This window comes from Balearica regulorum, chromosome 16 (genome assembly GCF_011004875.1).
Source record: "Balearica regulorum gibbericeps isolate bBalReg1 chromosome 16, bBalReg1.pri, whole genome shotgun sequence".
NCBI classification, from domain to species: Eukaryota; Metazoa; Chordata; class Aves; order Gruiformes; family Gruidae; genus Balearica; species Balearica regulorum.
In genome coordinates, this window is record NC_046199.1 from 9664172 (window position 1) to 9801747 (window position 137576).

Sequence of the window (137576 nt, forward strand, 5' to 3'; positions counted from 1 at the left end):
CTGAGCCCACACTGAGCTACCACCAGGTGACTCTCCATTTTGGCAAGGGCCTGGCAGAACATCCCCCTCCTGGCCCCACTCCCCTCGCTGCCAGCAGTGCCTGCCCGCCTTGCCGGCTCCGAGCCAGGGATGCCCAGCCGAGGGGTAAGGTTTGCTCCTCTTGGCCCATTTATCTCCAGCACTAGGATGTTGCATTGGTACTTTGAATCACGCAGGAAAGGAAAATACTCTGTGTTCAGCCACAGGGGTCACAACCACCTCTGACTAAATCCACGTCGTGGGGCTGGCCGGCTCCCCTTCCGCTGAGGTTACTCTGGCCTGCTAACGGCTTCCTGGAGACCGTTATGAGACCTGCTCCTCACCGTGTCTTGAGCAGCTCTGATTCAGCAAGAGCAAGCTGGTGTTCGGGTGAGCCGTGTTTCACTTCAGCTGCTGAACTGAGAGGGGCTCGGTACTTCTTGAGCTAAAGCGTGACGTGAGCTGAGCTGAGCTTCTACCTCAGTAGCATGAGACAGAGTGAGCGCATCCCATAGGGGCAGGCTCTCCCCGGGGTGTAAGAGCTTCAGGGTTCACCCGAAACAACCACCAGCTGCCTGTACCCAGCACAGAGAGCTGTAAGAACCGCTCCATGGCTGCAGGCTCAGCCTGCTCCTCAACAGCAGGGACTCAACCTCCCACTGCCACTCGTGGCATCTCCCCTTCCAGGGCAGCAGTTCCGAAGGGTCGCGAATCCTCCTGCGCACCCCTGAGGTGTGATAAAGAACGGCGCCATTCAAGAAAACCAGAGAAAAAATTTATTATTTTTCTTTACAAAATATCTTCATAAGTTATATAGGCAAATATTTAAATTAAAATAAATTAACTCCGCTCTATGCTGGGACACGCAACTGTCCACAAAGTCAAACTAGGATTTGTGTTTCTTTGAAAAAATATGCCCTAGATTTCCAATGTAAGATTTGAAAAAAATATCTATGCATGGTGAGGAAGAAGGAGAAATCTGCAATGGACAGAGGGGTTAAGGTGCTGAAGCTGCCTGTCGCCAGTGGCATCTCCACGTCCAGCTAAGTGCTAAGAGCATCTTCATCGTCGCTCCAGTCGGGAGGAGCGTCCGTCCCGAAGTACCGATCGCCAAAGTTCCCTGCAGGAGGAAAGAGAGAGACGCAGTCAGAGTGCAGCTCTGCAGGGAGCCCTGGGACCCATCCTCCAGCCTGCCCTCATCCCAGCAGGCAAGGAAACAAAAGCAGGTTTATCCAACAGCTTGAACGGCACCAAAAGTCATGCAGCAGCAAAACTGGAGCAGTCCGGAGGCTGTTTTAGCACCCCGTGGCAGGGCTGTTTCCTGGCACAGCAGAGGTGAGGACAGAAGAACACAGTGAGCTTGTTTTGGATGAGCTTGTTTAAGGTGGCAGCTTAGGGAATGAGGTGGGCACGGGTTTGCTCCAGCTGTCCCAGCCCAGCTTCACCTGGGGCCGGAGGAGGCTCATGGCACGTGGAACGGCTCCTTCTGCCAATGAAGTTATGGCTGCCTGACAGCTCTCAGAACGTGCATGTTGATCCCAGCACTCACGTGGCAGCAGGACCCAGGAGAGGCAGTGGGTACCCAGGTAAAATAAGGCCAGACCTAAGCTGCTGCTGACAACCTGGGCTTCTGGTGAGCGGGCTAGAAGCACCGAAAATACCCCAGGTCATTCCTCCCCAGATACTTACCAATGCCGGGGATTATCCGGAAAAGGTCGTTCACCTTCTTGTCCACAGCTGTGGTGATGATCTTCACTCGGGGGAAAGCGTAGGCGACTGAGTGGACACCCATCTCCGCCATAAGCAGGGAGAGGAGGAAGATCTTGTCTTCTGGGACATCATGATCCTACAGAAAGGCAGAGACACAGCTCGGGGTAAGGGCATCTACGGCAGGTTACGGCCCATGCCTCCAGGGAGCGGCACTCGGGGCACTCAAGGGCCTTCCTGGAGCTACTTTCTCCCCTCCCCTCTCTGTGTCCAGCTGGGGTCACTGGGGTCACTGGGCACAGGACCAAGAAACCAACTAAATCCAGGCTGTTACCACACAAGAAAGGGGTGACTGTCAGCACCTGGTTACAGAGTCACTCCAGCTTGTGCTGGCTCCCATGACACCTTCATTTCAAGCTCCTCAGCATGGCTGTGGCTGGTGTTTTGTACATTACTCAGGGGCGAACCACCCGCCTTCTGCAGCGCGCCCGACATCCTCCGTACCAGCAGCACCCGCACTGCCATCATGGCTGCTGCGCCCGTGGAGACCGTGCAGTCCATGAGGATGACGTGGTCTTCACTGATGTCCTTCGGCAGCCGCAGATAGTGGAGCTGGGCAGAGGGAAGAGAGATCAGCTTAGAGGCTGAAGGCGAATGGAGCAACCCAAGCCTTTCTTTTAGAGGGGTCAAGGATCTTTCATGCATCTCGATCTCTGGGACCCCAGTTGTTAGCTTGGAGCCAGGTGCAACACTTGGACAGCAAACCAGCCCCTGCGTGCACAAACATGCTGGCAAAGCACACTTCAGAAGCTTTCAAAGCACTCGCTTCCGAAGCACTCACCCCCCGCCATGATCAACTCTCAGATCTCTTAAGAGCTCTCAGGAAACACCCGAATCATCCCCTGCATGCAGGCTAACACCAGGAGATGCCCTCAGCAGCCCCAGGCTTTACCTCCGGCTCGCCCGTGTTGCAGTTGGTCTGGATGAGGATGGTCCCGATGCGGACGTCCTTGCACACTGCTCGCAGCGCTGGCTCCATGGTCTCGCCCGCTCGCAGGATAGACACCCCAGTGATCTGCAGCACACAGCCAGGGTGAAGGGGAAGGCACGGTGCAGGAAGTGCACACCACCCCAGTGTGGCATTGGGCAACAACTGGGGACTCTAATGGACAACCCCAAAGCACATCCCTTCCAAGAGGGTTGTGCTGGCCCAGTTCAGGCTGCCTCCCTCAGTGGGAGGGCAACAGCAGCACAGTGACATTGCTGATGGCACCCCTGGCCACCGACCTGCTGCCTGTCCTGATGATTAGGGTATCGTACTCATGACAGCGGGCACCGAACCCAGGCCTGATGGAAGCCCCGGGAAGCCAGGGTGTCCTTCCCCTGCATCCACAGGGCTTTCAGTTCAACCCTGTGGGGCAGGGTTGAATAGTAAGTACCTTTTGCTTCTACTTACTTGCTTCCCGCTGTACGTCCTCCCTTCGTAGTCCTGTCCCTGAGGGGTCTGGACTGTGCAACTCTACAAAAACCACGTGAGAAGCATTACCAGGGGCTCTGACATGGCTCTCGGAGGAGCCCTGGTACCAGGGAGCCTGCCAGCTGCGGCATGGTCTGGCCCCTTGGAAACTGAGGCTGGACAAAGAGTTGTCCACAGCCTAGGGGAGTCATGTCCCTTTTTAACCTAGAAGGAAGGCTGGAGGAGCAGTGCCAGGACTGTCCCAGATCCCTGGCAGTTACGGATCAGGAATCAGAAACACCGTGCCTGCTGCCTGCCCTCCCAGTTACAGCCCTGAACCCACCTGGAACGGGAGCAAGGAGAGCGCGTGCTCAATCAGCAACCGCATCAGCCTCTTGGAGTAGAAAATGAACTCGTCCCTGCTGGTCTCCTTGTTTCTAGAGGGGAGGGAAAGGCAATGTAAGCTGCAGACCAAAATGTGCCCCGGAAGATGCAGACAGAGGTCAAAGGCTGCGTGGAGGAGGGCAGCCCCTGCCCCTGTCTGCATCTTGTTTGCATGGGGTCCACCAGCTGAGCCTGGAATTGCAGGGGTAGTTTTAAGGTAAAAGGCAGAAAAATTGTTGGCAACACTACGGAGCACTCCCAGCACAGCTCCTGTACGCAGGGTCTACCACCGTCTATCCTGTCCTATACCCTCAAGTCGCGAGGACAGGGCACAAGTGGGATTCGGGGGTCCAAAGCAAGCCAAGCCCGCCCCAGCTGGCAGCCAAGCCCCATCCCGCCCCAGGAGGCCGCGGTGGCAGGGGCTTTACCTGATGATGGTGTGCATGCCCCTCACCTGAGGGGTGCTCTTCAGCACACTGAGGGTCTGAGGAAGGGGGTGGCACTGGTGGGCAGAGGCCAGGGCGGCCCTGAAAACCAAACACATGGTCAGAAGTTCTCCAGGCAAGGCTGCCCGAAGGCTGGAGCACAGCACATGGCCGGAGCCATCCTCCCAGATGTCATCTCACACTGCAAACGCAGACCAAGGCCATGCAGCTGAGCCGAACGAGCGGCCAGCCCTGCCTGGACCCCACGATGGCAAAGGGACCTGCTCCCACCAATGCAGCAGGCAGTGGGCAGGCAGTGGAGCCAGGGGGACCTCGCAGCCCAAGGACCTGCCCTTCCTGCTGGGCAGCCGACTCATGGTTGGCCCATCTTGGTTTCCACTGGTTGAGAAGAAAATGGAAAATAAAATCAAAACCATCTCCTGCTCGGGAGTCTTATCTGGTGGTGAACCCTGAACTCATGGGGTGAGGACGAGCCGTTGTGGTTGTCTCTGTCCTACAAAACAAGTGCCAGATGTCACCGAGAACAGGACAGGCAGCCAGGTCAATCAGCCAGGGCAGCGTCGCAGGGATGGCTGTGCCACCCGGCCAGGGCTGCAGAGCCAGGCTGCAATGAGACTATTTTGGAGAGCGCCTGGCCCATTCAAGGATAGTCAGATCGACACCAAATTGGGAACAGCTTCAAGACTTTATGGCTGGACAGGGACTGGCTTTGTGTGACTCATCTCCACATAACTAATAGGATTGGGAGCTATTCTTGGATCAAGGGAACACCATTCATGGGGAAGCGCACAATGGAGCCCCATTAGTCACCTCTCTCTTTAAGAGTGGCAGTAATGAGATGAAGGTTACATCTATTTGGCTTCCACAAGGCTGGGCAGGATGGACAAGTGACTTTGTCTGGGAGGAGGGCTGGGGTCCGAAAGCCACATGTCAGATCACACACGTGCCAGCGGCTGCATCCTGGTCAGAGAGATGTTGGGGAGGAGGAGAAGAGAACAAACAAATGAAAGCACCAGGTGATTAAGATTTCAAATCAAGCAGAAACCTGGATTAATTGCACGCACACACACAGAGGCACACAAGCAGAGAAGAAGACAAAGAAGATGGCTGGGTAGGAATGGAGGAGTGCAGGGCTAGATGACTTGAGGCCTCCATCCACATAGCCATCTCCTGGTCTTGGCTGACCAACACCAAACGAGACATTCCCAAGGCCTGTGGGTACTTAAGGGCTCCTTCTTGCTTTTGCCAGCTCCGGTCCTGCGTAGCAGCAAAAAGCCCTTACGCAGGGAATGCTCCTGAGAGCCGAGACAGTTTGTGGCTGTGCAGAGCGTGTGGGATGGGCTGTGCTCCCATCGCAGGCTTGCCCACTGCCGGCAGAACCCGGCTGGGTTGGGGCCAAGCCCAGCGCGCTCCTGCTGCCCACAGACCCCACCGCCTCTTTGGGACAAGCAGCCCTCAAGGCCCTGGACCTGCCATCAGTGAAGCGAGCTCGCTCTGTTAGTCACCACAACTCGGGTTAGCCACCTTCGGAGATGCTCCTGTGCCAGGGCTGTGCTGCCGGCAGCACCCAGCAGCTCTGCCCCCGCAGCCCCCCTTCCTTCCTCCTGCCAGACCTGGCTCAGGGACAGAACATGGGGGCACAGTCGCCATCCAGCCCTGCCTAAGCCCCTCCCGGCCCCAGGGATGCAGACCCATGCGGCAGGTGAGGACCTGAGCCCTGCCTTTGGTGGATGCTGGTGCCTGTGCAGGGGCTGCCTGCTTCTAGGGGGGTGCAGGAGATCAGCCCCCCAGGACAGAGCCACACACCAACTCATGGCTCCAGCTGGGTTTGCTAGGGTGACAAACTGCTGTCCCCCAAACCAGAGGAGCTGGGGGTCATAGCCCAAAGGGCTGTCTCCCACCCACCACAGCCCACCCAGGGGCACATGCCTGAGCTTGCCACGGGGACCTCTCCCCTCCATCACTGCCAGGTCCACGTCACAGCATCCCGCCATGCCAGCGGGATGGGCAGCCCCTCTCCTGCCCTGGTCTCTGCGGTGCTGCAGGTGAGATGCGGTGTGACCTTGCTCTTGCTCCCCCGCTGCAGACGCCAGCGAGTGCTCCTACCCCTGAGAGCAGCCCCACGTGCCTGGGAACACCTCCCCTGCACCCCGAGCTGTCAACAGCCCCTGGGGAAACGCTGTCAGTGTTTTGTCACCGAGCTTTCCACACCTTCCTGTGACACCCGCACAGGGGCTTGTGCTCAGTGCAGGGACGGGGAGGTCTGGATGCAACCCTGCTTGGGCCCCTGTCCCCAACAGCCCAGGGAAGCCACTTAGTGCTGTGGGGGTCCCCACAGTGCTTTCTGGGGGGACAGCAGCAGGTCCCATTTTTGGGATCACATCAAAGATGGTCTCTCAAGTCCCTCTACCCCAGTTTCCCCTGCACAGCCCCAGCAAAGCAGGACCCTGTGAGCTGTCTGCCCGGGTTAGTAACGCGGTTCACACTGCACAGCCCTCGCCCCCGTTCCCCGTCACAACCGAAACACTGCTGTTAGTGTTTGTCTCCTCACATATCCCAGCGCAGCTTCCTCTGGTCACCAGGCGGGAGGGATGTTCAGGGGAGACAAGACAGGAAACATAAAAGTTTAAGGGGAGAGGGACAAACACGACATGAAACAGAGGAAAAAGCACTGTCATTAGTCAAAGGGGGGGGGAAAGCCCTAACTGATCCTATGGCTCTTGGACCTGCCCGGTGCCTGTGCCATTGCTGTACAGACCCCAGCGCTCCTCTCTTGGTGACCAAGTCATGTCATGGCTGCTCTTCACGGCACCGGCTCCACTCCTGGCCCCATGGGAGCAAAGCTCCGTCCGCTCTCACCGCCCCAGAGTCACAGCAGGGACACTGTCACATCTCTGTACAAGTGGTACCACACTGCACCACCCGCTGCAGTTCTCGGATCCCGGAGGAAAATGCCCAGCCCTCGCCCGGTTCTCTGCTGCAATCCCAGAGCAAGCGCAGGTGCTCAAGGCCAAGCTTGCAAAACCTTCATCCGACCTACACCGCACCCACGCAAACTGCTTGTGGGCTCACAGGGGTGCCCATCTCTGGGCACACTGGAGAGAGGACCTGCTCAAGCCTCGGAGAGCCTGGAAAGCCAAGAGCTCTGGGAATACGGGGAGAAACTCGGCTCTGATCTGAATATCGCTGCCAGCCGGGAAGACCTTCCTTCCCCCCGAGTCAACCTGGACCTGCCCTGGGATCACCGTCCCTTGGAGAGGGGCTGCAGAGGGAGCAGCTCAGCCCCTCTGGCAGCCACCCCGCTACAGCTGTGTTGCCGGCGGTGAAACCCCTTGCCCAGCCCCGCGGCACAGATGGAGGGAGTGGGTCTCTGCCACCACAAACTGCAGGCAGCCTGCCTGCAAGAGCAAGGCTTCCTGTCCCTCCCCCTGCCAGGCAGGACCGCAATGGAAAATTCAGACAGGCAGCCACGAGCACGTCAAGAAAATGTCTCACTTTGGAAACTTATTTTTTCCCCCCCAGAACAAAAGCTTTAAAGGAAAAAAAAAAAAAAAGGAGAAGAAAGAAAGAAAGAAAGAGAGAGAGAAAGGGGTGACCATCTCTCAGGAAGGCTTCAGGGAACATCCTCAGCTCTTTGTTGAGCATGCTATCAAGCAGGAAGCAGACAAGAGACATCCAGCTACAAAGGAGCTAATGCAGTCAAGGCATTTCAAACACGTACAGCAGCTGGCTTTCACGGCTGACATTTCAAACAAGGGCTATTAAACTGCGCCACGGGTTGATATTTAAAGACACAATTGGCAAAGGGCATGCCAAGTTGATCGAGACCTTGGGGGTGGGGAATATTGATTGGCGAGGGGAATCGGCTGAAAAGAGCACTGGCTCTGAGAGCGGGGCTGGGTGCTGAAATAGCGCGGTGGAAGGGATGGAAAACAGGTTGGGCTGAGGCACTGTGCCTCGGCAGGCTTGGGTCACCGGGCCGGGTCCTGCCACTGGGCTCGGGGACAAGTACTCACCTGAGCATGGATGGAAAGGGAGTGCCTGTACGTAATTACATCTCCAGCACATGCACAGTTAAACGTGTGGGAAGCTGGACAAGAAACATCCCAACTGCAAGGACGCTAAGGTCCGACCTGCGCTCTGAGGGAATAGAGGAAGGAAAAGATCCTCCTCAGCAGCCAGCAGTTACAGGAGGAAAACAAGGCTTACAGGTCCAGGGAATGGCACCGCTTTCCTTAAACTCCTCAGAATTCACTCATTTGATCAGCTGAGAATCGGGGAGAGGCATTGCCTGCCTGTCCCAGCCACCCTCTGGGTCAGGAGAGGCAGCCCGGGGCCAGCCTGGAGCACAAGGACCAGAGAAGTACCTCGGACTGGGGCCAGATGTAAGCATCCAGGTTTTATTCTACCAGCTACAAAGGTCTCACTGCGTCCCCATGGCCGCCAAAAGGTGGTGACATCCAAACAACAACCGTGACATTTAGATGAAGCCATTCAAGACAAGAGGATTGGGAATTGTTTTAGATGAAAAGCCCCATATTTGCCAAGCACATCTCACTTGACGTGCGTCTCTCCATCCACTTTGCTCCTCTTGCGAGCGCAGAGCCGCAGAGGAGCTGATGGGAAACCACAGCAGCAGTAAAAGCACTGGCACTCCAGGAGTGTAAACAGATTGTTTTGCAGGAATTTTTTTCTGGAATCTCTGGCAAAGGCATAAATGGAAACCATGAGCCTTAAATGAACATAAAAATGTTGGATGCCGTAGTTATCATGGAGTTATTTCTGGAGGTCAGAGTTACCTTTCCAAATACGTTATCTCATCACACTTTCTTGACATATTATTAAATATTTGATTTTTAAGTTGCACAAAAAGATCACCTGTACAGAGTGCCACTTTGATTAAAGAAGAAAATCCTTGGAGAGAAAGGAAATTTTATATCTTTATATATACACGCACACCTATAGGCATGTATACCGACATACACACACACATCAGTCTACTCTCTAATGTTACTCCTGCAATTTTTTAAAGCAACAGACTTCTCTCCATGCTAAAGAGCACCATCCCACCTGGACTTCCAGACACACAGGGAAGGTTACGCCTGGCACTGCGATGTCTGTATGGAAATGTCAGGCCCCATGGTGTTAAACAAGCAAACAGAAATAAAATATAACATCCAGTTGCCTAGTCTAGGAAATGAATGGCTTAAGCAGAAATCAGTAAAGCAGAGTCTTTTTCTGTTCATCTTAGGTATTTTAAAAGCTTTTTGTATGCCAAATGTTAGGGTTACTTGAGTTAAGTGTCTCCATACAATGATGGAGATCTAAATGGAAATCCATCTGCAGTAATGCATCCCCTCTGCTTCCTACAAAAATACCTGGAAACTAGCTGGCAGCTTAATGGAAGCGAGCGCGCTACAGTCCCATCTGGATCCACGTGCTGAAGAGGTTAAGTAAATCATCGTATACTTCATAGCATTCAACTGCAGATACTGAGAAATTAGAAATCCTGCTGGATTAGGGCATAAGTATTTTTTGCTCCCCAAGTAGTTGCTGTCTAGTCTTTAGATACCGCAGGAAAGCGGGTACCTCTGGCCAGGCCGAAGCTGCTACGCTCCTCCTGGTGCCACTGGGCTTGCAGCTAAGAGCCTCTGCAAGCGGCGAGGGATCCAGGGCTCCCACCACCCTCTTGGTTAATCTAATAATTGATATTTAATGATGTTTAATGATTTTTAATCATCAGGGATGGAGAGTGGCTCTGAACGACCGTTCGTTTTGAAGGACGAAGGGAAATAAGAGAGAATCCCAGGACGCAAAGTCTCCCCTCTTGCAGAGATCGGGGGTCCCCAGCTAACAAACCTGGTCCTGCCCCAGCTTCAGGGGTCTGCGCTCAAGCCGGACGAATACATCCCTGGGGAACAGCCCTGTCCCTGCTGGTCCCAAAGCCAAGGACAAGGCGGCCTTTTGTCAGCTTCGAGCGTGACGAGGCCGTTCGTTACGTGAGCTGTCGGGCTCGACTGCAGGTCAGGGTTAGGCCAAGCAGTACCTGGCATTGGAAATGCCTCGGGCTGCACAGACAGGACAGAGTTAGGGGCTCTTACCTGACACTGAGTTCACGCTGCGGCAGCAACACAAAGACACAATGCAACCGGTATTAAGCATTGTCAACACCAGGGTCGTTTCAAGATAAAAGAAAAGGAAAAATAGGAATATTTTCCTGCATTCACATGTAGCCTTTTCCCCTTCTTCCCCTCCCCAGGTAAATGAAAGCCCCCCCCCCAGCCAACCCCTCGCCTGGCTCTCGGCAGCGCCCTGGGGAGGAGCTGCCACGTTTGCTTGCTGCAGCGTCCACCCGCGAGCTTTCCTGGCCAGATCCCAGGGGCTGGGAGAAACAGCCATTTCCCCCCTCCTGGCCTGCACCCACGGCCTCGTGCCCTCCTCAGCCCCGCGCCAGGGGCTCCGATCCTTGCTCCTGTCACCTAGGGTTTAGAAACCAACTTCCAGACCTGCCAGAGCTTAGTGCTGTAAATCCGGGCAGTCGGAAGGTTCCGACTACCGCCCGCAGCCCTGCGGAGAGCGGGGTGCTCCGGGAGGAGGAACCTCTCTTTGTCTGAGAGCGGTCCCTCCTGAGCAGGCGCGGGAGGCAGGGTGCTGCCGCCTGCCAGCTCACGTCCAGGGGCCGAGCTGCTCCTGCCATCTGGGAGCTCAGAAAGGCCCGCAGGAACCAAGCCCTTTTCTTTTTTAAGTGCATCCATCTCCAGGTCACGCTGCTCCCACCTCCCAGGACATCGCTCTGAGCATCTTCACAACTTAAACATCAAAGCTACAAACGTGGGGCGGGAGGAGGCTGTGCTGCTCAGGGAACACACAACAGGGTCCCAGGCTCAAACCACTGGTCAGGACTGGCCCAGGACACACAAAAGATGACTTGTTAAAGCCAGTGATGGGGAAGTGATGGAGCACGTGCCTGGATCAGGGTTTAGGCTGGGCATAAAACATGACAAGACTTTGGGTTTGGAAACCCACGGGCTGCACCCAACACAGAAGTGGGCTCCTGACCAGAAAGACTGTGCAGCAGTGCCTGCAAGGGGGTGCAGAGGAGAAGCCAGAGCCAGAGAGCTGACGTATTGCAGGGTTTGGGGCGGTGCTGGCCCCGGCAGGGCTGCAGGCAGGGAGGGCACATCGGTCAGATCACTGGAGGATGGCTGGTTGTCCCCAGACGACTTGCTCTCCCGGGGAGGGAAGGAAGCTGCTGCTGGACCACAGCTTGCAGAGGAGCCTTGCACTAACCAGAGCACAGGGACGAGGCAGTCTCCTTCGCTGAAACGGAGGGAGCAGGGCTGGGGGCAGTTCATGGGGACAGCCCCACGGCTCACACGCCTGGAGCACGGAGGGAAGCCAGGCCATTCCCAGCTTGGCACCCAGAGCACTGCTACCTGCAATGCCACCGCTGCGCGGGCAAGGGTGACTCCAGCATTAACACCCGGGGACCAGGCAGCTCTTACCTCTTCCAGCTGGCTGTGGACATGCTGAACGATCAGGTCGATAGCCACTGTGTTTCCGCTCCCTGGAGTGAACCAAAAGCCACAGAGACAGCCTGGTCAGGACCACAGTGCTAGCAGCGCCTGAAACGTGTTTCTTCCCCAAGCTCCCTACTAGGTTCAAAACCATACCATACCTCTGCTTCCCCTTCCCTAGCAAAGCATCATCCAGCAGGAGACATTCCTGCTATTATTAAATGCCTATTTAGTAATCTGTTATTGAATATCTAGAAGTCACCTCTGGCTTTTAAATCGCTCAGCTTCAGGAGCTGGTAGAGTAGGAGTCTGGTTGAGGGAACAGTGCAGACTTTCGCCAAGGAACCTGCTTTGAGCCAGTGTTGGGAGACACTGGGCTGGAGGGACCTTTGCATTGGGATGGGACAGCCACTCTTCTGTCCTCACCAGCTGGAGGGCGGTGGGACTGGCCAGAGCAGAGGGACAGGGTGTCTCAGGTCCCACTCAGGACTGAGCCTCGGGGCAGCCCTGGGCAGGTACCTCGGGGCACAACGATGTCGGCCAGGCGCATGGTGGGCTGGATGTACTGGTCGAAGGCGGGCTTGACGAACTTATTGTACTGCTTGATGACACCCTCGATGTCCCGGCCACGCTCGCTGATGTCCCTGCGCAGGCGACGCACCAAGCGGATGTCTGAGTCCGTGTCCACAAATATCTTCAGATCAAGGAGCTGAAACAAGAGGAGAGGGAACAAACCCCACCAGGTTGGGTGTGTAACTCGAACTGACTTTCTGCACCAGCCACAACCAGAAGGCTGAGCCCTGTGCACAGCACAACGCCAGTTTAACAGAGCTCGGCTCAGCTCTGCTCTGGCCTGGAGGGAGCTTTGCCTCTGCAGCCCCTGAATTTGAACCTGGCTGGCAGTGCAGATGCTGCAGTGAGCCCCTTGCTCCCACCCGCCCCTCACTCTCATGCCCCCCGAGACCTGTTCCGCTCCAAACCTGGTCTCCACTTCTAAGCAGCCCCAGCACCTTGGCTGGATGTTACTTAAGAGCAAGGAGGGGAGAAGAGAAGTTAACGCCCGTGACACAGACCAACAGGCTGAACCCAGGAGCGCTGGCTCGGTAATGCTGCAGGGGAGCCAAGCAGAGGGGCAGCTCATGACACTGCCCTTCACCGCCAGAGACAAGAGCAGGGATGCTCAGAGGAAACTCCTGGGGGATTTACCCGGCTGTCCACTGGAGGTCATCGTTGCTCCAGGAAAATGCAACCCAAGCACTCACTTGGCAGGGAAGAAAACTTTCTAGACCGAGCTTGGCTAAGTTTGCGCTTGGCTCACTCTCTCCTATAGCATATTTCACGTATCCAAAAAATTCCCAGTAAAATTTTGCTGGATGAGTCCACCCTAGGAACACCAGGCTTTGTGCAGCAGAGGTACAGCACACTTTGCTTCTGGCTGTGCAAGCTGCGGCGTGCAGCGTGGAGGTGGGCTATTTCTAGCCATGTTCATACATCACCACTGCCAGGGACCAGGTCACCCTTTGGCTCCTGGTTCCTGGGAATGAATGGCTGAGATCAAGGTCTCTGCTGAAACACTTGACCTCTGCTGGGGGCTGTTCCTTGCTGCTGCAAGAGTCCAGGCCTACTTCTCCTGCACGGTCAAGTGCTGCAGCAGCTGGTGTAACCTGGAGAAGTTCATCTCCCTGCTGCTGAACCTCAGGAGAAAGCATGCTCCCACCATCTCCCACCAGCTAGCCATGGGGTGGAGGGCTGGTTCGTAGGGCTGATGCTGAAGCACCACGAGAGGACAGGGTCCCATCCAGCGGTGCATGGGACCCCCAGCGCACCTGGGTCTCTTTGCCTGTGCTGTGCTGTGATTAAGGCTGCAGAAGAGGGAGCCGGAGTGCTCACGCTTGCCAGGTTTGCCAGGAACCAACCCTAAACCCTTCCTCACCTTCAGGAGCTCCTTGTCCGCAAATGCCATGATGCCTTCAAAGATAATCACATTGGCACCATACAGGGTTTTCTGTGGAGTCAAAATCGATGTGGTTAGGCAGAGAACATGTGTTCAGAGATGTCGTGGAGCAAAGGGTGACTGCATGAGTCTGCTGCAAAAGGCAGGGGCTGGAGGGGTCCAAATGGCACCCCCCCTCCTGCCTTGGCAGTCCCCCCTCCTTGTCCCACCCCCCTCAGTGTCCCGTACCCATTCCTTCTTCCGGCTGTGGGTGGTGAAATCATAGATGGGGATCTTCACACTCTTGCCTTGCTTCAGCTTCTTCAGGGTGGCGATGATGAGGTCAAAGTCAAAGGCATCGGGGTGGTCGAAGTTGAAGTCATTGCTGGCTGCCTGCTCCTGCTGCTGCTTGGTCAACACCTGCCCACAAAGAAGGGGTTAGTGCACGTGGCCATCCCCACCAGCAGCCTTCCCTCCCCACCACCGTGCCCAGCAACCTCTCCTCCTGCCCCAAGAGCCATCTGAAGGGGCCAGGGGAAACCATGAGGCCGTCACTTAATCCACATTGCGTCTCCGCATCAGGGGGTTATGCCAAGGGCCATGGCAGGGCATGAGCCTGGCCAGGACAACACACAGCCTCACCTTGTAGAAGGAGTCCATGGACAGCAGAACCACCCAAGGGACATCAAGAGCCTCGATGATCATGGTGGCCACTGTGGTCTTCCCAGAGGCGCTGCCTCCGCCCAGGCCTGCCAGGGAAAAGGGGGTGAAGCCACCAACCCCACAATCCGCCTTTCCAACCACAGGGTAGAGCCCAGGTCCCATCCAGTTGCACTAAGTTGGAGGAACCTCCAAAAAGGGAGATCGATAGGCATTGCAAGAGAGAGAGATTATCCTTGAAAATGTCAAATGGTATGCACTACAACTGCCAGCAGTGTGCACAGAAAAAGCTGGGAAACCCTTCATCAGATGGTTGTGTAACAAGGGGAGAGCTGGCACGAGAACCAGCCTAGACTAAATCCCTGGAACTCGTGACAGCCCAGGCAACAAGAGTTGAAGGAACGACAAGCAAATATTGTGGTCTGCCCAGTGCCTGCTATAATCCATCACACCCATCTGCAGGCTCTCAGCTTCTGCCCAATCCTACAGCTCACTCAGTCAACGCTGGACTAACCACGGGGACTCTCACTGCTGAGCAACTCACAGTCTGGAGTCTGGGGCCAGCCTCAAGTTTCCGAGGAGGCTGTGGGGCAGGAATCCCTCCAAGATGATCTGGAGAGCCACCGGGCAGGCAGCACCAATGCTGCCCATGCTAGCCTGCACCGGTGAAGCGTAGAAGTGGGACAGAGCCCGGACACGCGCTGTCTCTGCCTACCTATCACGAAGGCCTCTTTGGACTGCGTCCCGTGCTCATTGTACCACGGGGGCCGGCCAGCTGTGTAGATGGTCCTCTTGCTGGTCCGCAGCAGGGGTGGCTCAGACTTGCACTGGCTCGTGGTCCGCTTTCGGGGTGGCTTGGTGGAGCCCACCGCAGGGTACAGCCGGTCTAAGGATTCGGCACTGCTGTTGCTAGGGATGGGGAGAGGAAGGAGCTCGGTTACGGATGGTGGGGAAGGGACCGTGTTCCCAGTGCGTGGGAGTGGGGTCTCCGGCGGGATCCCACGCTGTACGGGTACGGGATGCGGGGAGCAGGATCACCAGCACTGGAGCCTCTGTGACCCCAGGCCGTGGCCAATGTCGAGAAATTCTCACACAGGACCGACTTTAACCCGGCAAAGGTGCAACACAAGCATCACTTCCTACTGCCCCACTGCGTGGGGAACGTCTGCGTTAAACACTCCAGCGAGCTCTCGTTAGCACTGAGGGGTGTTACTCCAGAGGGCAATGACCTGTCCTGACATGCCAAGGGACCCTTCTGAGGGATGGAAGCCAAACACACGGGCTACAGCTCAACCGTCCTCGTCCCTCCACGCGTAATCCCTTTCTCTCCCCACTCTGAGCGCTCCACTCCCACCCAAACCTCTAGTTCTCCCACCCTTTAGGCCTGGAAGCCCTGGGGACAAGCCTGCAGGCTGGCCGGAGCCGGGCAGCGGGGCTGCCAAGCCATTGCATCCGCTTTGCCGTGCGGGCTGAGCGAGCCCCAAGCACGGCTGGAGTCCCGGAGCTGCTCAATGCCTCTCTCTTCTCTCCTCTCCTGACATGGCCCCGGGGAGAGAGAGGAAAAAACCATCCTCCGGAGCCCTTTTGAGCTTGGCAGCAGGACAGCAGCGGCTGGGAGGTGATAGGTGGCCTCTGGCCAGGAGATAAGCTGCAGCCGTGCTGCCTGGCCAGCACGGGGATGGGGAGGATTATTTATATCAGCTCCCACTCCTCCCTGCTCGCTGTTTCGCTGCCTCGGGAGGGATGTCTCCTCCCTGTGAGAAGGTGCAAAGGGCTCTCCCTCCCTCCTCACGCTTTCTCCTTTCCCCAGCCATGACCAGGCTGGAAACGAAACCTCTGCAAGGTCAGAGAGCCCCCGGCACTGAACGCTCCAATCCCGGCACCGTTTGGTACAGCCCGGCCGAGCTGGGGGGCTTTGCTGCCTCTGTTATTTTTTGCACTGAAAGGGCTTAAACTGCAGGGCTTTACAGATTTCGGGTTGATTTTAAGCTGGTTTGGTATGAAGATTAATTCCCTTCCCTCTCCCAGCCCTTTTTAGAACAATTTTAGATAAAGATCAAAATTTGAGACCGGCCATCTGTGTGTCAAGCGATCTAGCTAACCCCCTGACCGCAGCAGGATCCCCCCAGCACACCATCCCTACCTCCTGCACCGGCACATGCCTGTGGAGCGGCCAAGGAGACAGCGATTTCCCTGGCTTTGCTGAACCCCTGCTAGCAAAAGGCAGGCTGCAGCTCCTGCCCCTGCGCCAGGACATCTCACACCGATGCCAACCCTACAAGTGTGCACCTACAGAGTCCCTCCAGAAGAGCCTCAAGCCACCAACACCCCATCCCTTGTATGAGCCCATCGGCGCGCACGGCCAGCATCAAGCACTGCCGGACTCCGGCTCACCCAGGAGCCATAAAAACCCCAACCATCCCATTTAAAAAGCAACGTCAGGAGGTGAGACCTGCCGGGAAAGCCTTCTGGGGTTTCTTTCCACGCAAAGATGGTTCCTTCCATCAGAGAGGCAGGAGAAACAAACCCAGACGGGATATTTTGGTCTCCTCTCCCAGCAGTGATGTTGCAGCAGCGATTAGCCACCGTGCACTATTCCCAGAGCGGGGCTGACATCAGCCAACGACGCCGGTGCATAAACAAAGTCATTTTGGCTTGATAAAAGCAGAGATGACAAAACCACAGCTGTTTACCAGAAAATAAAACGGTTCCTTTCATCTGCATCCCAGCCCCTCTCCCAGGACTGCGGTTACTTGAGAGCTGTGCCACCGGCGCTGCCGCCAAGGTTTTCCTTGGGGGATGCACACCGGTCTCTGTGCAACTGGTGAGCATTTTGGGATGCTCTCCTCTTTGGTGTAACGCAGCACCGAGCTCCCTGTGCCAACCTCAGCCTGCAGACGCTGACATCACGATCTACATGCTGCGATGCTGACCGAGGCCATGATGTCTGAAGTGACTCCAAGTTGGGCAAAATTCTGGTTTTCGGAGCCTGAGCGAGAGGCTGACCTCTGCAAGGTCTGCTACCGGCACCCTTGACTGGCGTCAACATAACCCAGCTCCGGGCAGGGACGAGGAGGTTTGCACCCAACGGCTCTGGTTCTGCCCAGAATTACAGGCTGCGGTCACAGGGGACATCCCGCTTCTCCGTGTGTCACCCCTCCGCTGCCCGGGGTGCCCGCAGCACACTGAGGGTGCTGGCACAGAGGGGACCCACCCAGCAGCTCCACGCCGGGGCATCACCACAGGACGGAGGGACAGGACGGCGCAGGGACGGCCCTCGGGGAGAAGCAGATCCGTCCCCCCCTGCACGCTCGGGGCTGCTCTTGGATGCAGCATTTTAATCCTGTTCCAAGAGTTGGCCTGCTTTGCCTCCTCTCATCCAAGTACCTCTGGACTTTCACCTAAAGTCTCTATCTATAGATATCTATAGATACAGAATTCTCTCTCTGTATCTATACAAGCGGTAGATATTCTACACGTCTTAAATCAATGTTTCCCATGATTTATCTCGGATAAGCACAGCCGTGGGGAGGGCTGTGGGACTCGTCTGGAGTTTTGCAAAGGTCATGCATTTTCTCCTAATGTTACACTTCAAGTTTTGTAGATGTTTTCCGCTGCCTTTGCCAGGAAGGGACTCTCCTCTCCTCCCGAGGAAGGGCTGATCCCAGCCATCTCCCAGCTACCTCGCTTGGCTGTTTCTTCCCATCACTTTTTAAACATTCCCCACAGCAGCGACAAAGCCCACGCAATGTCCCTACGTGCGAGGTAAAGCACCCGGAGGAAGGGGACTCTCTATTTATAGCTGAAGTTAATGCCATTGCTCTAACCGAAGGACAGTCCGTGTCCCATGCAGACCCTCCCCTGCCTTCCCGAGCAGAGCGTACCCCCTGGGTTTTGGTGACCTGATGCGGCAACAAGGCAAATATGAAACATCGCGCTGGGCTTGGTAACCCCCCTCCTGCAAAGCCTTCCTGGAGGACTCGGCTGCCACCAGCTCTCCACGACTGCCCCCAGCTTTTGGGGACACTTTGCCTTCCCTGTAGCTGGTGCATCCTCGCTGGAGTCTCCCTCTGCCAGGAGGAAGCCTGACCCCGCGGGAATGATCGGCAGTGGCGTCTGCTCCCCGAAAGGGCTCTCCAGCCCCGCAGACGTGCTGGCACAAATCAAGGAAGTGGTTTGCTCCCACTTATCCCAAGCAGGGATTTACTGGGGTGAGAGGGGCAGCCCTCTCCCTTCCCCACCGCCGCTCCCATCCCCATCCCTGTGCCCTCCGTGCCAAGGCTCTCTGCATCCCGCTGCCCCGCAAGACCCCCAACCATCCCGGATCCGTGCTGGGCTGGGAGGGCAAAGGCAGCAGGTCCCAACAGTCCCCGCAGCCAGCAAGGAAAAATGCCAAAGCCCCAAACCTGAACCTGCAAGCAAACAGGAGAGCTCGTCCTTGGCCCCGCACCCCGTGAACAACACACCGACCAGCGCCCAGCCCTCCAAATCCACCCGCCAAGGTCCCTGCAGCCTGCTGTACGGCGCCGGGCTGGCTTCATCCCGCATCCCGTGGGAAGCTGATCTTTCCCCCAGCTGCTGCCGGTGCTTTCGCAGCCCTCAGCTGGGCAGGAGCTGGGGACCAGGACCGTGGGATGGGAACCGGGGCCACCAAGGGTTCGCTCCAGCAAGCAAGGACTGAAAGCAAACAGGTGAAAAAAGTAAAAACCCACCCGAAACCCAAGCAAAGGAGGAACTCACCTGCCATCTGGCCCGAGGGCCCAGCAGCCTGATATGCGGACGCTGGAGAAGGTCGGGGGACTGCTCATCTCCACCCCGCCGCGGAGCAGGAGGCGATGCCGGGCAGAGGCTCCTCACCCCTGTCCCTGCCCGCACTTCGGCTCCTGTCCCCCAACCTCCCGGCGCTACCGTGGCGAGAGGGCGGCCGTGCCAGTGGGGCTCCCCGGGCGAGCCCCGGTGCAAGGAGCCATGCACGGAAGTGTTCCCCCCGCCACGGGGACCGCGGGCTCCCCAGGGGCCGAGGCAACCCGGAGCCCCCCCAGCAGATCCGAGGGGCTCGGGACGGGAAGATGGAGGAAGGAGAGAAGAGCGCGGCTGGGGGAGTGTCTTTTGCTGGGAGCTGTGGAGCGGTCAGCACACATAAGAGGATAGCTTAACCTAGAGATTACGTTCATTACCTGATATTAATAGCACTGGCTTGATTAAAGAAAAAGCGGGGGGGTCGGGTGGGCGAAGTGACACCTCCCCTCACCGCCCCCCTGCACAGGCAATAAACACTGCCCCCCCCCCCCACCCCGTGCCTCTGCTCCCTGGGACCAGGGCTCGCTCGGCTGCCTCGGACGTTGGGGGCTCGCTGGGGCAGCGGGGAGGGCAGCTCTGCCGCCCGCCCGGTAAGTGCGCGGCCGTGAGCACCGGCGAGCTCCCGGTACCGGTGGGGAGGGGGCTGCAGGGGGGCAGGAGGGCACGGCCCCGAGGCAGGGATGGAGGGGGTACCCAGCCAGCACCCCGCTTGCTGCTGACGGAGCCGGCTGGGGCTCGGGGCCGGGGCGCTGCTGGCCGTGCCAGGGCTGTCAGTGCGGGACTCATCGTCCTCCCGTAGCTCCCCGCGGCAGGAGGTCCGGCTGCGAGCCCCCTCGGCGCTCAGCTCCCCGGGGAAGAGCTGCCCCTCGCCGTCCCCTTGGCCCCGGAGTAAACAAGTGGGTGAAACTCAACACCCCGGGGCTGCGGGAGGCTAAGAATAACGTCCTGCTGGCTGCTCGGGCCCTGCAATCTGCTCTCTCAGCCTTCCCCCTGCCAGCTGCCCGGTGCCCCCCCCGGCCATTTCGGCTCCTCTCCTGGCGCCAGCCTTGCCAGGGAGGGCAGGGAGCCCGGGCACCCAGCGCCGAGCGGCCCTTGGGGGAAGCCAGGCAGCAGCCGAAGGGCAGGACGCTCAGCAAGGGGTAGGAGACGGCTGGGCACCACGGGAGAAGGGGTCCCGGCTGTCTCTGGAGCACAGGGAGCGGGGCAGAGCAGCACTTGGCTGCTGAGAAAGGGAGGAGGTAGTGGAGGTGACACGGGAACGCCAGGCAGGCAGCAGCGGGCAGGCTCTGCCAGGGACGCGGCTCGTCACGACGAGGTCCTGCCGTCACCGAACGAGCCCCCAGCCCACCCTGGCACGGCCAGACGACAGCTCGGCTTCAGCACACCCACCTCCGAGGGGGTACGGGGAGGATGCTCCCCCCACACTTAGCATCAAGCGGAGATGGGGCCAGAGGCGGGGAGAAGACCCCTTCCTCCTCCTCCCCGAAGCACAGAGGCTGTGCCAGAGGCGGGGGGACACACGCTGCATCCCCACGGAACACGGGGGTCACCGGGCACGGCCGCATCAGCCCCCTCCTGCTCAGGTCCAACGACGGGACCCGCAGAGGAGAGCATCACCCCGAAACACATCTGGAGTGACCACAAGACTGCTGGAAGCCAGGGACAAGGGGCTGGTCCCCGAGCAGGGGCTGCAGGAGGAGCAGGATGGGGACGGGAGGGTTTCAGAGGTAACCTGTCCCCAGCTCGAGCCATGGCAACAACAGTGAGCGATGATCAAAGGAACCCTTCCCATCCTGTGATTTCAGCATGGACTCCCCTTTCTCCATAAAAGCTCTTTCAGAAGTTTAAAAATAAAATTCTCTTCCGCAGCAATTTCTATTCTTTCTCATTAAAGAAGCAAAAAAGAAAAGGGACAAGGAACTTGGCGGTGAGGAGCCCTCGCCCTCGCCAAGGCAACATTGTTCCTTATCGCACGCTCCCCGGTGCATTTTTTCCTGCCTTTGTTTAAAATCAAGCGACAGCCCAACTCTCCCGGCGGCTCACCCAGCATCCCAGCCGGGCTCCCAGGTGGGACGGGAATCCCCCACGCTGGCTCTGAACCCCGGCAGCAACCGAGCGTTCCTCCCGGCACACACTCCTCCGCAAATCGCCTCTGCTTCCCAATTCCCTTCCTGGTTTCTGAGCTCTTGCACAGGTTGAAACTCCTGGATTTTGGACTTTTTTTCTTCTTCTAGATGACTTTTAAGCGGAAATGCCTCCTCTGTAATCGCAGCCTCCAGGAGCTGGACTTAAAATTGGGAGAAACAGCAGAGCCTGTGAAGGCTGGGGTCCCCTTTTCCTTCCAGTGATGGAAAGCTGCTCAGTGGGTTTTCCTTGGGATTTAAGGGCCGAAGCTGAATTGCACGTGGCTTTCCCTGGTTTGGTCGCTGTAACCCAAATATTGTCACTGGATCCGTGCGAAAGCTCAGGACACACCAAACCCACAGCGGAGGGGTGCCTGGTCCCACGGGAAAGGGTCCCTCTCCCAGCTCCCACCCCTGCGAGCAGCATCCATGGGTGCGTTGATGCCAAAAATACTTCCCTTCATCTTTGAGCGTGGTCTTTGTTGGGCCTGACCTGCAGAGGCCGGCCCTGAGCTGGGCCCTTCTTGTCCTACGGCATCTTTAACTTAAACCAAAATGGTTGCACCGCAACAGCCTGGTGCAAAACCCCGGGGAGCCCCTGTGCAGGGAGCGGGGTGAGACAGGGTCCGATCCCACCGCCCTGCGAGCGAGCCAGGCCAGAGGACGAGTTTCGCGCGGGGAGCGCGCAAGGAAAGGCTTCGGGATGCTCTACGCGTCGCGATGGAGGGACCTGCCCGAGGGATGGAGGGACCCTCCTGCCACCCTCCTGCCACCGAGCCGTGCCCGCGCCGTGCCCCTCCAGCACACTCGTGGCACTTTCCCCAGCCTGGCGCCAAGCTCTGCCGCCGCCCTGCCAGAGCCACCCTGGCGCAGGACGGAGCGTCCCTGGGCAGCTACACACACACGCACGCACACACGCGCGCACACACGCTCTCTTCCAGCTCTCTTAAGGACTCTGATTCCTAACGACAAAAGGACAAACATTTCCCTCTTCAAACCCAATTATCTTGCTGCTATTTTTACGGAGCGAGGGCAACGGGAATCGCGCGGTCAGCCTAACGGGTGGCTCACTCCGTGGTGGAAGGGGCTCGGTTATACAACCCGGTTACTCATCTCCCGCCTGGCTGGCGTTACTCGGGGCGGCTCCTTCCTCCCCTGCTCATCCTCAGCCTCCCTGCTACCCACCGCTGACTCACAGGAAGGGCAAAGGCAACGCAGCCGCCGGCTCCGTATTTAGCTGCCGAAACACACGGGCTGGTTTTGCACTGCATCAGGCGGAACTGGGGTCGGGTGATGCCGCAGGGACGCCCGGGTACCGATACCCTATAACCAGGGATGCTCGCATCCCTATAGCCGGGTTTGCCACATCAGCAACGCTCTGGTGATGCTCCGGAGCCAATTCCAGGGTATTTGGTGTTTGGGAGCGGTCACGCTCCTCCATACCTGAGGATTGCATTGGAAAAGGGAGTGGAAAAGAGAGAAAAATCTGAGTGTGTGGGGGGAAAAAAACCCCCTCCACCTCGCGTGTTTTTTTTGGTAGCAAACGTAGCTTTCCCTGCGCCACCGGCACCTCGTGCTCGCCGGAGGCGACGCATATGCCATGCTCGCTGCAGTTGATCGGCTGCAAAATTAAGGCAAAACCCAACAAAAACGAAAAAAAAAAAGGGAAGAAAAAAAAAAAAAACCCAAACAAGAAATAAGCCCAATTTGGAAAAAAATATTGGATAAACGGTTCCCTGATGATGCGTACTGCGAAGCATCCACCGCAAAGGGAAAAGGCAAAGGGTTTTCTTGGGAAAAGAGGAAGGAGTGATGGGATCGGGGAGGCCCCACTCGCGGAAGTGGCATCGTGGGACGGGACCGACACCGCAACGCCCCGGAGCCGCCGGTTCCCGGCGGCTCCGGGGCGTTGCGGTGTCGGTCCCGTCCCGGGAGGGGTTGTAACGGGGAAGGATGAGGGTCCTTACCTGTCGTGCGGCTCAGCCGGAGCCCCCTCGGCCACCGGGGCCGCGGCCATGGTGGTGCCGGGGAGAGGCAGGACCGGGCGGGCGGGGAAGCGGCGGGGGCGGTGCTGCCGCTTGGCTCCCCGGGACTTGTAGTGCGGGGATGGGGAAGGGACGACGTGGGGGGGGGGGGTGTGGGGTGCGTGGGAGGGTGGGAGTGGGGTGGTGTGGGGTGGGGATGGGGAAGGGACGACGTGGGGGGGGGGTGTGTGGGGTGCGTGGGAGGGTGGGAGTGTGTGTGGGGGGAGAGGGGTGGTGTGGGGTGTGGGTGGCGGGTGGGTGGTGTGGGGTGCAGGCGGGGGGTGTGGGGCACGGGTGGGTGGTGTGGGGTGCAGGTGGGTGGTGTGGGTATGAGTGGGTGTTGTGGGGTGCAGGTGGGTGGTGCGGGGCATTGGGGGAGCGCTGTGGGGTGCAGGTGTGTGCTTTGGGCACGGGCGGGTGCTGCGGGGCATGGGAGAGTGCTGTGGGGTGCGGGCGTGTGTTTTGGGCACGAGTGTGCGCTTTGGGCACAAGTGGGTGCTGTGGGGTGCGGGTTGGTGCTGTGGGCAGGGGTGGGTGCTGTGGAGTGTGAGTGGGTGGTTTGGGTAGAGGTGGGTGCTGTGGGTGTGGGTGCGTGTTGTGGGCATGGGTGGGTGTTGTGGGGTGCAGATGGGTGCTGTGTAGGTGGGTGCTTTGGGGTGCTGGTGGGTGCTGTGGGGTGCAGGTGGGTGATTTGGGTAGGGGTGGTTGTTGTGGGGTGCAGATGGGTGCTGCAAGGTGCAGGTGGGTGCTGTGGGCATGGCTGGGTGCTGTGGGGTACAGGTGGGTGATTTGGGTGTGAGTGGACATGGGTAGGTACTGTTTGGGGGGGGGGCCAAGGCAAGCATCGCTCCTGCGGTCCCCATCACGCCCTTGGGGAGCAGAGACCATCCATCAGGAAACACAGGGTTAACGGTCAGCAACAAGGAGATCAGCCTAAATCTGATGTTTATTTGGGTTCGGTGCCAAAACAGACATTAGGAAGCGGAAGAGGATTTATTCCCACGCTGGGGCGGCCGGGGTTGCTCCGGGTCCCACGGAGCTGCCAGGGAGGAGAGGTCCCGCGCTGGATGTGGCCGCTGGCGCTGGGAGATGCTGGGTGCTGCTAATGGGAGGACGGGCAGGTCGGGGGCAGCCTTGGGGGGGAGTTTTGCTGTGGGAGAGGGGACAGCCGGGCATCGGGCTGTGGGCACCGGGGATTGCTGGCTGTGGGAAGCATCACCAGTCTTCACCCCAGCGCTCCCCAGGCTGGTTTTGGGGGCCCCCGCTGGGCCAGAGACCGTGGGCTCCATCCCCAGCACCAGGCTGGGCCGTCCCGCAAGGTTTCCTCGGCCACCACCAGCTACACATGGATGAAGGACAAACCTGGCCCATCCTACATCAAACCCTCCCACTGAACTGCAAAATAACGATGATAATAGTAATAATAAAAAATCAATAAACATTTATTCGATACAGCTGTTTTTAATACATACAGTACATCAAGTTACCCCTCCGCGGTGCTCGGCGGTGCGGCTGTTAAGAGCTGCTGTTACAGTACTCTCCAACTGAGGATTTGTCAATGATTAACAAAAGAACAGATCGTCACAAATCGGGAGTTTATTATAAGATAGTTTACTGTTAAAACAATTTTATTTTTTGCAAATAAACACTTTTTAATATATATATTTATATATTTATATATATGGTTACAAGTGATAAATTGAAAATTCTTTTTTTTTTTTTTCCATTTTCTTTTTTTCCCCAAAATACACTTATGCACTAATAACTGGCATCGACGAGAAACATTCGGATATGCCATGGGATGGGTGTCACCAGGAGAGAAAGAAAAGAACAAAACGCTCCCAACATTCATGGGTGCGAGCGATGCTCAGGGCCAGGGCAGCTCCAGCACAGCCAGACACAGCCCCGGTTCCCTGCCCCGGACGGTGACCGTGCCGGCACCGCACAGCCGACCTCGCCGGAGCATGGTGGTCACGGTGAGGGTCTCCTGCCCGTGGCAGCCCGCCGCAATCAAAGCTTTTGGGGACGGCTCTGCGAGGTTTTCCCGTGGGGTTGCAGCCCGCCCATCCCTGACCCCACGGAGGTTTAGCCCTTTCCTTGGGAAGCGGGCAGCAGGACGGTGGGTCTCTGCAGCCGTGGAGCTGCGGGAGCCGTGAGGCTGCGGTGTCACGGTCCCCTGGGTGCTGCAGAGGCAGGTGCCACCCGGGGATGCGTGGGGCTGCGGCCAGAGCCGGCCGAAGGAGCCGCCCGCAGCCCCCCATGCTCTGAGCACCACACACTCTCATTTACTTACCATGAGGGGGCTGGAACCGCAGGGGTGACACCGCTCCCCAGTTACCCCTGTAGGTTATTCCCTGCTGCCGCAGGTGATGACCCTGTGGCTCAGGCTCCTGGCCAGCACACCGAGGGCAGGGGGGAGCCAGGCCAGGGGCTCCCGCGCTGCCAGACCTGAGGGTCTCCAAACCCCTGCGGGTGAGGGGATGGAAGGGGAGAGGATGCTCGTCCCCCATCTCGCCCCGCAGTCTCCACCTGCCCCTCCGGGTTAAGGTGAGTTTCTCTCCCCCGGCCACTGCCTCGCTGGGAGCACCTGGATGGGCACAACCCGAACAGGTTCCCACGATGCCACCGTGGCTCGTCCCTGCCAGCTCACGTGGGGCAGACAGCTGCCCGTATTGCCGGTATCGCTCTGGAGCCTTCCCTGGACAAGCAGGAGACTAAAGGATGTCTCATGGAGAAAGCAGCGGTGGGAGAACATATTCCTTTTGAGTGATGACTAGTGGGGGAAAAACACCTTTTAAGGGAAAAAAAAAAAACCCCTGAAGATTTCACCTTTTCAAAAAATTCCCATTTGACCAAGGCGCTGCTTTCACAGGGGGCTGTGAGTAGGACCCCCCAGCTCCCAGGGTGGCGGGGGACAGCCCCAGCACTGGGACTACCGTCCCCACTGCCCTGAGCCCACTGCCTGCCCCAAGATCCCAGACCGTCCCTGGGGTCCCCTCCAGGACGGTGTCACCCCTGTGAGGCCACTGTGGCTGTCCCCCCTCCTGCCCCTCGCTCCTCCAGGACGCTCGTTTGCAGACACTCATTACTGAAGCAGCAGGACGGGTTTTGAGCCGGACCCCACGATGACCCCCCCAAGCCAGCCCTTCCCCAGGTGTCCCCCACCCCGGGGCAGCTCCCGGCCAAACTCCCGCACCGGGGCTCACCCCCAGCACGGAGTACAGTGCTGCCTGTTAGTCAATGAGAAGCCAATTAATTGCATGCTAATGAGAATCAAACCCCTGCCCCTAGGGCATGGAGCTTTACCAGAGGCTTCCCCCCACGGTGGGACATGATTTCGGGATCCAGTGGCTCCCTCTGCCCCTTCACAAAGATTTCAGTGCCAAACTCCATGCCAGGTCCCCAGCTCTGCCCCCTCTCCCCTTCCTGCCACTGCCTACACCACCCCAACAGCCACGGTGTGCCCCCCCAGCACCGCTCGAGCACCTTCCTCGGGTGCTGGGGTCCCTCCTCGCCAGCCCTTCAAGCCGTTACTGCTTTGGCGAGCCGGGCACAGAGCTCTGCGGGCAGCCAGCGCCATCCCTTGGGCTCGGCACAGCGAAACGCCGTCACCCAGGACGGTGTCCTCCCATCTCTGTCGTGCCAAAGACCGAGACGGCTCTGAGAGCGTGGGTCCTACAGTTCCTGAAGCTCTCTTCCCTTCCCTGGGGAGGCAGGATTTGTACCGGTGACACCATCAAAACAAAGCAGCAAACAGGCTGAGCTGCAGTGACTAATTAAGTTTTCTCACTAATTGCTTCGATGTTCAGCGCAAACAACAGCACTGGGGCGGGTTCCCTCACCCGCAGGCATGTGGACAGCTCGTGGCGGAGTGCGCCGGGCAATGCAGAACGCGGCACCCAGCTGCAGCCGGAGCACCGGCTCCCTGACAAGCCACCCCGGCTTCAGACACCACCACCTTCTCCCTGCCTCCATGGCTGTAATAACCTGCCAGTGGAGAAGGATGTTAATTATTACTGAGCGGCTCCTCGGAGCAGGGAAATGATACTGAGCCGCTGGCGGGCGGTGAAGAGCAGTGAAGGAAACCGAGGGTTGAGGTTTTAATTGGTTAAAATAAAAGCAGAAGCTCTCCTCGCCCCGACGCCACCTTTCTGGCTCCCACACAGGGGAAAAAAAATTGAATTAGGGTTTTCTGTTCTGTTACCGAGAGAAATCGTGCCCATTTCCCAAGGACCGAGGTAGCCTGGGTTTTGTCTGGAGACAGACGCATCCTGGTCCGGGGATGGTTCCCTCCAGGCTGGAGCAAGGTGTTACGACAGTGTTGGTACAGACACAAAGAAAAGTCCAGGGAAAGAGAATGAGGAACAGGATGTCGTGCAGGGACTCCCCATCACCGAGGAAGGTGGTTGGGGGCTTGGGTGCATCTTGGGGAGCAGAAACTCACCCCGTGGTGGGTCCCAGTGCAGAGGGACAAGGCTAGTGCAACATGCCCGAAAGCAGGACCCATGATTGTCACTTGACGCTGCCCCCCATTCCCATGACACAACTCCTGTGGCCGCAGCTGGGTGACCAAAATCCCATTCCTCCTTCCTGGGCAATCAGCACCTTTGGGATGGGGTGTGATGGGGACCCTGAATTGCCCTTTCTGCCAGCTGGACCTGCCTGCACCGGCTGGGCAGCTCCATGGCTGCTGGCTCACCCTGACGCTGCCATTGCGGTGTTGCCATCATGGCATTGCCATCGTGGCATTGCCATTGCCGCTGCAGCACTCCATGTCCAGCTACATTTGCAATGACAACTTGAGCACCGGGGCACAGCTCCCCCCATTATTCCCCCCCCCCACCCCCGGTCTCACCACGATGCTCCACGGTGCTCACAGCATTCCCACAACTTTCGGTTAAACCCTCCAACAGGATCTGTCCTACAGCAACCCCCTCTCCCATTAACTTCCAGGGGTACTCAATACCTCCTGCAGCCCCTCTCGCAGCCGCAGCCAGCCCTGCCATCTCGGGACGATGCTCTGCCGGCCCCGTGCCACGTTTCCTGCTTGCTCCTCTACCCATGCACCGAGCCGGCCACAAAGCCGACACACCACAGAGCCAGTCCCTGCTGAAGCACGGCCCCTCTCAATGTGACACTGCGGGGAAAAGCATGACCAGGACCCCCACGGCATCTGCTCCCAGACCCTGCTCTCCTCTGCCCCTACCCACCCACTTGCACAGGTCAAAATATCTTTGGAAACAACATCCTGGGGGCAGGGATGCAGGCGCTGCCTGCCCCGGGAGGCTGCAGCCCACCAGAGGCTGCCCGGACAGGCAGGCAGCAGGCAGCCCCCCACCCTGGCACACAGTCGCAGAGAGACCCTGTCCAAGGGGGCCCCGCTGCTATTGCACTTTTCTTTCACTCAAGCGTCACCAGTTTGGCGCAGGGAGTAAGGAGGGAAGTCACGGGCAGGGGTGAAGGCAGCAGGGTCCTGCCAGGCAGGGGTGCGGGCAGAGGGGTATGTACATGGGCAGGGGGTGGAGAACAGTCCAGCTTGCTTGATCCTGTTTGTTTTCCAGTGTGAAACAAGGTCCGTGACTTGTTTAAAGTGGTTAATTGGTATTTTCTGTCTTTTTTTTTTTTCCTTTTTTTTTCCTTTTTTTTGTAAAAAGGGGGTGAATGGAGGGTGGGGGAGAGGTGGGATGGGGGGGACAGAAAACTGGGAGAGACCCCCACCCTGTTACCCTGGGCTGTAAACGAATCCTTGGAGACGAGTCTCTGAGCTGCTCATTTCTCGGGCATCTTACTGGCTCCCCCCTTCCGCTGGCTCGGGGGCTTGGGGACGCGCTCATCCTCGTCAGGGCTGCCTCGGGAGCCTTCCCAGTGCTCGAGGGTTTTCTTGTGATTAGTCTTTGCTGCCACGCTCTCTCTGCCCTTTGGGGATGTTTCTGGAGGCCTCTCCTTGGGTTTTCTCCCCCTTTTCTTCCCACTTGTGCTTTTCTTTTTCTCCTCCTTGTTGGAAGAAAGCTGTTCCCTGCTTTTCTTTTTCCGGTTGGCCTCTGCGGAGGTTCGGAACCAGTTCTGTGTCCGTGAGGTGACACAGGGGTTAGTGACCATCCTGGGGCCGGGCACCAGCACGCACAACCCATGCCTCGCCTGCCCAAGCCTGGCCCACCCCATGCCCTGCTGGCATCGCCTCCCCAAGGACAAGCTGGCTGGTGCTGAGCAACTGTAACCAGCTTGGGGGTGTCAGGGACTTGAAGGGGGACAGGGAGGTCCCCCCCCAGACTGTCACAGCATTGCTGATGCTCCTGGGAGCTGCTGTGCTCTGCTCTTGGCAGACACGGATGGATGGAGTGGGGCAGCCCGAAGACGGGTGCATTGGAGCAGGGATCAGCACGGACCAGCCCCAGCCATTTCCTTACCTCCGAGTGAGCCTTGATGATGTGGTACTTGACCCCGCTTTCGGAGCTGAACTCCTTCTGGCACAGGAGGCAGCGATACTTGCCCACCAAGTGGTCCCCCTGCAAGACAGAGCATCCTCCTGCAGAGCTGAAAACGCCCTGGAGGGGTGGCTCCCCCCACCCCCACCCCGTTACTCCCTCACCCCATGAAGGGAGGTTGATGCTTGAACCTTGAAGCAACAGAAAATAATTACTCATTTCTAAACCACCAGATCTCTGCCAGCCCTCGGTCCCAGGCCAGGAGCTCACAACCACGTCTTCTGCTCCGAATTTCAGCCCATGCTGGCTGTGCCGCAGTGGCATTGGTGGTGCCGCCCATCATGACGCCGTCACCAGGCATCAAAGCACTGAGTCCTATGAGCTTGGAGGGCAGCAAGCGGCGCGTTTTGCTGCCTGCACATCCCCAACACCGGTTGTTACGCTCTCACCGACACCGCGCATGTCCCCGGGTGTGCAGAGAGCTGATGGGACCGATTGCCCCGTTTCCTCACTGTCAGCAGATTTGTGATCTCCTGGGACTGAACTGCCATCTAATTTATGTCCAACAGACTCACCTAATTTTCCTTTTACGCTGTCAAAGAGACGCAGCAACTGCTGGATTTCTGTCATTACAGCCCTTGTGGGGATGACTGATCTCCTGGCTCTGCTGCAGTTCAAGGCACAGGGGAGATAATGTGCTCTCTATTGACGAGGGGTTTATGGATGGGCCCCTCCAGGCGATATATATGCTCCCTGGGAATTTCTCCATAGCTGGCTCTGTGCCGTAAATCTGGAGTTAGACAGGTCTTTCATTTCGGGAACAGGCAGGACACAGGCAGGCCTGCCCCGCTGCTGGCTGGTTTCAGAAATACTCCTCCAAAAATCACCTCAGTGCAGTAATCCCCGCTGAGGATGGGGCACTGCCTGGGAGCATCCTCTGTTCTCGGTAAGGCTTGATGTATTTCAACCAGTTCTGCAGGATTTTACAGCAGAGATCACAGGCCAGCTCTGGAGGGGTTGTGTGATTTACGCCAGATTTGCTGGCACACGTATCCATTGCAAAATTCAATCTTCTGTGAGGGCAAGAGTCCTGCTGACAGCAGTGTGTGGGGGACAGGAAGCAGCAAACTGCCCCAGCGCTGACCCCCAGCACCCAGCCCCAGCTATGTCGGACTCGCCAGACCTGGAGGGTGCAGCTCTGCGGTTAAAGAAATTGCTCGTGCAAATGCCTGGCTTCTTTCTGTGTACAGTACCAGCCAGGAAACGGCTCCATTTTCTCTTGGAGACCGTGCTGCAGGCTAGCAAAGGAACTGCCCTAGTCTCCTGTGTTTGCACTTTTATCCCGCATAAATACAGCTTCATCTGCCGGATCTCTGCAGCCCATTTTCTAAATGATCTCATTAGGGGTTGATGTTCCAGCTAGTGTTGGAGGAGCGCGGGAGTTTGTGTTTTTAATAACCACAGGGTATGTATTGGAGCTGCCTCCTGGAAGCTCCGTTCAATGGAAGCTGCAGCTGGAAACGTTTCAGTGTATAAAGCTTTACCAGCTCTTACTCAGTTCCAATTTGAGAGACCTATGCTGAGCTCCCGATCCCCTCCCCCTGCAGTGGCTGCAGGCCACCGGAGCTCGCTGCACCCGGCAGCGTTGCTGCTCTACTGAGCGAGAGGGCACTGGTCTCTGCGCGGACCAGTTGCCTCTTCCAGCCTCAGCTCTGTCCCCAGGAGCCATCGCACCAGAGTCCCTCTGGCTGGGGAAGCGGCTGGGCTTCCAGAGGGGCTGCAGGGCAGCCCAAATCCATGGAGAAAGACTTCTGATTCCCATCTGCCTTGGGAAACGTTCAGCTTCCTGGCTCTAAGCTGCTGTGGTTGATGCACAGCTGCGTGTGAGGTGCTGGCCATGCTGGGTAGCCGAGGGCTCATGAACGGCTTGGGGGCTGCAGGAGCCAAGCTGGGCAGGGGCTGCTGTGGGATGGGGATGCTGAGGCAGGAGGATGCAAGGCAGGCGGGCTCACTCGTGCTGCCCATATCTCCGAGGCACTCCATGTGTCAGAGGTATGGGCCCTTGGGTGAGACATTTGTGTTGCAAGACCTCTCCTCCAAGGCTGGGGTGGCAGCTAAATCCCCTCCATCACATCTGCTCAGCTCGAGTCTCTCTGCCTTTAGCTGCCTGTGTCTGTGGGTTTGATCCTGCCCAGGAAGATGGTGCTGAGGGTGAGTGGCTGGACCAGGATGGTGTGACAATGGGCTGAGTGGTGACAACTCAATGGGCAGTGGCATTGCTTGGCCAGCCCTCCTTTAACCCGTGCTGTTGTCCTTTGGCCTGCTGCTTCCAAACGAGCCGGGGGGGGAGAGAAAACCAAAACCCAACTCCACCTCTGAGCTGAGGCTGTAAAAGGAAGGACCTACCTTGTTGCAGTTGGCCAGGTGAGCTTTCAGCCCCGAGACACTGGAGTAAATGGCTTCACAGCACTGTGGGAAGAAACAAAGCAGGGTTTGCCACGATCCTCTCTTGTCTCCGTGCCTTCCTCCCTGCCGGGGCCAGGAGCCTGCTGCGCCAGCAAGGCCACCGGTCCAGGCTAAGCAGCGTGAGGTTAATGCTCTGCAAGACGCGGAGAGCTCTGGTCACACGTTTCCTATTAGTGCTAATGGGAGTCATGTGGCCACATCCCTCTGCAATGGGCTGAAAAATGTCTCCCCTAAACGTCTCCGTGGAAAACGTACATTTGTAAGCAGTTGGGAGGTCCTGCTGGGCTACAGGAGTTCTTGGAGCCACAGCAGACGCTTAACGGAGAAATCACCCGGGCAGCAGCATGACCAGTTTCTGAGCAACGTCTTTTCAAAGCGCCTGTGTATGACATTAATTAGCCAGCATGTCTCCCCCGGCCTTGCAGTAACAACCCTGTTCAAAACTCCCATTAGCAAAGCTTTGTTTCAGATGATAAATCATCATCCCAGCACGAGGGTGGAGTTCACCTCCCCGCGAGCTCAGGCCAATGCTGCGTTTTACAGCAAGATGAAGCACACGCACCATGCGCCCGAGGTCTTTGCCTCTCCCAGGGCTTTAAAAAGAATGGCTTGAAACCAGCCCTGGCTTTACTCTGGGACAAGCAAGTTCTCTGCATAAAAGGGCTCTTGAGCACAGAGCGTGCAGCCTTCGCCACGTCCGGATCTTGGGAGCTTCCCAAAGGCAGCTCCAGAGCCCAAACTGGGTGATGCTGAACCGTCAGCCCAAGGGCACCTGGGGAGAGGGTGGCCTGGTCCCCAAGCCCAGTGGCTCAAGTGCACCAGGAGGGTCCCAAAGGTGGGACATGCTTCAACCAGGCATGGCAGCGACCCCAGCGAGAGGAGGTGAAATGAGGGTCTGAGCATGATGCTAGCTTCACCCGGAGCCTAACAAGAACCTGGCTTTGGTGGGTTTCTGCCCCCAAATCTCCCCCCTCCTCCTGCAGACCGAGACCAGCCAGCCCAGAGAAGAACAGAGACGGTCCTTACATTGTTGGGACAGTTGATGTGGCCCTTCTCCTTCACTTCATTCTTCCAGTTTTCCAGCAGCCTCGGATTGAGCTTTGGAAGCCCCGGTCTGGTGTAATTGAGCTGCAAACAATAGAAGATGATTAGGAGAGCGGCACACACCAGTCCGGTCCTTGGTGGAGTCCTCCCTCTTCACATGGGTCCTGACCCCCCCCCAGGAGAAGTGAATTGGAGCTAAAAACTAGTTGGGAGGCTTCCCCCAGAGATGTCATCTGCCCCCAGGCACCGCACAGCAGGGGGGTGGCTCTGCCGGCTGCTGTGCCACTGGCGAGGTGGCAGCCAGGCTAAGGGGCAGCTGCGGGCAAGGAGCAGGGCTGGAGCCCCCGGCACCGCAGCCATCTCCACACGGCACTGGCAAACGGGAGAGGGGAGGCTCCTGCTCCCGTTCCCAGGTCCGCGTCCCGTCACGGAACCAGGCCCGGACCCAGCATTTTCAGTGCATCGTGTCGGCACGGCCCTTCTGCCACGTTTCATAACTGGGAGAATAAACAACCCTGCACGCTGGGCAGAGAGGGGACGGATGCCAAGAGCCTCCATGGCTGCCTTCCACCGATGAATGGGCACAACCCGTTAAACAATGAAAGGCTCTTGTGTCTCTGCCTCTCCTTCTGGCAGGGCTGCTCTTTTCAAGTGCTTTTAATTACCGCTTTATTAGCAACTTTGAGGTTTAGCATAGCGGGCCGGCCTTCCCAACTCCATTTCTGCATGTTCAGCACAAGCAAGCGCAGCTGCGGCATCTCCATGCCTTGCAACTGCCGCGCTTGGCCCTGCCTGCAGGGCTGGTCCCTGCCTGCCACCGCGGCAAGGTCCGCAGGGGACACGGGCTGCTCCACCGGCAGTCTGAGCCGCTGCCTGCTGCACGACCGCCCAACCCAGCGAGCTCTGCTAGAACCGACGGACGTTGCTTGGGTCCCGAGCCCCAAACTCGCCCCAAGCGGGAGCAGAGCTAGGTGAGCTGGCACAGTACAGGCGCGGGTACCCGAGCACGTGCTCTCTCCGTGGGCACCTCTGAGCGCAGAGCACGGCTGCATCAATACATCCGCGCTGGCCGGGGAGGACGTACAGACAAACGGCGTTTGCAGAGAGGCACCAACCCAGGCCGTGTTTTGAAAAAAGTGCCCCTATGATCCGGAGCTTGCGGTTCCGATGCAGCAGGGAGGCTGCGGGCTGGATTTCTTTTCCAGCTGTGACTGTTCCTGAATGTGCTGATAAAGCTGTGAGTTTGCCTTTGTCCAGCTTCCCCGAACAGGCTGCGCCCAAACGTCCCTGCAAAGGGGAGCTCCCACCGAGGGCTCGGGATGTGGAGGGCTCAGACACCAACCGCTTGTTTCCACTCAAATTTAAATGATGCATAAGCCCCTGCAGCCCCCACCTCAGCACATGGCGGGGCACAGCCGAAGGGAGCCCAGGGAGAGCTGGGCTCCACGCGAGGGGCAGGGGCAAAGGGCCTTGCGAAACGGCGCTACAAACGCTGCTAAGGACGGATGTGGAAAAATCCCCCGAGCCCCAGCGTGCTCCTATTCTGTCCTATTCTGTCGTGCTTCGCAGCTGGGGGAGATGCCAGCAGAGCTCTTTGAAGCACTGGGATGGTGCATCTACCAACCGCTCGGTCCCCCGCCTGGGGAAGGCAATGCCACCTCCAGGGGAGAACACAGGAGTCCCTTTCTGTCATTGATACTGAGAGCCAGGATGCCAAATGGCCTCCTTAATTAAAACCCAATCAACCCCATGAATGAGCAAACATTAACAGTAACCGCACACAGCCTCAGCAACAACCTCTCCCTCCGTGCATCCCCAGGGAAGAGACGAGGGGGTATGTTCAGAGATGCGGACTCTGCTGCTCCGGCTTCCCACTCCAGAGAAAAATCCCTCCCCGCTCTCCTCCAACAGCCCTGCACAATAACATGCAAATCCCATGTCTTCCCGGGGCGCTGCGGTTCTGGGAACGTCAAAGTCATCTTTATGTCTCTATTAAGAGGGAGCCCCAGGCATGGAATATTTTTATTTTTTTTCCATTTATTTTCCTCAAACAGCCTGTAAGTGAAAATCTTCATGGCCAAATCATTAAACGACTACAACTGGTTTTGGCCGCAGCCCATCTCTTCTGAACAGTCGAAGGATGGTGGGGTGGGAAGGCTTGTTTTCTTTGACTGACGGTTTTATTGAATTAACTTTCATATTTCAATCCTCTCCACTCCCTAGACAGCTCTCCCCTTCCCCAAAATATATCGCAGTAAATGAGAACCATGCAGGCTGCCTCGGCCCCAGCCAACAAACTCCCCTGGAAGCCTTACCGAAGTCCCCAGCGCGAGGCACGGCTCTCCCATCGCCCCGCAGAAACTGTAGCTGATGCCATCTGGGAGGCAAAGCCAAAACACACGCAGCGTCGCTGGCCGGCAGCTGGGTCCCATACATGGCTCCGGGCAGCTGGGTCACACCACGCCAGCGCTGCTGAGCAAGGGGAGGAAGGATGGACTCTGCCCCGCCGAGCTGGAGCTGGGATCTGGTTTGGTCCACCAGTGACATGAGTCTGCAGGGCTCAGCCTGGCTCCCGCCCGGGCAGCAGAGCCATTGTTTTGGGGGATCAACCCCAGCCAGGCTCTTCTGCTCTGGAATTTATCCTGGCTCCAGCATGGAGTTTTCTTAAAAACTCAAGCCTGGAGATGACTTCTGCCCTTTAGCTTTATGACTGGCCTACACAGCCCTTCGCTTTGGACCCCCGTCACCCCACGATGCAGTGCCCAGGCTCCACGGGGATGTGCAACCTCCATGGCTGCCCCCAGCCCTGCAGCAACACCCAGACCCTAAGCTGCGGGGAGGTGAACAGGGTGCTCTTGCACCTCACAGAAGAGCTCTGCATCCCTCCCTGCATGGCACAGGGGCTGCCTGGGGTGCAGGAACCCACCACGACCTCTGGCACAGAGCTCAGGGCACCTTGAAACAAATCCCCCCACCTCGAGCTCCACAGGGAAAGCATCACACCAGAAACAGTAAGATTTCCATGGCATTTCCTCCCCTCTCACCTCTTCTCTCTGCTTGAAGAGGCTGTTTCTCTCAGTCCAGCCTCCAAAACGGGTAAGGGCATCATCCCCTGCCAGATCCCAGAGTCCACCACCGCCTGCCCATGCCACTGAGCTGGGAATCTGCCAGCCTCTCGCTCCTTCCACAGCAGCCCCAAGACTGCTCATGGGCATGCGATGGCGCCAGTGTAGGCCAGAGGAGGGTTGGAGGATCAGCATCTTCTTCACAGACCTTCTGGAAAGGGGATTTTTCCCAGAAAAGCAGCAGAGGTGTGCCTTTCCCCATCTGACATCCCCAGCAAGCGGCCATTGTGAAACATCCCATCTGTTTCAGCTTATCCAGAGGCAAATAAAGATCGGAGCGAGAAAATAGGACTCCAGTGTATATTTAGAAATGCTGGATTTGGTTAGTGCAGAATGAAGGCAGCACAGGGCCTGGGATCGAGCAGCAATCGTTTATTCTAATGCCATTGCTTTGGTGCAAAGGAATCCGTCCTCCGGGGGAAAGGCGAAGGCATCCCACCACGGGCCACCAACAGGATCCAAACCCAACATCCCTCTCCCCGGTCGGGACCGGCTGCCACATGGCCATGACGGCAGGCTATGGCGCAGGGGCTGCAGCGGGGCTGTGCTTGCTGGGGTGGCTGCAAAGCCCTGTATCCCATCAGCTTGCTGAGGAGCTGCTTGCCTTCCCCTAGGGAAAAGCTTTGCTGCCTGGAGAGGGGATGGAGAGGAGTGGCTTTTTTCATCAGCTTCCTTGAAATCCACATTGAGTGCTGGGACCATGGTGGGTAACTGGAGAGCTCAAGGACAGAGCAGGTCCTGTGCTACAGCAAGTCCAGGTGCATCCAGCCATCACTGGTTACAGACCAGAGATGGGAAGCGTCTGTCCCTCTGGGACCCTGGAAATCCCCAGGTCCTGCTGAGATGGTGCAGGAGCAGCCGCAATCTGCTGCCAATCCCCGACATCCCACCACTCTCCAGGTCCAAGCTAGTGAGGGGGCGGGTATACTCCCAGTGGCTGGATACTCCCAGTGGCTGGATACGGCCCGTGGGAAGAAGAGGTGGTGGGGTGGTGGCTCTCCTGGGAACCATCAGTCCTGCTGCCCCAGTCACGGTTCACTGGTGTTTGTATTTCTGCAGCTCCAGTGGCTCTGGGCTGCCATGTCCCTCAGAGGGATGGCCACCATGCGTGCTCAGTAGGGCAGTGGCACGGGGATGTGGGAACGCTGCCCGCTCTTCCGAGCCTCCCGTGCTGCCTGGGGCTGGACCCACCACAGAGCTGTCCTGCCAGCATGGCTGAAGCCAGTTCTGAGGGAAGGGCTATTTTTGGGGCTGTAACAGGGTCAAAATGGGCGCTTGCTGGCATGTTTGTGTTGCTTGCAATTGAGAGGTTTTCTCCACACCCTCAACTGAAACAACTTGTAAATGTAGACCAGTCTTGAGTGATGTAAGATGAGCAGAGCGTGCTGAAGTCAGCAAGCACCCACCAGCCTCCCCAGGCAGAACCTGCCTCCCACCTACTTCCAGCACCGCTCATCGAGAAAAAAAAAAGTCATAGACTGAACAGATATATTTTAGAGTGTTGTCAAGGGAACGTGACAGTCACTGCAAGATGCACCCCCAGGCACGCTCACAGCTATGTACGTATTCGCCTGCTGCACTGACCTCCTCTGAAATCCATCTGTGTGACACATGGCCACCACAGCTGGGGACAGCTGCCTGTGCAGGGCTCAAGGTCCTGATCCTCCAAACCAAGAGCCTTGTTTTGCCACCTGGGAGCTGGTCCAACTCCCTCCTTGCTCATCTTCAATGTAAACCTGCGTCCACCAACCTCACAGCAATTCTCTTTGTTTCTTAGTGCTGAGATGGGGCTCAATTAAACTTAAACAATTAGACTCTGAACATAAGAAATGTCTCATTAAGAAAACACCACCACAAACAGCATTTCACAGAACAATTATGCCAGTGGCTGAGACCTTTACGATGCCTTTATATGTCAGCTTGCACATGGGCCCCTTGTTCAGGCCTGGGACTCCTGACTGCCTCCCTCTATTCAAACAGGAAATACCCAAATTCAATAGTAAGGGGAGCAGTTCAAGGAGGAGAGAGGAATGCAAGTGCTGAGTACCACACCTCGCCTCCCACAGTATTTGAAATGAAACAGCTACTTTGGGCTTGATTTTTTTACGCTATAAATGCATTGCAGCTGAAGTCATCTGGAAACTAACAATGACAGCACCAAGCCTTGGGGGAAAAAAAAGTTTGCAACCAGATCTGACCCTAAAACCCCCAGCTCTGCGCCAAGGCTGACAGCAGCACCATGGCCGGATCCTCTTCTGCGCCGGCCACCTCACTGCAGAGTAACTCTGGAGTTACTCACTCTGGAAACAGGCTGCAGCTTGTCCAGCGACTGGCAGGTTGGCTCTGTGCTCAGTCCCAGGCTGGCCAAAAAGTGTCGACTACAGGATTAAAAACCTACAACTCCCCCTCTTTTTCTCCCTTTACACTGAAAAGATTTATGATTTGCTGCTGCTTCATTCCTTTTACAGTCCAGAAGGAGCATTCCTGAAGGGAATTTCAGCTTTGGGACAGTCCCTGGAATCACGTCCTCCCACAGCCAGGAGGGACGTTTGTTTTCAGGTTACTCCAATGCCCCCCTGAAGCTCCAGACTGCCAGGGCACTGACCTTTCGCCATGCAGATCCCGCAGCACCAGGCCATGTGGGCATTGCTGCCAGAGACTGCAGGGCTCAGCCCTGCCTCCACGCTCCGGCTTCCTCTGCTCGCAGCAGCACTGCTCCAGTGACACTGCAGGCCCTTTACCTCCAGGGAAGCATCTCCCAGAAGTTAAGGAAGAGCCATGGAAGGGAGGAAATTCTGCCCGGGGCATCTTTACTCTCTGACAGTGCAAGGGAGATCATTTCAGATCTGACCTCCGCTCTCTCCATGTGCTCCTCTTGGCTGCCAGTCCCCACCACAACACTGACCACGGACCAGAACCAACCTCCCTCCAAGACATTGTCCAGGCCAGACTCTGATCTCTCTGCTGCCCGCAAAGCACCACCTTTTGCTCCATTTAGATTTGAGTGCCAGCACGTAGAAAGGGCAAAGCTGCCTCCTGCTAGGCTTGTACAGAGCCTCCAGACCACTGGGGCTCAGCCTGTGCTGGGTGGGCTCCTGAGCAATGAATTTGCCATCACAGTTAATTCATTTAACACACAGAAAATGAGACACGTGAGCCCTCAGCGAGCTGGGGCCACGCTGGTGTCCCAGGATCTCTGTGTACAGCTAACACACAAAACAAAGGATAAATAAAGGCTTCTCACCCGCTTGGTTTCAGGCACCAGGTCATCCTTCATCCTCCGCTTGGTCCAATCCTTGGCGAGCTCATCCTCTGCTATCTCCTGAAGGTGGAAGACGGCTACTTGGGCCGACGTCCGACGGATGCGGCCGCTCGGGGTCCTCTCAAAATCTTCTATGGGGCCAGGCTCTGGCTTCACCTCTGGCTCCTCTGGAGGCTGCAACAGAGACAGAGTCAGGAAGGGCATGACGAGGGGTGAAGCAGTGAGCTCTCCAGCTCCGGGATGGGGATGCTGGGGTTCGGGCTGTGCATTTGCAGACCTGCTTTGTGCAGGCGAGGGCTGCAGAGACACCAGTGTGCCTCTGCACCCGAGCACGGGAACAAGTGGAGCACCCCACCTCCCGCAGCCCAGCAGACAGCCGTGCACAGGACTGATTGCATCCTTTCACACTCCCACGTGTATAAATGTCTCCATTTATTAGAGTTAGGGAGTTACTAGTGGTGGATGCACTGTCAGTAGGGATCAACAGAACAGAAAAGGATGCTCCCCAGGGACGGATCCTGCCACCCCAGCGCTGGCAAGCAGTCGGTGCCTGTTTGCTGCTGAGGGAGAGGCCTAAAATCTGTTTGGGTTTTTTTTCTGCCTGCAGAGCATGGATGCAGGGTGGGCTGGAGCACAGCCCCGCAGGCACCAGAGAGGGGGAATGCTGCTGACTGCTCTGATCCCATGAACACAGCTCCCCGCTTTCTCGGAGGGGAAGAGGGGGCTGCAGCCCATTCCCCCCAACATTGTACAAAACACGCGCACGGTGATGGGAGGGAGAAAACAACATCGGTCCCGACGTCTGCACCTGCCTTGCCCGGCCCGGCCCTGCCCGGCTCTGTCCTGCCCACAGGCTCAGCAGCTCTGCAGTCAACCCCGGCAGGGGATGGCCCCGCTCCTCGGGCTGTGGAGGTGTCCGGGGGGCTCACCGAAGCCGTGTGTTCTGACCGCACATGGTAGTCGTGGCCAGCCTTGGATTTGTACTTCTTGCCGCAGTGTGGACAGCTGAAGACAGGCTTGTCAGCCTCGGCGAGCTGCTTCCCACACCGCTTCTGGTGGTACTGGTAGCCCATCAGGCTGGAGAAGTTGGCCACGCAGCCCTGTGGAGATGGGAAGGGTTAAGGAGGGCTGGGGATTCACGTGCCCATGTCGAAACAGTTGGGGTGCCGTTGCTCCTGGAAGGATCATGTCCCGAGGATCCCTCTCCTCAAAGCAGCTCCGCCAACCCAACCCCTCCAAGTGGTGGGGGATCGCTGGCCGGCCCCTCTCCCCCAAAGAACCACACACAGAGATGACAGTGCCACGGAGGGATGGGGGCAGCAGCCCCCGTCCCCAGCACTACCTGTCCCAACACACTGACAGCTCCCCGGACAGACACACGGCGGGCAGTGGGAGGGGAAGGCAGCGGGGAGGCACTGCCTGCGCAGAGAGCAAAACATCTGCGGGGACAAACCTCTGCCACACCTCCCCGTTACCTGTTCGTGACTTGTCTGCTACCGGCTCGTGATCGGTTTTCGGTGTGGTTTGGTTTAGTTTTACACTGTGCCCAGGACAGTGCTGGCTGTGCCCCCTCCCAAGTTCAGGAGGCAGAACCAGCCTTTCAGTGCTCCTCAACCTGCCCGACGCCCACCCTCCTGCCAGGACAGCCCGTCACCAGAGTGCACGGAGCCAAAGAGATGGAGACCAGGATGGCTGAGCTAAGGCAGAAAAGTCAAGGGTGCACCAAGGGATGCCTGGAGAGTGCGTGTTCTCCTCTGCATCGGGACTCACTCCTTCCCCCTTTTCACAGAACGAGAAACAGGAATCGTTCTCGTACCTCATTGGGGCATTTCAGTTTTCCCATCTGCTTTAGCACTTTCCTCAGCCTTTCCCGTTCTTCCTGTTCACCAAGTCCAGTGGTTTCCACAGGAACAGGCTGGAAACAAGGAAGTAACAGAAGTGACAGTCAACCATTTACTCATGTCCTCTGTGCCAGGAGTAGGTGGTAAATCTCTGCCTCGCAGGAGCTGCCCTTGGCCGGGGGGAACCTCTCATTAGAAGAGCCGGATCTCCCACTCCTTTACCGCATGCCAACGCCTTTGCCGTTATGTGCCAGATCTGCTCATGCCTTTCCTGCGTTTGCACCCAAAGGGCCAGCTGAGAAACCCAGGAGCAGTTCCTGCACGGAGGATTCACCAGTCAGGCTGAAGAGCAGGAGATTAATGCACAGGTAAAAGACAAGTCACAACTGGTAAACACGGGACACACAGAAATGTGGTTATGCCTTGCCCTGGTATCTTGGTGATGTACATGACCAAGTTTTTAAGAACAGCATCTAAACTGGTGCCTGACAGATTTTATTCAAGATAAATTAAGTGGCTACTTCTCACGGGTATGGTTGAGAGCTAAAGACTGGATTGTGAGATTCGTGCAAGGCAGAACCCATCAGCCCCAGATTTGTGGGCACAGTTTTGGAGGCAGAGCTTTGCCACTCAAAATCCGCCTCACTGTACTCACTGAATCTCCCCCTGTTCTGGGATTTGAAATCCTGTTTTATTTTTCCAGTCATCTGCTCTGTTCCCCAGGATGAACATGAGCCTAACTAGCTGCCTGGAAGGAATGGCTTTGCTCAGCAGGGAAGGGGGAAGGCCAGTGTCTGGACTGAGCAGTATGTGAAATGCTGCAAAGATGGTGGCGTGAATCCCTGCTTTACAAAGACAAAGGAAAGCGGACTGCCGATTGCTTAGTCTTCTGCACCTGCATCGAGAAACGAGGCGCGAGACGAGAGCAGCCCAGCTCTCTTACCTTGCTGACGTGTTCAGCCATAGTGTGGTAATTCAGCCCAGCTTTGGACTTGAACTGTTTTTTGCAGTGCTGACACTTCAAGGCATCCTGCAGCTGAAGGAATTAAAGGCAAGTCACTGCGGAGGCCACAGTCCACCATTTGTTTTTCCAAGGGCTGCTGCTGCTGCTGGTCAATAAGTCCCATGGGTAGCTGTTGCTGCAGCAGTACCCAGCGGTGGGACTCAGCAGGCAACACAACGTCCCTGTCCCCCATCCCAATCCCAGCCTGCAGCTCAGAGTTTCCTCTCTGTTGTCCTGGATACTGTTATCAAACCCACATGCCCCAATTTTTGGAAAACATTCCATTTTGGATGTAGATTTAAAGCCCCACTGGCTGGAAACATCTGGTGTCTTAGTCTTTCTGTTAAAGGGTTAGGAAAGAGAAGAAGCTTTGATCTACCAATATGTTAGCGGACTGTGCTCTGCAGCCCTATTAACTATGACAGATGCTGGCATACAATACACTTTCTGAGCACCTGGGCTGTTTGAAATTAAGCTGCTGCTGGACACAATCACAGCAGAATACTTCCCACCTCATATTGCTCTGCTGTTTAACCTGACTTGGCCTCCTGAGTGACTGGGGAGATGCATTCAATGCACACACTAATGTACAAGGGGAACTTGCAAAGTGAGTAAGCAGATCGTGACTTTTGCTGGGGCAGGTACCAGAATTTATTGATTGAGGTGAATGTTCTGGGCGCCAAGACACAGGATGTCTCGACAGGGAGCCAGTGCCCGGATGGCCGTGGCCATTCCTGCTCCTCCTGCCTGGCTGATGCTCCACCTTCACCACTTCCCCTTTAAATCAAGCCTGGAATAGAAGCTAGAGAGGGAACAAAGATGGAGCTGCAAATCCCTCCTCATCCTGAAGCTCTGGGGAAATGAAGAATAAAACTCACTGCAGCCAGTTGGGAATGACTCACTTGTACCTGTGCTCCCATGAGTTAATCTTGTTCCAGACCCAAGCGCTTGATCCTAACGAGGTAGATGCTAAAAGCTTCCTGACTGATCAGATGCCAGTGCCAGCCAATTTGGGGTTCACTTCTCCAGTCAACACTGAAGAACATGCCATGTCCATATTCTAACAAGCCCTCCCACTGGGGATGCCAGGAGGATATACCTGCCCTCACCTCCTTCAGGCCCAAGCATGTTGCAACCATCCCCATTCCTTATTTCCTTTCTAAAACTGAAGGAAGCAGGGCAGACTGCTTAGTGCCAAGCACGGAATGGCAAAAACAATTTCCGTTGTTTTACAAGACTTTTGTGAGACTGCACATCCTTTTCTCATTGTTGAGCTAAGGAATACTTCAATCATTAAACAGAGAGCAAGCTGAGAGGGTGTCTGCACTCCAGGGTCACTTCTGATGGGGACGCCCTGTGCAGTGGGACATCACTACCTCACTAAGGACACGCCACTGGTTCATCTCAGAGATGAAATGCTGAGACGGGACCTGTGGTCACACGCCCAGAGCTTGGGGACTGTCCTCTCTGGACCAATGACTGCTCTGGCAGGGACGCTGCAAAGCACCCCAGCTCCCACAGAAGCACAGCCAGCCCTGGCAAGGACTGTGCCTCATGGGGAAGGGTGACAAAACACCCGCTCCTAGGGCTGGAGCCCCGATTCCTCGGCTGAACATCCACTGGCCTATTTATAGCGGGGAAGAAAGGCCCGACTGCTCTGGCGGAGTCACACTCAGCAGGCCGGCTGGCCGTGCAGCCTGCGTGGAGACTGCCTGGCTTGGGAGATGCTCCAAAGCGCAGGAGATATGAGTGGTGATGGCCAAGAGCCCCACTCCACTGAAGCCAGGAGGATGTCAAGAGGAGGCAGGATCCTGCCTGGCATCAATGTAGTACAGGGCTTGAAAGGGAGAGTAGCCTCCCACTGCTGTGTAAATAGTGAGGCAAAGGCTGAGGAGGCATTTACAGAAAATGAATGTGGAATGAAAGCCGAGCCACATATTTTCAAAGCGGGAGGCATCGATCCCATGTTGGCTTTCTGTGGCAATGGCTCTGCACCGTGCCAGGTGACAGATGAAGATGCAATCCTTTTGCTCTGACGGATGGCGGTGTGGCAGAGAGACAATTTTTCACTGCACCGTTACTGAACTCCTGCGTCTTGACAGCCTGCCTGGGCATATCCAAGTGCGGTGTCTCCCCGAGACGTGTTCTCATTCAACCACAATTTATCTGGCCTGATGCAAGGCATGGCGCACAGTGAAATCCTACAGCCAGGACTCCTGAGAGGGCCAGATTAGAGACAATCCCAACAATCTCTCCAGCCTTAAAACTATTTGTTTAGCTACTAGAAATACTCGACTCTGCTGGAGACACTGGGGCAAGAGGCCCAGACCACAAAGGGATTCAGTATCGCCGAGAATTAGGTGACCAAATCCTTCTCAATCAATGCAAGGCAGCCAGCTCTCTGAAGATGACTAGCAAATGCTCTATCAAACACAGCCCAGAACTGGTTTTAGGAGCATCAATATGCATTTATGAGTGGCATATGTACACACCCATTCCCCTCCAAAACCCTTATGTGTGTGATTGAATAAAGCAAGTCCTTACTTTCTGGCAGACGTCCATGTGCTTTTTGAGCCCCACAATAGTTTTCCTGGTTATAACACTGCAGGTTGGACAGGACACTTCTCCCTTCTCGCTGATCTCCCGCTGCCACTGGTCCTCGGGGTTTGCTGGCGAGGGAGAGGAGAAAGGTGTTACACCCATCGGCAGAGACCACAACCCTGCCTGGACTGCTTGACAGAGCACAGCCCTGTCCTAAGCCTCGATTTGCTACATTGAAAAGCACTGAATTGGGAAAAGTTCCTGATGCTAAAGAAAGAGAAATACTCTCCCAGGCATGGCCAAGCCAGGCGCAAACCATGCAGGCACTTGCAGCTCTGCCGGCCCCACAGCTCCTGCCTGAGCAAACTGGGTCACTGGGCCACTTTACGGGGAGTTAGCCAACCTGCTGGCATTTCACAGGGAAAAGGAGGTTCACCTTTCCAACCCCGCTGCTGTCCTGCACACCAGGAGTTAAAACATGATGATACCCCCGGCCACCTGATCTTGCCCTGCATGGAATAACTCCCCCCTGCCAAACAAAACAATTAGCGGGAGTGAAACAAAGGTGAGTGTCTCGGCTCTATCCGGACGTGTGCCTGGAAAGCTTCCCTGGCAATCCTCTTCCCGGCAGACACACAGGCAGCTAGAGGAGTGCTAGTTTCCAGGCATCTGTTTATTTGAATGGCTGTGACTAGCTTAAAAAACACCCAAAATAAGAGATACGTGAGGCCAAAACTTGCTCCCGGGTCCAGAGTTCACGCTGCGTTCTCAGCAGAATAGTACTCGGCTTCCAGCATGGGAAGCCCGGCCTGAATAAAATCTGCCAAGTCTGTTTATTTGGATGCTTTTGCACGGCTCTGAGATCAGAGAGTCGTTTATTTGAATTTGAAAGCAGTGCAAGGCATTGCAGCTGTGTTTATCTTGCACATCCTGCGTTCCTCCTGCTGTCAGAGCTCCCAGGAAAAGTCAGCAACCTGCGCTAGGGTATAGGCTGCACATCAGAGGCTTAGGGAAGATATAATCATGCCCAGAGTTATGCACTGGTGTCATTCATGGAGATGATATTAGAAAAATGCCATCATCCCAGACACTGACCCAAACTGTGGTCACAGAGAAGCCAGGTGGAACCAGGATTTGGTTATCAAGTCCCAACACTTGTAGTGGTCTGTCCTGGCAGTGAAGTGAAGATACAGTAAACTCCTTTGGGATGTCATTTGTGGCTGCATCAATATTATAGCAGTGGTGGTTCCTACATCTGTGCTAAATCTTGACAGGGCAGGAGCTGCGTGCTCCTACTTCTGATTTTGGGCTGCTTTTGCTCACAAATCTGCTAGAAAACTAACTCAGCCAACAGCTCACTGGGCTGGGAGGGGTGCGGGGACCTCTAGCTGTAGTGTGAAGGTGGGAATCGTGGTGGCTCGGATCAGAACACAGGACTGAGCTGATAAGCAGCTAAGCTGCACACAGAGCTGCTGCCTGTGCTCTGCCTCCACCAGGCTCACCTGCCGGTAGATGCACAGCGGTTTCCTTCTTCACACCAGCTCCTGGAGGTTTCTTTTTCAGCTCCTCCGTGTTGGTGTTCCCCTCCAGCTTCTTGGCTCGATGGGCTTTCGCCTTGTCCTCTGCTTTGACGAGACCTGTAGAGAGAGAGGATTTTTATTCAGTACTTGCTTTAATACCCTGAGACCAACTCGCATTTAACCGGGGAAAAAAAAATCTCTACCTCTGACCCAGGGACATTGAGCTGGCTGTAGGTCTGCCAAGGCTGTATGTATAGGACCAGGTCCATAATTATGACAAGCAAAATCATAACAGCTTGTGGTGTTTTATAAACAGAGTAATTTGCCCCAACCCAGACAGTTTATGTACTTAAGGAAACATCATGGCAAAGCAGGGTAGGATGCTTCTAGCAAGGCAGACTGTGGGGAAGACAGGCTGAGGAGGAGGCAAAAGGACATTGTGCAAGAAACTAACAGGGGAAATTGGAACAGCAAATTCAGGATATAAAAGTGATGTTCCTACTGATGAATCTGCACTGCAAAGGCTGCCTAACTGCTCACACCGAGGAACTGGGATCCCTCTTAGAAAACAGGGCAAATTCTGGGATCTTGCATCAGATCCCACAGGATCTTTTGTCCCTGGATCTGTGCACAACTGCCACAATAAACACAGGTCTCTCCCAGTCCCATAGGCGCTGGAAAGGGTCAGGAAGAAACAGAAGGAGAGGAGGGGCAACCAGGCAACATGCGCACGGAGAAGAGGAAACGTGGCACAGCCACCCTGGGTTGCTGGCGACTGTCAGCAAGCCTGCCTGCAAAGCGGAGAGGAACTCAAAGGCAGGGGGGTCTCTGCACAGGCAGAGCATCGGGCTCTCAGCCAGCTTCTCCCGAGCGCATCCACTCTCCCACCTTGTCTGTGCCTCATCCCCACGTGACTGCATGGGCAAAGTGTTTGCTTCCCATTCAGCATGCTAAAAGCATCACTGCCAACCACTAAAGCATCCTCTCTGCACCGAGCAGGGCCAAGTGAGCAGAGGAAGGCTCAGCACATGCTGAGAGCATGCTGGCAGTGGCAGCGCTGTCCGATCCCCCCCCCCCCGCCACGCACAATCCCTCGGCAGTTCCTGGGCTGACCTAAGAAATGGAAGACATGACTTGCAAATAATGCTTTGGAAAGGCTGGCAAAGAGAGGAGGGGGGCTCTCCCCTGGCTCCGCTCCCCCAAAATCCATGTGCAGTTCAGCCCTGTGCCTGCACTTCCACAGAAGGATCTGGAGGTCAGATCCACACCTGCCCTGCGAGGGTCCACGTGTCTCTGAACTCATGAGTCGTGACTCTTGCAAACCCAGGGTCTGAATGGAGACAGCACCCCACGATGGGCTGGTGGCACCCCTGCCTTTGGGGAGCAACTGCCACGTTGAACCTGGGGGATGTAGGCAAACACCTGCCCGATCTTCACTCTCCATTTGAGGCAGTGGGTCACTGGGGGGACCAGCTTATTCTTGAGGAACCCACAGCAGACATTTCAGTCTTATGGCAATGCTTTTTTGGGGAAGTTAAGGGAAACAACCTCAGACTTCCCAGGAGCCAGCGAACAAGAAATCGCAGAGACCACATCCAGCTTGCTCTTCAGTAAGTGTTTAATTCCTTCAAACCCATTAGTGCCTCTCCCCCGAGTGCGTCTCATACTGGAAGGTGCTGCCTCCTGCAGTGCCTGGAAACCTGCTTTTTATTCCCCTGGTTGAACAAATATCATAGCCAGTCCAAATCCAGTTGCTCTCATGCCAGGGATGCTCCAGGTTTCCTCCCTCCTTTGTACCCAGCCAGATATATTTATGGAGCACAACCACAGTTCCACTCACTCTTGCTTTATCAGGCTGCAGCAGCCAACTTCTGAGCGTCCTCTCAGGAAACATCCCGCTAACACGTCTCTTCCCCCTTGAATTCATTTTGTTAAATGTGGGCGACCAGCGTTGGAGACAATGTCTGAGGGATGGATGCGTCACCCAGCTTTTCTACGCAGCAGAAATCCTTCTCAACGCCATCGGAAACACTGTGAAATCCCAGGACGGTGGGATGATGATAAGATTATGTTTTTCATGTCTCGCTTGTGTCAGCAGCTCGTTACTCTTATGTTACAGCTGGACATACCCATATCCTTTCCTCTCTTCCCTCACTTCCCAGTGACAGGCTCCCAAGCAGAGCAGGCAGGGTTGTTATCAGTGCCCTTCATTCCCTTTATGACACTCTTATGGTAATAGGCGCCACCTCCTTCAGCACAACATCCCCAGGCTCTGCGTGGCTGTCATGTATCTCCACCAGAGAGAGGGCTCTTGGGGAAGGGGCTTCCCTGAAATGCCCCAGGGAGAAGCTACAACCCTACAGCTGACCAGAGTCATCCCTGTATTACCTTTCAGTCCAAATGTCCCCGAGATGGACGGCTGCTCCCCCGTAAATTTCTTAGGAGTTTTCTGTTTCCTTCCTGACTCAAAAGAGACAAACAGAGAGAGGGATTTGGTCAAATAACTGTACTGCCAGGGGGGCTTCAGCAGTCCTAAGGCAAGGGGGAGGCACACACTCTATGTCAGGAGTGAATCACCTTGGGGATGCCTTTACCCCTGTGAAATACAGGGGTGTTGGATGAAGCAGACACCCCACCAAACAGTAACAGGACGCTGCTTCCAACCCACAAAACCAGGAAAAATAATGCTATCCAAGGGCAATTCAAACAGTGGAAGTCGTGGCTCTGTCTAGCTCCAAAAGTCACGTGGTTTCCACAGTCTAAGGTGGCTGGTGGTGGCTCACTTTGGAGCTGCAGTGTAAACCCGCATCACGATGGGGACAATGATGGCCCTGCCTGCCAGCCCACATGGCAACGGGCACAGTGAGCCTCCCTACCCTGCCCCAATACGTAAGGAAAATACATTTGCCAGATACACCCTGGTTTAAACTGCCACACTCAGTGAGGACAGACGGGCTGACATGGCAGCTTGCTACGCTGCAGGGAATTCAATCCATTTCTAATCCTACAGGTCCTATAGAAATACCTCTACCACCGCTGCAACCTGGTTTTCACTCGGTGGAACTCACTGCTGCAAGAAACCGGAGGGGGCAGGGAGGGCAAATTACCAGGGTGTTAAAAAAGGCTTGGATACATTCAGAGACACTTGCAGCAGCGTTGGCTGGAGCAGAGCCCTTTCCCTTCCCGTGGGACACCCCTCTCTGGGCTCCTGAACCAGCATAGCCCCAGGCTCTAATCTTACTGTGCTTCATCCTCTCAGGGTCTTCCTCCTGCAGCGAGGCCTGGCTGCCTCCCTGCTGCGCAGCATCCTTGCCGCTCGAGGACTTCGCCGTGGGAGTGGCAGCTGCCATTGCCTCAGCTGCTGCGATCTGAAACTCCTTGCTCTCCCGGCTCTCCGCCAGGCACTCGCCATTCTCGGCATGGTCCTGGGCCACGGCTTTTTCCGTCTTTGCCTGTTTGGGATGGATGGTGGGGCAAGCTGAACTCTCAGCAGCTCTAGGGCAAAGCACAGAGGGCTTGTTTAAAGAGGGGTTGTTAGACAAACGTTCTGACACCTCTCCCCACTCGCCAGCCCAGATCATGGGAATGGAGGCGGGCACATTCCCCTTCTCCCAGCCATCCCTATGCCACCACCACACAGCCCAGCCACAGCCTGGTACCTTTTCTTGCCACTGCTCTTCCCAATGGCCTTCGGCACTTTGTTTTCTGCTTTGCTGGTTGGCACTGGCCGGTCCAAGTGATTCCAGAGCCGATGCTTTTCTAGCTGGGTTTTGGAGGTGAAGGCAGCTTCGCAGTACGAGCACGAATAGGTCAGCTTCTCTGAGATCGCACCCTGTGTGGAGCGGGGAGAGACAGGTGAGCACAGATGTTAGACCACAAAAGGGACAGGCTTTTTCTGATGCAGACACAAACACAAATTGTGTGTAATACCCTTCTGCCTCTCCAAACGGTTACCAATGGTCCACGACCCTCCCAGGCCAGACCTCACACTGAGCTGGAGGGACACCACTTCCTCTCATACACCCTCACAAACTGTCCCTGGTCCATCTGTGCCCTCCCCATTTTAATCTCACAATTCTCCTGGGGCTTAAGGCCTGAGAGGGGCTTTACCCTGTAGATGGTAATGTAAGAGCTGGCCCCTGGAAAGGACAGACAGCCCTCCGGTCTCCTTACCCCTTGGCAGCGCTGATAGTGGTACTTCAAGCCATAAATGCTGGGGAACTCCAGCCAGCAGCCTGAATTGGGACATTTCACCCTGGAGTGGGCTTTGAATTCATCCTTCCACTGGTTCATCAGGGGGAGCTGGGAACAGGAGAGACAAGAGACATAACTGAGCAAAGAGCATCATGTTCTTGGGTGCTCGCCACTGCATCCCGAGGTGGCCGGGGGCGGGGGGGGCACATAGGACCTCTGATCATTGCTGTCCACCCCTTCTCATGACACAGCCGTAAGGTGGACCCCAGGGCTGTGTTTCAGCGCAGGGTGCTCCCTCAAGCGAGGGGTACTGGGACAGAGCTGCAGGGTCTACAGGCTAATGGTTCCTCCCAAGAATTTACCTTGCTGTGCCTCCCAGAGCACGCTCACGCTCCCAGCCAGGCTGGGGAATAAATCAGGCCAGAAGTCACTCGGGTGATTTAACCACCCCACATTTCATCTAGTCAGTAAATCACCCCATGCCCATGCTCTCATGACAAACTGCTCTGTGTGTTGTCCACGCTACTGTGCTGGAGTTAAACTGCACAACTCTGAGGGGAATAAATCACCCCCTCGCCAGTGCTGCCGGATCATTAGCCAAACCTGACATGGCTGTGAAAAAATCCAGCTCATCCGCAAATGGCCCTGGGAAGGGGAGGCTGGAGGGAGTTTATTGTTCCCCACCAGGGTTTTGGAGGATGCCAAATGCCTGCATGGAGGGGATTCAGGGGCCAAGATCTTGCCGAGCCCAAGACAAGGCTCCTCCGAAGATTAAACCACTGGGAAGGCAGGTTTAACTCCGGAGCGGGGCTGGCTGGAGTGCACAGTGCAGCAAGGCATGGAGGGCAAGTCAGAGGGAGCGAGGCAGGGAGGGCATGGGGCATCAGAGCACGCAGGGTCTTACAGGGATGTCTTTCAGTGCCTGGTTCTCAGCCTTGGGTCGTCCTTTCTTCCTGCCTTCGGTTTTGTCACTGGTTGCATTTCCTGCAAACAGATGCAGCGCTAACCTGTAACTTTCAGTGATGCTGGGAGTCAGTGTGACCCAAAGACAAGCTGGACAGATGCGAGTGGCCAACGGGAAATGTCGTGTACAGAAAACTGAGACTGAGATCTGGGAGGGCTTAATGAACAGGACTCGGAATAAAAGCCATTTGCTATGAGAACAGAAACAAGCCAAAAACCATCCCTGAGAAGAAACCCCAGAACAGCTAGGAGACGATAACTGAGATCAAAAAAACTAAACTCAACCTGTAAAACACCCTTCTCTGGTGAAAATCAGGTAAGAAAAGGCTGGAAGCCAAGCCGGCAATTCCTCCAGCGCCTGAGAAACTGGAGTTCAGCTCCAAGCCTGGCGCTGGCTGTGCTCAGAAGCCAATCCAGGATTTTTTTTGGAACAAGGAAGAGAGATTAAATAGAAAGCCAATCAGTTAACCAGTTACCTACAAAGGCACTGCCAAAACCACACGCTCCCTCTTATTTCATGCCTTCTGCCCCAGCAGCCAGGAGTAAAATAGCAAAGAAAACAGTTGACTCATTTATTTCCAGTCTCCTGAAATTACACCAGCTGGTTTGCTGCACTTTGATACCTGTAAAAACATCCTTTGGTGATGCAGCATCCTTTGGGAATCCCTTTAGCCCAGAAGGCCTCATCTGCAGGAGGTGGTGAACCTTGTGGACTATAAGAAAAAGTCCCTAAAAAAGCCACTTACTTGCCCCCCCCCAGCAAGGCCACCTCTAAGCTGTCCAAAACCCACTCTTTTTGATGTGGGCTCCTATCTGCCCGGCTCCTGCCCTAAAACAGCTCGTGGCCCTAAGGAGAGGGTAGAATTTTGCAAGCTTGGCCCCAAACCACGCTAGTTCTGGAGCAACTGTGCAGGGTTCATTCAGAACTCTTGTAGTGCCTGTGATGGACGCCTGTGCATCACAGCTGCCCTCTGCATTTTGTATTTTTTCCACTGCTCTTAGACCGCATGCTCAGGCTTCTCCTCCGTGCTCATGTAAGCAAGGGCCTCACCCTGCACGTGAAACTGAGCTACGTTTCTTGCACATCACGGGACTCCGTGAGCTGGGAGTATACAAAAAACCACCAAATAATATAGGATTTACGGCAAAAGCTCACAACACTGCAGTTACCTGCTTATTACTCTTCTTGCCTTCTCTCCTAAATGCTTCAGAATATTCCAAATTCGAGATATCCTACAGCAGCACATCCCTGTCCCTCCAGGCAGCTCTCCCCAGGAGCCTAGCACATCTGGGGCTGCAGCTCATGCAGATCATAGAATCACAGAATCCTTTAGGTTGGAAAAGACCTCTAAGACATCGAGTCCAACCGTTAACCTAACACTGCCAAGTCCACCACTAAACCATGACCCTAAGCTCATCTACGTGCCTTTTAAAAACCCCCAGGGACCAACACCCCCAGGTCCTTTTCCACCGAGCAGCTTTCCAGCCACTCTTCCCCAAGCCTGTAGCGTTGCCGGGGGTTGCTGTGACCCAAGTGCAGGACCTGGCACTGAGCCTTGTTGAACCTCATACAGTTGCCTTGGCCCATAGACCCAGCCTGTCCAGATCCCTCTGCAGAACCTTCCTACCCTCAAGCAGATCAACATTCCTGCACAACTTGGTGTCGTCTGCAAACTTACTGAGGGTGCACTTGATCCCCTCATCCAGATCATTGATAAAGATATTAAACAGAACTGGTCCCAATACTACCGAGCCCTAGGGAACACCACTTAGCCCTGGGGAACATCACTTGATGCTCAGTGACAGCTCTCCTTTCCTTTTCACAACTTGCACAAGTTTCAAAACTTTCGGGGACGTTTCGTACCAAACACAACCTCCCAGTTCAGACACTCCTCAATGCCCTTGTTGATCAGCTGCCAGCTGGGGATAGCGAGGACAGGGACGGGAGGAGTAGAAATCACATCTCCTCTTCCAGCATCGCACTCCTGGCTACCACCCACCGGCTGTGCTAAATCCTGGACTTTATAGGTGGTCGCAGGAGACACAAACCCGACAGTGCTCAGTGTTATGGGAAATGGGGACCAGGGATGGCTTGCCGATGGACTCGAGGCTTCTCTGGACCAAGACCTTTTTGGAAAGGATGGTCCCTGCACCAGCCAGGCTGCTGCATTCGAGGGGGGACGGCAAACTGACTGCAGGAGAGGCCCAAGTCTCCCCAGTCCGCATCAAGCCTAATTCACCCCAACAAAGTGAACCCTGGCAGACATTTCCACCCCCAGCGCTTTCCCAGGGAGAGCAATGAAATATCTTCATCACAAAGTGTCCTTCACACTGCCTCATTGCTTTCAGTCCATCTAAACCAGACGGAAGGGCTTAAAAAAAGGCTGGTTTTACTTTTAAAAGTGCCGATAAGATGTGGTGCATGGAAAAAAACGCTCTCCCAAACCCAGGTATGTTCATACCATGGACAGCTGGAGTTCATTCCCCTTAGTAATAAGTTACACCCCTCTGCTAGCAATTACAGCTTCAACCCTCTCAAGGGAAGAGCAGCATTTGGGAAATATTTAGGGCACGCGCATTTCCCCCATGAGGCCATTGATTTTGTGTGCCTGCTCTGAGATGCATCTCTGGGGTGTGACCCTTGCCCTGGGTGCAGGCAGCCCTCTGTGTCCGGGGCTGCTGTTAGCAAGGTAAAGGCAGCGAGAGCTTCTCCGCACCCGCAGAGGGGATCTGCCCAGCATAAGCAGACAGGAGAAAAATCTCCTTGGGCCTGGAGATTCCTGGATAGAGAAATCAGCTATCCATCACAGTGACAGCCCTTAGCAAGTGGGTCCCGCAGGGCTCGTACGCTCGCAAGCCTCCATCCCAGGGGCCACGACACAGGAGACAGCAGATGGTCTGAACTCATTTAAGCCTTTCCATCCTTTGATGTAACACTTAGCTACCAACACGATAAATAGGCAGCGAGACACCCATCTCGTTAAGCTAGAGGCACGCCCCTCGACAGGGAGAGACCATTTCCATCTCTCCCGTTCCCAAGGACTGCCTCTCTGCAGTTCTGAGGGCCTGGGGATTTTTTGGCCCAGCACAGCCCTCGCTGGTGGGTCAAAGTGAGGAGCAGAGGCACGCCGAAACCCGATGCACTCGCACCCCCTCATTTTGGCAGCTGCCCCCCAACCCCTGAGCTCGTCCCCTCCACCCCATCCACCTCCACAGAAAGAAAAACCCAGTTCCTTACCAAGCTTTGGCAGCTCTGCCGGCGGGTTTATCCTCGTCTCCGTCCTGCTTTCCTTGCTGGCAGCGGGTTTGTTAGAGCCTGCAGTTTTCCTTCCACCTTTACAGGCATAGGAATCCGCCATCTCTGAAAGAAGCAGGGGAGGCGTTAAAATTCACTCCTCGGAGCTGGGAGCAACACATGCTGAAAGCAAGGAGAGCTGCTGGGGAGGGAGGGAAATTACAAAACTATCATGCAGCTTAAAGGTTCCCACAAAGAGAAAAAACGGGACATGTTTCTGAGCATTTGTTCTACGATCGAGCAACGCCATAGACAGGGCTGAAAAGCTGCTTTCATTTTAGGCTGGTTTCCCCTCCACATGTAATGCAAAGACTTTATTAAAAATTATGGGCTGACTTTGCCCAGAGAAGTAGCGAATAAATGGCTTTTCCTCTTCGTTTATTTCTCTGCTTTCATTTAAGACACCAAAAGAAGAAAAAAAAGTGAGTTTTAATGAACAGATGTAGTGATAAATTTCCAATTTTCCTTATTAATGGGAAACTGTTATAAACTGAGAATTGTTAATGTTATCTGAATTTTCCCTATTAATAATTCAATTTGGCTCCTCTATAAATAATGAACATCAGGAATTATCACAGAAGGCCCAATCTCACTCCCAATGGAAGCAGGCAGCAGGACACCCCTCCACTTTGGTGGTGCCAGGATGAAGCCCACGGCATGGCTGGCTCTGCCCCTGGTTGGTTTCAAGTTCCTCCCTCCCCTCCCAACAGCACAAGCAAAGACACGTCTGAGGACCAGGGCTGCGTCAGGCACTGTCGCATATGGCCCCGGGGGAAAGGAATCCTCCAAGCCTCCAAGACGAGAGCATCAAGTCCTTGGGAGGCGATTCCCCAGACCATCACGGCTGCATCCGGCCTTGAGACCTTGGTCGGGACACGACGCTGATGCTCAGCCAGGCACTGGCGACGTGACTAAGGGAAGTGCCAACTGGTGCCTTCTTCACCTTTGCTCAACACTTGTCTCCCACACACAGAGGTTTTTTAAAACACAGATTTGACTCGTCACCCCCAGTTCCTCCCACGCGATCACATTTGCATTGCTTAACGGAGTTGAGGCCCTGAGCATCCAGACTCATCCTGCCTGTTTGGGCACCCCAGAGGGACGGCACGGGTCGGGGGAGCATCTCCCGTGTGCCCAGATTGCCAACCACGTCATCAGCATGGGGGACATCAAGGTCCAGCAGTCCTTTCCGAGGCGCCCCCGGGGACTTTCCGCATGGGAATGGGCACTGCGCATCATGTGCAGCCCAGATGCTCCAAGAACACCTGGCAAAAGCTTCCGGCATGTGTTCGGCTCATGACACATATGTGGTTGTTTGCAGTGACACAAAGGTTAATCAGATCAAGTGAGAAATTCCAGCCTTGGCAATAGGTTCTCTGGCATTGGTGCTGAACACAGGCATCATTTATCCAGCTAATTTGGGCTCTTTCGGTGGGAGACCTGGGTAGGAGCCGCAGCCTGACTGCCAGCGGCTCCTTCCCAGGGATGGCTGGTCTCCGGAGCAGGCACAGAGAGGGGTGCCTGCGGCTCCTTCCCAAATTGTGGCTCCACTCTCACCCATGTGGGCACTGCTACTGTCCCCGATCCTCCAGGGACGAACATGCCAGTCCCCTTCCCTCCTGTGCTGCCTCCTGGCACCTCTGCTCCTCTGAGCGATCCTCAGTCAAGTTGCTTGAAGAAAAAAAAAAAAAAACGGAAAAAAAAAAACCCAAAACCCAAACCAAAACAAAAAAACCCCTCACAAAAGAACAGTGAACCGAAAGCTGAAAACAAGATCTCTGCGTTTTACAGCAGGGTGAAAACCAAGGGGAAACCCACACAGCCAACGCGTTTATCCAGCCTGGGCTAGCGCCGAAAAACAACCGCGCCATGGCTTTGCCCCTTGGGCCACGCGCACATCCCAGCGGGAAAGGGGAGGCAGGGCCAGTGCCGTGGCCCCCCATGCCAAATGGCACCCACCGGCACCCCAAGCAGCGAGACACCCCAGTGCAGGCAGGCAGGGCTGCTGTCGGATGGGTGACAGACCACAAAACCTCCGTGTCTGCCTTGCTGGCCAGCTCGAGGATGACTCACGAAGGGCAGCACTCAGGGCAGACCTCGCCAACAGCCGGGTTGCCCGCCTCCTGCTTGCTGAGCGCCCCGCAGCAGCGCACACCAAACCGTGGGAGCCGGGGCTGGTGCTGAGCATCCCCTCCAAAAACACCGCCACATTCAAGGTGCCCAGGTCAGCCCTACTCCCGAACGTTTTTCATTCCCCTTAACACATCTGTCCCCCTCAAAGGGATCCTTTCTGGCCAGCTTAGGAGGTTTTGAACGTCTTTTGTTTTTCCACACCAAATACTTTTTTGAATTTTTTTTCCTTTTTTTTGGCTAAATGAAGAATAAAAATCCCATAAACCACTTAGTGAGAGCCAAACTTCGCTCCCTGGCCATCGATACAACCCCAGGGATCCCAGAGGAATTGCCCCGGAGACAGAGAGCAGAAATCAGCCCATTGTATTTTTTTTGTAATGTCCAAACTTCTCACTTGTTTTTGAGTAACACATGCTGAAACTGGGCAACAGCCCGCGCCCTTCCAGCTTTATGTTTTTGGTGAAAACCCTTTTGCAACGGGCAATGGGAGAAGATATTGGCAGGTCCTGCCTGTGAGCAGGGCTAGGATGCGGCACGGGAAGGTTGGGGCTGGCAGCATCTTTGCCAATGAAGCCTCCAGTTCTTTTTAGGTAACTTTTTAGAAGTTCGTGGCAGCATTTTTGAAGTGTCCCACTCCAGCTTCAGAAAAAAAAGCCCTTGTCAACGCAGGACACAGCACGGGATGAGCAGAGGCTGAGCCGGCAGTGCTGGAGCTGGGGCAAGGAGGCCCCGTGGCTGTGGGAAGGGGGGAGCGAAGCCTGGAGACCCACCATGCGTTCCCAAGCCACTGGCAGCCCTGCCCGGCTGGCACGGCTACACGCTCCTCTGCCGCATTTGACAAGGGATGGCAACGTCCCAGCCACTCGCCACCCCGACAGGCTCCTTCCCTCCGTGACAGACCCCTCCTGCGGAGCGGTCAGGCTCTGCAGGCTGGGCACAGCCCTGGAATTGGGCACAGACTGGAAAAGGGGAAATAATTCCAAGTACAAACGCCCATTTGTGACCTTGGATCGGGTCTGCGGGAGCACGCATGCAGCCAGGGATGGCTGTGACCCTCTTGGTGCCCAGACATACTCATGGCTAAACAGGGAAAGTCGCCCGTGAGTCCTGGCCACTTCTCCTGCCGGGACTCCCACCCCGGTCCCATTGCTACAGATGCACTGTGCCGTGTGCCAACCATTGATCCGCTCCACTTATCGTTAATAATTTACCAACGGCTCCAGATGTAGGCAATGCCAAAAAGACAAGCGAGCTCCCTGCCCCTGCCCATGGTGCCCTGGCAGAAGCGGCATGCCTGGTAGGACACAGGCTGAGATGCGACGAGGCCGGTGCAGACGATGGACGCCAAAGGCTGCTGCCATCTCTGCCGCCATCGGAGGAGCCGTGCTCCCTCCCATTGAACTCCAGGAAGAACCGGAGTCGTGGCCACGTGCTGCAAGAAACTTCCCGGGAATAAAGACTAGGAAGTGGCGGGAGAGGTTTCCTTGGGAGGGAGCGGAATCACCCTCGACAGAGATTTCCCAAGAGGGAACCACGTGGCAGGGGAAGCCCTGCCTGTGCCCGGGCAGCTCCGGAGGCATGTGGTGCAGCCCCTCGCCATCGCCCGTGCCAAGTGAAGCCAACGGCTGGTGGCTGCCCTGGCACGGCTCTCCTGGAGGGAACAACTCACCCTGCGGCACGAGGCCGCCGTGCTCCCGCCAAGCGGCTCACTCTGGCTTTTTGATGGTGTAAAGTTTCTGTTTGAAGCACGTTAGTGAGTCCCTCCCCCTCGCCCGTCCCCAGGCGCAAAAGTGAAGGGAAAAAGCACAGCACACGCCTGGCAGACAATGAGATCTCGCCCTGCCGAGGTGGGGACACGCCAGGGCGTCCCGCTGTCCCGGGCATCCCCGGGGGCAAGCGGACACCTCTGCCCTGCCTGGTCCCGCTGTCACCTCCCCGGGCCTGGCCGTGCCACCCCCCCTGTCCCCGTCCCCTCATCCACCCCACCTCGCTGTCACCCCTGCTGCCACCCGCCCGTCACCGTGCGGGCAGGGCCGCCCCGGGCCTGTCACCTCCCGGGGCCTGAGCGGGGGCCGCTTCGCCGCCTGTCAGCCGGCCGGGCCGCCCCGCGGCCTGTCGCCTCTCCGGGCCCGGCCGCCCCATCCCCGGGAGACGGCCGGGGCCCAGCGAAGGCCGGCGGGGAGGGCCCGGCCCGGCCGCGCCGCCGGGAGGGGAAAAGCGAGCGGCAAAATGGCGACGCGGCGGCGGGCGGAGCGGAGCGGGGCGCGGGGGGTTCCCCGCCGCGACGGGCCGGGGGGTGCCGGCGGGGCCGGGCCGCAGCTCGGTGCTTACCTCGGCGGCGGCGGGCCGCGGTGCGGGGCGCGCAGGGCCGGGCGCCCCCCGGCCGGCGAGGCGGTGCCGCCCGCCGCCCCCGGCTGCGGGCCGCCGTGCGGGGCTCCCCGGCGCGCCCACACCCGCGGCGGCGCCGCGCTCCGCTGCCGCGCTCCCGCCCGCCCGTCGCCGCCGCCGCGGCTCATGCGCGCTCCCCGGCCCGCCCCGCCCGGCCCGGCCCGGCCCGCCCCGCGCTCCGCCACCGCCGCCGGCCCGCGCCGGCCCCGCGCCGCGCGGATCTCGCGTGGCTCCGCCGACGGGGCCGGGGCCGGGCGGGAGCGCGGGGGGCACCGCCCCGGGAGGGCGGGACCGGGCAGCGCCCCCCGGCCTGGCCCGGCTTGACCCGGCCCGGGCAGGTGCGGGCAGGGCTGCCTGGCCCTCGGTGCGGGCAGGGCAGGGCAGGGCAGGGCAGGGCAGGGCAGCCGTCCCGTCTGCTCCCCCCCACCCCGCCAGGGGGCAGGCAGGGCTGCTCTGCCTGTGCTGGGTGCGGGCAGCGTGTCCTGCCTGTGCTCCTGCCCTGCAGTGTGCCCTGCCCGTCATCCTCCCTCCAGGGTGCAGGCAGAGTGCGCTGCCTGTCGTCCTCTCCTCCAGGGTGTTCTGCCTGTTGTCCTGCCCTGCAGGGTGCCCTCCCCATCATCCTGCCCATCAGGGTGCAGGCAGGGCGTCCTGCCTGTCATCCTCCCCACTAGGGTGTCCTGCCCACAGACCTGCCCCGCAGGGTGCAGGCAGGGTGTCCTGCCCATCCATGCCCCCTCTAAGCCCCGAGGTGCAGGCAGCTGGAAGGCACCTCTGGGTCCCCTTGCAAAAGCACCTCTGCTCCCAGAGAGGAGGCTGGGTGCGAGGCCAGTGTGGTGCCCACGGGATGGTCTGCTTTTCCCAGCTCCCGGGGTTGGGGTGTCACCCCTGCAGAGCCAGTGGCACCCAGGAAGGTTCTGCAGGGCAGAGCCAGCCCTGGTTACTGTCACCGTGAGCGCACAGCTGCGCCAGGATCCAGCACCACCATCCAAGTGGCCGCAGCAGCCCAGAAATTGGGGAAAACCAGACAAATTTTGCCATGTGAGAGCAAAACCCAGAACGACTGTTGCTGTCAGGGCTGCCCTGCAACACCATGGCCAGTGCACGGCTCACCCGGTGCTGCTGGGGATTGGGAGGCCCGATGGCACAGCCACACAAAATTGAAGCAAAAAGAAACCCAACCCAAGTTGGGAGTTTCCCCGCGGTTCCCCTCTTTGTCTCCATTCCTGGGAAAAAGCTTAATTAATGTCTGCGGAGAGCAGGGAAAGCTTTGTGTAATTGCTAGGTATTATTATCGGTGGAGCGGAGGGTGATCAGCGGGGTGGGAGGGACAGGCACAGCCCACCTTCTTTGTATAAAATGAGGCATATCCGAGGCAGCTTTGCTTCCCAGCCAACGAGCTGCCTGCCGGGAGAGCTGTTAACCTGCAGCAGGCAGGAAGGCAGCTGCCTCTTAGGCCTGTCAGGCAGCTTCATGTGCCCGCTGGGACAAGGCAGCATCTTCAGCACCTTCAAAGTCTCCTCCTCGCTATAAGGCTGCAAATGGTGCCCAGTCACCTTCGCTCGTCACTGCAGCATCCTGATGGCCACCCTGGGCATGTGTGCCTGTGGGGAACACGCACGTCTATGTGTGTGTGTGTGCAGAAGTGCCACAACATTCATTTTCTGCATCTGCAAAGCACAATTTTGCATCTCGAGGAGCGAGTGAGGATGAGAGGGAGATGCCAGGGAGCCTGGCCACCAGGGGATTATACAGAGGCTTGGAGAGTGGCTGGCCATGGGCTGATTGAGGTACAGAAATGCTGAAATAATGCAATATAAAGGCAACCACGGTTGCTATTTTCAGGCCCTGCTGAGGGGAGGTGAAGGGGCCAAGGAATGGACTTGAGAAGAACAGCAAATGTAGAGCAGATGCTGAGGAGCGCTTTGGTTCACACACAGAGTTGTACTGGTGTGGAAGAGCTGTGCTGGGAAGGGCAGGAGGAAGCAGAAGGAGGAGGAAGAGGCAGAATAGTGGCCGGGACAGTGGTGCTGCCTTTCTCCACATGCTCACAGGAAACCATCACGTCTCCTCTTGCATCATAGCTTCGTCACAGAGGTGGGTCGTGGACGAGAGCTCATCCTCACAGACCGGCAGGACGCCATGGGGGGGCAGGACCGCATGTGCGGAGCAGTGATTCCCGGGTGCTCTGGCCCCTGGGTCAGCATTCCCACTGTTCCCGCTGTGCAGGACAGGAGGAGGCAGAGGAGAGGCAGCCCGGCACACACCGCAGCTGTAAATGCCCGAGAAAATGCTTGGCAGGGGGGTGTGTGTGAAGCAGTCCAAGCCGTTGAGCATGTAAATTAAATTGATACAGACCCCAGGAAGAGGAGAGAGGGGAAAGCAATTACATAGACAGGATCAGATAAATCTTGGTGTGCAGACCGTCTTGCCAGGCATCCCACAGAGGATGTTACGTTCTGTGCAGCTGCTCCTTCGCAATCGCCTCTGCCCCGTTCCTGCATCAGGCTGAGCAGAGGGCATGGGGTGCAGGCAGTGGTGCAGGCAGGGCAGGAGGCCCTGCCTTCTCAAGAGAGCAGGGAAAATTCAAGTGTATTCTAGGCAGCCTTTGCCAGGGCTGGCAACCCCAGCTTCATCCCCCTGTGATGGGCAGGGGTGAAACGGGGTGACCCAGCGGGGTGTCACCTGGGACAAGCACATGTGCACCTTCCCTCTTCAGCAAGGACAACCGAGTGTCACCTAGGGGCCAGATCCCTGCGGCTCCACTGCCCCCAGGGAGCAGGGAGGCACAGACCCAGACCAGGCTCCACATCCCCCGGGGACCCTGACCCTCTTGAAGCACCCATCGCTGCCATCAGAGCAGTCCCCGGCCAGGTGCGCAGCGAGGTGCTGTCATCCTATGTGCGCTCCTGACATTGCTTCTCCGGCCTCTCGTGCTGGTGCTGAGCAGAAGGTCTCCCCAGAGCTGCCCTGGGTCTCCCCAGAGCTGCCCCTGTGTCTGCCGGGATGCAGCCAGCGTGGTGACCCCCACCCATGAGCCAGCATTGGTCTCGGGTGCCCCCAGCGAGGGTTGACTCTGGCTTGTAAAGACACCTGGGCAAGAGTTAAAAAACACCACCAATGAGCAAAAAATGTTCTTACAGGAAAGGCAAGAAATAATCTGATTTTATGGCTGCAGATCCTCCTGGGGTGTTGGGATCTGAAGCTGGGACCATGCCCCTTGCCCAGATCGGGGCTGGCTGATCGGGCACTTACACGGTGAGTGACTTTGAAACACGTGTTAACCTGACTGGCTGCAGCAGCGCCTTTCAGACCCTTAACTCTGTTAGAATAAAATGGATGCTGGGCTTGCAGATCCTCTTCCACACACTGCTGGCTCTGGAGACATCCCAAAAACTCCCGCTATCTGCTGTACACATGGGGCTGTGCAGAGCCAGCACCGGCATCTCTGCTGGGGGGGCAATGGGATGCTCATTGCATGGGACTGGGAGGGACTGGGAGCCCAGACTTCAGCCCATGTCTGCTAAGCCTTATGCACCAGGTGCAGAGACAGGCTAGGGAAAGGGCACGAACACGATACCCAGATCCAGGGTGAGGGACCCGTCACTTCCAGGTCTCCAAGGGCTTTTCTCTGGATCGCAGCTGGGTCCGGAGCCTGCAAACCTGCTCTGTGGCTGCTCCATCCCCTGTTATCCTCAGAGTGGAGGGGACAAAGCCCCTTGGACCAGCTCAGTGCTCCCGCATCTGCAGGACAGGCTGTGCAGTGGCTGTTTTGGCTGAAGCAGAGCGATCCCAGAACAAAGAGAGAATCGCTGCTGGTTTGTGAAGCAGCATCCGGGCCAGCCCCAGCCCTCCTCCCCGGCACGCTGGCTCCGCAGCCCAGGCCTCTGATTGGAAACCGGAGCCCGCGATGACTGTGTGAGCCATGAATTATGCTGATGGCTTTTTTTATTATTTTTTTTTTCCCCCTCCTTGTGCTCAAATGCACTCAGCAAATATAAGCAAAAGGAAAAAAAAAAAAAGAGCAAGAGAAAATTCTAACAGATTTAATTTTAGATATGGCGAGAAAGCAAAATGGCTGCAGTGCAAAGAGGGAATGTTAACGGAGGAAACGCTTCTTCCTGCAGAGAGAAACGAAGCTTCCAGCAGCCCTGAGGCTGCTATTTATTATTTACAGGGTCGTATCGGCGTGGCGGACATCTCCTGCAGGGACCCAGCCCCAAGCTGGGGGGTCAGGTCCCCGGGGCACCCTCAGCCCCATGGAGGGCAGCAGGGAGATGCAGGGGCACGGGACAGGACTTGGGGACTGCAGGCTTGGTGATGAAGCTGCATGGCTGCAAAATCCCCAAATCCCCCTGGTTGTGAAGAAATGCATCCTCTGATGGGAAGCAAAGTGACTCATTTCAGTTTGGAGGTCTGAAGGTTTTTACTGGAGCCCCCCATAGTGGCCTGTGCAAACACACAGCCTGGAAATGTTGTGTCAAAACCAAGCCTGAAACTTTCCCTTCCAAAACAGGCCCAAGTGAAATGCTGCAAATATTTCAACGCGTTTCTGCAGGGCTTGTTTTTGCAGCAAAGCTATTCGTGCATCCAGGCTGGGGAACAGCACTGGTCAACCCAAATGATACTAATTTTGGGACAAATTATTCATCTCAGCCCCGCTGCCTGCCCCGGGCTGACCTTCAAGTGGTCGCTGCTGCCCCATGATGCTGCCTGGCTCCGGCTGCTCGCTGCCTGCGCTGTCTGCCCTCCCTTGGGTCATGGCTTGGAAGTTCCCAGCCTGCAAATCCCATCTCCTCCTTCCTCCAGCCCTGCCAGACCCCCGGCCCTGCACCGGGCTGTCCCGTGTCCTGCCAAGCCCGGCATGAACGGCCAGAGACCTGCTCCAACCCTGCCTGGGTGCTGCCGGTGCTGGGTGTTGCTGGAAGCGTGGCACTGCCCCGGTGAAAGCGGCAGCTCTGCAGCCGTACCTGCACCCACCCCTCTCCATCTTTCCCGGCTCCGCATTGCGCCTGCTGGACCTGGGAGCATTTCTGGCTCTGGGGAGGCAGGGCTCCCGGCAGGCATCCAGGAGCTGAGAATGAGGACCCAAAAATGAAGGAAGTAATATAGGGGAAAAAAATGGAATGAAGTAATTATCCCTGCTCCGATACTTTCTAATTAAGGGAACTGTCACCCTTATTAAGAGGCCATTAATTCATTGTCATAAGTCACCACCAGAGTGTAAGTACCAAAAATGTGCCTGGGCCATCGGGAGTGGAGCAGCATCCCCTCCTCCCTGTGCCGCAGACTCCAGCACCGCACGAGAGCCGTTCCTCGAGGCCATGGTGTCGCTCACAGCTTTCTGCAAGCTGTGTCCTGCTCCCTGCGCCATGGCTGGTGCTTTAGGAAGCCATAAGCTCTGCCACGGTGCTCAGCCTGTCCTAGGCAGGGATGAGCCCAGCCATTTCCATCTGCATCCCCGTGCCTACGCACTCCACCTTGCGCGGTCCAAATGCATTTGTGGTGCAAAGGATGGAGTGATTTCTCGGCAGAGATCAGCTCTCGGCCGCTCTGGGGGAACCATGCCCCCAAGTTGCCAAAACATCCCTTGTCCTGTGGTTAAGGCCAGTGTTTTCCCCAGCATCACCTCCCACTAATAGCCAGCTCCGTCTCCGGCAGCCTCTCATTATGCATTCTGCATGGAGGGCCCCACATCAGCTTAATTAACAAGGTAAGAAAGACAGGACCTTTGAGGAAGTCTTAATTATATTATCCATCTCACCCTGAGTGGCACCTGATCCATCCCAACACTGTTCTCAAGTTCATTAGCAATGAATCAAGATTGATTAGTCCTGGACGTGCAGCGAGGACACACTAGGGCAGAAGGCTTCTGCCGAGATCACCATGAGACCCTGCGTGTCCCCAAGCCCCATCCTGTCCTCTGGCACCAGGCAGCCAGGATGAGGACCGGGACTCTGGGCTAGGGCATCCAGAGGTTTGCCAGTGCTGGGATGCAGCTGCCGGAGCATCCCAGGAGCAGCCGTTTCGCTGTGCCCCCACAACGTACCAGCATCTCCCCCCAGCTCATCCCTCCCTGAGATGCTCTGATTTATACCAGCATCTGTGCAGCCCTATCAGGCTGCTGTGCTCCCCCCTCACCTGCATCCTGCTCTCCTTCTCTAGGGCTCGTGTGGCCCCGACACATGGCACGTACCACCAGTGACTGGCATTCCTCCTTTTTTCCTCCCTGCCATCCTGCTGCGATGCATTCAGGTGCCCACAGGTTTCCAGTGCAAGAAACTTCACAAGGAGCTGCCTGAGAGCACCAGAAAGGCAGTGATTTGGGGTGGTTTGTAATCCCTCCTGGACACCTGATGGGAGGACAGACTCCTAATTAGATCAAGCGTGTAATCTACTGGGGACTGGTGTTCAGATTCAAACTGGCCTTGGTTCAGCAGAGCCCGTAGCAGGAGCTGCCATCCCTCTCTGCTCAGCAAATCGTGTCCTCGAACCCTGTGCAGTGAGGGAAATCACAGGCTGTGTTCAGAGCCAAGCATGAATTTCAATGTTGGGGGAATGGGGATCGTTTCCTGAATCAGAGATGCAATCAGCAGTGTTTCAGTGCTGGAGGTATCTGTACCATCAAGCTGGGCTCAGTAATTACTTGGACAAATTAGGCATGCATTTACTATGTGCAACTGCGTTGGCTTTTTTTTTTTTTTCTGCTTGAAAACCTTGCTAGAATCTGCAAACTGCTTCTACCACTGGGAAGTGATTGCTGGGTTTTTTCTTTATAAGAAAAGAAGATGCTGGCCAGTATTTCTGATGCCAGCAGTGCATTGTCCTGCTTATTGCAAAATATCACCACGAGCAGAAAAAGTTAATCAGAAGTGGCAAAGTTACGTGCTCTCCAATAGCTGCTGTTGCCTGCCCCTTCGCCCCAGTGCCGCTGCCCGCATCCTCCTGCCTGCTGCACGGGGTCAATTTATGCTTACTGGTGTTTTCTGTTTACTTTAATTGTTGCCTGATTTTAACATTGCATGAATCTGCACCCAATTCATCTGTGTTTCATTGTCTGGTGCTGTTTGTTTTAGGGCAATACCAGCAATACCATTGGCAGGTAAGTGCTAGACAAATACAAGGTCTTTCTCTTGCTCGGCGAAACCTGAGTGACCGAGCTGTCCCTCGGTGCGAGCACCCCTCTCCCTCCAGCGCCCATGGGTCCCGGTGCAGCACCCGCCAGCCCAGGTGCTCGCACAGGAGCCCATGGGGAGGACGGTGCTTCCCCGGTGCCACCGCGCAGACGGATTTTGCCACGAGCCCAGAGCCACCGAAGGTAAATCTGTACTCAGGGCTGCTCTGGATGCGTCTCTGCTGCCCTGGGCAGAGTCCGGCCCTGGGTGCCCCTCACATGAGCCCAGGGCATTAGACAGCACCAGACACTGGTTCAGAGCTGGAGCAGTGGTCCAGAGCCAGCCTGGAAGGATGCTCCACTCTCACCATCACCATCCTCGCCGGGACGAAGACGCAGCTGGCACGTACCCTGCTAGGGCAGGGGGCCGGGGCGTTGCCATCCTCCTGCCTGCTCCATGAACATCATTTCACCCGGCTCCTCCAGCCCCGTCCTGCCAGGTCTCGGCAAGCCCAGGTGGGTCTCAGAGGGACATGCCAACAGGGACGTGCTTCGGGCTCTGGCCGAGCATGCCGGTGGCATTTCTGCTTTCTTCTGTCCTCCTTTCTCCTGTGTGGGTGAGGAGCCGGAGGGAGCCGGAGCACAGCCTGGCACCGGTGGACACGGCACACAGCGGGGTCCCATGGCCACACGCCCCCTCGGAAGCACAGCGAGGGGCAAAGGGGTTTTGGGACAGGACCTGTGGGGACACCCTGCCTTTGCAGGGGATCAGGGGCAGCCCTAGCACCGCTCCCTGCACCCCAGCTGCATTTTAAGCAAAACCGCCACCAACTTGCTGTGTGAGCGCAGCCCGGAGCTGGAGCCTGGAGAAGCCATTTCTCCCGCGTGCAGCTCTGAAGAAAAGCTCAGCATCTCCCTCTAACGATGTTCCTCACCCACAGACAGACACCCAGCAGCTGCTGTCTGCTCTTGGGGATGCTGCCTGCTCCCTGGCACCCCGCAGCCCCCTGTGTCCCCGTCCCCCCCCCGCTATCCCCCCGGCACCCACTGTCCAGGCAGAAACTAAACCCATGGTGGGGGAATCAACCCGGCTCTTGGTCTCAGGTTGTCTCGTTTGGGTTTTATTTCGCTCTGATCTGTCCAGGATTGAAGGTTTAATAGTTTCCTATGCAGCTGCATCAAGAGGGGATAGGGCCGCATCCTGCGCAGGGCTCTGCTCTCTGTGTAAGGGGGTAACAAGGAGCAAACATGGATCCTGCACCAGCCAGGATGGGTGCGTGGCTCCATCGCAGCTGTTGGTGCAGAGCCCACGGCTGAGAGCGCTGCTGCTGCAGAGGAGATGTTTTTGTCATGGTTGTTTTCTTTCCTTTTCTTAAAATTCAACAAATTCCCCCAGCTTTGTTGCTTGTGACGTTCTAACAAGGTGAGAAGAGCCAATTTTGCTGCATTTTTTAAAAGGTCAGTATGGGCAGAGGAGGAAATTCTGATTTCTGTGTCCTTGGGGGGGACCAGTGACTATGCGCAGCGAAGCCCAGAATCTGGTTCCCCGTGGATGGAGCCCAGGGGTCGCAGCCCCCCGCACCCCTGCCCCAGCAAAGCTCAGACTGGACCTACCCGCTGCAGGGTCTGGCCGAGCTGACCCACACGCAGAGAGGGGAGAGAGCGGCCGCGGCGGTCTGGGTCGCTCCGTTGCAGACACCAACCAGGCGATGCCTTTCTCTGAGTTGGAGGAAATTTGGATTTGGGAAATTTGGAGGCTTTGCCTTCAGCCCAGCACCAAACCTCTGCTCTGAGGATGACAGATGTGAGTTATAAACTCCTTCGGCAATGCGGATATCGTGGAAATCACCCTTGTGCCGGAGAGAGAATTCCCCTGCTTGGATCCGAGTACCATTTGGTGAATCCATTATCCAAACCAAAACAGTTTGAGAATGAGATTTTGTTTCTGAGATCTTTCGACCACCCGGGTCTTGTACAAACCACACCTGGGGACCCAGCATGGCCACCACAGCCAGAGCCCGAGGATGCTCTGTGCATCCCGCGTCCCTTCCGGGCCCTGCCACGTCCTTCCCTGAGCCCCGAGCCAGGCACTGGCTTGAAACCCCCATCCAGCCTCAGCTGGTGCTCGGGGGTCTGAGCCCTGGGGGGTTCCTGCCTTCCAAATCCTGGAGGCAAATCCCTGGGGTGTTGCATCTCCTCCTGCCCCACCAACAGCTTGAAACCACCTGGAGGGTTCTAGGGACAGCTTTTTTGGGGGATTCCGGGGGGGAGACAAAAAACCTTTGGGTGCAATCATAATTTTTGCTAGCTGTGGGCAAACAACTTGTTTTCAGCTCTTTGATCCCACTCCCATGGAAATCTTCCAGCTCCTTCGCTGGTGAGCAGCATCACCACGATGGGACAGGGATGGAACAGGGATGGGACAGGGATGACACCAGGCTGCTGCTGCCCCGTGCCAGCCCCAGGGTCTCTCCCATCCCACTTAGCACAGCTCGTTAGCCGGAGTAATGCCGCTCACAGACGAGCTTTGGAGACCTTTGCTTTGCCACAACCGTTATCTGTGCCAGAGTGGTAACTATGACCCCAAATCCCCTCCGCTGCCCCCAGCCAGCCACCCGCCAGCAAAGATTAACAGCTTCTTAATTCTCAGCAGTTCTGTGGAACTGGGGGGGGATTTACATACTGGCAAAACACCCCAGACTGAGGCTTGTTCCCACAGGGCCACCTGGTGGGACTCCCGTTCCCTGTGGATGTGCTTGTCCCAGGGGATTTAGGGCTGTAGACATCTCCTGGGCATCCCCGGGAACACGTTCAGGCGTGGGAAGAGTCAGAAGGACAGCAAGTTAAAATAACAGTCTCTTATTTTATTACCAGCAGAGGAACAGGCAGGTGGGCGCCTGGTTGGGGGGGCCGCCGCGACCTGCCTCCGCATCCCTGACAGCTGCGATGTCCCAGGGGCCTTGGGGTGCTGCTGTTTCAGGACACCCTCCGCCCCGGACCTGCAGCCCTGCCCTTGTCACCGGAGGGGAAACGTGGGGAGGTGACAGCATCCACCCTGCTCCAAAATCCTTGGTTGTTCCTTACCTGCCTGCATGAGCAGTCTGTGGCTCCAGACAGGGGGGTTTCGGCAGGGGGTGTAACAGTAAATGCTGTTTCACCTTAATGACAAGCTGGGTCATCAGGACGGTGCCTGGGTTGGGTGGCACCATCACCAGCCCCTGGAGAAGAGGTCAGGATGAGCGTTTGCAAATGCCCAGAGGAGCAGAGCTCTGCAAAGAGCTGGTGGGAGCACAGAGGGTGCAGGAGGGAACACAACTGGGCACCGGGGCCAGGGGGAAACCCGGCACCCAGGAATCCCCAGCTTCACCCCGGGCAGCACCCGGCACCACCTGGCAGCATCCTCGGCTGCTCCCCCCCGGCCCCTGCATCAGCTCCCCTGTCTGCCTGCAAACGAGGACGGATGAAGGACGAGCTCCTGGCACAGCTTCCTCCAGGCCATGGCATCCTCCCGGCACGTCCACCCTGCCTTTGCTCCCGGATTTTCCAGCTCTGAGGACTCAGCTCCCTTTTTAACTCACCAAGTGGAGCCGGGTGCTGATGACTTGGCTCCGCTTTTAATTTTTTTTGGCTGGTCGGGTCATCTTATTTGCTACTGATAACGTTACCTCCTCGGATGCTGGAAGACAGCCCAGTCTGAAGAAAAAACTAAAGCTCCCTAAATAAGCTCCGAGGTATGGACATGAGCTGCCGGGTGCTGGGATGTCGCCCATGTGCATAAGGCTTCACCGTCCCGTACACGGCTCTGAGCTGTCCCGGGGTATAATCACGCTCGATTTGTCCACAGTGCTGAGCCCTGCCTGTTGCCATCTCCTTTTTCCCATCTCTTTCCCTGTGAACTGTCAGGTTCAGGTGGGCAAAAGTTCATCTGTCCCAGTGGCTGTTTTGCTAATTTTCCTCCAGCCAAGAACCACGTCTGCTGGAGGAAACCTCCCATCTCTGCGCAGAAAGGTATTCATAGAAAAGAAAGAGAAAGAAGAAGAAGGAGAGAAGGCCCGGAGTGGCTGGGAAGCCGTCTCTTCATATTCCAAGCGTGTGGTTCAGGTCTCATATCGGCGGTGCACAGCCCATCCCAGAGGTGCTCGGTTCACAGTGTTGGTACAATCTGCCAAACAGACGGATCAGCTAGGAGACATTTCCAAAAGAAGCTGGAACAAGGTGGGGAGAGGAAGGAATAAACAGCCTGCAGGGTGGCACGTTCCAGCTCACCCACTGCCAGCCCCGGAGAATCCCATCCCTTCCGTGCAAAATGCCAGTAATGGATTTTGTGCTGTGCACCACGGCCTGGCCCTGTGCACCACAACTTGTCCTTGTGCACCACAGCCTGTGCACCACAATCCATCCCCGCGCACCACAACCTGTGCGCTGCAACCTGTCCTGCACCACAGCCTGTGCACCACAACTCATCCAAGTGCACCGCAACCCCTGCACCCCAACCCCTCACCACGCACCCCAACCTGTGCTCCACACCCCATCCCAGCCGCAGCACGGGCTGCATTTGCACCAGCGACATGCAGGCGGGTGCCTCTGGCTTCGGCAGCCACCCAGCCGCTGCTCTCCGTGGCCGCATGGCTGCAGGAGGGGCACAGCCTCCCCGGGGTTTGGTTTTGCAGCCTCTCTCCCCGCTCGGCTTCCTGCCGGCCCTACCTTGGCTGAGCAGCTGCAGGTTTCGGACCTCCTCGCGCACCTGGAGCTGCAGGACCTGCTGCAGGACCTCCTGCCGCTGCGCCTCGTGAGCGATGCCCATGCGATGCAGCTTCTCCCCGTTCAGCCGCAGCAGCGCCCGACCTGCAAACACGGCATTGCTCAGCGCCCGGCTGGTGGCACCGCGTGGCAGGGACACCGTGAAAGTGCAACTCAAATGGGAGTCCATCTTCACATGGGAACAAGGAGGGGGAAAGCGAAGAAATCCTGAAATGCTCTTTCACCACTGGGACCCACAGGGATGGAGAAGCCTCGCAGGTAGCCCCACTTTCAGAGAGAGCTGGGTGGCAGCTCAAGCTCCCCAGCCTTGGGATAGGTATTGGCTTCAGCAATCACATAACCCATCCCCGCAGGCAGGAGCTTTCCATTCCTCCGCTCCACCTCGCGCATCAGGAGGCATTTTTCTGAGCGCACGGTCCCCGTGCGGGCTGGCCATCCTGGGGGAACAGGGGTACCCATCAAAATGCATTAGCGCTGCTGCCACCATCCCCGGCGAGCCACTCTCCTCCAGTCCGGGGGCTATTAAACGAGGGATTTACAACCAGCTTTTGTCCTTGTTTCCCAGCGTACATTTGCTAATGTTGCCTTTGTTTCCCATGCAAGGCCTGGCTGAGCTCTTGCATTAGGGCTTTGCATCCCTCGCGGGCAGCTCCAGCGCTCCCTTCCCCGCTGCTTTCTCCTGGCCCGGGCAGAGCTCTGCCCAGCCGTGCACACGTCGTGCTCGGACCAGGATGATGCTCATATGTAGAGGTCAAAGTCAGTGTTCCCAGAGGGCAAAAGGGAGGAAGCAGGTCCTAGAGGTAAATGTCCTCCAAGGACTTGGCTGGGAGTTGGGTTCAAACCTGGATGAAGACATTTGCAACTTGGACTCCCGCTGGGCAGAGACCTTTCCTCTTCTGCAAAAATTTTCAGTATTTAAAAACCTATTAAAATATTCTTATTAATCTAGGCAAGGAGAAGACTCTTCCCCATCTTGTAAACCACATCTCCCGGGGGTAATTTATGCTCATTTTAAACAACCTCCAGCCTGTCCTGGAGCTCACCCCAGTGGCAGATGCCTCCTGCCCAGCAGCTCTCACCCCAGCTGCATCTCTGTGGGAGAGAAGACAGAAATGGAGGGTACATCTATCTTCCGAACCACAAACCTCCAAACAGTTATTTCCCAGGAGAACGTGCTAATGGCAATTAGTGGGGGTGTCTACCCTACCTGTGATGGCATGGTGGGAGAACGCCTCGACATAGATGAGATAGTTATGCGGGCAGTGCTTCTTCAGCCATTTGCACACATCCTGCTGGGTCCAGAGCACCACCGGCTTGGCCAGGCTGCCCAGCGTGGGGCTGGTGTGGTAGATGCCATAGTGATCGCAGGCACGGCCCTGCAGGGAGCGGGAAGGGAAGAGGTTAGCAGGATTCAGCCCTGCGAGGAGGAAAACGCCTCGACTGGGAGGTCAGCCCATGGGGATGGGGGAGACGCTGGCCAGTGGCACGGGGCTGTGGCGATGCTGGCAGGCTTTGGCTTTGCACCCTCTGGAGTCTCCGGGCTCATCCCAAAATAGCAGCATCAGAGGAACCAGGGAGAGAGGTGGGGGGCAGCAGGGATGGGAGGCCAAGGTGGGGGTCCTGCCCTACATAGACCCCACACCTGGGAGCCACCCGACCCTCCTGTTACAGGCAAGAGCCCCAGTGCCCTTCCCCTACGCATCTCTCAGCCCAGCCCAGCATTGCAGGGGCTCGGGAGACATCCTGGGGGTTCCCAGGGTCCCCACCTCAATGGGCAGAGAAAGGTGCTTGCTGGCAGGTCTCAGTGGGGATGGAGCCAGCGAGGTCCTGTGGGGTGGCGGGTACTGGTGCAAAGCCACCCCCACCACAAGTCCCCAGGGAAGCAGCCAGAGGCAGCTGGTGCACTGGAGCAGGAGGGTCTCTCCCTTTCTCTCCTGCTCAGCCTCCTTCAGCCCCAACCTGACTGGCCATGACAAGGTCCTGCAGCCTCACGGGCATCTAAAGCCACCTCTGAACATCATGGCTCTTTCTTGGGTTGCTGCCGTGCCCGGAGACACCCGACATCAACTGGGGTTGCAGCCCTCAGTGCCCTGGGGTGTCCTGGCCACCCTCCACCTCCCAGAGACCTCTGCCACGCACCCTTGCCCCTTGCCCGGACTGTCATGGCCCCCAGTGCAAACTGCTCCCTCCGGCACCGGTGCCTCAGTGCCCAGCAGGCACCTGCCTGGTGGCAGGTTGGGACCGGGACCTGCAGAGCAGAGGGGATGGAGGGGGAGAAGGGGTGCCCATGGGGAGATGGGGCTTGTCTGCCAGCATCCCTCCCTCCCTCCCTCCCTCCCTCCAGCTGCCTGCTGGAGCGGCTGGTCTCACCCCCAGCCACCCAGTAGCTCCATTTCCTCATCCACGTCACAGCAGCTCCAGCCTCGTGAGGTCGTTGCAGCCTGGATTTATCTTGGCATGGAGCAAATCAAATGCCTTGAGCGTAAGAGTGCAGGAGGATGAGCCTGTTTCTCCAAGGGAGAAACCTCAAGGCTGGCTGGGAAATGGGGCTGGGGGATGCAGAAATCCACTTTTTCCAGTTTTAGGACTCAGGGGAGATTGGTGACCTCTCCACTGTCTGCGGTGCCGAGACTTCATCCCTGAGCAGCACCAGCAAACATCGCTTCTCCAAAGCAGCTCCCTGTGCCTGAGCTGCCGGGACTGTCCTGGGCTGGACCACAGGCAGGTGGGGATGGGAAAGGGTCCCCGCTGCCCGCAGCAGGAGGGGACTGGATTGCTGGTGTCCCTGCCAGCATGGTCCTCACCGCTGTGCAGGACACAGCAGGGGCATGGCAGGAGCAGCAGCCGATGCAGGGCCATGCCAGCGTGGGAAAGGTCAACGGCGCTTGGACCGTGGTATGCCAATGTCGACCTCCATGTGTGAACATTAGCTAATTAAGCATGCCTAATAGAGGAGCGGAGATAATTAGCGCGACAGGGACTCCAGACATCCCGCGGTTACTGAAACTAATGACACGTCCCTGAGAGATGCCAAAGAGGAGGCAGCGGAGAGCACAGCGGGGTCCGGGATGTCTCCCCTGGCCCTGCGCTGGGCATTGCTCACCCCGCGAAGCCCGGCCAGCCTGGCAGGGGCTGCTGCCTGTGCCCAGGGGAGATTTGGGCTTGGAAAGGGTCCTTTCCTCAAGCAGAGCTCACCTGTGCCAGCTGGGGACATTCCAGCAAGAGGGAAGAAGGCAAAGTTAGGAGGCTGTAAATTAATAACCAAGGAATCCATCTCCAAAGCAGATGGAAAATGCGATAGATGATGCGCACGATTCGGCTTCCCAACCAAACCCTCACCTTTGGGGGAACCCCCAGCAGCTGCCCGCTCCCCCTGACACATCCCGGGAGCTGCCTGCCTGCAGGAGCAGCCCCAGCCTGCGCCCGGCCGCTCGGCTCCTTCACACTCGGCTGAGCGCGCCAGACAGCGTGCCGTGGGGAAGAGGCGGCGATTTGCTCTGGATTCACTAACGAGCAATGATGAGAAGCGGAGGGGCCGGGGGAAATAATGGCGAGCTTCCCGCGAGCTTCCCGCAGCTATTATCCAAGGCACGAGGGAAGAGGTGACAAACAACCTGCAATTTCCCTGGGCACGCTTACGTCTGCAAGCGCTTCGCCCCTCAGACACAGCCCCAGCCCCAGCTCAGCATCCCTAAACCCTGCGCTGCCGGCTCAGGGTGCATCACCCCCCGGAGCTGGTGAAGCCCCCCCGGCGGGTCCCCGAGCGAGCCCCTGTGCTCCCTGGGTGGGAAGGAGAGGTGTAATGAATCACGGGCTCGTTTTTCAGCCGGTTGAGCTGTGCTGTCTCTCTGATAAACTCTCAGCCGTGAATATCGAGCGCCGGTGTTGAGGAGAGCAGGCGGGAGGGCTCGGAGGCTGCTCCTGCGGGGAGGCAGGAGGTGGCTGGGGGGGAGCTGGGTGGGGGGAGCTGTCCCCTGGGAGCTGCAAGGAGCAACTCACATCACCTCCCTTCACTTGGGCGTTTTTCCTTGCTTACGACAAAATTAAAGCCTTTCTCCCCCCGCCATATCCCGCAGAGGCAGATGAGGGAGAGCCATGATGAACGCAGCTGGCACCCGGAGAGTGGCTGGCGTGTCCCCGTGCAGGCAGCGCTGTGCAGGCAGCGCTGTGCAGGCAGCGCTGTCCCTGTGCTTTTTGCAGAGGTGCGAGAGGGAAGAGGCCACCGGGGTGCCTGAAGGGGTGACATGGACAAGAGGCACAGCAGTGCCAGCACAGGGGGACCCGAGGGGCCGCCGTTCCTGTGAGCATCACAGCGCGACGGTGGGACCGTACCCGTCCCTGAGGGCACCCTGCTCCCCTCCGATGCCAAACCCGCCAGGCCCTCAGGATGCAAAAGCATCTCCATGTTGGAGGCTGAAAGCCAGGCAGTTTGATTTCCCTTGTTTACTTTCTGGCAGTCACTCGCTGGATGTGCTGCTTCCGAACGGCTCTCCCAGGACATCACAAAGGGGGTAGGAAGCAGCAGGAGCCGCTCACGGGGAAGATGCTTCTTCCCACAGCTGTGCAGAGGCAGGGCAGAGGAAACCTTCAGCTCACAGCCTCATTAATGCAATAAAGGTCAGAATTTTAGGAGGTCAATGGTGCAAACCTAAGACATACCCAAGTGCTCACGGATTTTAAAGGATTATAAGGAATTTGGTTCTGAAACATTTACTGCGAAATTGTCTTAAGTCCCAGCTCCATGTGTGGAGGGGAGGTGAAGCACAGCACGCACCCCACCACAGCCCCCAGCCTGATGGTAACAATAAAATTATTACATTTATATATATTACTATAATTAAATGGCCAATAATCATGAGGGCTTTCAGCAAAACAGGATCTAAAGGCTTGATACTGCAGAGAAAGGAGAGATGCTCTTGCAGGGAATCGGTGGAGTGGAGGGGGACAAGCAACCCAGCGGGTACCTGTGAGCCCTCGGTGCCTGGCTGCCGCAGGAGCTTGACGGTCCGGCCGCTGTCGGCCCGCTGGCTCCGGCCGTCGTGCCAGGTGAGGCTGCTGCCCGGGTTCCTCTGCAGGCGGTAGCTGAGGTTCTCGGCCGAGACCGTGTGCTCCAGGAGGCTGCGGCAGAAGCTGAAGTGAGCGGCGGCGGCTGCAGAGGGAAGGGGGGTGAGAGACGGCCACCATGCCCCTCCACCCCACGCCTGAGCACCCAGAAACGCCTCTTCTACCCGATGGGACCTGCCGAGATCAGCCATCCCCCCACCGCCGAAATCTCCCTCTTCCCGCCTTCCCTTCCCATTGCCAGGGAGAAAAACCATCAGCCCCAGCCGGCGCCGGGAGCCGGCAGGCGCCGACAAGATGTTTGCCCACACAAACCCCTTGCCAGCGATGCTTGTTTTGACACCCGCCTGCCGAGCAGACGTGGGGACCTGCAGCTGATCTTCATCGCTTGGTTATCACCTCCTGCTTGTCACTGCCGCTCTGCCGGGCGAGATGCCGGGCGAGGGCAAAGAGCCACTTTCCATGGACCAGGCTGACATTAAACTGCCACCGCCGAGGGACGGGAAGCAGATAAACCCCACCCTGGGCTGCCCGATGTAGAAGGGGATTAAGGTTAGTTCCCCCCAGCACAGACCGTGGCTGCTTGGGGGCAGCTGCTGTCACACAGGCACACAAACTGCACACCCAAGCGATGGCCAAACACGTGCCAGCCCATCACCAATGGCCCGTGAAGAGCCATTTACCCACGACGAGTGGTTTTTGTCCCTCAGCCCTTGTGTTTTAATAAGCTGGGGGTATTCGGGTTGCAATGAGGATGCAAAACTCTCCTTTGGCGGGGGCTGAGGGGACCCAGCTGCTGGGGAAGGAGGACACGTGGGTATTAGGGGCTCACACGCTCGTCTGCTCCAGATAAAAGCCAGCTGGCTTGACACAAGCAGCGTTGATCCGCAGAAGCAAAGACCAGGGCATCCCCCAGCTTGCCTGCTCCCACCACAGCAAACCGGGCAAGTCACGAACTACCACTGAAAGCAGAGCAGCACCCAAAGGAGATCCACCTCTGGGGATAACCCACCCTGGGAGAGCTGAAGGGCTGGAGAAAACCCGCTGCAGCTCATTTTCATAATTAGTGGGTTTTAAGAGGGAAGAGGTCACAAAGAGACCTCTCGAGCACACCTTCATGCAAGAGGAGACAAACCAGCCAAAAGAAGTCAAAATGGAGCAGGAAACAGTTGTTGATGTGTCCGTGTGTCCCAGGTTACCCAGACCACATCACACTGCCTTGTTCCTTAAACACACGCAGCAACAAGCATCGCCACAGGGAAACTGAGGCAGGGGACCTAACCGACAGCTGGGGAAGCGACTTTACGGAAAACAAGCTGAAGGGAGATCCATGGGGAGGCTCGGTGTCGAGCAGAGGCAGAGCTGGCAGGGGTGGTCTCTGCGCCTATCTCAGACGACGAGGATGACTCTGATGGCTTCCTACAGCCTCAGACACCCCTGACGTGGCAGGTGAGGACCACGGTGGGTTGTGCTCCCTCCAGCCAAGGACGCCCGAGATGCCCCTGGCTGTCCTGCCCCCAGCACCCCGAGCACCCATCCCTGCCACAGCCATGCTGGGCTACCCCGAGCTGAAAACTGCCCATCTCTCTGGGCCTTGGGGGCAGACGTGGACCCAGCAGGTCTGCAGGGGCTGGTGCCAGAGCTGTGTCCTTTGGCTGTGCCGGGGCTTCCCCAGGACTTGCTGCAGAAAGGCTCAGTTAGGGAGTGGTGGGGAACGGGGTTCTGGCCATCATCAGGACCTGTGTCCATAGGGGACTATAAAGCATCTGCTGCCAGCAGCAGGACATGGGCATCTACGCTCCTCCAGCAAACACAGCTGGAGGTGAGAGAGCAGGAGCAAGAGCAGATGGGAGCGAGGGGTGAAAGATGAAGGGAAAAACAAGCCGAGAAGAAAGGCAGGGCTGGGAGCACCGGCAGCGCCGCTCCCATCGGGGACAGGCAGCCGCTGCCCCGGAGCCCAGAGCCTCCAGCAGCTCCCCAGCAGCTCCTCTGCAGCCTCCTGCTCCTCCAGCCCAGCCCTTGGGTCCCAACTTTCCCATCACCCGATGGCACTCAGCGTGGGTGAGAACAGGGGGGAGCTGAGCCAGGGCAACGCCACGAGCACCCAGCCGCCCTCCATCCCCTCCACTCCTCTTTCTGCCGAGCCAGAGGCTGTGCCCGCCGGCTGGGGATGCACATGCAGCATCTCCCCCCACCCTGCCGGCCCCGCAGCCCCCCCGGCCGTGCCCTGCAGCCCCTCTCACCTGGCTTGGGTGCACCCTGTGAGCTGCGGATGGTGGAGACGCAGCAGAGGGACGGACAGCCCTGCTGCATCTTGGCGGGAGGAGGGATGCGCGTGAGCGCTCGGCAGCACCGGCTGTCACGAGCGCAGCTCCATCCCTGCCTCCCCTCATACCTCGTCCACACCTGACTGACTGCCCTGATCGCCTCTCTCCCGCTGCCAATAACTGGTGGCTGCACGTTCACCCTGGCTCCGGCACTGAGCAGCCCTCAGCCGGCCTCAAATGGGGGCAGGGGGGGAATTACACCCCCTCCCTGCTGCCCTGTGGGCGTTTGATCCGGAGAGATGCTCGGTGTTTTTCTCCGTGTGCTCCTGCCTAATCCCATGGCAGGGCCAGCTGGCACTGGGATGGATGGGAAGCCTGGGGGGCTGCCGTGAGGGACGCTGGACCCGCCAGGCATCAAAGCACCCTGGGGCTGAGTGGAGCCGTGGCAAGCTTGTGCGTGGCAGCACTGGGGTCACCAGTGGCTTGGGGTGTTAAGGATGCAGGAGGAAAATAAATGAAGGAACGTGGTGATGAGCACCCTTCCTGGGCAGGGGCTGCGGGGCTCAGCACGGTCTGTTCCTGCACCCGGACAAAGCTGTTGTGGTCATGGCAATGTTTGGGGTCTGGGCAGAAGGGGGGTGCCTGCAGCTGGCAGCGCAGGTCGGTGAGCAAACGCTGTGCTGAGTGTGCGGAACGGCACCTTGAAATGGGGCTGCAGGAGCCTTTGGGCTGGCTGAGCCTGAGCTGGAGCAGAGAGAGGACAGCTTGGCTCTGATCCTAAATGGCCACTGTATCCCCATCTTTCTGGGTTCCCACGAGCTGGTCCATGGTCCCCACGCCTCATGGGCAGCCCCATGCGATGGATACTCACTGCCTGCTCATGGGCTGGGGAATTACCACTGGCTTGTTTTCTCTCAGTGGCTCTTTGATCCATTTTGGGCATCTTTCCAGGCACACAGGACAAACGGAGGGGGAGGTCAGGGGCTGGGTCACCTCAGGGGGACTGGTGGCCACCTGCCCCGGGCAGTGGGACAGGGTCTGCGGCAGCGGTGGGGACAGACGCCGCTCCCTCCCCTCGCCCACATGCCGCTGCTCCCTGCCTTTGCCTCTCCAGACACTTTTATGGCTGGTGAAACGTGAGTGCTGGAGAGACTCAGAGCAGCAGCAGTCAGTGCTGGGAGAGAGGGACAGGAAACCTCCTGGGGACAGAAACCTGTAGGCAGGACGTGGCAGCATGCACCGGTGAAAGCATCCCTGGATCGGTCATGAGGCAGGCACGGGCTGATCGCTACCAGCAAACCAGCTTCAGGATGACTTTCTGCGGATGCTGCTTGCTCACAGGTGTCCGGGACCTGCCCCGGGGGAAGCGGCGGCAGGCAGCCAAGCTGCAGGAGGAGCAGGCAGAGGCACGGAGAGGGGAGCCTACCGCCCGGACAGGCGATGCACTGACTGCATCCAGCTGCCTCCTCCTGCCACCGCTTCCCAGCATGGCCTTGGGCATCTCCCTGTGTCTTTGACGCTGTTGCACATGGGGGTGTCCCAAAGACACCTGTCCTCCTGCTGGGGACGTATCTGCAGGCAGCTGCCGTGGGGGGCAGACAGGCTTCCCGGGGTCAGCCAGGCTTCCCGGGATTAAGGGCGGTCCCTGGGAGAAGCTTGGAACAAGCTTCACAGGGAATGAAATCCCTTTGTCAGCTTGCCCAGCTCCTGGTGTCTGGGAGGGAAAGAGACATTTAGCACCAAATGGGGCGAGAGATTTGCCGGCAGTCAGACAGGGATTCGCAGTGAGCTGGTCGTCTCTCTTATGTTCCTCCAGGCAGGTGAAGTGTGGACAAGACCAGAACTCTCCAGAGACTCCTAGGAAGGGGAATCCACTCTGCTCATGAAACAGCTTTGCGGGGGACTCATCTTGCTGTCAGTGGCATCTGCATGAGCCACGAGCCCGGCTGGCATTGCCATTGCCCTGGTGACCTCTGTCCCTTCCAGGCGACTTCACTGTGGTGCGGGGAAGAGCTGCTGCTTGCGCTGGCAGAGCCCCTGGCATTGGCCCCGGGGAGACAGCGATGGTCTCCAGGACCTCCCAATGCACGTAATCTTTGAAGGCGTACCCATAGTACGTCCTTATGGACCAGATCCTGCCCTGAGCCATTCTCTAAGACCTGCTGGCCCCAAGAAGGATGAGATCACATTCAGAGACAACTGACACCCCCTCAAGCCTCTCCAGGTTCCCCTGGGGTGCACTTAGCCCAGGCCCTGGCTGTGATGAGCACCGCCCCAGCGTTTCCCTCTGAATTCTCTGCTTGCAGAGGTGAGACGGGAGCCTCGTGCAGGGACGGAGCTCAGGCCGGTAGCTGCTCACCGCTGGTGCCTCCCGAGGAAAGAGGAGGAAGGGAACAAAAGACAGATGCCCTTTCCATCCTCCCCGTGCAGCACCGTGCCCGGGTTGCATATCAGGGGAGTGTGTGAGGGTGCTGCCTGCCTGCATGGAGGGACAGGCAGCCCTGCAACAGAGGGGCCCTGGGGCACAGCCTCTGGGGCCTCTGTGCCTGTCTTTGGGGGTGTCTGTGCTCCTGAGCCCCCTGTGGGTACTGTCAGGTGGTCCCTGAGCATCCCAGGACAGAGGATCTCTGTAGGGATGGGCAACCAAGACAGTCTGGGGTGAGGGCAGCAGGCAGGACCTTGGGGCGGTTCTGGGCAGAGCAGGCTCTCCTGGCAGAAGTCAGGTGTGGGATCCCACAGGCACAGACACCCCTGCCTGCAGTGAGCCCCCTTCCACCTTGTCATGCTCTTCCGAGGGGTCCTGCCCTGCTCCAGCACCCCCAGGCCTGCCCTGCCCTCACACCTGCACCCCCTTGCTCCAGCCAAATTTGCCAGTCCATTTCACTGGTATCCCATAATACTGGGGGTAGTGGACAGGGACAGACCCTCCCCGGCATGTTGAGGGCAGCAAAAGGGGGTGTGGAGGGGCAGACCCCCGGGATGGAGGGCACACACCCGGGCAGGGCGGAGGACATACTCCCGGGACGGAGGGGGCAGCACCGGGGGGTGGAGGGCGGGCAGACGCCCGGGATGGAGGGGGCACCCCCCGCCCAGGGACCTGCCCGCCGCGTTTGGGGCCGGGGAAGGCTCGTCCCGCCGTGCACCTGAGCCCACCCCCCGCCCGTGCCCGGTACCTTCCATGTCCTTGGGCTGGCCGCAGCTCATCCTCCGCGCAGCGGGGCCGCGCTCAGGCGGGGACGGAGCCCCGCGCCCCCCCAGCGCCGCCGCCGGCACCGGGAGCTCCCGGCCCGCCCCGCCCCGGTGCCCGCGCCGGGGGCGGTGCCGCGCTCCGCCACCCCCGGGCGCTCCGCCCGCCGCGCCGCGCCGCCGCCAGCCCGCTCCGTGCTGCCCCCCGTGCTGCCGCCCGCCTCCGTCCCCCTTCCCCGCGATGCCCCGGGCACCATCCCCCCGGGTCCCTCCCCAGCCCGAGGGACAGGTCCTGGGGACACCGGGGTCCAGCGGGCACCGTGCGCAGGTTTTTGCTCGTGTTTGCCGTGGGCACAGAGCAGAATACAGCGCCTGGCTCTTCCCTCCTCCCTAAATTTCCCTTCTCTCCCCGACCTGCAGTTCCCCAAACGGGTGCCAGTGGGGCAGGCGAAGGAGGGTGCTTATCCCGGTGTGTGCGACGTGGGCTCTGCGCGGCCCACAGAGCGAGTGGGCACCCGGCAGACCTCACTGGCGCATGGCATGCAGGCATGGAGCGGAACGGCGTTGCCAGCACTCATCACTCCCCCAGGGTGGCAACCCCACGAGTATTTTTGGAGGCACATGCCTTCAGCTATCGCACCTGACTCCCAGCCAGGGACCATCACTGTCAGCCTGTGGAGCTGCAGAGGGGCCAGGGGTCCAGCTGTGCCCCCTGCAGTTATCCCACGCTGGGGTGGGACAGGGACAGGGACACCACCGGGTGCCCAGGATGAGGACAAGCGGACACCTGTGCTGCAACGTTTCACCTTTGCAAGGCATTCCCCATCACTGCAGCACCGGGCAGCACCCTCGCCCTTGTTTCAAGATGAGGAAAACTCAGGCTTGAGGGATGCTGCTTCCAAAACCACGCGTGCTTCTTAATGGCAGCTTTAGGCGCGTTGTGTGGTGATCAACCACCGTGGGCTGGGGCTGTAAAGGTGCAGTGGGTGGTAGTGACCTTGCACGTGGCCTCGTGCCAAGGGTTGCTTGGCTGTTTGTTGCACTAGTATAGCTACGGCACAAAACCCACTCAGATCCAGGCTACACATCCGTGTGTGTGTGTGCAGCACTTGTAAAAATTAAGTTCAGCTCCCCAAATTGATAAAACCTTTCCAAAATTTTGGATGCTCACTCAGGAGCTGCTTCGGATGGGGCTCAAGTCCCCAGCCAGGCTGAGCTCCATGCCACGAGCCTGCTGGGGCTGCTGCGCTTGGCGAGCAAACCGTGCTGGCATGCGGGGACATCGGGCCACGAACTGCGTGCGTAGCCTGCAAAGAATCTGCAACTAAAATCCCCCCCAGCCCTGGTGTTAACATTCCTCCTCCTCTTACTGCTGCAAGGGAGTGGTGAGGGCAATATTGCTCATTGCAGGCATCCGACTGTCAAATAAAGAAAGAACCTATTTTCCATTAGTCTGAAATTCCCGGTTCTCCCTCAGTCTCTGTCTACACATGGAGCTTTCAAGCCATGGCAAAAATCTTCCAAGAGAAATATGGTTAAAGACAGGCCTTGGCAGGAAAAGGCTAATGTTGCTTGAAAAATGTGTGCAGATTACGCCAAGCTGTTATTAAAAATAAGTGCTGCACTGTTCCCAGCCTTTGCTTTCCCTGATTTTTCTGGTAGTAATTGCACTTATCCAGGAAAGGTTTCACGTGTCCGGGGGAAGGAATTTGTTTCATCATCTGCAAACAGGTCCAGTGCCAACGTACCGTCCTGCCGATGCCTGGCGATGCTGCGGTGGGGTCTGGGGGTGTGGGGAAGCCTGGACCACTCAGCTGTCTGTAATTCCAAAGGATTTTCAGGAAAGCCCCGTGCCTCTGGGCTGCTCGGGGAGGGCTGGGGAGATGGCGTGGTCCCATGCATCTCCCCGTGCCTGCTCCATGCTCCAGCCATCCTCACCTCTGACAGCATCCAGCATCATTCTTGGGTTATCAACTCAATCCCTCCCATGGCAGAACATCTCCTAAGCAGCCCCAGCAACTCTGTCTTGGGTTTTGGTCTGTCTTTGGGTCTTTTAATGTCTGATCGAGGGGTTTCCGCAGTTAGACAGGAGTTAAATAACAGCGGGGAAGAGCCTGCGCGTTGAACCCAAACCCAGAACGTAGCTGGGGAAGCTCAAAGCACCAGTCAGGCTCCCTTTTCCCCTGCACGTTGGCAGGGTGGGAAGGGGACAAGCCAGGGACACTGGCTCCAGAGAGCTCTGGACATACAGGTTTCCCTCCACATGCAAATGGATTTGGGCTGGAAGAGAACCAATGTCACCGTGGGCCCCGTCCCTCCCCTCTGCCAGCCTCCAGAGAGGGTGCGAGGATGGGATGATTCAGCACGTTCGTTTCTCAGAGAATAAAGGAAGTAATTAAACATCAGCTTTCCTCCCGCCGCAGCCCTGCAAGGATGAGAAGATAAAAAGCCTTCAGACGGAAGTTATTTGTCTAAGGAGAAAAGTGGCTAATTTCTCTGTTGCTTTGCTTTGCTTGTCTGCTCGTTAATGAAAATCGCTCATCAGCAGGAAAAGGGAGCACCCAGTGAGGGGGGAGGAACCGCACCATCCATCGGTGGCCAGGCAGATGGCTGTTGGTGGCCTTGGGACATCCCATCCCTGTCGGGATGTCACCTTCGCCTTTGCAAAGCCCCCTGTGGCATCCACCCGCTGGGCCCGGGACTGTGGATGCAGCTGGGTGTCGGGGACCCCCCCTCGCCACAGCCCCACGGGCTGGGGACCCATGCTCGCAAGCCAAACACCATGGAGGGGTTTTCCCAATCCTCCCCCTGAATTTTTGTGCAAAGAGTTTAAAATGAGCTTGTTAAGGCACTTGCGGGGAGGCAGAATCGGAAACAGCTTCGTGCCTGAAGCCTCCTGCCTGGCGCGGGGTGATGGATGGTGCTTAGCTCGACTGGGCATGGAAATATTTAGTGCTATGAAAATCTCTCCCTGAAAATAATTTATTTTCACGCTGATAATAAAGCACCAAACCTCGTTGCTGCAGGGTGGGGGTTGCTTCAGGTGGCACCGCAGCTCCAGTTTACAAAGCCCAGGTGGTGCCTGCGGTCTCCTTTTGTCCCTGGCCGTGCAGGACACCTTCTCGCCGTTCGCAGCGCGAGATCTGCACCTTCCCGAGGATGATGATTTACTGGCAGAGGACGTCCGAGGCATCGCTCCCTGTGTTCTGCTCCCTGGGATGTGGCGGGACGCTTCAGACTATGGAAGCTCTTTCATTTGGAGGTTTATATAGATATATTTCTAATTGGATTTTGGCATGTCACGGCTGTTTTCAAGGCAGCCTGTAATTATTTGAGAGTGTAGCCCAGATCACCTCCTTTCTCTCAGCACAGAGGGTTTTTTTTAATATTGTTTCCCGAAAGGAAATTGTGAATTTGCAACTTAATCCAATGAGAAGACACACGCGATGCCATCATCTGCAAGGGCACAGCGAGGCAGCGTGATTCACGTTTCCCAGCTTCGTAATCAATTCACAGCAAGAATAAAAAAGTCCAAGCAATATTTTAATTCTTTCCAGTAAGAAAAAAAAAAAAAAATACTTTAAGAAGCTGCTCGATGCTCATGGATACTTTATGAGCTGGGGAGGTTTTGCTGGTCCTGCTGTATCTCAGCCCACCGTGTGCAGAGATGCTGAGCACCGTGGAGATGCAGCCGGACGCAGGGCAGCCTGGGCATCGTCCTAGCACGGCCGAAGCTGCCGGCAAACCCGGGGCCGCAGCAGAGAAGGGCGGTCAGACGCTGTTCTCAGGCTTTTCCTCTCCCAACTGAAACTTGATGAAATTGTCATCAGTTTTTGTTGTTGTTTTGGGGTTTTTTTTAACATGTGTTGCAATTTTTTGGGGCCAAAATAATTTCATCCAGCTCCATCTGCTCTCCATTAGGTAATTGAAGCGTGAGCAGGTCGGATCCTGTTGTCCTCACCAGGGATACCCCCCCAGGCTGGGCATCGCCATCGCCCCACCGCTGCAGTTGTTATTTCAGTGCCCAGAAGAGGCACAAATGAAAACCATCACCCGGGGAAAGGTTTTCCAGCCTCTAGCTGCTAACCAGCGTAAGCAAGTTAATGACCGTACCACGGCCCCGTTACATCTCAGCAGCCTGAAGTTCTTAGTTTTCTTCAAGCCTGATTTCAGGGCTTGCTAGCTGTATTCAATTGCTTACAGAATCCGATTTATTATTTACGTTGCAAGGTACGGCTGGGCTTGAATTGATTCGCCGTGCTCTGATTGCCACTGCATGCTGGTGTGGGATCTGGAAACTGGTTGCACACACAGTCAGGCTGCAAAATCAGGGATTCAACAGTTAGGGAATGCCAAGCTTAAAACTGCCCCTGCATCCCGGTGCTCCGCATTCTGCTGTCACCTTCAGTCGCATCTCTCGGGATGCAGGGAGAGCTGGTCCTGGGGCGGGCAGAGGGATGGATTAGCTGGTGTTCCCCAAGGGTTGTCACCCTGCTGCTGCGGGGGACATCAGGCGGTTGCAATGTGTCACCCTTCAGTTAAGCAGCCTGGGTCTGGGGAACGGGGGAACCAGTTTTTAGGAAGGAGCTGTGGATGGGAGCACGGAGCAGACGGGGAGAGGAGAAGTGATGGGAAATAACGGAACTGGGAAACAACTGGGAGCGTTGGCATTTTGGGAGATGCTTAGCAGGCCTTCACCTTCACCTTCACCTTCACTATCACCTTTACCATCACCTTCACCTTCACCTTCACCATCACCTTCACTTCTCACCCTGTCCATGGTCGGAGCTTGCAATGCCTCGAATGGCAGGAATGAGCAAAAACCCCACAAACCTGAGCCCGTTGCTCCGGGGCAATGGAGATCCGAGGCAGGAGGGGCTCGCGCAGATTTACTGCTGGCGGATCCATTGGAGATGGACCAGGACCAGCAGGCTGGTAGGCAGGACCTTGGCATGGGGACCCTCTGCACCCACCTCATCCAGCTGCCCAAATCACTGGGCACTTTGGGAAATGCTGGTCCATCTCCAAAAGCTCTTGACTTTAGACATCTCTGGATTAAAAGGTGATTTTAACGAAAGCCATTTGGGTAGCATCATTAGCATGCCGCTGGCAAGCAACCTGCGCTCTTCAGCCTTCTCCCACATGGGGATTATTCCCAGCAAACCTCCGGCTGATGCCAGCTCTGCTCTCTCGATTGCCCAGGGTGTGAGCTCCGTGTTGAAGATCCTTTAGCAGCCTCTGCTAATTGTCTCTGAGATCTAAGGCAGCTTCGGGGGAGACATTCAAAGGCACCTCGCTCCCTCGCAGCTGCGGTGGGAGCTCAGCACCTGCCTACCGCCGGCTCCAGCGAAGCTCCCCGCCATGTGTTGGGGCTCAGCTCAGGGAGCAGAGGGGAGCAGATGCTGCAGACGTGTCCTCGGGGCCCCTCTGCATCGTTGCATGGGACTAATTAAAATTTCAGGAAGTATATTTACCTAATGTGGAGTTGATTTCGCTAAGTAGGACATCCTGTCTTCAGAGGATTTCACGGCACGGGGTGATAATCAAGTGAGAACAGGCTCCAAAAGTGTTAATTTAGTAGCTGAGCTGACAGGGATTAAAAACCTGCCCCTGTTTTAGTCTTTTCTCCCACTTCCATGTCTGAAATCCAAGGAATATCCCATTCAGGAGTGCAAAGCAGCGGCACCTCCTCCCAGCAAGCACCGCGCTGGCTGCAGATGTGAACGTGCTCGGGGCTGTCGTGGCCAAATTCAGTCTCTTTTACCTCCTGGGGCTCAGCAAAGGAGCCTGTGCTGCTCTGGGTACCCCCCAGTCCGCCCGGGTACCCCGGGATGCCCCATCCCCTGTGTGCTGGTGATGCTGGCATGGGGCTGGGTTTCTGCTCCAGGCTTGCAGGCAGGAGTCTTGCAGGCAGGAGTCTTGCAGGCAGGAGTTTTGCAGGCAGGAGTTTTGCAGGCAGGGGTTTTGCAGGCAGGCACTGGGAAATGGTGCTCGGGAATGAGCCCCACTGTTGATCTGGCCCCGCGGCCTCATTCTTGCCGTGCTATGCGATATTTAAAAACAGCCTCAGGAGAGCCCTGGGGTTTGTTTTCCCGTTGTCCAGGGAGAAGCTGCCGCCGCCTCCGCTCTCCCTGGGGACACAGAGGCGGCTTTGTGCGAGCGAGAGGGCCGCGGCGACCCCTCCACGGCATCCCCGGCCACGGGCTGGGCAGCTCCTCGCTCGGCTTCGAGCTGGATCCTGAGCCACCCGGCCCCCAGCGGGATCCGCAGTAAATGAGCTCGGCCTCGCACTCCCATCTAAGTGATTGTTTTTCACTTTCAAGCCTTTGTGAGTGATTACGCGTGTGTCAGCGCCGACGTGCGCAGCATCCCCTGCCCACCCTCGCTTTTCTTAGCAAGGCGTGCAGAAACTGAGCTCAGAAAGTCCCAAACCAGAAGCAGGGTGACAGGAGAGAGGACCGACCGACAGCGGCTGCCGTTGGTGGCTCCAGGGTTTTATTCCCCATCCACAGAAACGCTGCTGAGGAGATCAGGTGTGCTGTGCCGATAGGCAGACCCGGCAGCAGTTCCATGCGGGTGGTGCATCATATTTGCACGTTTAACAGGTGCCATTACCTCTTTGCCTCTTCAGAGTTTGTTGCACCAGGGAGAAAGCATCTCCTCCCCGCTTCTCGCCCCATTTCAAGGTGGTTTTGTAGGGCAGAGCGATGCTGGCAGCACTTTGCAGATGCCCCGCTCCTTCCCACCACGGCACCGCGGGGACCAGCCACCTCTCGCTTGATGCCCACCCCACTTTGCTGTGATTCGGGGAGAAGCTCAGGGCTTTCTTCTTGCCCCCCCCCCCCCCCCCGCTTCCCACTCCACCATCCCCTCGGCTGCATTAATCAGAATAACTGCTGATTAATCACCCCACGGGGCTTTCGGCCACATCCCTGCAGCAGCCCGGTGCCAGGGCTCGGGCAGCAAAGGGAAACCGCAGAAGAAACCCGTGGGGGTGTCCAAAGAGCAAGAGCTAGGCTGGTGAGGATGCTCGAGGATCCCGAACGACTCATCCCTGCCGTGCTCCAACACTGTTGGAAGATCAAACCAGAGCTCCCAGTGCCTCCAGTGCATGGGGTCAGCAGGATGCACAGACGGTGCCCGGCTGCTGGCTCTCCCCTGCACTCGCCAGTACGTAACAAATCCCAGGTCCATGCAGAGACATGATTAAAAATCATTTATGATTGATTTTACTCAACCTATAAATTATTCTGTGTTTTCTCTTTGGTTGGAGCGTGTGTGTGCTGCGAACGTCGGCCAGCCATGGGAGAGGGAAAACCTTCCCGCATACGGAAAGGCTGGACTGGTGCTGGCGCTGTGTAGAGAGAGATTTACAGCCCCAACATCAGCCCCGGTGCTGGGGTCACCCATCCCTCACCTCAGCTCTGTTTTTCAGGAAATACTCCCAAAAGTGAAATTCCTGCAGCTGCCCCGGCCTCAGCAGAGATCGGGCACTTCTCCACTCGCTCCATCCCTGCCACAGCTTCTCCCCTCGGGTCCAGGAGGTTCCTGGTGGCTGCTGCCAGGGGGGAGGACAGGCTCTCTTCACCCCCACCCCTTCACCCCCATCCCCTGGCAGGGACAGGGATTTATCCACCCCCCAGTGAAGACCCTCTGGGTTTCACCCAGTGGTCGGTGGTGCAGGATGTGCTGGAGCACAGATGCAGCATAAAATCACTCAGGATACGTAGAGGAGGGCAGACTTGCTGGTACAGCAATATCTTTTATTAGCCCCACCATAAAAGCCACAAGCGCTGGTGAGAGCTGATGGGCCTTTCTCCTGGGGACGGATCCTGCCCCGGCAGCATGGTTGCACGGGGGGGCTTTGCGAAGCCGGCGACGCTGGGATTTCCTGCAACGGGGAGTGCTTGCACAGCAGCCGTTCGGGGCAGCCCCTGCTGGGTTGGGGGGTCCCACACCCCTCCCTGGCACTGCAGATGCTCCCATGGGCTTTGCCTTTGCTCCAGGGTGCCCGGCCCAGAGATCTGGGATGCTGCAGCCTCCCTTCCCCCTCCATCCCCCCAACTGTTTGGCAAAAGTGATTTTCTTTAATTTTTTTTTTTTTTTTTTCCTCCAGTGAAACCCAAAAATAGATTGATGGGAAGTGGCTGGGGGCTGGGTTGCCATTAGCATGCAAAATGGGGCTATTTGTCTTCCCCGCAGCTGGTTTCTGCTCTAAGGTTTGGAGCGTGGAAACCTGGCAGGGGCTGGCAGCGGGAGGCAGGACCGGGTGCTGGGAGGGGGCCGCAGGACCGGGACAGCCCCCAAACTGGCCCTGGGCCCTTCACACCCCTCTCGCTCCCCCTTGCCCTTGTGATCCGTGACCTCGAGCCTCTCCCGAGGGACAAGGACCCTTTGGTTCTCCCTTACAGCTGGGCACGGATCTCAGACTTTGCTGCTAATTAATTAGCGGCAGCTAATTAATCCCGACACCCCCGGTGTGGGTGGGTGAGAGAAACCTGCCTGGTGCTGCCGGCTGGGGAAACTGAGGCAGGAGCCCCCGGGAGGGTGGATGGGGCAGGCAGAGGGGCCGGATCCCTGCCCCCCGCCCCCCGAGGGGTTGGACCTGTGCCCCCCCGTCCCAGTGGGATGCTCGGCCCGTCGGCACGGCCGTCCCTGCTGCTGCTGCCACGCGGCAAAGCCGGGAGCGAGGGACCCCCGGGCTGGTGAAGAGATGAGCACAAAAACCAGCTTGTGCTCACCGAGATAATTCGTCTTGGAAATTGTCAGCGGGTGGGAAGCGGAGGGGAGCGGGGGGACGCCAAGCGAGGGTTGCGACGCTTTGCAAGCGAGGGCTGGGGAGGGACGCAGGCGAGCAGTGCCGGGGGCTTCGCCCAGCTCCGGGCCCTGCCGGGATGTTCCTGGCCCCTTTTGCCCCATTTTTGCCCCCAGTCCGGCTGGGGGTTGTTAAATACATACGGGGTGTCAGCTTTGCTCCCCAGCAGAGACGCTCACCCGCGGAGCTGTTCCAGCCATCCTCAGCAGCTATTTGTTTCCTAATAATGAGAATAATTGCCATAAACGTTAAATGCCGTGATAGCGCAGCTTCAGCATCCCCATCCTCCCCATCCACCATCCTCATCCCCCTCATCCCCCTCCGCAGCAGACCCCGCTGGAGCGAAGCCCCATCAGACGGAGGCACCGCTGGCTTTCCCTGAACGGGGCACCATCTGCTCCGGTAATTGCAACTGCCGATGCAGAGGGATCCAGTTCGTGATTAATCGGGAAGCAGACCCCGGCCGTTCAATGCCCGCGCGGGGTTTTTGCTGGGCGCGGCGTGGGTCGGCGGGGGTTTTGTCGGTTATCGGGGGGAAATCAGGAGGGAAACGGGTGCTGCAGGGGCCGTCGCACCCCAGGGCATCCGCACGCGTGTCCGCCCGCGTGGCAGGGCTGCCTGAGCCAGCACGGGAGAGCGTTTGTGTGTGCAACGGCACGTGTGCAGCCACGTGTGTGTTTGCATGGGTAAGGGTCGTGTAAATGCGTGAAGGGAGGTGGGGTTGCAGGGGTGCAAACAGGGAGGCGGCTCCTCGCACGTGTACGTGCGGGGGAGCTGGGACTGGGTGTAAGCAGCAGGTGTGGGGGGAAAGGCGTGTTTCACACGTGGAGGGAGAGACGCGTGTGTGTGTGCGTGTTCATGCATGGAGACCGCAAGTGTGTGACGGTGTGCAGTGCACACGTATGTGCATGCAGATGGTGTGTATGTGTGCGAGGTGCATGCATGCAAACGTGCACGGAGGCAGGCAGGTGTGTGTGCAGGTGTGTGTGCAGGTGTGTGTGCACACAAACATCCAGGCAGGCGTGCGGCAGAGCGCCCACGTGGGTGTGTGTATGTGCACACGCGTGCATTCAGGTGTGCATGTGTGGGCGGGCCCGTGCGTGCAGGTAGGTGCGCGCGCAGACGCGTGCGCGTGCAGTGTGCGCACGCGGGGCTGCGCCCGTGTCCCCACGCACACGAAGGTGTTCACACGCGTGCGCACGCCCGCGCAGGTGCTGGCAGGTGCGCGCATGCGCGCCGGGCTCACGCCCCCCCCCCCACGCTTGGGACCTCCACGGCACCAGGGGGCGCTCTGCTCCCCTGCGGGAGAGGAAGTGCTGCTCTGCCCCCCTGGATAGCCCCGCCCTCTGACGTTGCCTGTTGCCGCCGCCGCTTCCGCCGTCACCGCCGCTCCCCCGGTTGGGTCCAGCGGCCCCGGTCTCGCCTCGCCGTCACCGGCACCATGAACAAGAAGAAGAAGCCGTTTCTGGGCATGCCCGCGCCCCTGGGCTACGTGCCGGGGCTGGGCCGCGGGTGAGGCGCCGCGCTCTCCCGGTTCCCCCGCGGGCCTGGCCTAGGCCTTCCCCGCCCCCGTTCCCCCTCACGGCCCGCCGGGCCCCAGGACACCCCCGGGCCCCGTTTCGTGCCTGGCTTGGTGCCCATGCCCCGTCCGGCCCCGTCCCCTCGGGCAGGCCGGAGGCCCCGGGCGCCCTGCTCGGCTTCTGCAGTGTTATTGCTACGAGATGATTCCCGTTACTCTCAGATAGGCCGGTTTTTATTTAAACGCGGACTTGGCGCCGGGGATGAGTTCCTGGGTGCTTTAGATACTGCTGGCCGGGAGGGGATTGTGTCTCTCCGGGTTTTGTAACTGGGTGTGTACGTGGGGCCCCGTTAAGAATCATTAAATCTGGGTGCCTTTGTGCTGGGAACAGTGAGAGGCAGGTTTCGGCGGTGGGTGGGCAGGCACCAGGAGTTGCCCTTTGCTGGGTGTGAGTTATTTTTGTTCTCCACTGATTTGTTGGTGCCCTTACGCTGGGGTAATTTTATCGACTATGCTCTGGGAAATGCTGTCCGGCTGAATGTGGGGTTTCTGAGAGCCCCAGTCACGCCATCCCTGTGCCCAGTTCCCCACCCCACAGTGCCATACAGCCTGCAGGATCAGCTTTTTTGCTGTGTCCCACTGAGAGACGTAGAGTTTAGAAGAGAGAGCATCTCTCAGTACAAGCTGGATGGTAGAGCAGTGAGCCGTGTGATTGCAGTGTCTTTATAGATCAAGTTCTCCCTGTGAAGGAACAGCTTTTCCCCCCAGGCTTTATGAACAGTAGGGATGGGGACTGGCTGATGCCATTCTTGCAAAAGAATGGTATTTTTATTGTCTGCTAGAAGTAATGATTTTGACAGTCTGCCTGCGTAACAAATAGTGGAGTTGCAGCGTACTAAATAGCTACTACTGGTTTATCAACACAGAGCCACAGGTTTTACCACCCGCTCCGATATTGGCCCTGCACGTGATGCAAATGACCCCGTGGATGATCGTCATGCGCCGCCGGGGAAGAGGACTGTTGGGGATCAGATGAAAAAGAACCAGACAGCTGATGATGATGATGAAGATTTGAACGACACCAATTATGATGAGGTAATGAGATTTTCATCATCCTGGAGATGTTTTTCCCCAAGTGGAAGAGAAGTTGTGTAGCTCCCTGCTCTCTTGCTATGAAACCCCATATTAGCTGAGGTTTCAAGGCCAGAATTTCCTGTAGTTTGCTAGCAGCACTTCCTTTTTTCTTTCTTTTTTTTTTTTAATTGAGACCTCGTCATACATAATGGCATAGTGCTTGCAGATTTTCGTTGTGGCTTTGGTGCATGTATTGTGGTTTAATTATCTATGCAGAGCCCTGAGAGTCTTGGGAAGAGATCCATAAATAAAATATTAGTTTAAGTACTTTGGGGGATGTATTTTGTATTCTACTGCACAAATGAAATCTAAGCTCTTGTGCTTTGACATATATTTGTCTTTATGTGGCCTGTGTAGTCTTTTGTGTTTAAATCCCACTTTGGTTTGTTGAATGTTGTGTTATTCTTTTTGTTTGCTTTTAGTAGTTTAAAAAAAAGTGGTTATTGGAAGAAAATGGCCTTTCTATACTGGGATCTCATTTATTGCTTAATAGAAGCAGTTTTGTAAGAGGAGCAATTTTGAGGCAGTTTTGCTTTTGAAATGGTGTGGGAGAATAAAATCAAGGGGTGGTAGAAGAAAGCTGCTTTTATTTAGTCTGATGCAATGTTGTTAGAAATAGCCTGCTTCATACATTCTCCTTGTTCTGGTGACTGTTGGCTGTAGCAGAAACACAACAGGAGCTTTAAACTGAGGATGCTGGTGTTTTTTTCTTCTTTTTTTTCTCTCTCTCCAAATTCTTAGTTCAATGGGTATGCTGGGAGCCTGTTCTCAAGTGGTCCCTATGAAAAAGATGATGAGGAAGCAGATGCTATTTATGCAGCTTTGGATAAGAGGATGGATGAACGCAGAAAAGAAAGAAGGTAGGATGAATTACAACACCGGCGTGGAGTGTTTTTTAGTTTGTGTTTTAGACTTTTACTCTACCTCTTCCATTTTCCAGTTCAGATTTTGTCCTTGTCTACTGGGTACGTTTTCAGAAGCATACACAGTTTTTATTCATTTTAATGCTGTACCTTTCACACTGTGTGTCCAAGTTTTAAGGATGATGGGTATTTTGCACAGCTGGCTCTGAGAGTTGATGTGGTTGAATTGCTTCACTGTAGTTAATTAAGATGATGTGGAGGGGTGCTGAGCGACGGTTTTAACACATCACGTGCTGTGCAGCACACTGGAAATTGTTAGAACTAAGTCATGTAACGCAGGTGTCTTGTAAACCAGTGAGTGTTACTTAAGTTGTTAAACTCGCTACCTGGTCTGCAGGTAAGAGAACGTTAAAGACTGAAGTTCACTTGATTCAAGATGTCTGTTTTTACACTATAACGTTGTCTTTTTTTGATAAGACATCTCTGTCATAATGCCGATAGTCTAAGCTTGGAAAAAATGCTTTTTTTTGTGCCTTAGCTCTGATCAAACACATTTTTCTGTAATATCAACACTTTGTTTAAAGACTTGCTGAGTATTACCTTGAGCATAACCTCAGTACTCCTTTTCCTAAGGGAACAACGAGAAAAAGAGGAAATAGAAAAATATCGTATGGAACGACCCAAAATTCAGCAGCAGTTCTCAGACTTGAAAGTAAGGCAAAACTGTCTGAAATGTGGCTTTTATCTTTATGACATGTGGGAGATGGATGTATGTTCTGCCTTTCTTTGCTCAGATTTTGTGTGTTAGCAAACAAGTACTTTGTTATTCTCCAGATTGGAATTACTTTCTGTTGGAAAAAATAAGGAAGCGAATACAAAGCTGGCAGCTAGTGGTATGGAAGCTCTTTCTTGGTTTGAAACTCTCTTGAGTACTGCGGTATAATTTTCAGTTAGTTGCACAGTTATAGACAGGATAATTGGTAGTGCTCATTTAAATCAAAGTGATGATGGAAGCTGCAGTAAGTGAAAAAGCAATGTTGTCTCTACTGACAGCAGCATTCAAAGTTACGCTTAGGTGATGGTAGTGGGTGTTTATAAGCTACTTTGTAGGGATATGGGAGAATACATGGTGATTCTGCCTATTGAACACTTTTCTTGTGGATATCTTGTGATACTAGGTTTTTGTTTTGTGCTTTATTGCAACTTCATGTCAGTTCCTGAGAAGGTGTTACCCTTCTGTCTTTGATAACTTGTTGGTATTGAAATAGTAGTTGAGCAGGATCTGACTCTAAATCTTCTTTTAAATAGATTGTATTGTTTAAGGTATTGTTTAATGATTAGTAATAAAGCACTCAATGCTGCAGGCACTGAGATTAATCTGAGTGTTTGTAGCACTGAATTTAATAAAAAAATTGATTTGGAATCTCAGTCTGGACTAAAACCAAATTCTAATTAAATGCATCTAATTCTTTTGTATGTTGGATTAGAAAAAATCTGATCTTTGGCCTTTAGGTCTTTAGTTGATCTGAATTCTTTCAAGAAAAAAATATCTATAGGAATAAGAGCAGTTGTAAAAAAAAATCTACAACAAATAATGCTGACAACTCATGTTTGGATAGCGGAAGCTAGCAGAGGTCACAGAAGAAGAGTGGCTGAGTATTCCAGAAGTTGGTGATGCCAGGAACAAGCGTCAGAGGAATCCTCGTTATGAGAAGCTGACTCCTGTACCCGACAGCTTCTTTGCAAAGCATTTACAGTCAGGGGAGAATCACACTTCTGTGGACCCACGCCAAACGGTGAGTACAAAACAAACCTGATGGTGTGAGCCATACTTTGTAATTAGAGACGAGGCTTAGACTGTGCTTTCATTAGTGGCATTTGGAAAAAAGATACTTGACCAAAAAAGCCCCCTGTAACTTGTGAGTCTGTCAGAGGAATTGCTGGATGTTAAACTCTTGGGCTTGCTGCAGTTGTTCAGTGCGTGCCAATTACCAGAGAAAACTTGAGGATAGACAGGGAGAGCCTGGTTCTCCTATTAAAAATGGAAGAAAGTGTTTCTTTTCCTTTTCTTTGGCTGTAGAATGAGTTTTGGTGAGCATAACCAACATCTGTTTCTGTTATAACAACATTTTGCAAAAATGAATCAGAAAATAAAGTTCAGTTTCACCTAACAATTTGCTCAACCCTGGAGCAATTGTGTTAAAAACTGAAAATTAAGTAATTTAGCTTATTGCTATATGGCTGCAGGCTACTACGATCATACAGTTACGGGAGAAGCTGACTGGCCCTGAACTGGCACCAGATGTCCATGGTGCTTCTTTGTAGATATTTCTGTTTAAATGTGCTAGGTTTAGATGCTTGTGCTCGAATTTTTCATTTTCTTGTTACTTATTTCACTGACTTGACTAAACTTGAGTAATTAACCTCAGATTTGCAAAGCCTGTATGAGAAATGTTCTGTGATTCAGAGAAGCCACTGTTTCAGAAGTACTTTTGGGGCTTTGGCATTGGTGTCTGCCACTGGAGAAGAGCAGATCAGCCAACAGCCTGAATTATTTTTGAAATGTCAGAAGAGATTTTAGGAATGTATTTCTATCTTGTTTTTAGCAATTTGGTGGATTGAATACTCCGTACCCAGGGGGCTTGAACACTCCGTACCCAGGAGGTATGACACCAGGCTTGATGACACCTGGGACGGGCGAATTGGATATGAGGAAGATTGGCCAAGCCAGGAACACCTTGATGGATATGAGGCTAAGCCAGGTAAGGATGTTGGAAGGCAGGATCTGTCATGGGTGTACCTGGGGCTGATGATGTGCTGCTATTTAAGGCCTGGTTTTAGAAAAGTTTTTAATTCTTTTGGGTGTTAGAAGAAACAGCTCAGCTGTGAAACAATTTTGTACTCCTCCTCCCCAAATCTCCTGCCCTCTATGCTAATAGAATTTCCTGAGAAAAAACAGTTTGTCCCTGGAAGTCTTGGTCGTTACGGGAGAACAGACTGCCTTGTTTTACCAGACGTGAACTTCAGGCAAACAGCACTGTAGTTTCACCAACGGAAGCATATCTTCTATCCTGTGTAGGGATGCAGGACAAAATGCTGAAAAATACTACTCTTATATTTTTGTTTGCTTCTTTTTTTATTGATTTTTTTTTTTCCCCCCTCCCCATCTAAATCTAGTTTAAAGTAAAAAGATGGGCTTTAGCTGGTATGGCTGCAAGACCTTTTGGTTACTGAAAGCCAAGCTGTTTGTTTTTTGGATTCTCAGTGGTACTAAATTTTTAACATTAAAGTTGTGTATTTTAGAAGGGGAAAAAAGCTAATAAGCAAGGCTTTGTGTTTTCCTCATTCCTTGGTTTTGGTAACAGATTAATGTCTAGGTTTCTGGTATAGCTGCAGTGTCTTTTCAGTCTTTAATGTGTGAGGCAGACTGTGGGGCTATGAATGGTCATTTCAGTAGCGCTGACTTGACTTTCCCAGGTGTCGGACTCTGTGAGTGGCCAGACTGTAGTGGACCCGAAAGGATATTTGACAGACTTGAATTCGATGATTCCCACACATGGAGGAGATATCAAGTAAGTTTAAGAAGGATTAACTGATTTATCCTCTTAGTAATGGCTGTGATCCTGCATATAAATGGGAATCTGTCTGAGCTGGTGGCTTTCAGCTAGCATTTAATTTGTAAAAGATGCTAGGTGAGTTTTTGAGGATGAATTCTTTTAACATGAGATCTGTTACAGTCTTTCAACTGATGTATTTAGCATCTGACCTGGATGCATCAGTTGTGGGAGTTGTTTCTATTCTCTCCCTGGACTAACATGCCAGAGTGATGACTGTGTGGCTGCCTGCCAGCCAGGAAATAGCCTGGTTAATTGTACCTGTGTACTGCTAATTTAGGCTTGATTGACGACCTCTGAAAACCTCTTTAATCTGAAGTTTGACACTCTTTTCATAAAGAATTGCCATTTAAGTCAGTGATATGTGCAAATGTTGATGCTAATACTTAAATCAACGCTTGGGCTTATCAGCTTCCAACTGCAAGTGCCCAACTGTAATTCCTAAAAGTCTTACTTAAATACTTAACTGGTTTTCACTGTGATCTCCCTGGTTCATGTATATTTGTAAGGTTGTTTTGGTAGTATGTAATTTGTGTCACCAGTATGGAAACATTTGAGGTCACAGTTACTGTGCATCTGAGTGTGGCTGTGAAGAACTGACTGTAAATCACTTACTGATTCAGGAAAATTGTTTGCTAGTGTGCTGAGAATTTTCCTGCCTGCCTTCCCTCCTCCTTTAGTGATATCAAGAAAGCCCGTTTGCTCCTGAAATCTGTACGAGAGACCAATCCTCATCATCCGCCAGCCTGGATAGCATCAGCCCGACTGGAGGAGGTCACTGGCAAACTCCAAGTGGCTCGAAACCTCATCATGAAAGGAACGGAGATGTGCCCCAAGGTCAGAACTGATTTGCTTCCCTGCTGATCCTTGCAGGACAGTAGGAAAAGGTTGTGGTTACGAGCATGTCATCTCTCTGTTAAGCTTGTATCAGGCTACATCTGATACAGCTTCACTGTCTGCAGTATTAAAAGAACACACGTTTAGCTAGAAACTCAAGTTTTAAATTCTTGTTTTGATGTAAAGTGAGATTGTTTCTTTTTCCTGACAGAGTGAAGATGTTTGGTTAGAAGCTGCTCGGCTTCAGCCTGGGGATACAGCCAAGGCTGTTGTGGCCCAAGCTGTCCGCCACCTTCCGCAGTCTGTCCGAATCTATATAAGAGCAGCAGAGCTGGAGACAGATATCCGTGCAAAGAAACGTGTCCTTAGGAAAGGTGAGAGCTTCTGCAGGGTCAGGGAACAAAGTCTTCAGTCTCCCTCTGTTTGTATTGCATTGTAAGTTGTTCAAGATGTGTCCATAAGTTTAAGTAGGGTTTTTCTTGCATCTTTGGTGGAAATACGGCTGTTAGTAATGTGTGACTTAATGGTGGAACTTGCTGCTGTTGAGTCGGAGTAGAGTTGTTGAAGTATTTGTAAAACATTCTTCAGTGGAAAGCGGCTGTTACTGAGCATTTAATTGCTTATTGAAAATGACATTTCACTTACCAAAACCAATTCCAATTTGATCAAAGTTAGATAGGTAGATGAAAGCAATTAAAAAATTATGCTCTAAGGAGAAAATGGTGTTTTAACTGTCACCTTATGATACATTTTGGAAAAGATACTGGATTTTGTGTTTGAGGTCCAGCTTGTCTGTAACCTGTTGGAGACCACAGAGATTCCTGGTGGAGGAGCTTTAGTGGCCTTGGGGTTCTCATGTCATTGACCCTGGTGGGCCTCGGGGTTTGCTTTACTGTAGCAAGTTCTGTGTTCTTGACAAACAGCTTTTCTCTGTGGTGCTTACCTAAAACCTTACATCTTCTGTTGTATTGCTTTTGGAGGTTTTCCTCTTTTGGGGAATTACTGTCTTTTCCAAACAATGATCTCTTTAACAGCAGTTTGCTGAGTTGTCCTGAACCCAGGCCTTCCTCACAGGTTCATAGTATTAATTCTTTGATTATTTTAACTTACTGTGTCTGTATTAGTAGAGATTAGATCCTTCATGACTATTGAATTGTATCAGTTGTATCTCCTGACTTTAATCTAGACAGGGAAAAGGGTCCAGATTTGATATACTAAATCACTGTGAAGCAGTCTGCAGTATTGAATGGCTTGGCTTCAGAAGAAGAAAATTGGCTTCTACTATTGCATGTAAAATTGCACATCCGTGGTGAAATGACCTCATACTGCATATGAATGAAAGGCATTTAAAGGTTCCTGGGTTTGAAGTTGTAAGAGTTAAGATATTAACTATTCAGTACCTTTTTTGATTTGACTAAGCAGTGCAGTCTGCTGTGAAGTGTCTCTCCTGTGACACTGTGTGTCCTTCTCATGAACAATAATAGATGCTGAACAGAAAAACATTTTTACAGAAATGGCAGAAATAGATTTTCGAGTCCAGCTGGGATAGGAGAACATCTTGTGTGAAAGCAGTGGCTTACTCAAGTACTGACTTTTGCTTTAAACATTGTATTTGCAAAGAGAAAAACATCTTGCTTCAGTTTTTGGAACCACCTACTTAATCTCTGATACAAAGCTGTTAGTGGAATGGAACATGATTTATCATTCTCTTTCCAATTTCTGCCTGTTAACAGCTTCACAGTGCTCCTCTGCTACCTAGGGAACATCACTAATATGAGGCTTCGAGCTGTTTGTATATACAGCCGTAAGATAAGTGGCAGTTTAACCCATTATTTCTCCTAAAATAAAAATGACTGACTGCCTGGTAATGTCACTAAAGCGTGATCTTTCGTAATGTGTTTCTCTTGTCTGTTGGCTGTGTGCACTCCTAACATCCAGCAAAACCTCTGGAGTTTTTAAAGCCTCTTTCTGACTGGAGAGCCAGCAAGCTGAGTGTTTAAAATGCATCCTGAGGTGTAAAAATCGAATGCTCTATCTATGAAAACACGTTCTGTCCTGCTGAGTGATGCTTTCAGCTCTTGCAGGCTGATACTATTCACTTAAATTCTTCTGAAAAATCTCTTGCTGCTGCAGACTTGAGGAGAAACGGTTAATGCCTGAATCCTCAGTGCACACTACTTGTAAATGCTCTGTGTGTTTCTGTAGAGCTGGGATGTACTCTGAAGTTGAGGCTCAGCAGTGTGCCTCTGCCTTTACAGGAATGCTTAAAGGAACAGCCTTGCCTAGAAGCCTAGCTGGTTTCAAAGTAGGTTTAGATGCCTCTTCCCACCTGCTTCTGTGGTCCTGCAGTTATGCTTGCTTTATTGAAGAAGAATGTGCTCAGTTGTCTGTTACTATAGGACGTTTGTGTACAATCACCATGGAAGCAATGAAACTACTACTGCAATGCAGCTAATACTGGTGGTCTGTGGTGTAAGTTGTAGTGACAAAGGCCCTTTAGTTTCTCAGTGTCGCTTTAAGATACACGGTTAGGCAGAGACAGACTGACAAAAGCTATTGTTTAGACTTTAATGTTTTAGCCAGTCTGCAGAGAATGCAGTTTCTACCAGCAGTAGCTAACTCTTGGACAAGATTAAGGAAGCCTCAAAGACTCTTAGTTAGATGGAGCCCATATTGGATTGCTGAAAGAACATTTTGGACTCAGTGGCTTAGGGTGTTAATGTCAGAGATACCTTTAAGCTTTTACGCATCCTCCTGTTTTATTTTTGCATAGCGGGCCAGTAACTTTTTGGGAATCTAAATAGGATCCATTAAGCTGTTAGGAGATGCCTACTGGAAAACTAAATTGCGAAGGGATGATTTCAACAACTAAGGAACAAGATTGTGTTATTAGTACTGAAGATGCTCCTTTTTTATAAAGAGAGACCCAGCATGATTAGGCTTCCCAGTTTTGAAGATCCTACACATGCTCATTTGCTGAGACTGGAGGCTTTTTTCAGCTAGGTGTTTTACTGAAGAGGATGCAATTACAGCTTGTACAGGGGAAAAGCCCTTGGGTCTCCAAAACCTGTTTCCAATTAAAATTAAGGGTTTTTTGTTTTCTGATTGTAAGTTCTCACTGTTGAAGCAAGAGCTAATACAGGTACAGTTCCCTCCCTTCTGTCTTTCAGGAATTTTCATCTGTAATAGGACAAAGCCTTTAATTTATCTTTTAAAAAATACAGTTCTCTTTGGTACTTTACTTTGTCATGATTGACATAATTGTTTTGCCTCTCTAGCCCTTGAGCATGTTCCGAATTCAGTGCGTTTGTGGAAAGCAGCTGTGGAGTTAGAAGAACCTGAGGATGCCAGGATCATGCTGAGTCGGGCTGTGGAGTGCTGTCCAACTAGTGTTGAAGTAAGTTTTTAAAAAAGTAAAGCAAAGCAACCCCCTACATACCACTTCAGGTTGGCAGTACAGCTTTGAAAGCAAAAGGCAGGGTGACTGCGGTAGGAGTTTGTTACCACGCACTTGATGCCACAGTGAGTAGGGTGTGATGAGGAGTGGACGGTCCTTTTTTTTTTCCTCCAGAGTTAATTGTCTGGTGGTCATTACATGCCTCATTTTCCTATGTAATTGTTGCGTTAATTATGCAAGCGTACTGCTGTGCCTGCTGTAGCCAATTAGCCACGTTCGTGTTCACGTGTAGTGCCTCGATGCTTGTGAAAACAAGCATACATATAGCCTGGGGAATCTAAACCAAAGTTGCTCACTTATGAAATTCTGAAGCAGAGTGTTCTATTCAGCTGTTTGAAAGGTGATGTGAAATATCAAATATGTGAAAATATGAGTGCAGCAGCCCAGCAAACGGAGGTGATATCTTGAGATGATTAGGATTGATCTTTGAGGACAGTAGTAGACTGTGTTTCTGTTTCTCTGTCAGTATTCTGCAGCCTGCTTATACTACTTGAGGACAACTGCCAACCAGTAGCAAAGAGCATAAAGCTGCTTATCTCTTTGAGCTGACACTGCCATACGGCAGCATTGTCATCTCCTCGTTCTAATCTAAAATACATCTTTTGTTGCTCCGCAGCTGTGGCTTGCACTGGCAAGGCTGGAGACATATGAGAATGCTCGTAAAGTCCTTAACAAAGCCCGTGAGAATATTCCAACAGATCGTCACATCTGGATTACTGCTGCCAAACTGGAGGAAGCCAATGGAAACACCCAGATGGTGGAGAAAATTATTGACAGAGCCATCACATCTCTTAGGGCTAATGGTGTGGAAATCAACAGAGAGCAATGGATACAGGTATTGCTTGATGTCAGTTAAGAGACCCAGGTGAACTCTTCAAGTTCTGTTTTGAAGGCTATTGATGTAAGATATTGTAGGATAGAGTAATTTTGTACTAGGCTAATCAGTGGAGATCCCCATGAAAATACAAGAGGTGAGACTAAAAAGCTGACGAGAGCCAAGGCCAGAATTAGGTGATACTCTGGGGTAACATCGCGTGTGTTGAGCTGAGGAATGTCTGGTTTCCTTCTGTCTTGGAAGATAACCAACTTCAAGTTGAAGCAGCTGCTGCCTTAAGCAGGACAGAGGCTTTAAGCCTCCAGTGAAGGATTTATGTGGTTTTTGCATATGTCTCTTTTGGCTTAAAAGGTATCTGTTTGCCAAAGAAGTTTTTGTCAAATAGTGTTGTAAGAAATCAATACAAGTATTGCACATGCAGCAGGCAGGAAATATTCTGTTAGTCCTTTATTGGTTTGTAGTCCTGAGGTTGTGTGAAGTAGTTACAGCTGACATGCGGAACTGTGTTGTACTGTGACGTTTACAAAACACAACCTCTATGGAGGTTCATCCCAGGTCATCATATTTTTGATGTTCTGTACTAGAAAAGTAGCAAAAGGTAGTAGGGGTTTCTAGTGTTTTGGTCACGTTCAAAAGCTGTGGTGCTTGAGTTCTTGAGTTAGTAAGAGACTTCAGAGACTATTGCAATCTGAATAGCTTGATGTTCAGGTTAATAGAACCTCTTTCCTCCTGAATGCATACTGTACTTTGTTTAAGCATAAGTCTTTAAGCCAGTTTACTACTAAAATCACTTACAATGGATCAGGGCAGCAAAATGTTCTTGGCACGCTGCTTAAGAGTATTGATAATGAACAAAGTATTTAATATGAAACAGATATCCTTGTTAACATCTAAAAGAATTACAACTTTCTTTGCAGCAGTAAAACAATTAAAGGTTAATTTTGACTTCTGTTTAAAAAAACACCACCACAGCCTCTGCATCATTGTCTTCTCGAGTTCCTTTTCAGTACTAGAGCTGTTCCATTTCTGTTATCTGATCAGAGGCCTTTTTAACAAGTTTAAGCAAGAAACGCGTGGCTTTCCAAAAGCTTTGTATGTCACAAAACTTCACTTTTCCATATATGCTCTGATGAGAGAGCCTTTGCACCTTTAACTTAACACTGGTTGAGGGTGTATTAATTTAAATTCAGTTATTTCTTAGCACTTATTGCGACTTAAGAATCAACCGAAAGCTGAAAGAAAATCGGTAGTTTTGATGTTACGGTTCTTCCTCAAATTCTTGTAGTTTTTTATTGGCCAAGTCCCTGCTTGGCCCAGCCCAGGGCAGGTCAGTGGAGCTGTAAGAGGAGACTTTTCAGACTGGAAAGGTCACACATTTTCACACTTACTCCTTTTCAGTGAATGCAGTTGGCGTGCTCTGTTTCTAACCGAGTTCTGGTTGATTCCCTGTACAGCTATAGCACCTTCCTTGTGGGTGTAGGCTCACTAGTTAGTGTCCAGATATGTTTGAGTAATAAGATATTTTTAATGTGGCAGTGACCCACAATGTCTCTGGGTTTGTGCATGACTTACTGTTGCGGAATTTAACTTTTTGTGCTGATTTCTCAAAATGAGCAGGCGTTTACTCTCGTTTCTAGGATGCCGAGGAATGTGATAAAGCTGGAAGTGTGGCCACGTGCCAGGCTATCATGCGAGCTGTGATTGGGATTGGGATTGAGGAAGAAGATCGGAAACATACCTGGATGGAGGATGCAGACAGTGTATGTCCAGCTGTAATGCTGTTTTTTGGTGGTTTGTTTTGTTTGTTTAATTTTAAGTGGGGGAAATTGAACTGCACCTTGGGAAATTACTTTTTTTTTTTTAATGAGTGAAAGTGGATGTGATTCCCTCAACACCTGCCTGTGTTTGGCCAGTCTGCCTCTCGGGAGGTTATTGTATTGTTGAGATTTTTCCAGATTTGAATTTTTACTAAGCAAAAAGTTGGTATTGTGATAGATTATTTGCTGGTTTTGGTGTGGATTTTTTTGTGTGTGTGTGACATCAATGGAGATTGAAGGTCTGGTTAAAGGAACTGGCAGTTGAGTTTCAAGACATAAACATTGTAGCTCAGGAGTTAATGTAAGACTGAACAGGGGAGTAGGTAAAAGTTTTACCAGGCTTTCTTTGCTTTAGGGGAGTAGTTTGAACATGCACTAAAAATTAAATTATATTTCAGCATGAGAAACATCCACTTCACTGGCCTTGAATTGGGCTTACAGCAGGAGCAGGACACATGCTGTGGCGCTTCTAGCTCTGCCTGTGAAAAAACAAATGAAGTGCAAACGGGAGAGTATTTACAGTGCCTTGCTAATTTTTCAAGCCAGCCTGTGTGTGTCAGTCCCAGTGAAAGGCCAGTGATACTTGTACTCTGATAGAGGGACGCTTGAAAATTTCCTTCCTGCTTCCTTTTTAAAAGCTGATAGTAACTGTTCTGTTGTATATAATGCCCCAATTCATGTATTACTCTGAGTTATTGAGTTCTGTGTTGAATTATGCATGTGCCATTCCTTCTTGCACTTGATTTCAGTGCAACCCTAAATTGACTTAGTTCTGATCTGTTTTTCCTTAGTGTGTTGCTCATAATGCTCTGGAGTGTGCCCGAGCGATTTATGCCTACGCCTTGCAAGTTTTCCCGAGCAAGAAGAGTGTGTGGCTGCGAGCAGCGTACTTTGAAAAGAACCACGGAACCAGGTATATGTGCTCCATAATCCTTGGGTGGAGGGGTTCAGCCTTCTTGCAGGGTGGGAGGTTGGGGAGGAAGAAAAGCTACAAGATGAGCCCTGAAGTGTTGTGTTGCACGTGCAGAGTTAGTTTAGCTGGTGGAAACTCGCTGGCATTGTTTGCAGGTCTGACTTTCTTTGTTATGGCTGTGGTCAAAACATCTTTGGTTTTTATGAAGTCATAAAAAGTTCTTTTGCAATAGGGATAACTTGGTAAAAATAGCTATGAAGAGACAAAGTAGGGACAATGGTCTTTGAGAAGGCATTTCTAGAAAAACTTGAGAATACAAGTCACCTAGAAATACAGCATATGTTTAATTTCATTTTCATGGATAAACTACTTCACAGCTGAAGTTGTCTGAGCATCTCTGGCATTTTCTGATTAAACATACCATGCATATGTATCACACTCTGTATAAAGATTGGTGTTATACTGTCACAGTTCAGGCCTCTTATTTTGAAGTTTATTCATAAAGCTTTAGACATCTGAAACTTTCTGCCCAAAGTTTAGAAGAAAGCAAACAATCTATGCATTAGACCACTTATACACATGGAATCATCCTTATTAAAGCCAGCAAGGCTATAGTGTGGAAGTGAGTGCAGATGCTGAGTTCTGCCTCATTCAAACCTTTTTTTTGGAACAAGTATGTCTTTGCTTTTGATGTTTTTCTTCCCTGTTTCCCAGTGGTGGCTGACTTTTAAGCCCCTTGTTCTACCTGAAAAGTGTATTTTCCAGTGGAGAAAAAAAATTTTGATAAAATCAAGCCAGCTTCATCTAATAATTCTGAAAAACTTCCTGTCTCAGTTTCTACTAAAGTTTGTTAAGAAGAATGGCTCTTTCCAAGACAAATGAGCTGTTTGTGTGCAGGGTCTTTCCACAGAGGCTATCAAACAAAGGTGTCTGAACAATGAACCGTTTGTGGAGTGCTGATTTCAGAACCCTTGTGAAAAAAGACCCCACCCTTTCCTTGTTATGAAACAACTTATCAAGGTTTACAACGTTGGACTTTGCAACAATATTTATAACATTGAGTGATAGTGGAAATGGTGTGTGAGAGCTCGCCTTTGGCAGCGTTTCGAGTGATTGTAACTTGCTCTTTCTTGTCTCAGAGAATCCTTGGAGGCTCTTTTGCAGAGAGCTGTTGCTCACTGTCCCAAAGCAGAAGTGCTCTGGCTCATGGGAGCCAAATCGAAATGGCTAGCAGGAGATGTGCCAGCAGCCAGAAGCATTTTGGCACTGGCTTTCCAGGTGGGTACATTAGACTTGTGTGATGGTGTTAAGTACGACTGATAAAGAATATAAAGTAGGGTTTTTCTGTCAACACCTGATTCCTGCTGCTTTTCAAAATGCCTTTCCGCTGTTCTTTGATTGTTTTATGTAGTTAAACGTTCTCCTGTAAAATAGCGGCAAGCTGGAAGCAAGAGTATATTACTACTCTTTTAGTAGAATAGTACCACAGCAGGTTCGGAGTTCGCAAACCATTAATTTTACTACCATGGCTCTCACCAACCCCAGTCATGGATCAGAATCCCCTTGTCTTGGGTCACCTGTCTCCTCAGCAAGAAGGGTAATGGTCTGCCCTAATTAATGAGGTTACTGCATTACTTATGACTTGGACCATACCCATTCATCCAAAGCAAAATGAAGGGAATTATCTGCCAGATGCTTAAAGAAAGATGGGCAGAGCAGTACAGTTCTAACACTGGGAATGAGACTTGAAAGCTAAGTGATAGCAAAACCAAATGACAGATCCTGAGATGGAAGGTAAAAGATATTTACTTCCTACATTTGCTCTTGGTGTTTTTTCTTACCATCCTGAAGAGTTCTTGACATGGTTGCCACTGAAATGGCTTTTGTTGGAGGAGTGTTTACAGACCTCAGTTGGGAATTCAAGCTTCAGGTTTTTTTGCTCAGGGATAACGAAATGAGGGTCTCATTGTGGCAGACCCTGTGGTCTTTTTAGTATTTAAACTGGAAGTTCAGAAGATCAAGCATTAATGCTTTTCAACAATTGAGAAGCATCCAACTTCTAAACTGGCATATATCTTTGTGTTGTGCATCTGTTTTGGAGAATTTCTATAAACTTCAAAGGTCAAAGAAAATTGGGAGGAGCTTGAACAGAAAAAAAATCCTACTGTGGATTGACAAAGTTCTGATTTCAATTTTAATCTGGATCAAACGAAGGATTAAATCTGCTGTTGATTCACTGTATGCATTTGTCTGTCATTTTATGTTCTTGCAGGCCAACCCCAACAGCGAGGAGATCTGGCTGGCTGCCGTGAAGCTCGAGTCAGAAAACAATGAATATGAAAGAGCAAGGAGGCTGCTGGCAAAAGCTCGCAGCAGTGCCCCCACTGCAAGGGTAAGGATATGTGAAGGGTGGAGAGGCTGAGACCTCGCTGGGCCACGGGGGAGTTGAGGCGGAAGGAGGAGTTCCTTCAGTTCTGTGGCCTTAGTGATTGACCAGATGGCTCCCTGCCATTGCCTTTTGCAGGCATGTGGCCGCTTTGCTGCAGCACTTCTCCAGCGAATTGCGACACAAAGTCACGGCATGATGGGAAAAAAAGGCTAGGATTGAGTGAAGGGTTTCAGTTTTTTTTACACAAATGGCAAAAGTCAGGAAATTCCCAGTTTACAGCTGTTTGTATAATGTTCATATTGCATAAAAGCATGTCTTGGAAAAAAGAGAGAGAAAATACTTTCACAGAAGACTCACTTATGCTTCCTGTGCTAAAGACAGCTCTGGTCCAGTTTGTTGTTTAAAGTAATACTCTTGTGTTTATCTCAAGCATTACTTCTGGTATGATAAACTTTGTCGATTTTCAGCTGTTCATACAGAACCATTTTAACTTGTCCAAGTAAAAGAAAAATTAGTTCGGTTTCCCCCCCTGCCTCTCTCCCCCAATTTTGTGCTTCATCCTCGATATTTGACGTTGTCCTCTTCCTCTTTTGTCAGTCAGGGAGCTTCTCTCCAGCTGGCAGCTGGGGCTGAAACTCTGGTCTCAGACTTGATGCCTCTCTTGTGAAGTTGTGGTGGGGGAAGTTTGGGAATGTGGAGGACAGGGATCAAAGAGTAGTGAAACAGCCTTTGGTCTATAATGTATTTCTCACACCTGTAACTTCCAGGTGTAGGCAAAAGAAAGGCATTTGGAGGGAGAAAAGTGTATGTACTGGTTTGTAATTAGCAGGACAACAGTTGCAACTTGATGCCATAAGAACAGGTGGTCTTGGTAGCTGGGATGTAAGGAGATCAGATTGTGCTCATGAAACAGGCTCAAATTTGGTAATTGGTCATGCTCTTAAAGCTATGCCGTGTGTACAAATATTATACAAATGTCAACTGTATGCTAATAGGTGAGATACAGGTCGATCACGCTGTTGCAACTCCTTTAATAATTGCATTTACCTTTCTCATTATTACTTGTTCCCATTGTTATTTAACCCTGCTGTGTTGGGGTTTTTGGGGTTTTTTTTGTGGTTTTTTTTTTAAATTTTACCTCAAACTGTAGCTAATCAATAACATTTTAATGAATGTATGAAAGTGGGAGCCCACTGCATTGGTGGACTAATGGTTTTTCAATGGCTGCCAGTGATAAACAGCTCTGGTTCGTTCTCAGGTTTTCATGAAGTCTGTGAAGTTAGAATGGGTACTTGGGAACATTGCTGCAGCCCAGGAGCTTTGTGAGGAAGCCCTGAAGCACTATGAGGACTTCCCCAAACTGTGGATGATGAAAGGACAAATCGAGGAACAAAAAGAGCTGGTAGAGAAAGCACGAGAGGCTTATAATCAAGGGGTAAGATGTATGTTTCTGCGAGTTTGCTTTGCACTTGTTGAGTGGAGAGATGTCTGTCTCTGAATCAAAATGAAGAGGGCTCAGTCCCAGTCTAATGGAAGAGATGATTTCTGTTCTCTCTGTTGTTGGTTAAAACAATAACAAAACAAAAAAACAGGGCCTTGATATAAGCAGCAAGAATTTCTCTTGCCCAGTATCCCTGTGCAGAATTCACTTTCTTGCTTGAGAGAGTTTGCTGTATGCTTGACTCCTCACTGGTAGGAAAAAAGTCATTGCACAATAATTCTCTGTAAAGACTAAAAGCAGAACTGTTAAAAGAAAAGCCTCCTAATGAGCTCTTAGATACACACTGTAAAAAGAGGTGGCCCACAGAGCACTCGTGTCTCTTTTAAATGGTAATCGATGTCCTTGGGTATTAATGCTTCTGAAACTGTCAGCTGTGACAGTAAAATGGAAGCAGGTTTCTGCCAGTGTTGATATCCTAATGACTTCCCGATATCCTAATGACTTCCCAGGCTTCAAAGGCAGCCTGTTTCCTGCACACTCTGTTGTTGTGGTCTGGTTATGTATGAGAGCCCGCCATTTCCAAGTGGAGCACAAATTGTATATGTATTATTAAGGGAGGTGTATTCCTTTTCTTAATAATGGGATAGCTCAGTCGTAGTTGATTTACTCAACTGTTTTGGATATAGGAGAAACTTGGCTTCTGTATGTTCTGTGCTGTAAGGCTAACTAAGAGAAATTTGAGCAACATAATCAACTTTGTCTCTCTTCTAAACTCTCCAGGAGGATGTAGGGAGGGAAGTTCTTTTCTAGAAGGGTTATAAGAATTTTTACAAATCTACATATTACTATATTTATTTATTTTTTTAAACAGTTGAAAAAGTGTCCCCATTCCATACCCCTGTGGCTTTTGCTGTCCAGGCTGGAGGAGAAAGTTGGGCAGTTGACTAGAGCAAGAGCCATCTTGGAAAAGTCTCGCCTAAAGAATCCAAAGAATCCAGATCTCTGGTGAGTTGTGTGGAGATAAACTGAATTTGGGCTACAAAGCCAATGCATTCTTCAGGCCAACTATTTTACATCTTCTCAGCCATTTGAGCCTGAAACTTACGGTCATGCCTGTCCCAGAGTTTATTCTGGACTAATGACTTTTTCTGAATACCATAAATGCTTTGGTGATCCTGGCTAATATGTAGCTACTCTAAGGAGCTGGGGACGAGTTATTTCTTTGCTGATAGTTGTAGTGCACAGAGCATGAAACCCCAGGGATCTTTAATTTCTGTTATAGTCCCTTTTTCAGATTGTTTTTGATCTAGGCTGTTGTAGAATAAAGGTCATGTTTATTTTTAGACAGAGAGGAATGGGAAGATGTCAGTCACCTACACATATTCAGAATATGGGCAGATGTTTGCAATTTCCAGTGACCTTCATGTGACTCGCTGTTTGTTTCCGCATAGTGAATATGTTGTCATAAATATCATCACTGAGTCTCTTCCTTATCAGGTTAGAGTCTGTGCGATTAGAGTACAGAGCTGGGCTAAAGAACATTGCAAATACTCTGATGGCCAAGGCATTGCAAGAATGTCCCAATTCAGGTGAGCTGGATCTCATTTCTATCCTAAACATGGTTGTTTTGCCCAGTTGATAAAGGCACATCTTTTTCCAAGATGTCCTTTCTGACCAGATCTCAAAATACAACGTTTTGGAGAGGTGTCAGTCATCGTTCTGCAAATGAAATGTTGAGGGTCTTTATCAATAATCCGAATTGCTTTGTGCTGTCTCACACCAGAGGTTGCTGTTCGTTCCATTTTGCTGCGATATCCAGTATATTATTGGGTCTGTGGTCTACAGTTTGTTCCCAAGTTTTCTAGGAAAGCATCTTGAGTATGGGTGGCTTTTCTCTGAAGCTGGCAGAAGTCTGCCAAGGTTTAAAATTGAAGAAAGACTCTCGAGTATTTGTAGTTAGGAAGTTCACTGGAAAAACAATGGGTTTTCCCTGTCTCATTGGAGTACAGCTGGCCATAGGAGACTTCCTGTTGCTGGTTTGCCTGCACTAGTTGCACTACTAACTGTGTGCTTAATAACTTGTGCTGGCAGCAAATTTCAGTCGCAGTTATGATTAGGGGATCATGTACCATAAATGTTTAGTCCTGGGTTTTGATTATTTTAACTCACTTTTAAAAAAAGGCAAATAGGTCATATAATATAAGTCAATTGGTTCTAACCAGCAGTGGAAACATTGGCCTCTTGGGATGGGAGGAGAAAGTGCATAATGCTCCCCTATTTTTTTGCAGAATTGTGGGAAAACTTAATTATTTAAACATGTTGACATCTTTGAAGAGAAGATGTCATATAACTACAAAATGTAGCAGTCTACTGCAGGGCAAGCCTTTTTAGCTTGCCTACAGGCTAGGTTTTGAAAGGTGTTTAATTGGTGGCTGCTGAAGTCCCAGTGAAATAATTGGGAATTAAGTGACTTTTATGACATGATAAACTCATTGCAAGCTACTCACCATGCAAGTGGGTCAACAAAGCAATACCACCCAAGTCCCACTTTGTTTTGTGAATGACCTAATGCTTAATGAGTGTTTGCCACCACAGGCTTTTTTACAAAATCTGCCTGTTGCTATGGGAACGGGCAGCAGGATCTCAGTTTTTGTTTAAATAAAATCACTTCAAACTCTATCTTAAAACTTTACAAACCAGAATAAAAGCCTGCAGGTCTTAGGTCATTGTACAGTCATGTAAACCAGAGACTTGCGTCCATTGATTGCTAAATTGATTCCCTGTTGCTTATGGCTGATGTAGGCAGGTTGCACCAAGTAAAATTGAAATTAATGGTATTTGTGTCCTTAGCAGGCCTGAAAATAGAGGCCTGAAAAATGTGGTTTGACCCTATGTATAAAGAGAGAGAAGAGTTCTGCTCCAGTCTGTCACTGCAGTCATCAAAGCTTGTGTATATTCCCCTGGTGCAGTTTATGGGAAGTGACAGCACTTTGATAGAGTCCTGGCAGACACAGCTTTCAGGCTTTGCTTTGAAGTGATCAGCAGGTATGGTTGGCTGACATGAGAAACTGAAGATTTCATGCTCCTCTGAGCATATTTCCTTTCTTGCTTTTGGCAGTGAAAGGAACTAGGGATTAAACCCAGCTTTCCTGGACCTACTCTGTCCTTCATCATATGCGTGGAGAGCCAGCATCAATAAAACCATGGTGCTCTCTGGCACCCTTGAAACTGCTTCCAAACGGTGTACTTTGCACCTTCTGGGACTTCTTCTGCCACTGCAGTTTCCTATTCAGACAAATGGGTATCTTTCACTTTTGAAACGCTGAGTTGCCTTCCCCTGTTCCACTGCTTGCAGTGTCTCATCTGAAAGGCATGAGCTCTCAGTTAGCTCAGGGAGCGCTGAAGCTGCAGCAGGGTTGTGGTACGGAGAGATTCAGAACTGAAGGTCCAGTGTTGTGCATGCAGTAGCTAAAAATTCAGAGTACTGAATGAATTATCCATGCAGAAAGAGTGATCTGGGGTGAGGCTGGGGCATGAATAACCACCAGGGTGGGGGCACTAGTGCTGCTTGTGTTAGAAACAGCTGGCCAGACGAGAGGATGGGGAGGGTTAATGTCAGAAATAACACTAAACAATCTTCCTTTTTGACTTGATTAAGGAATCCTGTGGTCAGAGGCAATTTTCCTTGAAGCGCGACCACAACGAAAGACCAAGAGTGTGGACGCTCTCAAGAAGTGTGAACATGACCCACATGTCCTGTTGGCTGTGGCCAAGTGAGTTCCTGCGCATGATGTAGTAAAAATACCCGTTTCTGTGTGTGGCTGCATCCATGATGAAACATTGCACTCAAGCACAACCATGTGATTCTGGCTGCAGCAGCTCTAATAAGCCTCAGAGCAAGTAACAGCTCTCAAGCTGTCTCCTAGTAACTGTGCAGATCTCTCCCTTGATTCAAAGCAGGGGATGTCAACCTGCCCTCAAGCTGTTCTGGTGGATCTGGGACTGTGGCACAAACAACAATACATTCACAGAGTCCTTTTCCAGTGCTGGGTATTGGCACTCTGAAAATCGCTATCTCTGTGTCCCTTGAAAGGGATTTCAGCGTGCTTTCAGATGAACCAGGCTTAGTTAAGTTTTGTAGCATATGTTTTAAGTACTTGTGAAAATAGGGACAATTTTTGCTGGTTATTTTTCAGTTTTTATGTGGCTGATGGTATTCTTCATCTTTTCTCTCTATTGTAGATCATGTCAGGATTTTTTTTTTTAATCTTGAGCTAAATTCTGTGCTCTTCTAGTCTTCTCCCCTCCTGAATTTCTGCTGTGTCAGTTTTCTTCAGTTGTGGCCCTTTCTGGAATGCAGACTACCAGTCACACTGTAGTTTGCTTCTCTGAAATGGGAAGATAAATCTACTAGGAATTGTCGTCTTGCCTAGATCGAGTTGCGAGGCTTCCAGTGGCAGAAGACCACTATTAGAATTGACTTATGCCATATCCTTTCTGATCAGATGCACAAACAGCTCTACAGCAGTCGTGATTGGAACAAACTTTTCTTACTTTGTGGATACCAGAAGAGGTTAATGCAGGAAGCATGTCACCCAAACCGTTGCCCAATTCTTTCACAACTCTTTTTTATAAGCCAAAGAAAACTGTAGGATACACTCCAGTGACTGCAATGCTGGGTTCTGCCAGATAATGACAGCTGACTTGTTCGGCTTTAGCAGCAAGTGAGAAAAATGTTAACTTTTGCTTTATGGAAACTGCTTCCAGGCCCCTTCTGGTGCAACCTCAGACAGTTTAGCAGCTAATCCCAACACAAACAGCTTCCACCTCCCATCGTGGCTTGCATGTAGGTACAGTAATACCATAGCGTCACACATCTGTGAAAAACTTGTTAAATAGGCTGCTGAAAATGGCCACTACCTGCAGGTGTTGAGCCTCTGCTATCATTGTTCGTGCTCTTTTAAATCACAGTTTATTTAACATGGAACAATCAAGAGTATTATAGGGCTTAAAAACAATCACATAAGCTGTATAATTTTATGACTGGCTAAGCTCTTTATGAGGGATGGCTGTCTGATTTGATAAAGACCTTACTAGCTCGAATGAACTCTTTAATGCATAGGAGTGAAACCAAGAGACTATTGACTCAGCTGGTTAATTACTGGGGAGAATTTTCAGAATTCACAAGTACCTTTATGAAATGGCAGCGGTCGGGCTGGGTGCCAGGCTGGGATTTGAGTGCAGAAGCTTACGTGCTCGCCTTTCCTTGTAAAGTGGAGCTGACAAGATAGGTCTGCTCCCCTAGAGCTTGTTTTGTGGATATGAACGCAGCCATGGCTCCAGGAAAGTGCATGCAATTTTCAGTTGTTTAGCATCTAACAATTAAGTAACTTCTAAAATCAGCTTGAAATATTAAGAAAGTGGAAGAGGGGAAATAGATGTAGACATATGATCCTGTATCTTTCTATATCAAATCTGGAACAGCAAAATTAAGCAATTGAGTTAGCAAAGATTGAACTTGAGAGTAACACTTCCCTTCTCAGGAGTGTCTGTCTCTTCCTTTGACTGAGGCTAACTTAACCTGCTTCACTGCAGGAAGAGTGAAGAGGAAGTGGTGGATGTTCTTTTTGGTGCTTCCTTGTCTATTCCCTTCCCAGCGGGAGGACAGTCAGCAGATGTCTACAAAATCTGCTGTTTCCTTCTTGGGAGAGCAAAGGCTTTACAGATATTTCGATTTTTTAAGTTGGAGTGCTTGCAGATTGCCACATTCCTCTAAAGAGGGGCTATTTGTTCACTCACTTTTGGTTTTCTCAACAGACTATTCTGGAGTGAGCGTAAAATAACCAAGGCCCGAGAGTGGTTCCACCGAACCGTGAAGATCGACTCTGACCTGGGGGATGCTTGGGCTTTCTTTTACAAATTTGAGCTCCAGCATGGCACAGAGGTGAGCGTGTGCCTGGGAACGGGGAGCTGGGGAAGGCAACAGGATGTCGGTTACCCAGTCCCGAGGATCGCTGCAGCGCTGGGCTGAGCATGCTGCTGCCTGTGTGGCTCTCATATGAGGCTACGGCTGTCACGCCTGGTCGTGAATGAGCATGACCAGGCCTGTGTGGTGGTTTTTAAAAGGCTCTGTCATTAGCTGAACTGTCTTTCAGGCTGCTGTCAGGCTAGTTTGTGCAAAAGTCTATGAAATTGATCTTCCTTCTGTAAAACGCAAGCTTTCTCCTAGGAGATTTTCCTGTAATTGCGATGCTGGGTTTGTGTAACTAGTTCCGTTTCTTCACAAGTGTCAAGTGCAAGTTGCACGTGAATGCAGCTGGAGGAACAGTCTGTTCTAATCTCTTACGGCAGTTTTTACTGCCTGGTATTACTGAAATGATGGGAGTGTTTATCTTCTGACTTCAGAGAGACCTCTCACTTGACAGATCTCGTGCAGGTGGTAATGCAAAGGAAGTTTTTGCTGCTGTTTCTCTGGTGTAGCCAAAACTTGCTTGAGTGTAACTTGGCCAGTTTACTCAGCAAGGCAGGAGAGTTACTGCTGCTGAATTTTGACTCAGACTTCCATACTGCCTTTAAAAAAAACAAAACAAAAAACCCGCCATAAGCTTTGGAAGTGTTTGAATTGGGGAGGGGACAGGGGGATTGTTAAATTTTTGGCTCTCTGCTGGAGCAAACCAGGGCATTAAGAGACTTGCAAATGGCTGTTTCTCTTCCTCATAGGAACAACAAGAAGAGGTGAGGAAGCGCTGTGAGAATGCTGAACCTCGCCACGGAGAGCTGTGGTGTGACGTCTCCAAGGACATAGAGAACTGGCAGAAAAAAATCGGAGAGATTCTTGTGCTTGTGGCAGCCAAGCTTAAAAATACCTTCTAGAGTATGCTGGCTTCAGCTGCGTTAATCATCTCTGTAGGACTTGTCTGCTTACCCGCTTTTGGTGCGTTTGCCCTTATGGTGGCACAGATTTCGAGGACAGGAGATGAGTGGTGATATGAAAGATCTTTCTTCCAAAAAGAAAAGCTGCTTCCTTCTCTTCCCAGTGATAGTGCTCTTGGCTGACACAACGCGGTCATCAGCTCCTGCACTTCATCTGAATGTTGTTGCTGGCGTCGTGTGGGAGAAACAAGCAGCCTTGTGAGGCTCCCTTGGCATTTTCATTTTGATGCCTGATTTCCCCTGTAAATACAAGCTTTAATTAGTGCTTGTATGGATTCTGACATTTAGCAGTCCCTCTGTTTTCTTCCCTAGCATGCATCCCCATCCTGTCCCGTCCCCCTTCATGCAGTTTCTTTAGTGTTTGGCCCATCTGATGCTGGTTCCTTGTCAGCAGATCTGTTTTGTTGCTGTTTGAATACACTGAATGACCTTGAAGGAGAGGAGTGGAGTTCTGCAGGGGGAAGACCAGCAGCTGAGCAGGAGGGCTGGGCTGGCCCCTTTTTTTCTTTCTCTTTTTTTTTTTAAAGTTTTTTGCCACAAGACTGGTTTAGCTTGGTCTCCTCTGCTGGCAAGCTGCAGCACAACTTGGAAGTATTCCTCAAACCTGAGCATTTTGTGAATTTCAAGAGCGTATTTTTAGATACCTTTTCCTCAATTTTTTTAAATGTATATAGTATAACCTTATTCTTTTAGGTGTCTGATTTCATTAAGCACAGTGGTATTTTAATGCAGCAAGGCAAAATCCAGCAATCCCTGAAGGCCCTTTGGAAGGAACAACCTTTATTTAGAGCCATTGAGAGACTGCATGCTTTTGCAGTGGGAGCTGCTTTCAGGTGGGGTGTTTGGGATGACTCTCTTCAAGTGCAGATGGAAAAAAGCAAATTCATGAGAGGAGAAGCTTTGTGTTTGGGACCCTTTCTAAGCTGTCTTCAGTTTTCTCCACTTGTGATCTGTATTATTTTGACCCCCCAAAATTACTTTCTGTGACTATTGAATGAGAAGCTGTAATGTCTTACATGTTAGGATATAGCAAAAGTATCCCAGTCTGTGTGTGTGCATTAACTAATGTGTTTAGTTGGAGGAGAAAACCCCATATCGCTTATTTGGACAATATGTGTAAAATACAGCTTGGTTTTTTTGTGTTTCCTTATGTTCTCTTTGAATGTGGTCTTGCCCTTTGACTCTGACTGGGAAGAGTGGGTCTGATAACGGAAACCTTTGAACTTATCAGGCTCCCACCACTCTGGGAATGTATCTGCCAGCGGTGGTTGCACCAAGTTGTGGTACAGCCTTTTGCCAAAAAGGATGAGAAGCCCATCTTTTAACACTGAATGGTTGATCTGGAAGCAAAAGCCTGTTTTTCTTTGGGTTTATAACGGAAACTCTTGTGCTTTCTCTTGAATAGCTGGGGAAAGTATGTGAAGCTGCATTTTCATTAAGGAGGGTCTAAATCACGGATGTCCTGTGAAATTGTAGTTTCCCAAAGGTGAGTGAGAGGCGTCGGGAGTTGAGAGACTCTTGCTCAGGGATTTCATGCCATCGTTGGCATCCTTCCTGTATGTGGGTTTATGCAAAGGGGAAAGGAGAGAATTTGGGGAGGAGAATGGAGACATCAATCTATTGTGAAAAGAGGAGGGTGAACATGTGGGAAGGAACATGCCTAGACCAGGATTTCAAGACTAAGCCAGAAACTGCAGGAGAAAAAAAATGCTAGAAAGTAGTTTTCAGCTCATGCTGTTCTTCCTCAGCCCCTTGTGCTTCTCACACAGCTTTTACTCTTCCTCCGTAATGTGATCTGTGTAAGTGCTCGGACATGGGGACCGTATCCCGCTTCTCTGGGAAGGGAACACGACATTTCGGTTGCTGTGGCACTCCCTAGCTTAGTGATGCACTTGGGCAAGTTGGGTGCTGGTGGCACGTAAATTCCTCTGCCCTGCGGTGCTTCTGTTTGGTGGCTGTGGAGTTGAGACAGGGGAGGACGATTGGGACTGCAGTGGCGTGGCTTTTCTTGCTGGAGAGACTCCTGACTTGTAATGAGTGTTGGGAGCATCTTCCCTGAGCCAAATACTCTGTGCCCGCTTATCAGGATCCGTGCACTTCCCCTGCCCCTTGCTCAGGTGGCAGCACCACATCCCTTAAGGATTTCTTGGGACAGGCTACCCAAGAGCCCTGGGATTGAGAAAACTCACAGGAATGACTTGCTGGGGAATTGCTCCTTGTGGGTGATGAGAGAAGAGGTTGTTTCCCAGTGCTGCGTGCCGAAATGTGCTGCAGGCCCTGGGCAAGGGGACCTGCGGTGGATGCTGTCCTCGCAGCACCAAACTTTTTGCCACCTGCTCTTTGTAGCTGCAGCTTCCCTTTCCCCTGGCCCAGGGGGGTTACATTCCTTGGGTTTGGGTGGTTTGGTTTGTTGGTTATTTTAGATAAAAGGGATCACCAATCTTTGAGCTTTTTAATGTTTGTAGATGTCTTTGTGTTTTTTAAATGGATTATGGCACCTATTAATTTTAACTATATATAGAGCTCAATAAACAAGTTATATGGGTCCTGTCTTCAGCGGTATGTTGTTGTGTATGCTGTGGTTCCTACTTCGCATGGAGGAACGTTCTTGCCAAGTTGAAACCTGAATTATTCAACCATTTCTTTTATCTCTGGTTAAAACACACCCGCTCTACTCTTCAGCGGAGCCTTGTTGCTGTCAGTTCATGTTTTTCCATTGCATCCTCTACAAAAGCAATTAGAACTGAGTCAGGGCTGGGTGCTGATGTTGCTGTGCCTGTTCAAAACTCGGGGGGGAAATGGGAGGGGGCTTTGGCTGAAAGCATGGGACCATGATGCATGTGAGGATTTTAGGGGTCTCTCTCTGGACAGTCACTTCTGCTGTGCATGGCGTGCAGTAGTCCTGAGTGCTAACCAGCTGCTGACTGTGGATCCAGAATGATAATGATCAACACAAACGCTAACAGAAATTGAAACTCGGGGTGGTCTGCGTTCCTGGGCTGCGGCACACCTTTGCAGCACGAAATACAGTCCCTGCCCTGCTCTGGTGCGTTTGCTTTGGATCTGCGGGTGGGTGAGACCGTGGGGTGCTGGCTCTGCTGGCGCCTTTGGGCCCTTCAGGGCAGAGGGAGCCTCTCCGGCCCTGACCCTTCGGCCACGGCTGCTCAGCGAGAGCGGGACCCGGCCCCGAGCTGGCTCTCCCTGCCTTGGCCACCGCCTTGCCCACCCGGGCCTCTGCGCTCGCCCGGGGACAGCAGCCGGTGGCCCAGGAGGCGATGCCGGGACCGCGGGGCAGCGCTCCCCCGCGGGGGGGCCGGGGCTGGGCCGGCGGCGGTGTGGCCGCCGTGTCCCGTCCCCCCCGGCGGCGGCCGGGCCCGTCCCCTCCCACCGTGGAGCCAAGTTCAAACCGCGAGCCCCGGCGGAGCGGGACGCGGCGCAGGGGCCGGGCCGGGCCGGGCTCCCCGGGAGCCGCCGCAGGGTCCGCGCCGGCGGCCCCCCCAGCGCCCGCGGGGCTCCATGGTGAGTGCGCCGGGGCCGCTGCCCCTTCCCCGCCCGGGGGTTGCGGCTCTGCGGGCGGGGGGCGGCCAGCTCCTTCACCCGGGACCCCGCCGCGCTGGGTGGGGGCGGAGGGCGCTGGACCGGAGCCCCCCCCGTACCGCCGGGATGGGGTTCGGCTCGGCCGGGATGGGACTCGCAGCAGCCGGGATGGGGCTTGGGACCCGTCGGGACGCGGCTGATTCTCCTGGGATGGGGCTTGGACCGATCGGGAGAGGGGCCGGTCCGGCCGGGAAGGGGCCGGTCCAGCCGGGAAAGGGTCTCGGACCGGTCGGGACGGGGCCGGTCCGGCCGGGAAAGGGCTTGGACCGGTCGGAACGGGGCTGGTTTGGGTCAGAATGGGGCTTGGAGCCGGCTGGTCCGGAGGGGGAGAACGGAGGGTCCGTCCCTGTCCGGGGCTGTGGCAGGTGCCGGGGCTCTGGGTGCTGGCGGGGTCCCTTTGGACAGGAGGGTGTCGGGGACAGGGACCATCTGGCTGGAAGGACCTGGGGACCCCAGCGGGGCTCCGGGGCAGGCGGCAGCATTGCCCCTGGCTGCCTGGGTGCCTGTGGCCAGCACGAGTGCCACCAGGAGCTGCTCTATCAATAATGGTGATTTCCCTTATCTCGTATTTGCTGGAGGATTAGAGCTGAGGAAGAGATTAGCTTCCCCTGCCAGGCGGAGCAGGCTGTGACCGTCCGGCACCCACGCTTCCCTGGCTGCTCCTTCCCTGACAGCCCTCCCATGGGAAGGGATGTGCCGAACCCCAGGGCCACTTGTTGCTGCAGGGATGGGAGCAAAGGGAGAGGGAATAACCCCAAATCAGCTGCTGAACTTATCTTCCTGCATCCTGAAGGCCGGGAAGCAATGGCCAGGACCAGGGTTTGCTGGCTCCGTCTGTCCCCTGCATCCCTCTCTTGTCGCCACTGCTTCCCTGTTCTCTATGGGGGTGGTGGGAAGCACCTACTGCACCCTCCGGGCTCCTTTCCCAGCTGCTTGCAGAGCTTTTTTAACTGCAGGCTGCGCTTCCTCCCGTGCTAAGGACTGAGTCCAGTGCCAGGCTCGGCTGCCTGGAAATGCTGTAAATGGTGTGCTTTCTCCTGGAATTTGGTCCCAGTTGTTTAATAAGCCACTTCAGGGAAGTCATTCCCAGTTTAATGGTAAAATTGCATGGCCTTGTCTTCCTGGCGGCGGAGGCTTCCTGAGAGCAACCCTTAGACTTTGGACAGGGTGTCCTCATGGAAGCAGTGCTCTCCTTTGGCGTCCCCAAGGATTATACCCTCGGCTCTCTGCTGAATCACCTCTGGGGCAAAATCTCTCTGTGGGGCTGCAGAGAGCAAAGCCAGCAGCATGGGGAGGCTCTTCCCTGCCCTACCCAGCCCTTGGATGGGGCCCAGCACGGCTCTACTGGAAGGCTTGTGGTCATTAAGGGAGCCGAAGAGTCCGGTAGGATTTGTACTGGTTGCACACGGATTTGCTCATCTCCTCGTACATCCTTCTGCTTCCAGGTGATGCCCATGTCTGTGAGTTCCCAGACTCGCAGCGTGTTGTGCTTCACCTCGGATTAAGCCCCCCTCGCTCCTGCTGAGCAGTGGGAGTGGGAGAGTGCGGAAAGTTTTCCTCACCCTTTTGGAGCTGGGATCAACCCTTTGTAGAGCGGGAGTGCGGAGCAGGTGCCAGTTTTACAAACGAACCCTCCAGGTTCCCGCCAAAGGGCAAGATGGATGGCATCTGCACAGGCTTGGACTTCAGCAAGGGAACTTCTTCCTTCTGGCTTCTCTGAACAAAAGGCCAAGCCTGAGAGGCAGATGTGGCTGGGACAGCAGCGAACCTGCTGAGATGCAAGCTGCGGCTTGGGGCAGGCAGATGCCAGCAGCAGGCAGAGCTGCCGGCCCCTTCCTCCTCCCTCGTGCATTGGCCATAGCGCAGGGGTTGCATATTTGGAAGGAGCTGAGCTTCTTTCTGCCTGCCCAGACCTGACGCCCAAAGCAGGGGACTGGGGTGGGGGGGGGATTTTGGGGGACTTTTCCTGTGAACGGGAGATGATAGAAATGCCCCAGTGCCAGGATGGGGCCCCAGCACTGTGCCATCGCTCAGCGATGCAGAGATGCGGAGAGCTGTCGGGCTCCTTTCCTGGCAGATGCTGTGCGTGATCTGGCTCCCCATCCTCACCCAGCTGCTGTGAGACTGCTCAAATATCCCCAGTCCCGGTCACCTGAGGTTGTGCTGGCTTTTCTTCAAAGCCCCGAGACTCATCCCTCAGAGGGTCCGGCCGCCCCCTTCCCGTGTTCCCCCGCCAGCTCAGATGTCAGCACTTGGGTTTCCCCACTCTGCCGGGGCCGGCTCGGGGCTGCCGGGAAGGCTTGGAGCCGCGAGGCTCGGAGGCGGCCGGGACGCGCTGGCGAGAGCAGGCGCTTGTGCTGCTTCTGTCTGGCTCTTGCTTGAGGGCACTCAAGCCTGGGGTGAGCGGGGGCTGCGTGGGAGCCGGAAAAAGGCTGAATAACTGTGTGTGTGCTGTGGGGTTTGCAGCGGTGCAGAGAGCATCCTTCCAAGGGTGCTTGAAGCTGTTTGTGTCGGAGTGTGGAGGTTTGCTGGCGGGGAACCAGGCAGCTCCCTGCCTCCAGTTCCTCTCTAAAGAGCAGAGTACATCCCTTTCTGCTCCCCTTCATTTTTAGTGATTGAGGGTCTGGCCTCTAAATGCCACAAGCTGGGGAGCTACTGGGGACCCTGTTGGGGCAGGGAGCTCGGGGACACATCCTATAGACTTGCCAAGGTCCCTGGCACACCTCTGTGCCAAGTACCTGGCTGCTGGCACTGGACAGAGCTCAGTGTGTGCCACGGGCAGTGCTGCCTGGACTGGGCTGAAGCTGGAACAGTTTCTCAAGGGCTTTGCTGCAAGAGGAGATGGCTCGGCTGGGAGGATGTCCTCTGGGAGAGGACACAGTTGAGCCCCCTCCTGCACCCACTGTCTTCAGGGACAGGGGATGGGTCTGATGGGGGCTTGTGGCTCGGGGCTGAAGGCAGAGCCCGGAGCACCCTTCGTCCCCGGCTTCCCCCTGCTGACACCGAGCCCTTTCCTGTGCAGATTCTCCCCCGGGCGCTTTCCTGCGCTGTTCTGCTCCTGCTGCTCATCGCCGTGCTGAGCAAAGGCAAGAGGTGCAGCATCGCCAAAATCCTCCGGCAGTACCGCGCCGTCATCTTCCATGAGATCCAGAATCTGGTGAGTGGGGAGGGTGTTTTCCAGGGCCCCTGCCCCCAGCTTCAGGGGATGCTGCTGAGCTGGATGCGGCCCCGCTGCAGGATGTGGGTGGGGAGGGATGAGCTTGCTATGGGGCTGGCTGCTTTGCCAGCATTACTGGAGAAAGTGCTGTGTTTATACAGAGGAGTCCTGCCCCACATGGGAGGCACCAATGCTTTGGGGGTATTTATTTCTTGATTTATTTCTCCAGAAAAACCTGAGTGGGTCGGTGGACAGGAGTGGAAGGGCTGGGCTGGCTTGTCGTTCAGACAAGGTGAGCACCAAGGGACCCGGGGCTGGGGCATTGTGTGGGCTGAGCCCCTGGCAGAGCCGTCGAGCCCCCCTTCCTGCCCGGGGCCATGCGCTTCTCTCCTCCCCAGGACCAGAAGATCCTGCTGTCCATCTACAACATCAGCATGTCCCTGCGGGAGGTGGCGGCCGGCACCCTGCACAGCCCCGAGGAGCTGGCAGTGTGGAAGGTGGTCAGAAACACTGACTTCGTGCTCAGGGAGAACTGCAGGAAAATCAGCAAGGTGGGAGCCCTGCCCCTTCCCAGTCACCCCAGTGGCTCCCAGTTCCCTGCACGTTGGCTGTGGGCAGAGCCTGCCCTGTTCCTTGCTCTCCTGGCTGCCCATGAGGAGTCTCCAGGCTCTGCCCCCAGCGTTCCGGGGGGGGTGAAGGTCCGTGCTGGATTTGTGGCTGGGGGTTGCTGACAGCACATCCCAGTGAGCTTTAAACTGGCTGGGGAGAGAAGTCTGGCTGTGGCAGCGTGGGACAAGCTGGTGGGGTTTTACCCCCATCTCCCAAGTGGGTTTGTCTGCCTGTGCCGCAATGCCATGGCTGACGGGAACACTGAGCCTCGTCCCGGCAGGATGCTTGCCCGGTGGGTGGGCTCTCCCAGTCCTGCTCTCGCTCCTGGGTGCTCATAGGCAGGAACTGGGATTTTTCCCCAAAGGGCTGGTCTGGGCTCCCCCGGCATCCCCGGGGTTCTGCTGGGGAAACCCCGGTCGGGAGGATCCCCTACGGCAGCCGCCAGCAACTCATTAACTAGTGGGGAAACCCCAGGGGAGCGGAGCACCAGCTCGTGGCTCTGCCTGGCTCTGGCACGGTGCTGGGGTCGTCCTGCCCGCTGTCACTGGGGAAGTCCTCCCCGCCATCGCTGGGGAACTCAGCTGGGGTAACCTTGCCTGGAGCTTTGCTGGTGGGGGATGGGGGTGCTGCTGGCCTGGAAAGCTGCCTGCACACCCAAGTGGATGTGCTGTGGGGTGCGTGCTGCTGGCTCGGGGAGGGGAAACGGCAAGCTCTGGGGACCCCTGGGGACCTGAGAGCACGCCCTCGCTGCGGCCACGGGCAGTTTGGCCACCCCAACCTGCAGCTTTCCCCACGCAAACCCCATGTGTGATGTCCCAGGTGCATCTTTGGTGCTGGGGTGGTGGCTTTTGTCCCCTAGACTAATGCCTGCGTGGTGGTGATGGGGTGTTTCTGCTCCCTTGGCACACTGACCGCAGAGCCTGCCGCGCATCCTAGCACAGCCCCAGCGTGGGGGACCCGGCCGCAGGAGGAAGCAGCTGCGGGAGATCAGGAGGAAGGTGGAGAGGTTGGCGACCTGCTGGGAGAAGCTCTACGCCCTGCACACACCCCGCCACACCCCCCGGGACTCGTAGGGACGCCATTGCCACGTGCCGGAGGGATGCGCTGCTCCAGCACCATGGCTGCCAGCATCTTGTTTGGAAATTTGGGGAAAATTCAACCCTGAAGGTGGCAGAGTTGCTACGGGCAGGTGCTTGAGTTGAATTTGTCCTCCTGGTTCAAGTGGTACCTGGGGACCAGCCCCATTGCACGTGGTGGGGGGGCTAGCAGGTTGGTGTGCCATAGGATGGCTGTGGCAGGAAGCTGGAACACCAGAAACTTGCAGAAGAAGGGGAAGTGCTGAAAAAAGGAGGCAAGGCATTGGATTTCTGCGATGCTCCTGGCCCTGCATCACCTGCTGCTTTCCTGGGGACAAATGTTGCTTTTCAGGGCAGAAAGAGGACGTGTGGCGTCATGGCTCGGAGGGCTCTGCTGGAAGCCGGACTGCTGCGCATCCACAAGGCTCTGAGGGTGGCCGGGCTGTGGAGTGGGACACGTGTCCCTGTTGCACTGCTGGGACAGGTGGAGCAGCCGGGCACCTGCGGTGGATGGGAAAACCCGGGTACATCACTGGGTGCCCGGGGAAGCCGGGGAGCGCTGGTGCCTGCGGATAAACAGCAAAACCGCAGGCAGCTGTGGGGCTTCGAGGCCAAGGCTCAGCCTCCGGGACGGGCAGCACTGCGGAGGGAGCCGGCTGCTCGGCGTTGCGGGTGCCCCAGCACCCCCTGGTGAGCCAAGTCCAGAGGGACATGGGGTTCAGTGAGATGAGGAGCATCCTTTGTCCTCACTGCGCTCTGCCAGTGCCGTGGCCAGGGTCCCTGCTCTCCTGTTGGGTGGCAAACAGTCTCTGGGAAGCCAGAAATAAAACCCCTTCCTTCCCTGGAAGCCCTTTGGGTGCTTCATCTGGCGACCCAGGGGCTCTTGTGCTGTGGACGGCGCAGGGTCCGGCATGGTGCAGGGTCCGGCATGGCGCAGAGTCCAGCCATGGCGCAGGGGCCGTGCGAGCCTGGGAAGGAGCAGGCAGTGCTGGTGGGCACCACGGCATCCTGTCTCTGCCCGCCTACCTGCATCCCTGGCCCACAGGGCCCCATCCTGCACACATGCTGGTGCGCGCACGGTGGAGGATGGGGCTTTGCTGCAGGAGCTGCTTTTCTGAGGGGCCGTTCCCCCTCGCCGAGCCGCGGGCAGGGCTGGAGCAGCGGCCGAGGAGGGAGGACTCGTGTTGCACTCCTGCCTCAGTTTCCCCAGCCCCTCTCACCGGGGCGGACACCGTGACAGCTGTGAGTGGGGCCGGCCCGGGCTGGGTGGCTGTGGGGACGTGTGTCGAGGACACGAGATGGCAGCAGTGGGCTGTGCGCGCTGAGTGGAGCGGGATGGCGGTCCGGGGCCACGGCTCCCGCCTGGACCACCGCCACGCCAGCCGGGGCCTCGGCCACCATCCCCGGTGCAGGCAGGGCTGCAGCTGAGGGGAGCAATGGGTGCTGCCGATGGGTGGGACCCCCCACCCGTTTGTCTTGGAGGGGGCGGGGGGCACCTTTCCCTGGGGATTTCTCTGGGGGTTCAAGCAGCCGTCTGGGGCCGGGGGGTACAGGGAGGAGAGGGCAGGGGATGCTCGGGGGTCCTTGCCCACCCCCTGCCTCTGCGACTTGGGCTGGAAGGAGCTGGGGCGGGGGGGGCAGCTGCATTGCCAAGGGTGGGGCTGCCCCAGGCACACCGGGGTTTAGCAGGGTGCAGGCAAGACCCCTTGATTTGATGGGGCACAACAAGGACCCTGGTTTGGGGGTGAGAGCAGAGGGGCTCAGGCTGGGGATGCTGGTCTTGTGGGGTCCCTCCAGGGCCCGTGGGTGTTCAGCAGGATCAGGCCCGTGGGCCGCTGGAGATGCCGTCTGTGTGGCACGGGGCAGGCTGGCGCCAGCAGCGGGGCCCATCGGGGGAGCCGCGGTTGGGCACATCCCGATGCTGGAGGCCTCCCGGAGCTGCACCGTGCCGCTGCTGGTGCCACGCTCCTCCCTGGCCAGCCCCACCATGCCTGGGCTCCTTCCTCCCAGCTCCATCCTCCTCCTCAGGGGTGCCCAGGGAGGGGAAACCGGGCTCGAACGCTGCCTTTTTTTTCCTCCTGCCCTTTCTGTTGCCTCCACGGGGGGTTTTGCACTGCTTTGGATTTGAGTTTTCTTTCTCATTCCCCCCCCTCATCCCAACCACCACCCCCAAATATAACAACCACCCCCCCTGCATCCTGCCAGCATCCCAAAATAGCTCGATTGATGCTTACTTCTCTGTGGATGGGGCTGGGGGTCCCGTCGGGGCGTTGCGGTCGTCCCGGTCGTGCCGTGCCGCGGAAACCGCGGCACGGCACGACCGGGACGACCGCAACGCCCCGACGGGACCCGGTGGCTCGTGCACCGGCACAAGCGGGATGGTGGCTTGGGACAGGGTGACTCACTGCCTTTTTCTGCGTCAAGACTGGAGCAAAGTCCCCCCCTTCTCTGCCAACCCGTCAGCACCTTCCCAGATAAAACAGAGCAATAACCGTCCCCGTTCATTACCCGGCGGCTGCCGCCGAGCCGACAAATAACCGTGTGCTGCCTGCATAACCCCCCTCGGCATCTCGCTCCGGCTGCCTCTGCAGGCAGGGAATGGGGGGGGGGAATTATGCCCAGCGCTACCAGTTCAGCATCTGAGTGGTGGTGGGAGGCAAGTGCTGGCGGTCGTGGTGTTTGCAGGGGTTTACAGGCATTGGCATGCTCACCGTGAGCACCGGCTACCGGGTGGGGGTAGAGGGAGCCCGGTGCGGCGGCAGGAATGAGTGCATGGAAAGGAAGGAAAGAGTGAAGGAAGAGGCTAAAGGGAGGGAGGGGAAAAGCGAGGTCGAAGCGACGGTGGAATCACAGCAAAAACAGCCGGAAAAAGGAAACGGGCCCTGAAAAGTCAAATAAAAATAGCAGCGAGGCGAACCCAAGTGTGCAGCACATGGGAGTGAGCGCATTTCCTTCGAGGGCAGCACCGCACGCTCCCGGCTGCTCTGGGGGGGCCGCTCTGATCCGACTCCAGCAGCCGCTGCTGCCATGGGCCCCCCCCCGTGCCGTGCCAGCCGCTTGGCAGCCGGTCGGCACCCTGCCAGCCCCCACCTCACCCACAGTCTGGGCGGGTTGTGCAAGGCACACACCCCTTTGTGTAAGCCCACCCGGACCACGGATGAGGTGGGTGCAGGGATGCCGTGTGCACGCTTGGGCACACTACGGGGCAGGACGTAGCGTGTGTGCCAAGGCTGCACGCGTGCGTGTTTAGAGCACGAGGGGGTGTGCAGGGTGGGGGACTCGCTCGCCGTGCCCTCGCCCCTGCACCCTGCCATGGTCCGCCGGCTGATTGCCTTGCCAGATGCATCTGAGCGCTGTGCAAGCAGCGCAATCACGGCTTCCTCCCCTCGCTGCTTGTTTTGCAATCACGGCACGGTCCTGCGGGAGATGGGGGTCGGCGGCGGGTGCTGCTGGGGCTGCGGGGATGGGAATGGGGATGGGGACAGGATGAGGACTGGTGCTGCACACCAGGACCGGTGTGCTGCATCCCAGCCCAGACACAGGCAGAGCTCGGAGGCAGCAGCAGACCCCACCGTGCTGGGGGGCCATGCCCAGGGGCCGTGCCAGGGGATGGTGGCTGCCGTACTTCCACAGAGCCAATGCTGGAGGCACATTTTGCCCCTTTGCGCTATCACTGTCCCACTGAAACACGGCTGCCCCTGGACTGGAGCAGAGCCGTCACCATCCTGGGGTCCCAGCAGTCCCCCTGGCCAGTGTCCAGGGGCGTTCTCACCCACACGAGCCCCCTGCTTTGGTCCTCATCTCCCTCGCGAGCGGGGCTGGGGGCCAGTCCCCTGGCAGCCCCAGCGCTGGGGGCACTGGCACATGCAGGCTGTGTCTGACGAAGTAGAGCAGCGTTTTGTTCTCTCCCATCTCCCTGCAGCATCGTAAAGCTGTTGAAAGCCCGGATTTACGGTGTGATAAACGCTAGGGGCTCTGCTGAATATTTTACTGCTCCATCCTTTGGAGAGCGGCTGGTTTGGAGGAGCGGGGAGAGCCGGGCGCGGGGCGGCACACCCTGTGGCATCGCTGCCCGGCTCCAGCTGGAGGATGGCGGGTCCTGAGGGATGGGGACGGGCTGTACAGAGCTGTGCCATGGCCCAGCTGGGTCCTGGCACCCCTAGTCATGGGATGCCGGGTGCCTGAGCCCCTCTGGGCAGCAGAAAAGTGCTGACACCCCCCCCCTCCCCATTTCGTGGGCCGTTGCTGGTCTTGCAGGCATCTGCTGACCAGATTGTGCCACAGCGTGCCGGAGTGCCCGTGCCAGGACGTGCCAACCGAGAGGCGGGGTGCGCCCAAGCCCAGCTCTGGGTGCTGTCCCTCCCCGCACCCCCATCGCTCGCTCCCTCGCTGTGTGCTGCAGGCTGCCTGACGGGAGGCTGCGTCCTCGCTGTGAAGGGCTGGGTGCTGCTGGAAAGCAGCTCTGCCTCGCTCCACTGCCGCCTCCACCAGAGAGAGGTTTGCAGCCTCCGGGATGTGCGTGCATGTGAGTGTGAATGCTTGTATGTGTGCGTGCATGCATGTATATGATGTATATGTGTGCGCATGCATGTAATTATGTGTGTGTGCACGCACGTGCCTGGGTGTTTGCACGTGATTCCTCTCTGTGGCTGCTTCCCAGGGGGGTGGCTGCAGCCCCCGGCACCGCCGGCTCCATGCACCCTCCTCCCCACCGCCGGAGCCGGAGCCGGAGCCAGAGCCGGGTGTTGGAGCCGGCAGGCCTCGCCACGGGGGGAAGCCAACAAGACCGGGATGCCGGGCTCAGCGGGAGCACCAGCTCATGCCGAGGCTGGATGCCGCGGATCCAGGCCCCGATGGTATCGCAGCTCCCCGGGCGGGCGCTGGCTCCGGCGGCTCTCGACGCCCAGCGGGAGCCAGGCAGCGGTGAGGAGCCTGGCTGGACCCCGCTGCCCCTCCGAGCCGGTGAGCGGGCACATGACGGCTCCAGCGCCGGCACGGGGCACGTCCACGCCAAGCTGCCGAGAAGCCGGGGGACCGCTGGGGCTCGGCTGGCGACCGGGGGGGGCCACGCTGCCCCCCGCCACTGTGGCCCCCGGCCCCGCTGCTCGGCCCGCGGCATCCTGCGCCGGGGCCCATTGTTCGGCCGCGCCGGGTTGCGGGGCAGGATTCCTTTGTCAGAGCTCAGCAATATTTTATTCTAACAATTAACCAAACACACCCGGGCTCCCAAGCCTGTTTGTGATTATTGGAGGGCGAATTCCCCAGCTTTGCTCCCTCTTGGTGCCGGCTCCGCCTGGGGCCACGCCGGGCGGAGGGGATCCAGCCCCACTCCCACCAGCTCAGAGTTGGGGACCCCCAACTGTGCCGAGAGACCCCCGCTCCTGCGGCCAGCACTGGGGGGGGTTTGGTTGCCTCGACCCCCTCGGGAGCCCGCGAGCATCGCCGACATTGTCTCCGCAGCAGCGGGATCCGTGGCGGCGCAGGGGCAGCGGTGACTCATGGAGGGGGGGGATGTGAATCACAGACCTCGATCTCCGGGCAGGATGCGGCCCTGCGCTCCCAGCTTGCCACATGCCAGCCATGGACCGCAGGCTTTGTCCTCTGCAGAGTGGAAGCGGCTTGCAGCTTGGGGCGGGATGGGACGGGGATGCTGCTCTTCCTCGGGGCCCCTCAGCTCCTTGGGACGCTGGCACAGCTTTCCCAGCCCCAGCTTCAGGGTGGGATGAGGGTGGTGTGGGGCGCGGGTCTCTCCTGCATGCTGGCTCTCTCCGAGGCTCCTCGCCATGCTCGGGCTGAGTCTTCATCGCTGCTTGCTGCACCAGTGGTAAAAAAAGCTGGCAGCTCCCTTAGCAGTGTAGCCCAGAGAGTAGATTGCCCAGCGTACGTTATCAAATCCCTATAAAATCCGTTGCTTGGGGCCAGCTCAGCTCACCCCATTCTGCCGCTGCATTTCCACCCTCCAGGCAGCGGATGCTGAGTCCCGAGCCGTGGCTGGAGCCAGCAGCGAGCCGGCAGCCCTTGCTGGGTGCTGGCTGTTGTGGGCAGGGGAGCCCCGAGGTGGAGCCGGAGGTGAGGGTCAGGGTGGGCACCGCATGTGGTGATGCCACCCACCAGGAGCGACACAGCCAGTACCGGAGCCCTGTGGTGGGGCCATCCGGGTTAGCCAGGGGTTATTAGCCATCCCGGGGGAGACACCCTGAGCGGGTTGTTACTCTGGTTGCTGCCAGGGATGGAGGGAGCAGCTGGGGCAGAGGAGGGGGTTTGCAGCCTCGGGGTGGGAGGATGGAGGAGGAATCGTGCTGCAGTGCTGCCCCAGCCCTGCCAGCATCCTCGGCGGCCAGAGCCGGGCGTGGGGCAGGGAGTGGGTGCAGGCAGCATCTCCTGCCCGCTGCTCCCTGAGGGTGATGGGGGCAGAAAGGGCTGACCCCTGAGCCGGTGCCCTGGCCTCACCGTGGCTGCGCACACCCCAGTGCCTAAACCTGCTCCTTCAGCGCCAGGGCTCCTTCCTCGTCGGTACCACCCAGCCCCAGGCTCTTGGCCTGATCCTGGATCTTAAAATACAGCGAGTCATCGAAGCAGAGCCGCTCAGGCGGCTGGGCAAGGCAGGGCAGCCGGAGCGTGGCACCGGTGAGCAGCCCGGCAACCAGCGAGCCACCGATGGCCACCGCCAGACCCGCCGCCTGGCACAGCGCCTGACCACCTGCACCGCGGTCCCCACCCCGTCCCCATGCTGCCTCGCTGACATTGCCCCCAGCGGGGGACACCTGGGAGAAGCGGGACCCGGAGGTGTCCTCGGATGCCACCAGGATGGCCACAGCACTGGCCACGGCGCCGAGGATGCCGGGCAAACCGTGGAGGTTGTGGATGCCGCACTGGTCCTGGAGCACGAGCTTCCTCGCAAGGAGTGGGGTGAGGAACCTGAAGCCGAGGATGCATGCCACGGCCGAGAGGCTGCCCAGGGCAAGAGCGGCCACGGGCGGCACAGCCATGTCAGCCACCGCGCCAATGGCTACCCCGCCGGCCAGGCTGCCATTCTGTAGGTGGCTGGGGCTGAGCTTGCCATCCTTGTCCAGCAGGCTGGAGGCCACTACGGTGGTCAGAGTGCTGGCACTCATGGCCAAGAGGGTGTTCAGGATGGCACGATGCTGGGCATCACCCGGTTGGCAGAGGACGGCCACGAAGCTTGGCCAGAAAACCCAAAGGATGAGCGTCCCCACAAGGGACAGGAGGTCAGAGCTGGGTGTTGGGGTCTCCTTGGGGTGCACTGGCCACCGCACTGCCCCAAACAGAGCCTTGGACATGCCGAGGCCAAAATAGCACGAGAAGATGTGGATCGTGATAGTGCCCCCCACATCCAGGACGCCCAGTCGGGTGACAATGGCCCACTCGCTGGCAAAGTAGATGGGGACTTCGCAGGCGGCCACGACGAGGAGCTGGCAGGGGCTGGCCCTCCCCAGGATGGCCCCCACAGAGATGAGCACAGTCACAGCAGCAAACTCGGCAGTGAGGAGGTTGCGGAGGTCCAGGTGGACCTGGCCGTGGTGGAAGTGATGGAGCAAGCCCTGTATCACCAGTGCCCATTGCATGGAGAAGTTGAGCAGGAGGAAGTTGTGGGTGAGGGCACTGAGCCCATAGCGGGGCAGGAACGTCAGCAAGAGCCCCAGCCCCACCACCAGCATCACCTGGATGTCCTGGAGGAGGGGGAAGATGCTGTAGAGCTGGTTGGCCACCAAGCTGGCATCCCCTGCCTGCGCCGAGGGCTTGTCGTAGGTGAAGAAGAGGGCGAAGAAGAGGAGCAGGACGCCCTGGAAGAGCCCCAGGCAGAGGGGCAGGAGGCGGCGGGGGCGGGTGGGGGGTGCTGCAGCCATCCTGGGGCAGGCAGGAGGGAACGGTGCCCGGTGGCAGCTGGGTGCAGGGCGGCAGCCCGGCAGCACCTGCAGGGTGAGCTCCACTCGCTCCTACCTCAGGGTTTTATGGCCATGGTTAATTTTTAACTGAAGATATAGGTTTATGTGCTAGAAGAGGAGGATTTCCCCCTCCCTTCTTTAAACACAGTGCCTTTAAATTACCCACGTGCTCTTGTTTGGCCGCCATAAAAAATGGACATGAGGGGGGTTATGACTTTGAAGGGAAACAAGAAAAACCTGCCATGAGGCAGAGGGGGGAGAAGGATGATCTGCAAGGAGCCAGCCAGGTACAAGGGTACCACAGCATGCACCCCCATTTAACCCATCCCCATCTGGGGAGCAGGGACCATGCCACTGAAGCCCCAGGAGCGATGCTGGGAGCTCAGGAACCCCCCCAGCTCCTGGTCTGGCTCTGCTGCATCCCACCCGGAGATGCTCCAGCACCACCAACACCCCGTGCTACGGGATGATGCACGTTTTGCTCGGCAACTGCCCGGATTTTGCAAAGCGCCATAAAGCTCCGAAATCAAGGCTGAAAAGATCATTTTCTCACAGGTTTGCGTTGGCTTGAATGGCTGGAAATTCATTAACAATTAGCGCGCGAGAAAAACAAAGCCCAGAGCAGCCAAGCAGCTACCCCGAAGTTTCTGGGTTGCTGCTTAGTGTGACATTTTGCCAGTGAATGTCTGGAGAAAAAAAAATAAAAAAAAAAATATATGAGAACCACAAGAACAAAAGGCAGAAGGGTTGGTAAATATTTGTTCCAGAGAGAAGATATTTTTGTGCTGTCCCTGATCTCAACACCCCTGCCGCGGGCGCTGGCTCTGCGCCGCTCTTCGTCATTGTTACTGGAGGATGAGGCAGGCAAGGGCGCAAAATGGGAAACAATTGTTGAATAATCTGCGCGAGGTTCCTCTGCCAAACCCTCCCCGGCCATTTTTCAACCCAACGATGCTGGAAATGAGGGCAATGTATAGGAGGAGGAGGTGCTTTGAAGGCAGCGCCTTTAGGGGTTGAGGAAGGGTTGTGTTGCACCCAAGTCATGGCCAACGGCAGCGGAGGGATGGTGAGAGCTGTGGGGGTTTGCAGGATGGGACCCGGGATGCTTTGTCTGCCCATAACGCGTCCCTGCCGTGTGGCCGGCGCTGCTGATGGCAGCAGATGCTCCCATGGGGAACCCTCGCCCAAGGAAATGTGGGGCTGGGGTCCCTGCGGTGCCATGTGGCTCTCTCCGGTGTCCCCAAGGTGGCTGGGGACGGGGTGGGAGGGGTGGGCAGGATGCTCCCGTTGCTCCTGCCCATCCCTGCACTGGGGCACAGCCCGACCCACTGCCTGCGGCTGGTGCTGGCTCCCACCTCCACCAGCAGCAGGGAAGAGGCATGAGGGGATGAAGGCGAAGCTTTCTACTTCTTGCTAGTATAAAAAAGGCAAAGAAAGGCGATTTCAGCCCTGTGACTGCTCACCTGTAACCCTTCGAATGCCACTCCAGCCTGCCAAAGGGATTTTCAAGGGGACAGCCTGGCACAGTGAAACCTCTTTGGTTGATGGTGGGTGAGATAAAACCCCAGGGTGATGCTCGGAGCAGGCAACACTCCTGAAATGGAGGAGCTGGGCTGCTCCTAAAGAGCTGAGGGATGTGTTTTGGCCCCAGCTGAGCAAGGGAGCGTCATGTGAGCCAGGGCAGGGCTCACCCCGGTGTGCCGGACACCAGAGTGCTCACTGCTGCACACTTGGTGCTGCACGCTCACTCTGCTCCTGCTGCCCTGCAGTGGCTCAGCCCTCCCCTTCCTGCCTTGGTCTGGGGCTTTTTTAAGGTGAGGTTAAATAAAATGCTAAAAGAAAAAGCTTTTGAACAGGTCTTTTAAAAAGCAGAGTGCTTTGAAGATTTCAAGGTTATGGCACCTGCGAGGAAGAGGAGGAAGATGCTGGAGGAGATGTGTCCTCCTGGAGCATCTCAGCACTGCCAGATCTGCTGGAGAGGACAAGCAGCATATTGGGAGGTTTAGGATGTAAAAGCCCCCCTAGATCTGGCTGTCACCTCTGGCAAGGGGCGGAGGCGCTGGGATGCCAGGAGGTTGGGGTGCTCTCACCGGACTCGACTTGCCCGGTCAATAGACGCTGTGCGGGGGCACGTGGGGAAGCAGCAGCGTGGGGTCGGGCTGCTGGCCTCGGTGCTCAGGGACTGGGGAGTTTTGGGAGGTGACACAGCTCCTTATCTCGTCTCAGTCCGCGGGCGATGGGGAGTTGCAGGCTCAGCGGGAAGTCCTCGGACATGTGCTCTTTTTCCATCTGGAAATCTTGCCCTGGCAGCACTCAGGGATTTGGGATGCTTATCTGGGCTCCCAGAGGGGCAGAAGCCAACGGAGGGGCTCCCCTGCAACCCGCAGCCCCTCGCATCCCTCCCACCAGCATCCCCAGGTCTGCCGCATCTAACGTGGGCCTGAGCCGTGCCGGCACATGGGCACACTCAGCGCTCCGGGCCAACCACCGCCACGCTCCTTTGCCGAGCCGTTGGGTACCACCGCCCCCTCCCTTGGGGAAAAGGCCATCCCGTTTAGCCTCCTGGCTTCCCAAACCAGACGAGGTGCAAAGAGCAGCGATGCCCAAACGGTCTCCAGGCCAAAGACCCCGCTGCAGAAAGGGGGGAAATCCCAATGGGGTGCAGATTAAAAAATAACCTTTATGGCACCCATAAAAGAAGGTCGAAGTTTCAAGAGGTCACTGGGAAGGTGAAAGTCCCCCCGGCCCCAGAGCACCCCCGAGGGCGGCGAATGATTAACCCCGCAGTGCAGGGTGTGCCGGCGGGATGCCACAGTCCTTGCGGGGAGGACCCGGTGCAGGGGGTAAGGTCCAGTCCCTCCAGTAACATTTTCCAGGCACAGAGAGTTTTCTTTCGGCACCGAAGGATCCGGGATGGAGGAAGCATCTGGCGAGGGCTGGGGCGGCGGGGAGGGGACCATTGAATTCCACCCCCCACGTCCCCCTTTCACTGTGTGGGCAGTTGTTTTATGGCAGGAGGACTGGGGAACCATTTTAGCATGATCCACGCTGAGACTGCTAGAGGAGTTCCCCACTGAGGGCTGGATACAAAGAAAAGCTGAATTAACCGAGGGTCATATAAGGCAACAGGATCTGACAGATCCGAGCCAATATATGCTGGCAACAGCCAGTCCATGGCACTGTGAGAAAACACTCCTGCAAATTTAACAAATCCCTATGGTCTAGAAAGTCATGTACAAGAAATTACTAATGAAGGGATCTAGTCATATCTGGATTTCCAGACGTTGGTCATGCTCCCACCGCATTTTGCAGGCCATATAAGTACATGGATCTGAATCCCGGGCGCTGGAGACCAGGAGGATTGTTCCGATCGTCTTGTCTGACCTCCTGCGTCAGACGAGGGCTCCCGGCGAGGAGGGGATGCTCAGCCCAGCCGGGCGGCAGCAGCCAGATCCTGCAGCCGTGCTGGGTTGGGGTTGGCCAGAGAAGGTTTGGGAAGGTTGTGGTGGCGCTGGGGTGGCTGGGTGCCCCCACACCGTGGCGATGTGCCGGCACCTGGGGATGGGTGCTGGGGACCCGCGGCCGGGCAGGAGGGAGCGGGAGCTCCGGCTTCATCCCTGCGGGGCCGCGAGCGGATGCCCGGCTGAGGCACCGTGCGATGGGGAGGGACTGCTGACGGCATCCTCGGCCTCGGCATCACTCTTCTCCCCACCACCCCCTCCAGCCGCTCTCCTGAGCCCAGAGCACCCCAAAATTCCCCGTTCCCTAAAGATCCTGCCAGCAAGCTGTGCTGCCCGCGGAGCTACGCCTGGGTCCCGCTCCGGCCCCTCTGTAGGTCCTACATAAACACCCGCCTGGTGTCTAAGTGAGCCAGGAGTGAGCACTGCGAGCGTTTTAAAAGCCCCGGTCCAGCTCTGACCCCAGGAGCCCCAGTGTCGGCTGTCAGGCAGTGGGCAGGGGGCCAGCCCCCCCCCCTCAGCCCCTCGCAGCCAGGTCCTACCGGGGGAGGGGGGGACGGGGACAAAGCTGAACAGACGTCACAGCGGCATCACGCGGTCCGAGTGGCCTTCTCCATCTTGTTAGCACATTGTGTAACACAACATGTGGAGGCGCTGGGACCGCACACGCATGCACTCCCCGACAGCCCAACCGGGGGGAAAAGAAGGAGAAAAAAAAACCCCCAAGAAAAAGAAAAAAAAAAAAAAGGAAGCAATTTAAGCTTTGAGTCTTTCTCTTTAAAATGTTCTCATGGCTTCATTAGAATTTGCAGCCACAGAGGCTTTGAAGAGCATGGTATAAGGAGTGAAACATCTGGAAAAATTAGGATTAATGAAAACATAATTCCCAAGACTAAAGGAAAGATTAATCCTGCGTTACCACTTGTGTGTTCCACAGCTTTTCCCCAGCTCGTAACGCTGAACTTATTAAATCGCCCTGAGCTGAGTTTTCCTTTTTCTCTCTCCCTCCCCTACGAGCCCAATGGAAGCGTCTGATGCCAAACGTAACGATAACCAACTGTGCCGAGTGGTGCGGGCTCGAGCGTGCTGCTCGCCCCCCCCAGACCCAGGTGGGCACCCATGGACCGCCAGACCCATGGGTGGGGGTCCTTGGCTGGGGGTCCCATGGGGTGGGGGTTCTGCAGGTAGCGGGGAGGCTTTGCGAAGTGGTGATGGGTGCTGTACCCCAGCAGGGCTGCACCTGCTCCCATGTGCACTCCTGAGCAGGATGGGGCCCAATCGGCTTGTGAGATGGGGGGATGCTGGTGAGTTAAAGAATAAATAAGGAATAAACCACCCTGCTCTGCTTTCAAATTGCTTGACATGGTTGAGACTGAAGTGGCCTCGAGGTGCTGGCATCTCTGGGTGGCTTTTCTGCAAGCGCGAGGCTTGTCCTGGTGCTGTGCCATGCCGTGCCGTGCTGAGCTGAGCCATGCTGTGCATGCCGTGCTGTGCCATGCTGCGCCGTGTCGTGCTGTGCCGTGCTGAGCCATTCTGTGCATGCCGTGCCGT

At 55.1% G+C, this 137576-nt stretch overlaps 5 protein-coding genes and 1 pseudogene across 17 annotated transcripts; 2 read left to right on the top strand and 4 right to left on the bottom strand.

The window, feature by feature from the left end:
- Nucleotides 1-771: 771 nt before the first annotated feature.
- Nucleotides 772-23096, bottom strand: UCKL1 (uridine-cytidine kinase 1 like 1). 3 transcript variants are annotated; one of them, XM_075768364.1, is made up of 15 exons: nt 23012-23096; nt 14837-15030; nt 14104-14210; nt 13711-13881; nt 13462-13533; nt 12048-12237; nt 11517-11578; nt 6563-6582; nt 3994-4092; nt 3525-3618; nt 3182-3244; nt 2678-2800; nt 2230-2337; nt 1708-1864; nt 772-1138 (listed from the first exon to the last, which is right to left on the bottom strand). In XM_075768364.1, exons 1-15 carry the CDS (start codon nt 23059-23061, stop codon nt 1062-1064), a joined length of 1587 nt encoding a protein of 528 aa, XP_075624479.1. In that variant the 5' UTR covers nt 23062-23096; the 3' UTR covers nt 772-1061. The 3 variants fall into 3 exon arrangements, with proteins under 3 accessions (XP_075624479.1, XP_075624477.1, XP_075624478.1); XM_075768362.1 differs by lacking the exon at nt 23012-23096 and adding an exon at nt 18862-19257; XM_075768363.1 differs by lacking the exons at nt 6563-6582; nt 23012-23096 and adding exons at nt 10113-10129; nt 18862-19257.
- A 5576-nt stretch (nt 23097-28672) lies between these two features.
- ZNF512B (zinc finger protein 512B) lies at nt 28673-59388 on the bottom strand. Of its 9 annotated transcripts, none has more exons than XM_075769068.1 (17): nt 59212-59388; nt 54691-54813; nt 51394-51473; nt 50469-50597; nt 49955-50127; nt 49537-49790; nt 48684-48761; nt 46278-46412; nt 44779-44903; nt 42175-42267; nt 41207-41305; nt 40203-40490; nt 39373-39564; nt 32986-33087; nt 31900-31962; nt 29476-29574; nt 28673-29131 (listed from the first exon to the last, which is right to left on the bottom strand). In XM_075769068.1, exons 2-17 carry the CDS (start codon nt 54809-54811, stop codon nt 28838-28840), a joined length of 2325 nt encoding a protein of 774 aa, XP_075625183.1. In that variant the 5' UTR covers nt 54812-54813; nt 59212-59388; the 3' UTR covers nt 28673-28837. The 9 variants fall into 9 exon arrangements, with proteins under 9 accessions (XP_075625183.1, XP_075625184.1, XP_075625175.1 ...); XM_075769069.1 differs by having other exon boundaries at nt 40320-40490; nt 48684-48755; nt 59212-59348; XM_075769060.1 differs by having other exon boundaries at nt 48684-48755; nt 59212-59348.
- Nucleotides 59389-69225: 9837 nt separating this feature from the next.
- Nucleotides 69226-81753, bottom strand: SAMD10 (sterile alpha motif domain containing 10). Of its 3 annotated transcripts, none has more exons than XM_075768483.1 (5): nt 81642-81753; nt 76105-76289; nt 72348-72516; nt 71084-71224; nt 69226-70541 (listed from the first exon to the last, which is right to left on the bottom strand). In XM_075768483.1, exons 1-5 carry the CDS (start codon nt 81670-81672, stop codon nt 70477-70479), a joined length of 591 nt encoding a protein of 196 aa, XP_075624598.1. In that variant the 5' UTR covers nt 81673-81753; the 3' UTR covers nt 69226-70476. The 3 variants fall into 3 exon arrangements, with proteins under 3 accessions (XP_075624598.1, XP_075624597.1, XP_075624599.1); XM_075768482.1 differs by lacking the exon at nt 81642-81753 and adding an exon at nt 78445-78515 and having other exon boundaries at nt 69255-70541; XM_075768484.1 differs by lacking the exon at nt 81642-81753 and adding an exon at nt 78445-78515 and having other exon boundaries at nt 70465-70584.
- Nucleotides 81754-91810: 10057 nt separating this feature from the next.
- PRPF6 (pre-mRNA processing factor 6) lies at nt 91811-118766 on the top strand. Its single transcript, XM_075768263.1, has 21 exons — nt 91811-91981; nt 92915-93083; nt 93864-93982; nt 94619-94697; nt 95605-95781; nt 96592-96747; nt 97463-97557; nt 98280-98436; nt 98648-98810; nt 101715-101833; nt 102510-102728; nt 104366-104488; nt 105337-105458; nt 106598-106736; nt 107731-107850; nt 109106-109282; nt 110160-110293; nt 110786-110877; nt 112947-113061; nt 115106-115232; nt 116009-118766. Exons 1-21 carry the CDS (start codon nt 91911-91913, stop codon nt 116159-116161), a joined length of 2826 nt encoding a protein of 941 aa, XP_075624378.1. The 5' UTR covers nt 91811-91910; the 3' UTR covers nt 116162-118766.
- A 907-nt stretch (nt 118767-119673) lies between these two features.
- On the top strand, nt 119674-125945 carry C16H20orf204 (chromosome 16 C20orf204 homolog). Its single transcript, XM_075768799.1, has 5 exons — nt 119674-119740; nt 122841-122975; nt 123205-123267; nt 123374-123526; nt 124502-125945. Exons 1-5 carry the CDS (start codon nt 119738-119740, stop codon nt 124655-124657), a joined length of 510 nt encoding a protein of 169 aa, XP_075624914.1. The 5' UTR covers nt 119674-119737; the 3' UTR covers nt 124658-125945.
- Nucleotides 125946-131133: 5188 nt separating this feature from the next.
- On the bottom strand, nt 131134-132528 carry LOC142604143 (ammonium transporter Rh type B pseudogene; annotated as a pseudogene).
- Nucleotides 132529-137576: the final 5048 nt, after the last annotated feature.

Bases quoted from the DNA above. Each gene is read 5' to 3' on its own strand.
- ZNF512B (XM_075769068.1), bottom strand. From the start codon at position 54,811: ATGGCGGATTCCTATGCCTGTAAAGGTGGAAGGAAAACTGCAGGCTCT. The intron at 51,474-54,690 runs GTAAGGAACTGG...ATCTGTTTGCAG, and splicing joins GGCAGAGCTGCCAAAGCTTG to GAAATGCAACCAGTGACAAA. The intron at 46,413-48,683 runs GTAATACAGGGA...CTCTCTCTACAG, and splicing joins GGGGACATTTGGACTGAAAG to GTCTCGTCAAAGCAGAGGAC.
- PRPF6 (XM_075768263.1), top strand. From the start codon at position 91,911: ATGAACAAGAAGAAGAAGCCGTTTCTGGGCATGCCCGCGCCCCTGGGC. The intron at 101,834-102,509 runs GTAAGTTTTTAA...GTTGCTCCGCAG, and splicing joins GCTGTCCAACTAGTGTTGAA to CTGTGGCTTGCACTGGCAAG. The intron at 104,489-105,336 runs GTATGTCCAGCT...GTTTTTCCTTAG, and splicing joins GGATGGAGGATGCAGACAGT to TGTGTTGCTCATAATGCTCT.
- SAMD10 (XM_075768482.1), bottom strand. From the start codon at position 78,514: ATGCAGCAGGGCTGTCCGTCCCTCTGCTGCGTCTCCACCATCCGCAGC. The intron at 76,290-78,444 runs GTGAGAGGGGCT...TTCCCTCTGCAG, and splicing joins ACAGGGTGCACCCAAGCCAG to CCGCCGCCGCTCACTTCAGC. The intron at 71,225-72,347 runs GTAGGGTAGACA...CCGTGTTTGCAG, and splicing joins CTCCCACCATGCCATCACAG to GTCGGGCGCTGCTGCGGCTG.
- C16H20orf204 (XM_075768799.1), top strand. The intron at 123,268-123,373 runs GTGAGCACCAAG...TCTCCTCCCCAG, and splicing joins TGGCTTGTCGTTCAGACAAG to GACCAGAAGATCCTGCTGTC. The intron at 123,527-124,501 runs GTGGGAGCCCTG...CACTGACCGCAG, and splicing joins ACTGCAGGAAAATCAGCAAG to AGCCTGCCGCGCATCCTAGC.
- UCKL1 (XM_075768362.1), bottom strand. From the start codon at position 18,929: ATGAGCAGTCCCCCGACCTTCTCCAGCGTCCGCATATCAGGCTGCTGG. The intron at 11,579-12,047 runs GTACCTGCCCAG...GGTTCACTCCAG, and splicing joins CGACATCGTTGTGCCCCGAG to GGAGCGGAAACACAGTGGCT. The intron at 2,338-2,677 runs GTAAAGCCTGGG...CCCTCTGCCCAG, and splicing joins GCAACACGGGCGAGCCGGAG to CTCCACTATCTGCGGCTGCC.